At 37.0% G+C, this 144,179-nt stretch overlaps 1 protein-coding gene across 4 annotated transcripts; it reads right to left on the reverse strand.

Moving 5' to 3' along the window:
- Positions 1 to 828: 828 nt before the first annotated feature.
- Positions 829 to 91,239, reverse strand: LOC115215116 (E3 ubiquitin-protein ligase LRSAM1). 4 transcript variants are annotated; one of them, XM_029784290.2, is made up of 23 exons: positions 90,861 to 90,955; positions 48,830 to 48,865; positions 36,465 to 36,683; positions 35,520 to 35,573; positions 32,459 to 32,503; positions 29,382 to 29,459; positions 26,582 to 26,650; positions 24,174 to 24,258; positions 22,956 to 23,120; positions 21,726 to 21,773; positions 20,943 to 21,076; positions 19,869 to 19,898; positions 16,576 to 16,698; positions 15,610 to 15,697; positions 14,851 to 14,947; positions 12,448 to 12,518; positions 8,624 to 8,723; positions 8,329 to 8,413; positions 6,753 to 6,908; positions 5,453 to 5,548; positions 2,159 to 2,257; positions 1,632 to 1,763; positions 829 to 943 (listed from the first exon to the last, which is right to left on the reverse strand). In XM_029784290.2, the coding sequence occupies exons 3-23, from the start codon at positions 36,666 to 36,668 to the stop codon at positions 851 to 853; spliced, it is 2,052 nt and encodes a 683-aa protein (XP_029640150.1). In that variant the 5' UTR covers positions 36,669 to 36,683; positions 48,830 to 48,865; positions 90,861 to 90,955; the 3' UTR covers positions 829 to 850. The 4 variants fall into 4 exon arrangements, with proteins under 4 accessions (XP_029640150.1, XP_036361109.1, XP_036361107.1 ...); XM_036505216.1 differs by lacking the exons at positions 48,830 to 48,865; positions 90,861 to 90,955 and adding an exon at positions 91,219 to 91,239; XM_036505214.1 differs by lacking the exon at positions 48,830 to 48,865 and having other exon boundaries at positions 90,861 to 90,974.
- Positions 91,240 to 144,179: the final 52,940 nt, after the last annotated feature.

The following is a 144,179-nucleotide window of genomic DNA, read 5'->3' on the forward strand; positions in this document are numbered from 1 at the left end:
GGGAAGAGTGAGAAAATCTACTTTAAATTAAAAATTAAGGTGCCATATAAAAGCGCCTGTATGGCACCTTCTAAAAGCACTCAGCACACTCAGTAAAGTGGTTGGCATTAGGAAGGACATCCAGCTGTAGAAATCATGCCAAATCAGACTGGAGTATGGTGCAGCCACCCACCTTGCCAGCTCTGGTCAAACTGTACAACCCATGCCAGCATGGACAACGGACGTTAAATAACTATGAAGATGATAATGATCTTATACTTCACTTGGTCAGTCCTTTATATGGTTATTCAATTTGCTAGAAATAGCAGCTATATATCCTACAGTCATAATGTACATATTGAACACTGTAGTTTTTGGGTATATAAAAGGCAGGATGGTCATGGTTGAAATGTCTATGATCATATAGATATGAACACATGTCTAAATGATTATGGTCAATCTGAAGTTAACATATATAAGGTCAAATCAAAGACAGAATCTCTACATAGTCCCTTGACTTGTTAGAAACAGGGCCAAGAACATCTACCATGTTTTCCAGCATACAAATTGAATTTTTCAGGCCAAAATTTACAGCTAAAAAAGGCAGGGAAACTTACCACTAAAATGACTCTGGAGGGTTAGAAATTCCATGTGAAATGCAGTAGGATTTGGATAGATAGTGACAATGTTTGCATGTTTACACTACATGTTTTACACTGTGCACTAGGTTCACTTGTATGTTGGCAAACACAGCATAAACTTGTAAAAGAAACTTCAACAAAGTATGGAAAATCTCCAACTTCAACAAACTGTCCTGAAGTCATGTGATCAGGAAATAAGAAAGAAATTATAAAATATGTCAAATTAGAACTTACTGGTGGAAGCATGTCGACTTTTTTGTTGATTGGTGTTCCTGCAGACGTACCATGATAGCACGCCGTACACCCAATTCATGAACACCCATCTGTTGAAAGAAATAATCAAAAGTGTTTATATTTTGTTTACAAAATCCTTGTTGTAAACTTGTATGTTGAAACAAATTTTGTTGCATATTGGGAGGGTCATTATGCCAATGATAAACAAATGCACTGGTTCTGTTTCACTTCTTTTCAGGTCTGAAACAGACCTAGAGTAGAGAGGACGATGAAAGGATTTTGACAAAGCTAGCTAATTGATTGACCAAATGATTAGTTGATAAGTTAATTGGTTAAATGATTAACTAATTGACTAATAATAATAATAATGATCCTTTCTACTAAAGGCACAACACCTGAAATATGTAGGGAGGGGAATAATTGGTTACATCAACCCCAGTGTTTCACTGGTCCTTAGTTCACCAACCCTGAAAGGCAAAGTTGACCTCAGTGGGATTTGAACACTGAATGTAAAGATGGACAAAATGCCACTAAGCATTTTATCCAGTGTGCTAATGATTCTGCTAGCTCACTCCCTTAAGAATAATAATAAAAGAAGTAAAATAGAACCAGTAAATTTGTTTCTTATTGACATAGTGATCTTCCCAAGATACAAAAAAGAAAAAAACATAACCAGCCAATTCTAGTTTAAGAGAGATTGATGATTCAACACTAAATGTGATGAGGTTTACATGAAAATGTTGTGGAATGACTATATCGATATAAATATGTACCAACCTGTTTCAGATCATCTTCTGTCATATTGCAAAGAGTCTCAGAAGTGATACGATGGCGTGAAAACAATGGTATGTAATCCTGAGCACCCGCTTGTTCTAGAATCTTAAGCACAGGAATTTCTAGCAACCATTCCTAGAAAACCAAATTTTTTAGTGTTAATTTTTTCAAATAAATAACTGTTGGTAACATTTTATAATTTGTATTTTGTATAATAAATCTGACCTTATTTTTGATGAATTTAAAAGAAATTAATTAAAAAAAAAGTAGAAGAATTGGAACAAGCCATCTTCAAACGAATCCTACAAAACATGTAAACATCAATATTAAAAAGCAACAAGAATTTGTTTAAATATATTACAACAGATACATTATTGGATAATTTCAAAATTTAAAACACAAATATTGCAACGACTGAAGCTGTTGATTTGACTAAAAATTGCAGTGGAAAAGGAAATCTAAGACACCATTGCTTATATAAAGAACCGTTTGGTGCAGAGAATATCCACCCAGACTTCACACACACTTACTTGGTCAATTAGTGCTTGTGGTTTACGGTCCATCAAGCGTTGGTACTGCACCAACCAATAATCCGTTTGGTCTTGCAGCCGTTGCTCTTCCATTTCAATCTAGAAATGAAAAACATAAATAAAAGAGAAAAAAAAAACAAGCCAACAAACAAACAAAACAACACAAGAAACTTCAGGGATTTTTCTGAAGTGTTACATTTGGAAAATTAGTTCAAAGGTCATGAGACATAGATCAATTCAAGTATTCGAAATCTAAACAATGTCAAGAACAGGAATTTCTCAATATATATCTCTGATGACTGACTCAGTTTCTGTCCATGCGTCAGGAACAGGATAATCATTTGTTTGTGCCATATACAAGTGTGATTAAATTATTAGACCTTTTGTGATCACTCTCTTCTAAAATGTGAGTAGTCATGTAGCTCCTTTACAACAAGAAACCTGCTCACCTCTAGCCCTTTCTCTCATACTTTTACCCATCTTTTAACTGAGCATAAAGTTACCCCCACAGGGTTTTATTCTTGCATACTGCATAATGGCCTCATTAGTGCTGGTGGCACAAAAATAGCGCTCAGTACATGCTGTAAAGTGGTTGGTGTTATGAAGGTCATCCAATCATAGAAACCGGCCAAAGTAGACAATGGAGCATAATGCAGTCCTTGGGCCCATCAGATCTTATCAAACTGTCCATCCCGTGCAGGCAGGAAACTTGGACATTAAATGATGATGAAGTATTTAAGGTAATGTTCTTATGGATGAGATAATAAAAAAAAAAAAAGGGAGATGTGGTTTTTATGCCTTTCGCAAAAACATTAATAACATCAATATTAATTATGACTGGAACATGGTCTGCAACTTTACAGTTCCTCTGCTGTCATATATGAGGGTTTGATAGATTGTTTACTTCTCGCAGAAATTAAACTTAATGTTTTGAGATCTTGGCTTTCATGTGTGAGAGAAAAAAAGGAGAGACAACAGTATTGTCACTTGTAGTGTGAGCAACAGACAGCACTCTTTCTTTCTTCTTTACTTAGATGAAGGGAAGACCAAAAACATTAAATTCAACACTTAATCATCATCACCATCATCATTTAACATCCGTTTTCCTTGCTGGCATGAGTTGGACAGTTTGACAAGAGCTGTCCAGGCTCAGCTGTCTGTTTTGGCATGTTTTTTACAGCTGGATGCCCTTCCTAATGCCAAACACTTTACAGAGTGTGCTGGGTGCATTTTATAAGGAACTTCCACTGGTGCATTTTATGTTGTACTGGCATGAGTGTATGGCCATAAAAGGACATGCCTGTATGTATGGATGGCCATGATTTTACTTAGCTTGATGTGCCTTCTCTACACTTCTCAGAGAGTAGGAACTTATCAGACTCCTATACTGACCAATACCAAATTCTTAAGGTTTCTAAATTTTACTTTATTATATAACTCAGATTATTTGCAAGAATAATTGTGACCCAAGTGTCACAAAAGCTGAGTGGTTCCCAATCACTAGAGCAGTAGTTTTTCAAACACTGGTGCATTTCAGATAATAACTAGCTGTGCAACATATAATTTAAAGCTTTGGAAAATCCATACTTGAATATTTCGAAAAACATTGCTATTCATGATTCTGTTATACACAAATATGACCAGTATAACAAGGTAAGTATTGGTTTTCTATACTCTTTTACTCTTCTACTTGTTTCAGTCATTTGACTGCGACCATGCTGGAGCACCACCTTTAGTCGAACAAATCAAGCCCAGGATTTATTCTTTGTAAGCCTAGTACTTATTCTATCGGTCTCTTTTGCCGAACCGCTAAATTACAGGGATGTAAACACACCAGCATCGGTTGTCAAGCAATGTTGGAGGGACAAACACAAATATACATACACACACATATATATGTGTGTATATATATATATATATACACACATATATACGACAGGCTTCTTTCAGTTTCCGTCTACAAAATCTACTCACAAGGCTATAGTAGAAGACACTTGCCCAAGGTTCCACGCAATGGGACTGAACCCGGAACTATGAGGTTCATAAGCAAGCTACTTACCACACAGCCACTGTTATGCCTATATATATATTTTTCTTAAATTGCTAACTTTAAAACATAGGTACAGTGCAACTGTGTGGTTAAAGAGTTTGCTTTCCAAATACATGGTTCTGGGTTCAGTCCTACCGTGTGTCACCTTGGGGTACATATCTTCTACTATAGTCCTGGATCAACCAAAGATTTGCGAGTGGATTTGGTAGATGGAAACAGAAAGAAGCTTGTCATACAGCTGTATGTGCGTGCAAGTGTGAGAGTGTTTGTCTCCTTATCTTGACATTGTGTGATTGATGTGAGTGAATATCATACATACCTAATATTCTATGAAAACATGTCTGGTCATAGGGAAATGTTACCTTACATGGAAACAGGTAAGGGTTGGCAACTGGGTGGGCATCCAACTTTAGAGAATCTGCCTCAATAAGTTCACTCTGACTCATTGCAAGTGGAGAAAAGTGGACATTAAAATGATGAAAAAAAAAACCTTTGATACATAGATTTTCTTTTTACCTTTACTATGAAGTGAACCAATAATTTTTTGTTTGATCTTCAATGTGTTAAAAAGTTGAAATGATTGAGAATCACTGAGTATTAAGCTCAAAACTTGTCATAAATATTCTTTCACAACCTCACTGCCATAAATAATCTTTCAGTACCTCACTGTATTTTCCTTAAAATTTGTCATCACCCTAAAGTAGTATTCTACTTTATGTAATGATTTTCCCTGATATTTTCTGGCTTAAAAAGGATCTAACAATCTACAGCACTGAGATGCTATACTAAAATTACAAATTATGGTTTTGAACAGCTGAAGTACCACCAGGAGTAAAATTGTTACCAACCAAACCGATGGAAGAAGCCTGTATGAGGCTAACCAACATGGTAAAAACAGCAGTTAAGTGTTTCTGAAATGAAACCTTACCATCTCAGAAAAGAACACATTAGATAATATAGTCCTTGGTGCACACTGCAGATGAAAAAAAAACAATACATGATTGTCACAGCTAGACTGACCTGATATTAAACAAGAGTAACCTAATGAATGTTGTAGCTGTGTTAACAGTAATAACTGATACGGTCAATAACAGAGAAGTGTCACTTTAGTAGCACAAATACAGAGTAAAGAGTCACATGTGAAATATTATGGAAGTCATTGAAAAGCACTAAGTAAGCAGAGCAACAAGAAAATGACCAAACAACACCAAGTGGCCAGAAGAAAGAAAGAGTAGTTAACTCACAAGCCTCATCTTCAGTTGTTCCTCTCGCTTGTCTCGCTCAGCAATGAGCTGCATTAACATACCAGTTAGAGCTATCCTCTTGTCAGCCAGAATATTCTGTAAGAGAGAGAAAGATAGATGAAAACAGATCAGAGCAGATTATGAAGAAATGTTTCAAAGATCAACTGATACAGACATTTATGAATGCTTCAACTGGACTTACTTCTACATTCTCTGTTGTTAGGAATTCTATGGCATTAGCAAGGGTATCTAACCATAGAAACCATCCTGCAGCTCATCAGATACTGTTAAACCACCCAACCCATGCAAGCATAGAAAACATATGTTAAATGATAGTGGTGATGATGATGATGATGAATTTGGACATGAAGGCCTATATAGTGCCAATCAGTAAGGATGCTAGTGTTAAACAGATGGTAATATGGCTTCTATTGTACTGCTAGTCATATCACTGCACATATACCAGTGGCACATAAAAGGCACCATTCGAGTGTGATCATTACCAGCGTCGCCTAACTGGCACTTGTGCCCCGTGCTAGCAGGGTGCTAAGAGTACCATCCGAGCATGATCGTTAACAGAGCGGCTAAGTGGCTTCCGTGCCGGTGGCACGTAAAAGGCACCATTCGAGCGTGATCGTTACCAGCGTCGCCTTACTGGCACCTGTGCCGGTGGCATGTGTAAAAAGATTCGAGCAAGGTCGTTGCCAGTACAGCCTGACTGGTCCCCATGCCAGTGACACATAAAAAGCACCCACTACACTCTCAGAGTGGTTGGTGTTAGGAAGGGCATCCAGCTGTAGAAACTCTGCCAGATCAAGATTGGAGCCTGGTGCAGCCATCTGGTTCGCCAGCCCTCAGTCAAATTGTCCAACCCATGCTATCATGGAAAGCAGACATTAAATGATGATGATGATGATGATGATGACCAACTGAGATTATGGATACCATCCAACCATCTTGCTCTTGGTCTACACCTAGGTCTCCAGCTAGTTGACTTGGCTTCAAAAATCCATTTTGCTATCCTTTCCTGGTGCATTCTAACCACGTGTCCATAATACCAAAGCTGTGACTTCTCAATGCAGAGAAGTAGCAGTTCAACCAGGAGAGACACCCTGATCTTTGACACACCCTGTCAAGTAACATTAGTTCAGAGATTCTTTGGTGGAACCCCATTTTGGCAGTTTGAATTCAGGATTGCACTCTTTTGGTTGTTACCCAACATTCATGACCACAGGTGAAGATAAAATGATGCTGCTATTTTGCTCAGCTTAAAATAAAGAAAGAGAATGTTTTCTTTTACCTTTTCCATGTCTATTCGTAATTCTTTCCTCTCAATTTCAATTGCCGTCAACTGAGCCAATTCTTTCTCAATCAGAGAAATCTGCGAGGAAACTCGACTATGACGCGAGTCTTTTTGCATAAGCAGAGCTTCAAAAGCTGCTTTCTGGAGTTCTTCCTGATAATAAAATTTTTTAAAAAATTATTATTTCTCTGCACATGAAATATTAGCATGTGATTCTTTTATCTTATAAGTATGTAAATGCTATTTCATATAAAGCTTAACCCTTTCGTTACCAATCCGGCTGAAACCGGCTCTGGCCCTGAGTACAAACATCTTGTTTTCATTAGTTTTGAATTAAAATCTTCCACCAAATCTTGGTCACAATTTATGTTCCTAACACTAGCTCAATGATAACTATGTTATTTTACTAATTTCTTTGTTATATTTAAAGTAATTGAAAGAAACACAGAGCATCTCAAAATAAATACAGTAATGAAAGGGTTAATAATTCAGGTACTAGACTTTTAAACATTCAAAATGCATTGTAGCTGCTGAGTCAAGACTTCTGACAAAATGGTTAGGAGTTCAGATATCACATCTATTTTTTGTACCCCAAAATACGATGTAAAATTTTGCTTGTATTAGTTTATACACCTGATAAGTGAGTTGTTATTTTTACAGCTGACTGATTAGCAGTTGAATGTTTATTCAGCTGTAAACACAACTGTTCTCATATGAATTTACACCAAACTCAATCTATCTTTGCAAGCATGGAAGGTAAATAAAAATAAAAAAAAACAGTGGAAACCCCATCATGGCACCAACAAAGACCCAAATATACATGCAGACAAACATGTACATAAGTAGACATTTGAGAAACTATCAAAGGTAATATGAGGACTATCAGATGAAATGCTCATAACCATGTTGTTGGAAACCATTTAATGAGGAATAGCCATTTCAGTGACTGTGAATACATAATATTATTCACATTCGCCTTTAAAAATTAGGGAGTCTCTATTAAAAACCCAAGAATTATATTGACCCTGAAAAACAAAAAAAAACATCATATTTGAAGTCCAATTTTCCCTTACTTCAGATGTATTGTAAAACCTACATTATTTAACAGTATATTTATTCAAATTCAAAAGGCCCTTCAGTTGATCAGTAAACTATCTCAAAACTAACCCTACTTCTTGGAAATCTAGGTACATTTTAATCCTAATTAAAAAATAAAAAAGAGTTTCTCATCATTTCTCATATGTCTGACACAGCATAATTCAATTCCAGAAATCTTTCCTGAACTTACTCCTGTCAATACCCATTTGAAACTCAAGATAAGGGTTGGATGCTAACCTCCAGAGAAAAAATTCCCCATTCATAAATACTATTGTGAAGCATCCCCTCCCTATCTACATTTACTTGAAACATTATTTTGACCTCAGCCCCTACAAATCCAAGATGACCGTATCAAGTTAAGGATCAAGTGGTTATTTCGAAGACATCTCCAGAATCAGAGACAAAAAAAGTGTTTTATATACTAGATCATGAGACTGGCTAATAAAGAGTTGTCAGAAGAAATACCACAACAAACCTGCTGAGTAAGAACTTTGAACATTTCATCCTGTTCTGCCGACTTTGATTGCAAGATATCATTCAACACAGTGGAATTCATCTCTCTGGGGATAAAAAAAAAAAAAAACAAGAATAAATCTTTATTGAAACACAGCAACATAAGAGAATTGGCAGTGAATGATGGGTTGACTTCACAGGCAGTGAACATTGTAACAGGTATAAACAATGAATAGCCACAGCTTTTCTAGTTCAGTCAGGGCTGAGAATACACAACATTCAAAATTAAATGAAAGGTAAAATTCAGGAATATTTACTTTTCTAGTGCATTTCTGGCAGCATGTTTCTTATCAGCATCGTGTTTCCTTCGACAAGTCTCCAAGAAGGCAGAACTATTCAATATTTCTTCCATGCGGTCTTTAAAGGAAAACAAAACAGTATCATCCTCATCATATATATATATAATCATCATAATCATTTAATGTCTGCTTGCCATGACCCGGCAGAAGACTGCACTAAAGTTCTGTGCCTGTTTTGGTATGGTTTTTATGATTGGATGCCTTTCCTAACACCAACCACTCCACAGAGTGTGCTGAGTGCTTTTTACGTGGCACCAGCATAGGTGAAGTCAGTTTAGGCATGGTTTTTACAGCTAGATGCCCGTCTAAGTGCCAACCACTTTACAATGTGGACTGAATGCTTTTTACGTGACATATTTGGAAGAGCGTCCAGCTGTAAAAACCTTGCCAAAACTGACCTCGCCTGTGCTTGTGCCACATAAAAAGCACTCTGCTGAGTGGTTGGTGTTAGGAAGGGCGTCCAACTGTAAAAATCCTGCCATAACAATCACAGAAATCTGGTGCAGGCTTCAGCATGGCCAGCTCTTGTGGTATTGTCCCACCCATGCTAGTATAGAACACGGACATATGATGATGATAATATATGTAGAGAGAGAGAGAGAGAGAGAGAGAGAGAGAGATAGCATATGTGTGTATGTGTGTGTGTAATGGATATATATATATATATATACATATATATTACAAGAAGCTGAGACAAGGTGCAGGCATGGCTGAGTGGCTTAAAAGTTTGTTTCCTAATCATGTTGTATTGGGTTCAGTCCCACTTCATAAGCAAGTGCCTTCTACTATAATACTGAATAGTGCGTGTGAGTGCGTATATGTTTATGTCTGTCTGTCTTGACATGGCATGACAGTTGTAAATGAGTGTCACTGTCATACAAGCAGTGTCATTTGTTTTCAAAATTATGCCAAAGCATATCTATCTATGGAGAAATATTACCTTGCATGGAAACAGGTGAGTGCTGACAATATGAAGGTTATAAAAATTCTGCCTCAATAAATATAGTGTGTGTGTGTGTATATATATATATATATATATATATATATATATATATATATATATATATATATCATCATCATCATCATTGTTTAATGTCCACCTTCCATGCATGCATGGGGGGGGTAGGATGGTTCACAGGAGCTGGCCAGGTAGAAAAGCTACACCAAGCTACGGTGTCTGTTTTGGCAGGGTTTTTACAGTGGATGCCCTTCCTAACACCAACCACTCTGCAAAATGGACACAGTGCTTGTTACATGGCACTAGCACAGACAAGGCTAATTTTGACATGGCTTTTACAGCTGGATGCCCTTCCAAATGTCAACCACTTCACAGTGTCAACTGGGTGCTTTTTACACACACACATACAGAGTCAAAAGGTGAGCGCTAGAGATGCTAAATACAGAAAACATGTGCTGGTGCTCAAATGATTTGAACTTAAACTCTGAAGTTATAGAGGACTAGGTCCAAAGGGTAAAGAGTGGTTATAAGAGAAACCCAGGTGAGCTGATAACGGAGATAGTGATGTAGATAAACACAATAAGGCTTGATATATATAAATATACATACATATACTCATATATAGGGATATATATATATATACATAGATACAAAAACTAAATATATTCAGAAGATAAACACATATGTACAAGCATCATCATCTTCCTTTAGCATCCATTTGTCCATGCTGACATGGGTTGGACGGTTTGACCAGGGCTGGCAAGCTGAGGGGCTGCACCAGACTCCTGTCTGACTTGGCATGGTTTCTACAGCTGGATGCCCTTCCTAATGCCAACCATTCCGAGAGTGTAATGGGTGCTTTTACGTGCCACCGGCATGGGTGCCAGTTGTGTGATACCAGTATCTGCCACGAGTACGATTTCACTTGGTTTGATGGGTCTTCTTTCTCAAGCACAGCGTATTGCCAAAGGTCTCGGTCGTTTGTCATTGTCTCTGTGAGGCCCAGTGCTTGAAAGGGGCTTTTTACGTACCACTGGCATGAGTGCTAGTTACACGGCACTGGCATCGACATTGACAAATATATCTGATTTTAAATCGAGTATAAAAAATATAAGAAACTACAGAGAGAATGCATAGTTTTTTTAACAGTATTGCTAGAATAAGAATGGGCTGGGAAAAGTTCAGAAAGATTCTATATTTGTTGGTAACAAAGGGCCTCTCTCTCAGAGACTGTGTATGAATAGCTATTCTACATGGCAGTGAAACATGGGCTGTGACTGCAGAGAACATGTCATGGCTTAAAAGAAACAGAACTGATATACTCCGCTGGATGTGCAATGTCAGTGTGAAGGTATGACAGAGTGCAAGTGCTTTAACAGAGAAAGATTGGGCATAAGTGACATCAGATGTGGCATGCAAGAGAGATGACTATGCTGGTATGGTCATGTGATACGTATGAGTGAAAACAAGGACAACTGCGTAAAAAAAGTGCCAATCTCTAACTTTGAAGGGAACCTGTTGAAGAGGTAGATCAAGGAAGACGTGGAATGAGGTTGAGAAATAGGACCTTCAGATGTTGAGTCTCACAGAGGTGATGACAAGTGACTGAGATTATTGGCAAATTGCTGTACTTGAGAAGACATATCAAGTTAAGTGAAACCATAGTTGTGGCCATTGCCTGTGACACTTGAAAGGCATCCGTGCCGGTGACACAAAAAGGCACCCATGCTGGTGACACACAAAAGGCACCCATGTCGGTGACACACAAAAGGCACCCATGCCGGTGACACATTGAAGACACCAGTGCTTTTGACATGCAAATGACACCTAGTACACTCTATGGAGTGGTTGGCATTAGGAAGGGCATCCAGTCATAGAAACCAAGCCAAAACAGACTGGAGCCAGATACAGCTTACCAGTTCCAGTCAAACCATCTTATCCATGCCAGTTGGAAAATAGATGCTGAATGATGACAATGATGATGATGTGTATAGATGTGTATATGTATGTGCATGTGTATGTATATTTATGCATTTGTGTGTATTTATGCACATGTGTGTGGGGATGAGTGGATGTATGTTTGTGTTTCTTTGCAAGTACCTGATCTCATTAGTGCTGGTGCTATAAAAAAAAAGCCCCCAGTACTCTCTGTAAAATAGTTAGCATGAGGAAGGGCATCTAGCAGTAGAAACCATGCCAAAATAGACACTGGAGCTTGCTGCATCCCTCTGCCTTGTTTCCTGTTGAATTGGCCAACCTATGCCAGCAAAGGAAAAAGGGATGCTAAATGATGCATGTGTGTGTGTGTGTGTGTGTGTGTGTATGTATGTATGTATACGTGTGAAGGCTTGTGGCTTAGTGGTTAGAGTGTTCAGCTCATGATCATAAGGTTGTGAGTTCAATTGCTTGCGGCGCATCTCCTTGAGCAAAACACTTTATTTCACATTGTTCCAGCCCACTCAGCTGGCAAAAATGAGGTGTAGTTGTATTTCAAAAGGGCCAGCCATATCACACTTTGTGTCATGCTGAATCTCCCTGAGAATTACATTAAGGGTTTGCGTGTTTGCAGAGTGCTCAGCCATTTGCATGCTAATTTCATGAGCAGGCTGTTCTGTTGATCAGATTCCTCATTGTTGTCACCGACAGAGTATCAGATGTTCAGAGTATACATTGTTTGCTTTCCAGACATTTTTACATTACTGCATGTACTTTATATGCACTTTCTGACAAGCTGTGGTGCACCTGAGCAATGTATACAATAATTTCATTATTATTATCATGTATGTGTATATTTACAATTAAAAAAAATAATGAGACAACTTACTCAGCACTTCTTTTCTCCGTAAATTGGCTATTTCTTCATACCTCACAATGTAATATTGGTCTTGTTCATCCCTACAACACAGTATTGACAAAAATGAGAAATGCAATTTCAGATTGTAACATACTTCAGACTGGATAACTTTTATAAGACATAGCAGATTATAATATGCTTTTAATAAAATATAATCAAACAACAACAAAAGTTGAATCGTACTCATAATTAAAGAAGTATATTTGATATAGTTATTTATTATTTATTATTACTGTTTTATATCCATTCTTTCTATGAGATAGTGTTTTTTGGGACCTCTTCGAAACTTCTAGCCACTGTACTTCTCTTTCATGAACTAGGAGTGGAGTTTGTTGGACAATCAGGTAAACTGGAGCAAATACATTTGTATCATCATCATTTAAAATCCATTTTCCATGCTGGTATGGGTTGGACAGTTTGACAGGATCTAGTGAACAGTAGGGCAGCTTCAGACCACAATGTCAGCTTCAGCTTGGTTTCAACAGCTGAATACCCTTCCTAATGCCAAGCAACATACAGTGCTTTTTTCCATGGTACCAGCCCTAGTGAGGTTGCTAAGTTACTAGCAAGAAAAAGAAAGGAAAAGGCAAAAGCTCCCTCAAGTAAGTGGGAGTGTATTTGAATGGGGGTGAGGGTGGCTTCATACTAAGTATTGAAGGCTAAAGTATGACAGATGGAGAACAACATTGGCTTAATCATTAAGCAAAATAAGCATGTGCTCAGGGCATCAAGATGTGGGCTGAACCACAGAAAAGGTAAATGGTTTATGGTACAAAAGAAATCACTTTAAAATTACTAAAATAACACTCAGAATGTCAATTTGTGATATGATATCCTAAAACCACCTTAGTAATGCTGATATCTTAAAACCACCTCATGAAGGGTGCTGGCACCACATAAAAAGCACCCAATGCACTCTGTAAAGTAGTTGTCATTAGGAAGGGCATCCAGCTGTATAAACCAAGCCAAAAAAGACTATGGAAAACGGACACTAAATGTTAATGATGATGTGCAGGTGTTAAACCAGCCTTGAAATATAGCAAGTATTTATAGATGATTATAGATGGTTACAATCCTACTCATGAATAACAACTGCATACAATATCAATATGTTTTCCATGCCAGCATGGACTGGATGGTTCAACAGGAGCTGGCAAACAAGAGGACTGCACCAAGCTCTAATGTCTACATGGCATGGTTTCAAGGCTGGATGCCCTTCCTAATGCCAACCACTTTTACAGAGTGTACTGGGTGCTTTTTATATGGCACCAGCAGTAGTGTAGTCACCAAGTAACTTGCAAGACGAGACCCCTCAGCTGAGTGGAGCATAGTATTGAGATAGGTGTCTTTATGCCAGGTGATGAGAGGATAAAGTATGAAAGAGGAATGGGAAAAGATGTCTTGCAATAGGTGAGATACCTGGTTACCCTAGTTGGAAAAGAGAGAAGATGGTGAAGATGATGTGTCAGCATATGTCCTCAAGTTACAGGACGATGAATATGAAAGGAGTGGTAGAGAGGGTTGGTCCAGTTGGCAGGTAGGTAAGTAAATTCGCAAGAGTGTGTAAGGAGAGTGGATACATTAAAATGAAACGTGATTGCAGTTCTCAATATTCAGCCAAAACAGCATTGTTTCCTTTCTAACTGTAGTTGCACAAACTACCACTCAACCATCTCAACTGCATCAAATGTTGATTAGATTTGATGCAACCAAAAAGAAGTCACATGATGAAGACACTGGGCCTCAGTTTGACCCTTTAGCATTCAGATTACTCTGACAAATGTAATGCATATTTACTCACATTGCTTTTAATTAATCATGCATATCAAATGGCTTTGAGATTACAATGATGTGATTATTTATCTTTAGAATGACATTGTAGGGTAGGTGCAAGAGGTTGGAGTTGGCCAGTCTGAACATAAAACAAGTAGAATATTAGGACCAGACATGACCAGTTTAAATGTTAAAGAGTTAAAGTCTACTGTTGACCAGAGCCTGCAATCTCCATACTGTATCGGCTTCAAATTCATGACATTTCTTAAACACAGATAGCAGAGGCTCATAAACATATGGTGTAACAATGACATGCCATGTGTCTGAGTATTATGCAATGTCTAAACACATACACTGCCAGATACACATTGACATATAGACATACATAGACACACAGATACACTTACATGTTGACGGACAGATGCAAATACAGGTAGATAGACACATAAACATAGATAAGCAGATGAAACACAGACACACATATACATAGACAAACCTCTCTTCCTCCACCACAGACCTTCTGATAAATACTGTATGTTAAGATGAAAACCACATGAGACAATGAAATATAAGATTAAATAGAGCAGACAAACTACTTACTTCTCTTTCTCAATGGCTTCCATTAATTCCTCTTGTTTTCTGGCTTTTTCATTCATTTGCATGAGGTTATTGAGTAACCTGTTGGTCCTCTCTTCAACTGGAACACAACAGAAGGTTTTTAAACCACAACATATAAACAATAACACCTGATAGTCTTTGACAGTGTATATAATAACATTGAGTATATACAATAATAACGGCAAAACAGTAAATAAGTTTTTCTATAACCTTCTGTTGATATCTCACAAAGTTTTCTATGAAATGTCATCACCAAGCTCTGAGGAAAACATTTACAAACCTGCAATATCATCATAAACTGCTACAAAGGCAGAGGGGATGTGTCAGAGAGAGGAAATTATAGGGAAATCAAAATACTGCATCAGACTATAATGGTCATGTAGAGAGTTGTCAAGTCACAGCACAATTGATCTGTGGCCAAGAAGAGATGCAGTTTAGCCTCATGTGCAAAAGAACTACCAAGGATGCAATCTTCCCAGTGAGGCAGCAGCAGGAGAAATACTTGGCTGAAAGTAAACTACCATTCCTCAAATTTGTTGACTTGGTGAAGGCATTTGACATTGTACTGTGTTCAGTAATTTGGTGGTCACTAAAGAAGCTCGTGTTGACAAATGGTTTGTGAGGTTTGTACAAGCTATGTACAAAGATGCAATAAGTAAAGTGAGAGTCAACAAAAAATGCAGTGAGAAATTTAGGGTGAAGGTAAGGGTCCATCAAGGTTAATTCAATAAACCAACTTACTGTCCTCTAGACATGTGACCAAATTCTGCCGGTCAAGTTCCTTTTTGTTGCTGAGTTCTGCCAGGTCTTCATTAAGTTTGATCTGTTCCTTGAAGGAGGAGAAAGTGATAAAGAAAGCTTTGAATTTTCTGAAAAATACATAGCATGGACTTCGTTGATTTGTCATAAGGTGACATAATTCAAGTTGGACTGTTTTACAACCATGTGGTTCCAGGTTTAGACCCACTGCAAAGCACCTTGTACAAGTGTATTCTATTACAGTTCTGGGTCAACGAAAGCCTTGTAAGTGGGTGTGATAAACAGTCCACTCTGTAAGGTGGTTGGTATTGGGAAGAGTATCTAGCTGTAAAAATCCTGCCAAAACACACAGTGAAACCTGGTGCAGTCTTCTGCTTAGCCAGCCTTTGTTAAACCATCAAACCCATGCCAGCAAGAAAAAATGATGATGATGATAAAGCACACATCTGTATATGTACAGTTGTCTAGACTATACATATGCAATTAGATGAATGGTGCAGGTGTGGCTGTGTGGTAAGAAATTCGCTTCCCAACCACATGGTTCAAGGTTCAGTCCCACTGTGTGGCACCTTGGGCAAGTGTCTTCTATTACAGGCTTGGGCCAATCAAAGCCTCTAGATTGTATTTGGTAGATAGAAACTGAAAAAAGCCTGTCATATATATATATATATATATATATATTAATGTCTTTGTGTCTGTGTTTGTTCCCCCATCAGTGCTTGACAACTGGCGTTGGTATGCTTATGTTCCTCTAACTTAGCAGTTCATCAAAAGAGACTGATAGAATAAGTACTAGGCTTTAAAAAAATAAGTTCAGGGGTCAATTTGTTCAACTAAAAAAAAGCCCTTCAAGGCGATGCTCCCACATGGCTGCAGTCAAATGACTGAAATGAGTAAAAGAATAAAAGAATGACCATTTAAGAAATGTTAAGGACAAATGAGACCTACTTGTGCAATAGTTGATACTAAATGGTCTTTCTCTTTTAGTGCTGAAGCTGCCATCTTGGCATATTTCTTCTCGTCCTCCTCATACTGGCGATTAAATGCCATTCGTTCTTGACGTTTCTTTTCCTGTAGCAAAGAGAAAATTCATCAATGTCATTTTTAGTGTTTGTCCTTTCACAAAATATCAAAATTTATTGAACATATTCAATAGATGTATACAAGAGTGAGGATTAGATGACTATAGATGGGTACCCTGATGTAGAGCAGAGCATTGAATGAAGGGGATAGTTTAGGTTACTGGTGGGAAGTGTGTATAACAGACAAATCAGGATATATTGGGTCATACCATAAGTGATGCAGTTTTTTTATACTTCTTTTATTTTGCAAAATTAAGATAAACAAAGTTCTTTTTTAATCTAAAATATACTCTCCTTCATTTTCTACAATGCTCTTCCATCTATCCAATAGACCTGCAAGGCACCTTTTCCAAAGTTAACTTGTCCGTGATGGAAAATACTCTTCCAATACTGTTCTGACCTTGTCTACAGAATTCATATTTTTCCCGTTGAAATGATTTTGAAGACTGCAGGATAAATGATAATCAGATGGGGCAATGTCCAGTGAATATAGTGGGTGGGGCATTGTTTTTCACTCAAACTGCTCCAGTCTTTGGAATGTCATCTTCGCTGTATGTGGCTGAGCATTATCCTAATGAAAGAACACCTTTCATCTTGAAACCAAAGATGGTCGTTTTTCTTCTAGTGCTGACTTAAGCTGCTTAAGTTACTCACAGTAGATCTCCTTTGTTATTTGGCTTGGGTTTAAAAGTTCAAAGTGGACTAAATCTTTCATATTTCACCAGATAACAACACCTTACGTGGGTGAAGACCTTCTTTAACCTGGGGTGTTGGTGCTTTTTCTTTCCCTACACACTGTCTTTGGCACTTGACATTTTTATAGAGAACACATTTCTCGTCACCAGTTACTATTCAGTCCAAAAAAGGTTCATTCTTGAGACGCAACAACAAAGAAGAGCACACATTCACTCTCTATGCATGATTAGACTTGGGAAGTTTGTAAGGAACCCATTGACCTAATTTGCTGACTTTTCTGATGGCACACAGGTGTCAATGAATGGTTGAATGACCAAATCGAAGATTCTCTGCTAGTTCCTCAACAGTTATAATGGGATTTTGTTCCACGAGAGTTTGCAGGACATTCTCATCAAGCTCTATAGATCTTCCAGGACGAGGCTTGTGTTCTGGGCTGTAGTTTCCAGTTCAAAATTTCTGGAACCACCATTGACTCTGGCTTACACTTATTGTCCAATCTCCATATACTGCATTAATATTCCTTGCACTTCCCATTGCGCTGTTGCCTTTATTGAACTCATAAAGCAAAATATGCTGAATATGCTCCTTTGTCACTTCCATTATAGCTTTGAAAAAAATAACTGCTAAAATCGAACAGCATGCTTCAAAACTTGCACTAAGAATAAGGGAAAAGTAAAATTACTACCTAATTTTATAACAAGTTGATGTAGGTAGTTTGTCCCATTCCCCTTCAACTTTTAGTTCATGAAATTGAAACAAACACATTATTTATGGGACGACCTAATAGTTAGGAGACTCCTGACAAAATTGCTGAAAGGCTGTACTGAAGACCTAAGAAAAATGTTGCTGCTAACAATCTTTCCTTTATTGGCTACAAGGGCTGAACTTTTGCTAACAATAATAATGAAAATAGTGTGATGATTATGATGAGCATCACCGTTGTTGTCTTCATCATCTTTATGTGATTAGTGAAACAAAGAAGATAAAGTTAACAGACATGGGGCTGCATGGTTAAAAAGCTCACTTTGCAACCACAAGGTTTCAGGTTCAGCCCCACTACATGATACTTAGGGCAAGTGTCTTGTATAGTCCTAGACAGACCAATGTCTAGTGCAGGGCTAGCCAACCTGAGGCCTGCGAGCTGCAGACTTTTATCTTGCGGCCCGCTTGATACTTTCTTGAAATGGGTTTATTTAAACAAACATTTTAAAAATTTAATCAAAAATTGAAGATTGTAACGAAAAGTAAAAAAGAAAGATACTACAGGTGCAAGAGTGGCTGTGTGGTAAGTAGCTTGCTTACCAACCACATGGTTCTGGTTCATTCCCACTGTGCGGCACCTTGGGCCTTCTACTATAGCCTTGGGCAGACCAAAGCCTTGTGAGTGGATTTGGTAGACGGAAACTGGACGAAGCCCGTCGTATATATGTATGTATATATGTAAGTAAATAGAATATGTACCAGACTTGAAACTTAGTGTTTCAGCCAAAAGAGAGCAGCAGGATCCACAGGTCACTCAAGGAAAGGCCCAGAATCTGGTCAAGACCACGTTGGAGACCAACTCCAAGGACTTCCTGACAGATGCTGCCTTCATAAGTGAGCAAGTGTTAGTGGACTTGTTCATCAAGTTTAACACAGCCAACCCCTCCAGTGCTGCAGTGGAGCGTTTGCTCTCTGTGGGTAAGGACATCTTGAGGGTCAAGAGGGTCTGGTGAAAAACTTTGACATGCTAATTTTCATGAAGAGCAACATGCATCTCATGAACAAAATGGAGAATGAGAAGAGAAAAAATTAAATTATGTAGATATTGTGTTTTTCAAATTTAAAAAAAAATTTTAGTTTAATACTAATAGTGATTTATTTGAGTTTCTTTTTTTACCCTTTTCTGACTCTAAAAGCCTGTAAAAACCTAAAAAGGGGCCCAAACTATGAAATTAGCCTTTTTTAGGTCTTTTAAAAGTTAAAACTATAAAATCAGCATTTTAAACTCTAAGACAAAACAAAACAATAATTTTTGGGTTCTAAAGCTCTTAAAAACACCAAAAAAAGGCTGATTTTATAGTTTTGGCACTTTTTAAAGGTGTTTTTAGAGCAAAAACTCATTTTTTGTTTTTTTTCTATAATAAAAATTAATGATAACAGTTTATCGATAACTTCCATTACATTTTTAAAGAATTAACAGTTATTGTAGTTAACTTTTTGGTTAATGGTTTAATGGTTAACAAAGTTAAATTTTCAATTAACAGTGCCCACCTTTGCTCTTAGATACATTATCTAAAGTGTCCTTCTTTTTTCAAACAATATGATGTGGCTTGAGAGTGAGAGATTTGTCCGCCATATCTACCAAGTCTAGTCATCACGTAGATGACCAAACTCACCCACTCACATCAGCTTGTCATTCAGTAAGTGATTCAGTTATCAGTGGCTCGTAAATAATACAAATAGAAGTAACTTTTTACTCACCTGTAAGTTAGCATATTTCTCAATATCTTGCTGTAAGTAAAAGAAACCACAGAATGAGATGAATTCAAGCAATGTCAAGAAGATGGAACAAGTCTCTACTAATATTATAAGTTTAATACAAAAAAACATACATCAAAGTTAATAAATGATCAACAGTTATTTATCCAATGCAAATGTAGGAGAGACAGCATCAGCAGCTAAACCGTTTATGATAAGAAAAAAATATAAATTGGCGACTAGACAGAGTGTAGAAATGGCTGTGTTGTTCAGAAATTCACATATGAAGTGAAATATTAAAAGACAGAAATGAAATTGAGTTGCAGAATCTAGTACAGAAACACGGTGCTACTCAATGGTGCTTAAAATATATATTTGTTTTACCAACTGATTTATGCCTCAGCTTAACACAAGCACAAAACATATGTCTAATATATAGAAAGTATATTCAGATGTTGAATTTTGACAAACAAATGAGGAAAATGGAAAATAGAGAGAGAGGTGTGAGTACATACAGAATATGTGTGTATTACAGTTCTATATTTAAGAGATGAGGAATTATGTATATTATTTACATTTGACAGATATTTGTCCTCATCTTGTTTGCTGTTAATATGTTTTGGCTGATATACCGTCCAGCCTTCATCAGGTGTCTTGGGGAAATTTCGAACCTGGTTTCTTATTCCTAACATATTTTTTGATGTAATTATTATTTTTATTATTAACGTTGTGTTAACAGCAAACAAGATGACAAATATCCATCAAATGTATATAATGTATGTGTGTATTATTTATTTATTTTATATAGCATTTTGAGAACAACAACATTGTTGGGTACATGTTTCCAGTGGATCAATCACTGCTTCTCTGAATTTACAACATATCACAAAAGTAACAAGGATTGGCAATGTAACTCTGGTAAAACAAAAGCGAAAAAGGCATTTTTGTTCAAAGGCATCAGTTTGTGTCTTCTTTTTGTAATGTTTGTATTTTTTGCTTTAAAATATGCTCATATATACCCATATACATTTATAATACACACACACACACACAAATCAAGAGAACTTAAATACTGACCATCATCAATGCATCTTCTTGTAAAAGTTTTACAGAATGGTCACTAAATGTACTGGACATTTGGTGTTTCTTTTCTGAGGAATCCAACACTTGGAGTAGAAACTGTGATGGAGGTATGTATTCTTCTCCAGATTCTGATGAAAGTGGAAATAACAGATTAGGTTAGATAATATTTCAAGAGGAATAGATATTCTCACTTCAACCCTAAATTTGTTTCAATTAATTTTGAAAATAATGAAGAATTTAGTAAACTAACCTTGTCATTGGTGTTTGGAACATAAATTAACATTGAAGGCTCTAATTTATACCACTTAAAGAGTATTATCATACAACCATGAGGTGATCTGCTGGTATCAAAAAGATTAAGCAATACATTTCTCTATATGATATTTAAAGGGCACCTTTTTGGCTAGCAGTTGTTCTCATAGTGACAGCAGCTTCTATTTTGCAGTTAATCCTGTAGTTTCTTTTCAAAATCATTCTGGTAACTATGACCACTTCTACAAACACAGTCTCTCACATGTTAACCACTCATCTTATTAAGACGAGTATGACACTGTTGCTCTCATATAGCAAATGCTAACAAAATTAATTATAAACTAGTACTGAAAACAGTAGAAAGAGTTCAAATCTTTGTTTGCATGATAAAAGAATTTACTATTAATGAGCCAAGAGGTGGGCTGTGACACTGCATCTCCTTGTCTATATCAATTCTTTATTTGAAATTATAAACTGAAATTTAGAAAAAGAAAATGAGAAAAAAAAAATGAAGATTAGTCTCACCTGAGCAAAGGAATTTCATAATTGCTTCAGTACCTTGGGAACAAACCTCTGTAAAATGAAATAAAAAATAATGATAATAATGATAATAATCCTTTCTACTATAGGCACAAGACCTGAAATTTGGAGGGAGGAGACTAGTCAATTACATCAACCCCAGTGCATAACTGGCACTTATTTCATCGACCCTGAAAAGACGAAAGGTAAAGTCAACCCCCATGGAATACCACTAAGCATTTTGCCTGGCGTGCTAATGATTCTACAAACTCACTGCCTCAATAATAATAATAATAATAATAATAATAATAATAATAGTAATAGTAATACTAATACTACTACTACTACTACTACTACTAATAATAATAATAATAATAATAATAAACGCCCTGATGCAGTACCATGCAGTAGCTTTCATGGCTTCTGATCTTAAATGATTGGAAGTGTTATCATGTACATTATTTTGTCTTGGTATAAAAGATGGGCTATAGCAAATACTCTGCTCAATACTACAGATTTGCTTGTCAGTTGTTTGACCATAACCAGTTGAGCATGTCCCTTAGTGGCTGACGATATGTGCATCTCTGATCTAGAGCAGAAGTAGTGGGGGAGGCATCATAGCCATGTGTTGAGAGGAATTCTTTGGGGTTTGAATAATTCACCTCTGGAAACATGCATGTTTTGTTCATCATCCTCAAACAACCCTTATTCAGGGACCTTTTGAATGGGATGGGCTACTCAACCTGAAGATAATTCTAACTGGGTCCCATCTGCAAGGTTATGCGCCATTAATCTTGATATGAGATAGCCATGTCGCACATATGTGGCTGTGATGCATGTGCCTGGTGTACCCTTATCAGACGGGTAGTCATGATGGGTATACTGGGCTTCGTATAGTTTACTCACTTTCACTGCACTAATAATAATGAGAAGAAGAAGAAGAAGAAGAAGAAGAAGAAGAAGAAGAAGAAGAAGAAGAAGAAGAAGAAGAAAGAAGAAGAAGAAGAAGAAGAAGAAGAAGAAGAAGAAGAAGAAGAAGAAGAAGAAGAAGAAGAAGAAGAAGAAGAAGCTGGTGGTGGTGGTGATGGTGACAGTGATGATGATGATGATGATGATGATTTCCTAACGTTGGATAAGGTAATGTATTTTCTGGGAACGAACAGTAAATGAAATCAATCTCAACATTTGGCTGGTTCTTATTTCATTGATCCTAAAAGGATGTAGTTGATGTCTTACCTGCAGGTGGATGGACCATATTTGCGGCATCCACAAGCAAGTTCTCTAAAGCACGCAATTTCCACAATTCAGTTGGCAGATTAGTTAATTGGTTGTTGGAGAGGTCAAGAGTTCGGAGGGACGATAAATTGCATAGACTGGTGGGGATTTCTTTTAATTTATTTCCTGCAATACATAAGAAAACATGCATTTGTTAGAACCATTGACCTAACCAGCAGAAAAACAATACAACATACAATATAATCAATACAGATGCTAACAACTAACTTAGCAATGAGCCTAAAGACTTAGCAATGATAGAGACACTAATTAAATTTTTCACAAATCACACCCTGCCATCTTAAAAAAAAAATGTATCACATAAAAAAGAATATGTATACTCTTTACTCTTACTCTTTTACTTGTTTCAGTCATTTGACTGTGGCCATGCTGGAGCACCGCCTTTAGTCAAGCATATTGACCCCAGGACTTATTCTTTGTAAGCCTAGTACTTATTCTATCGGTCTCTTTTGCCAAACCGCTATGTTATGGGGATGTAAACACACCAGCATCGGTTGTCAAGCGATGTTGGGGGACAAACACACATATATATACATAGAAGGGGCTTCTTTCAGTTTCCATTTACCAAATCCACTCATAAGGCTTTGGTCGGCCCAAGGCTATAGTAGAAGACACTTGCCCAAGGTACCATGCAGTGGGACTGAACCGGGAACCATGTGGTCGGTAAGGAAGCTACTTACCACACAGCCACTCCTATGCCTATATATAACAATATTCCTTTAATATATTTGTGTTTTAATAATAAATCCATATATACAGCAGTAACATCTATATAAACATATAAAACAGAGTGTTTCATGCAACAACACACACACATGTGAGTATATTCAGAAGCATATTCATCATATCACACAATATACACATTCATAAAAATACATACACCCATGTTTGAGTACACATCTACAAACACACCACATACATCAACTCTTTACCGCAAACATAGTTTTCTCTAAAACTCTTAATAAGTAATATTATGTTAAACTCTTTACAGCTGTTTCTGAGGTAGGTGTTCACTAGTTGTAGTTTTGCGCATTGTATTTACATAAGCATAAGGTACATTGGTGCAAGTTACTGTATATGAACAACATAAATCAATGAAAATTTTTTAATCACAAAACAAAAATAAAAAAATTAATAACAACCAACAAGAAAAATTACCTTTGAGATTTAAAGACTGTAAAAACTTTAAATTTCCAATGGACTCTGGGATTTTCTTCAACTTGTTGCCTTCTAAATTTAAAACCTAGAAGAGAGTGAGAAAGAAATATGATTTAGTAGATTATTTCAGAGCAAGACCAAATAAATAAATGAAATTCTATGCTCTATGGTGTGTTCAGGTCTGCCTCAAAGCAACAGAGTCAACCATTATACAGCAGAAGTTCTTTTTCAGATTTTCTTTCAAGTTAGATTTCTATATAATGCTACCATAGCTTTATGTATATGTAGCTTCAGGTGATGAGATGGCAGAATCTATAGCATGCTGGGAAAAAATGCTTAGTGGCATTTTGTCTGTATTTATGTTCTGATTTCAAATTCTGCTGAGGTTGACTTTGTCTTTCAACCTTTCAGGGTTGATAAAATAAGTACCAGTTGAACATTGGGGTCGATGTAATTGACTTAAGCCCTCCACTGCGCTTGCTGGCCTTGTGCCAAATTTTGAAGCTAATATGTATAAGTAGCTTAATTTCTGCCTTTGTAATTAAGCAACTAAGTAAATGAAAAAAATTGCTGATTATATCAAGTTTCCCAATAATGAGGCCATTTTTCTAGCACTAACACACAAACCAATGCCAACTGCAGCACCTTCCAGACTGTGAAGTATGGTATTAGCCTCAGCATTTGTATCTCACATTAAGACTAATTCATGAGCATATTTATTCTGCATCTGTTATTGTGAAGGCTGGATATCTGGAACTTCTTGATTTTGTGAGGGTAAAGCCATATTCCTTGTATTCTACTGAGCTGCAGAGGACAGTTAAGAGAATAAAAAGAAAAGTGCAAGGTTGTCTCTTTGTAAAACATCAATAAGTAGATAGTTAGAAAATTCTGTGGCCCCATCAGGTAAGTGCATTTTAGCTCAAGTGTTTTTGTAGAACATCACTACTGTATCTCCCCTTTCTCAGAGGATTCCGTAGGCTAGCCAAAATATTTTGCACTTTATCTCTGATTCTTTCAACTGAACACTAACCAAAAGCTTTGAAACTATGTTGGGGTGGCACCAACATGTGTACACTACATTATCATCGTTTAACATCCGCTTTCCATGCTGGCATGGGTTGGATGGTTTGACTGATGACTGGTGAGCCAGAGGCTGCACCAGGCTCAATCTGATCTGGCAAAGTTTCTACAGCTTGATGCCCTTCCTAATGTCAACCACTCTGAGAGTGTAGTGGGTGCTTTTACATGTCACCGGCATGAGGGCCAGTCAGGCAGTTCTGACAACAACCATGCTCAAAAGGTGTTTTTTACATGCTACCTGCATGGGATCCAGTTCAGCGGCACTGGCAATGACCACGCTCAAATGTTGTCTTTCACATGCCACCGACATATGTGCTGGTAAGGCAACGCTGGCAACGATCACACTTGAATGGTGCTTTCCATGTGCCACCAGCATGGGAGCCAATCTGTGGTGCTATTTATAATGTACCTAGGAAAGAAAACATCACCAAGGGAAGATACAATAAACTTCTTAAAGTAGCAAACATCATTAGAAAAAAACAGAGGTGACTTTGCTGAGCAGTGCTGGACACATAAGGAGGAGTTACTAAGTTGAGAACTTCCAATGGACACCTCAAAATAGTCATATATGCAATGACCAACTTGCAAAAACGTATGTCAATTAGTTTACATATGATACAGGATGTCACTGAGAAAAGCCACCATATGGCATGGAAGACAAGAGATGGGTGGAGGATCAGAAGCATGAGAACGCAAGCAAGCTCAACCTGATCCCAGTGATGATTATTGTGTGTTACATAATTTTTTAGTAAAAACTACTTGCTAAATCTATGCCACCAGATGATTTAACCTGGATATCAACTAAAGCATAAATAATGTAAATGAGAAATGGCATGCATGGTCCTCATTTCACTGGAGCTGTTGAAATCCAATTAGACTGAAATTGTCACCTGTATGTATTTGGACTAACACCAAAATTATTTTGGAACAATGCTGAATATACTCTCTTACACCTGAATACCAAACTATTTGAGTAAACCTTCTATATGATTTAGTTTGTGTGCATGACACAAATTTCTCAAATGGCACAATGCCAATTTTGTAAACCGACCTTATGTGTTACAATAACACTATTATGATAAATACAGCTGCTCAAGAAGCTAGAAATACCAGCCAAATCTCTTTTTAATTATATCCTGCCATCTAATGAACACATTAGATAAAGAAGTACTAGATATCTTTAAAAGGATGGGATGGTCACAGCTGAAATACTTTTTGATTATAGGTCTGTTCTGTTACAGTTCACCTGGGGCTTAACAGCAACATAAAGAATATTATAATGTAATCATTCATATTCCTTAAAAGACAACAGCAACATTTCTATTTACCTGTAAGCTGCGGACCTGGTCAATATTTTCTGGTAGATGTTTGATAGAATTATTGTGTGCATCAAGTACCTGGGAGTAAATGGCAAAGAAGATAAACAATTAGATACACATATGATATATATATATGAACAATTCAAACATTCAAATCAATGATGGAACCTTTACATGGTCATTCAATCTGTTTGAAAAAGCAAAGAAATTCCCTCAAATCATATCCGGCTATCTATTTTTTTAAAAAAAGGAAGAAAACTGAGAACATTGTAGTGAAGGATATATATACCCTTTTACTCTTTTACTTGTTTCAGTCATTGACTGTGGCCATACTGGAGCACCGCCTTTAGTCAAGCAAATCAACCCCAGAACTTATTCTTCGTAAGTCTAGTACTTATTCTATCAGTCTCTTTTGCCGAACCGCTAAGTTACGGGGACGTAAACACACCAGCATTGGTTGTCAAGCGATGTTGGAGGGACAAACATAGATACACACATACATATATATACATATATACGACAGGCTTCTTTCAGTTTCTGCCTACCAAATCCACTCACAAGGCTTTGGTCAGCCCGAGGCTATAGTAGAAGACACTTGCCCGGAACCATGTGGTTGGTAAGCAAGCTACTTACCACACAGCCACTCCTGCGCCTATGTATAAATGTATAAAATAGATGGTTATTGTTAGAATATTTTTGACCATAGATCCACTTGATCAGGACTGACTCGGGGCTAAACAACAACAATTTAAACATAGCTCTTCACTTAAACATGCTTGGCTAAATCCAAAATTTCTGAGAGCTTGTCATGTTAGCGAAAGAAAGGGATGTACAATTTTTCCCTTCAAAATGCAGAGTAGTTCTTGTGGAATGTTAGAGAATTAGTTACGAGTGAATGAGCATTAAGGAAATAGATCTCTCTATTTGTGTGTCAGGATGTTGACAGAAGTAAAGTGTTGAGTGAAAGATCACATGAGAGCCAGCATCACTACATAATGTTATGGATGATGGCAGGAGAGAATCATCATCATCATCATTTGATGTCTGCTTTCCCTGTTGGCATGGGTTGAACAGTTTGACAAGATCTGGTGAGCCACAGGGCCATGTCAAGCTTCAATGAAAGCTCTGGCATGTTTTCTACAGTTGGATACCCTTCCCAATGTCGACCACCCTACAATGTGTATACTGGGTGCTTTGTTTTTATGCCACCAGCACAAGTGGGATCACTAAGTTGCAAAACAATAAAAGAATAGAAAAGGAAAAAAGATCTTATGATTTAAGTGAGGAAGGAGTATTAGAAATGGGGAAGGGGCTGAATGTCAGGTTTGAGAGACTAAAATATAATAGAGGGACACACAGAGGTATCTTGCTATAGAAGAGATACATGGCTACCCCACATCATATAAGGCTGAGTAATGGTAAGTGTAGTAGAAGTGTGTTGGATATCTATCCAGTCATACTGCTTGCACAGATTCCCATGACTCTCTGTTGTGATTCATCCAATTTTATTATTTGAATTGGGAGCTTGAGTCACAATGAGTCTTTCATTAGCTGATTACACAACCATGGATGCCACCCCTATATATGCACTGCAGTTATTCTCTTGATAGAGCTTGGTCTTCTAGGATTCCTCTGCTCAGCATCAATATAAGAATGAATCAGTTTATCTCTTTCACTGCCTCTTCACAATCTACAGTGCTGCAGTCCCATGACTTCACTGTACCCTTGGCAGGATAGCTGAATGAGTGCTATGTTATACCAAAGGGCAGCCTATAAGTATGTAGGACATGGTTGTGACTCTGGTGGGTATTTTCAAAGTACCCACGTTGGATATTAAATAGATGCAATGTGTAGGTGTGTTTTTTATTTTTATCGGATGGTGCACGTAAAAAGCACCATCCGATCGTGGCTGTTGCCAGCCTCGCCTGGCCCCCATGCCGGTGGCACATAAAAAGCACCATCCGATCGTGGCCGTTTGCCAGCCTTGTCTGGCACATAAAAAGCACCCACTACACTCACGGAGTGGTTGGCGTTAGGAAGGGCATCCAGCCGCAGAAACATTGCCAGATCAGACTGGGCCTAGTTGCTGCCTTCTGGCTTCCCAGACCCCAGTTGAACCGTCCAACCCATGCTAGCATGGAAAGCGGATGCTAAATGATGATGATGATGATGATGATGATGATTTTATTTCCCTGAGCCCTATTTCAATGTGCTTCCTGTACATGTATTTGACAAGCTGTTTTACTCAAGGAATGGTGGAAATCCTTGACATTTCTAACCAACAATCAAAGTCATGTAACTTTCCATCACTTTGTGCCAAGTTATGGGAAGTTAGAGTATGAATACAGGGTCAGAAATAGGTGTCATGGAGTAAAGGAGATACATGGTTATATCTTTTAATATTATTTTTAGTAGTAGTACAATACGGTTTTCTTAAGCTACAAACTATATCACAAGTATTGTACACTAAAAATTAATTGATATGGATTATGAATTTCAAGAATTGCAAGTTATTAAAACTGGCGTTAGGAAGGGCATTGGCGTTAGGAAGGACATCCAGCCGTAGAAACACTGCCAGATTTGACTGGGCCTGATGAAGCCTTCTGGCTTCACAGACCCCAGTAGAACCGTCCAACCCATGCTAGCATGGAAAACGGACGCTAAACGATGATGATGATGATGAAAATGTGAAGGTATAGAAATTCAGTTGGATTCACAGAAACTCTAGGCCAAGAGCTACAGTACACATACACTCTCTCTCTCTCTCACCACATACATTATAAACAAAAGATATGAAAGTATGACTTACCCGAATTTTTACCAAATCACTCATTCCACAATCACCAGCTTTTAGAGACGTTAACCAATTATCATGAAGCAACAAAATCTGAAGTGATAAAAATATTCTTTTAGAAAGTAAAAACAAAAAAAAATCTAAATACAACTTGGGAAATGCATCAATACAATAAAGTTTTTTTTTTCATTCAATCTATAACTGACACTCAAAGCAAGATAATGAGGGAAGTTCAATGCATGAAATAGCAGCCAAGTCTCCTGCAAATTACACTCTACTATGCAAAAAAAAAGGGAGGACACATTGAACAGTAGTTTTGATAGCACTGTGGAATGGTCAGAGGCAGAATGTCTCTAATCATACATCAACTAAATCAGGGCTGACAAAAGATTAAAACAACAACTAAATCCAAATTGACATATTCTAATGATTACTTAAGCTCTGCCTCAGTATTGAACCTCTGGCTATTGAAGGAAAGTCGACCTTGCAGCTTTTTCTCAGATTTTGCTACATCATGTCATATGCTTCCCTAAGGGGAATGCCTTACCCTCCCAGGTCTTGTCGATTTTTTGCAACCTTATATTTTTCTAAGTAGCGGTGTTGGCCCTATGCAAACCCACTTTTGGTGGTCCATAGTGGTTTGGCCTACATTCTTTAACCTGTCCAGCATGGGAAGCCCTACCAAGATCTTGCCCTCTGCTAGTATAGCTCTCATGAAGGACATGCCACCACAACCACAACAAAGATGTTCGCTGGGAATGTAAACATGATGACATTGGGGGTTTTTTTGTGGCTCAGATGGTATCTTGAGAAAGAGCAGGAATGACAACTTCCTGCACACTCACAAATACACAGACACACACACATATAAATAACAGGCTTCCATACAGTTTTTATCTATGAATCCCACTCACAAGGCATCAGTTGGTCCAAAGCTTTTGTAGAAGACAACAACCCAAAGTGCTATTCAGTCTAACTGAACATGAGTCTTAGACATTTATCTTCCACTTGTTTCAGTCATTGAACTATGGCCATGCTGGAGCATTGCCCTAAAGGTTTTAGTTCAGTAGTTCTCAACCACTTTTTTGCCGATAGACCCACTCCCCCCGATCCTTATTTTACTCAGCAGGACTTCCAAAATCATTTGATGTATATAGAAAAAAATCCGACTGTATTTTTATAATTAAATATAACTCATTTACTCTTTTATGTGTTTCAGTCATTTGACTGTGGCCATGCTGGAGCACTGCCTTGAAGGGTTTTAGTTGAACAAATCAACCACAGAACTTATTTTTTAAGCCTAGTACTTATTCTTTCAGTCTCTTTTGCTGAACTGCTAAATTACGGGGACATAAACACACCAACACCAGTTGTCAAGCAGTTATAGGAGAGGGACAAATACAGACACATAATGACAGGCTTCTTTCAGTTTTCGTCTACCAAAAGCTTTGGTTGGCTCAAGGCTATAGTAGAAGGCACTTGCCTGAGGTACCACACAGTGGGACTGAACTTGGAACCATGTGGTTGGGAAGCAAGTTTCTTACCACACAGCCACGCCTGCACCTATTATTAGGAATTGCATAAAAAGTCATATATTGTAGAATTATTACCAATTTATTGCACATAAATTTTAACAACAACATCATATGTGGACCTTGATTGAGAATCACTACACTCCCAGTACTTATTTGAAGTTTGGCACTTATTCTATCAGTCTCTTTTGCTGAACTGCTAAGTTACAGGGACATAAAAGGAAACCAGTTATTAAGTGATGATGGAGAATAAACAAACAGACACACACACACACACATATATATATGATGAGCTTCCACATAGTTTCCATCAGCCAAAATCACTTGCTAGGCATTGGTTGATCCAGTGCTATAGTAGAAGACACTAGCCCGTGGTGCTGCACAGAAGGGCTGAACCCAAAATTATATAGTGGCAAAGCAAGCGTCTTAACCACACAGCCATGCCTGTACCTATATTAAAAGGGTTGAGAAAGGACAGTAAAACGGACACATTGGACAATGTGTCCTAGATACACATAGCCTAAAAATTCTACCTGTTTCATATTCAAACCAACCAGATCCATGTCATTCTAAAAATAAACAATCACACTGTGGAAATCACAAAGCTATGAGACAATGCATGTGTCTAACACACGTGGGCATGTCTACAAAGTCAGAAAACAGCACAGCTCCCATGACTCAGAGACACGTTTTCACATTCAGAGTTGCTGAAGCATGGAACAAACTACCTGCATCAGTTGTCAGTTGCCCAGACACTGCATCCTCTAAAATCTCCAAGCTTCCTGAAATTCACTCATGCTACACTTGATATCTCCACTCTATATGCATACACACGTGTATATCATGACTCATACTCTGTTCACTTTCCTGATTTTTGTATGTAATTCTATGTACTGTACATCTACCTTTGATGAGTGTAGCGCACCTGAGCACTATATTGTTTTATTTGTTTCAGTCATTTGACTGTGGCCATGCTGGTGTACTGCCTTTAGTCGAGCAAATTGACCCCAGGACTTATTCTTTGTAAGCCTAGTACCTATTCTATTGGTTTCTCTTGCTGAACCACTAAGTGACAGGGACATAAGCACACCAGCATCAGTTGTCAAGCGATGTTGGGGGTACAAACACAGATACACAAACATATACATACACATACATATATATATATATATATATATATATATATATATATATATACGACGGGCTTCTTTCAGTTTCCGTCTACCAAATCCACTCACAAGGCTTTGGTCAGCCCGAGGCTATAGTAGAAGACACTTGCCCAAGGTGCCGCGCAGTGGGACTGAACCCGGAACCATGTGGTTGGTAAGCAAGCTACTTACCACACAGCCACTCCTGCGCCTATACACAGTAATTTCATTATTATATAATTAATTAAAAAGAATAGTAATAAATAAGTATTACGTTTGACAGAGTAATCTGAATGCTGAAGGCCTAGTCATAGGTCAGCTGAAAGCAGGGCTGATCTGAGCTAAACAGCAATAGCAAATATAGTAACAACTTTACTCAATATTTCTTTAAGCTGATCAAATCATGTCTTACCTCTTTGTTCAGGACTTTACAGAGAGAGAACACATTGGAAGGGATCTGGAAATAGACATTATAAGAATCAGAATGGTGTTTTATTATTATTATAATTATTATCATTGCTAATTTTTTTATCATTTACACTAGGCAGCAGGCCCGAAATTCTTGGGAAGAAGGCCAGTCGATTAGATCGACCCCAGTATGAAACTGGTACTTAATTTATCGATCGTGAAAGGAATGAAAAGCAAAGTTGGATGGTGAGGAGAAGGAGAAAGAAGGGGAAAGGGGGAAGAGGGGAGAAAGAAGTGGAGGAAGAAGGGGAGAAAGAAGAGGAGGAAGAGTGGAGGGGGTTGAAAAAGAGGGGACAAAGAAGAAAAAGAGGAGAGGATGAAAAGGAGGGGACAAAACAGAAGAGGAGGAGATGAAAAAGAAGAAGGGGGAACATAGAAGAGGGGAGAAAGAAGGAGGGGAACGAAGAAGACTAGGTAGGGATGTAGAAGAGGACAAAGAAAAGGAGGAGATATAGAAGAGGAGGAGGGAATGAAGAAAAGAAGGAAGGAGAAAGAGGGGAGGCAAAAGAGGAGACGAAGAGGAGGGAATTAAAAAGATAAGGAAGGAGAAAGAGGAGGAGGAGAAGTAACCATTGTTGCTGTCACATTTTTTCTATCATCATTACTGTTATCCCTATTGTCACTACCAACATATTTGCACATAATCTTCATCATCATCATAACTATACTCATCACCATTATCTTCAAAGTCATAGTTACCACTGCCACCACCGCCACTGCCACCACCATCACCATCATCACTGTCCTTATTAATATCACCCATCATCAGATAATGTTTATTTCTGTTCACATTGATTTTTTTTTTTTATGCTACTGAATTCCTGCTAGTATTAATAGTCACCATAGCAACCAACTGTAACATGAAATGTCATTATAACAGCCTAGGCCACTGCAACAAAAACAACAACAGTACAAACTTTTTGCCTGTAAACTCAAAGTGACATTAATAACTGGACAATTGTCAGTAATGAAGTTATCATCATCATCACTATTTCAGTGGTGCCAGATAATGTGTTTACTATATTCATCAGTTCACTTATTATTATTTTCCCAACATCTGACACCTCTGTATGCCTTAAGAAATATTAGAACATTGCCTTACACATTTTTACATTATTGGTTAATATTGTTGTGTAGACCCACTTGAAATCATCAGTGGTTTTCAGTTGGTGCCTCATGGTGCATTAGTGTGCCACAAGGGGTATATAGGTATAATTTAGATTTTTAAAAACATCATTTAAGGCTTTGGAAAAATCTGTACTTGAACGTCTTGAAAAATATAATATTCATAATTTTGTTACATGCAAGTATCTTTTATCTTTTACTTGTTTCAGTCATTAAACTGTGGCCATGGTGGGTAGTTATTGCCTCCGTGAGGCCCAACATTCCTTTTGATTGTTGGGCCTCATGGAGGCAATAGCCAAGACCTTTGGCATTATGTCGTGCTTGAGAAGAAGACCCATGAAGCCAAGCAAAATCGCAGTCATGGCAGATACCAGTGTCATGCAAATTGGTACGTAAACACACCCATTACACTCTCGGAAATCCATGCCAAATCAGACTGGAGACTGGTGCAGCTTTCCAGTGTACCAGCCCAGTCAAACCGTCCAACCCATGCCAGCATGGACAACAGATGTTGGGCAAAAGCCTCATGTTATTATCATTATCATATCATCATCATCATTTAACATCCGTTTTCCATGATAGCATGGGTTGGATGGTTTGATCGGGATCTGGGAAGCTAGGAGGCTGCACCAGGCTCCAGTCTGATCTGGCAGTGTTTCTACAGCTGGATGCCCTTCCTAATGCCAAGCACTCTGAGAGTGTAGTAGGTGCTTTTTATGTGCCAACGGCCACGGAAGTCACTCAAGGCGGCGCTGGCATATATATATATATATATATACGGCAGACTTCTTTCAGTTTCCCTCTCTATCAAATCCACTCCAAGGCTATACTAGAAGACACTTGCCCAAGCTGCCATGCGGTGGGACTGAACCCAGAACCATGTGGTTGGAAAGAAAGCTTCTTAACCTCACAGTCACACCTGTGCCTATAATTAACAAAATAAAGATAAGCGATAGTTTTGAACATCTTTTCTAAATTTTGAATTTTAAAATAGTTTACTATAGGAAAAGTATCAATAGTTTTTGTTTGGTCTAAGGTATGTCATGTAGTCCAAAAAAAAAAAAAGTTGATGGAAAATGATTCATATCAAGTAAATTTAGAGCACAAAGGTAACTGATCAGATAAATTGCTTTCTTCTGGCAGCAGATCTTAGTTTGTACAGCTACATGCGGTGATTTATCATATTGGAGATATGTGTGTGACAGTTTGAGCATTTTCCTTTCTCGCTGTCAGTTATTTACTGGAGCAGAACAGTGGTTATTTTAGCAGGCAAAGTATTTTATGGAATTCAATGTGTTTCGACATAAATAGTAGCTTGTCATGGTACAGATTGTATCAAAGACAACAGTTTCAATGCTTGGTGCTGTTCCTATTCTTATGAATCATCATTATCATTTATCATCTGTTTTCCATGCTAGCATGGGTTGGACAGTTCAATAGTAGCTGGTGAACCAGAGGACTACACCTAATTCCAATGTCTGCTTTCGCCTGGTTTCTACAGTTGGATGTGTATCATAGACAGAAATATCACCAGTGTAACAGGTCAGGAAATAGAAAGACAATACCACATTGGCTAGGATAGTGTGTATCGGATATAAGTGTTTACGTGGATGTAAGAAATATCAGAAAGCAATATCTTTTCTTTTATAAACATAACAATTTATTTGTTGATGGTAAATCACACACATGTGGTAGTAGAAAAAAAACAAAACATTATTAAGTATTAAGTATTCAAGTTAAACAAGGAGTTGTTGGCAAGAAAATATGCTCAAGGTCACAAAATACAGATTAATTCTAAGTTAGTTAAATATCAGCGATGACACAAGAAAAAGGGAATGACATTTTCAAGCAATAACAATAACATGAAAATCTTCCTTTACCTCACTAATTTGACTGTTGGAAATATCAAAGATAGGTTCTGGATTATCTTCTGCCTATGAAAAGAAGAGATTTGCAGGTTACAAACACCTATAAAAATTTTAATACATATACACACATTTTGATATTTAACTTGACCGAGTATTACAGTGGGTGAAGTATCAGACTAAACACTTTACAGAATTTAGTCCTTTACTCCTATGTACTGAGTTCAAATCCTTTTGGAATCAAATTTTGCTTTTCTGCACCCATGGCCAATAAAATAAGTACAAGATATTTTAGTACAGTGTCAGTTTAATGTAGAAATTTCAGGACTTGTTTATGCCAGCATAAAAAAAATTGTTATTGAGGAACAATCTTCCTTTCTTATAATTGTTTCTAATAATCCATACATCTTCCCCACCTGCTATTCTTGAGGGTGTCATGGAAGTAGACTCCTTAGGCATCTCCACTGTAGGGTCCTGTCAGAAGCAACTGTCATTAGACCTTCTGGCTGGCTTCCAAAGCATGACCAACTGAAACGCTGGTTAGTATCCAAACACCTCATTCTTGATCTACCCTTATGTCTGTTGCTGGTTGGCTCACCTTGAAGAATCTGTCATACAATTCCTTCCCATGGCACTATAATCACCTGGCCACAGTATTGGAGCTATGACCTTTCAATGTGGAGCAATAGCAGCTTGCTCTAGAGAGACCTGCAGAGACTCTCTGATCTCCGAGCTTTGCAACTTGTCAAGTAATTTTGCTCTAGAGATCCTTTGGGAGAACCCCAATTCAGCCACTGGTCTTCATGATCATACTCTTTCAGACATTACCCAACGTTCATGACCATAATGAAGACAGGCACGAAAACCAAAACCATTTAATTCTATTAGTTAAATGAACATCACTGATAACAAGGTAAAAGGTCAAAGAAGTAAAGATAGCAAAGTGTCAAAAATACTCACTAAATGCATCTGATATTCGAACCGCCGCTTTGCTTCATCACTTTGCTTCCGGAAGAAAGACATCTTTTTATCAGTTGGGGAAGGAAGAGAGGATTTCGATTGTTTCCGAGAACTGCTTGAAGCACCTGTGTCAGTATCAAGGTCACTATCTGATGAAGAATTTTGCAAACGATCTGGTGCACATTTACTGCGTCTCTGGCCCATACTCTTTCACAGCAACTGCGTAAAAGACATGTAAAAAATAAATACACTAAAATAACATTGAGATACACTAAACTAATTACTCAATGTAAATGATTGGCTTAAAAGAATGCCTTTGGTTAAAAAAAAAACCCAAAAGACAACAAAACAATTAATGTATCTTGGGAACAGGATTTCTTTCATTTCTTTTAGTTGTTTCAGTCGTTGGACTGTGGCCATGCTGGAGCACCACCTTGAATAGTTTTGTCAAAAAAAAAAAAAGCCTGATACTTATGCTATCAGTCACATTTGCTGAACAGCTAAATTATAGGGATATAAATAAGCCAACAGCAAGTGTCAAGTGGTGGAGCAGTGAGAGGACAAACACACACATGGACATCTATCTATCTCTATATATATTATATATAACAAAGTAAAGTTGTAAGGTACCGCACAAGTGGGAATATATATGCAAGAAGGTTTGAAAATGCAATTTTAAAGATGTTTATTGACTTGACCGGTTTCAATTTTTTAGAAAAAGATCGTCAAAAGTAAAATGTAAAGCTTTGTATGATCTTTGTTGTGTTAAGTACTGGTTATCACAAAAGTATCAAAATACGGTTATACATTCTTTGATAATAATAATAAAATACAAAGCTTTACATTTTACTTTTGACAATCTTTTTCTCAAAAAGTGAAACCAATCAAGTCAATAAACATCTTTAAAATTGAATTTTCAAACCTTCCTTCTTTCCTTCTTTCTTTCTTTCATTCATTCATTCATACATACATACATTACATACATACATACATTCATACATACATGGATGTATATATGATAGGTGCATAGTTCAGTGCTTAGAACATTGGGTTTACAATCACAAGGTAGTGAGTTCAATTCCTGGACCAGGTTGTGAGTTGTGCTCTTGAACAAGACACTTTATTTCATGTTGCTCCACTTCACTCAGCTGCAGGAATGAGTTGTGACTTCACCAGTGCCAAGCTGAATCAGCATTTGCCTTTCCCCTGGATAACATTGGTGGCATGGAGAGGGTAAGGCCGGGTTGCATGGGCAATTGCTGGTTTTCCATAAACAACCTTGCCTGGATTTGTACATCGGTGGGGAACTTTCTAGGTGCAATCCTATGTTCATTCATGACTGAAGAGGGGAGGAGGGGTCTTTACTCTTTACCCCATATGATAGGCTTCCACACAGTTTCCATCTACCAAATTCACTCATCATAAGTCATCAGTCAGCCTAGGGCTACAACAGAAGACACTAGCTCAAGGTGCCACATAGTAAGACTGAACCTGAAACAACATGGTTACAAAGCAAACTTCTTAATGACACAGCCATGCCTGCACCTACAATAGTCATGAACACATTTTTATGTAATTGGAATAGTTGTGACCAATGAACCAAATGTTATATATTTTACCTGAATCCCAGGTGTGGCATATAAGCACATTGCTGTCATACAAAAGACATACAAATGTGTTTATAAACTTCCTTTTAGTATAGATGTAGTAAACAAGTAGCATTACATAACTTGTGAAATTACTGAATAAGGAGGACTTTCCATCAGTGTGATGAGATTTTGTTAATAGAGTAACTACAACGTATAAATAACTGCAGCAGGCCTTGACCTTATGTGGCTTGTCTTGGCTTGACTTAATGAGAAAAAAAAACGCCAGTAGGAAGTAGCTAAAGATAACAGTAGATAAGGGACTGAATTAACTGATAGACAGCAAGCCAAGAGTTAATTACTAGATGACCTCTTTTACAAACAGTGACAAGTGATATAGTATATAGTTTCTTGCTTCAAGTAATTTCTCTGATAGCTTCTAGAAGGAAAATAAATCATACGGTTCTATATTTAAGAGATGAGGAATTATGTACATTATTTACATTCAACGGATATTTTGTCCTCATCTTGTTTGTTGTTAACACAACGTTTCGGCTGATATACTCTCCAGCCTTCATCAGGTGTCTTGGGGAAATTTCGAACCTGGGTTCTCATTCCTAACGTATTTTTCGATGTTATCATCATTATTATTATTATTATTATTATTGTTAAGGTCACTGCTTGGAATTGAACTCGGAATCTTAGGGTTAGTATCCCGTGCTCTTAACAACTATGCCATATGCGTTCAATTCCAAGTAGTGACCTGGACAATAACAATAACAACAACAACAACAATAATAATAACATCGAAAAATACCTTAGGAATGAGAACCCAGGTTCGAAATTTCCCCAAGACACCTGAAGAAGGCCGGAGGGTATATCAGCCGAAACGTTGTGTTAACAACAAACAAGATGAGGACAAATATCCATTGAATGTAAATAATGTAAATAATGAAAATAAATCATGTTCACCATTTTCATGCCAGTTTTTAGCACTGGATTTTCCCACTCCTATTTATGAAAGCTTCATGCTACCACAGTTGATTAAGCACCTAATCAGTCCTAACTGAACAGATCTATGATCAATCTAGCCTTGACCATCTTGTCTCTTGATTTCTTGTTGGCCCACGCCTCACACAATGTCTTCAAAAGGTACCAACCAAAGAATATTCATCGAAGATACTGGGCCCCACAGAATTTTGTATAAATATTACACTGACTCCTCCAACAAGGCCCTCAATCAATTTTCCTTACCTTATTTAAGAAAAAAAAAGGAAAGAAAATGGCTCCAATCCACTTGGGAGAAGTCAACCTGCAAAAGATTGGCAATGTATGTATGGGGTTAAGGAAATTTAATCACTCAGCCACTCAATACAATGAATATCAAGACAACCAGTGAGCATGGCCTTCTGAGGCCCTTCAGACCGGCGGTGATTGTGGTGGTGGTGGCGGTGGCAGTGAGGTTATGAGAGTCATCATCACAATAACTGAATAGTCAATTTAGTTGATATTAAATTAAAGATACAGGTGAAAAATAAGCAAAAAAAACCAAAAAAACCCAGAAATATTCAAACCTGGAAAGCTAGGATTGAAGAGCGTTTACTCTGGAGTGACGTAAGTGATCAATGTATTGATTCTGTTTAAGGTGAAATTGATAAACTCATGGCAGTAGAGGTCATTTTAGCTACAGTAGAAGCAGCAGATGGAAGAGCTAATAATCAGGTGGGCATTCTCCATCTGCCCTTTCTGCTGGAAATACCTAATGGACTATGACTTCCCAAGCTGTTTCGACGTGGAACCATTTCACAATTTTCCAAAGATTATGGAAAAACCATGCCTATATTTTATGGAAAACACTACTACTCTAATTTTAATAATTGCTGTAATCCTTTAGCCTTCAGGTTACTCTGTCAAATGTAAATACTTATTTATCCACATTGTTTTGAATTAATTGTGCATATGTTATCTTGTAACTTTGAGATTTTGGTGATGTGATTGTGTACTTTTAGACTGACATTGTAAGGTAGGTGGGAGAGGTTGGATCTGATCAATTTGAGCATAAAAACAAGTAGAATATTTGGACTGGATATGACTGGTTTAAATTCTAATGGGTTAAAGAGAAAATTTATTTACATAAAAAGACATATGATAACATTATTTTGACAATGGTGAATATGAATTTCTTACAAAATAAATTTTTATTAAATTTCAGTAAAGTCTGAATTTTTTTATGGAATCCATTTTGGGAAACACTATACCAGTCTATTAGTTGTTCCATCTGCATGTTCTTCTGAAACTAAAATGACCTCTACTTCGCTGTTTAGGTAAGGGCTTTTTTTTTTTTTGATGAATTTGAATATGTGTGTATGAAGTAGGTGCATTACTTCCAACAATTAATCATGCAAATTTACTATTTTTTTCAGAGTCACTCAACAAATGTAAGCATCTAAATATGTACAAAAAACAAATAAGCACTGTTCATGTTGGGAATTATAAAACAGCAGAAGACTACAATAACAGCAACAACAACAACACATCAAACAAAGTATTGTTAGGTAGTCACTAATTGTAACAACAAAAACCAACACGGCAGGAAAGAAATTAATAGTTAAGAAAAATTATTCAGTTTCTCCTTTTGTTTTTATTTACCATTTAGTTAGGAAAAGGACAACAGCTCTGAAGCCTTTATTTAAAATTTTTTTTAGGCCCTCCATGATAAGAAGGATGAACGTAGTCAGCTATCATCAAACTGGACACTTGGCCTAAATTCTTGCAGTGGAGAGAACTCTGCTAAAAGCACATAAAAGGACCCAAAGTGGTAATATTAAATTCACAGAGGGATTAAACTAAAAACTCAAAATAAATACCACGATGCATCCTATCTAACAATTCCACTTATCCACTGCCCTGGATTTGGAGGGACTTTATTTTATTAAACTCATAAAGACAAATGGCAAATGTATGCATCTGTATATTAGATTTCTGTTAGCTCCAACAAGTGTGACTGATTGAGTGGTTTGGTAAATAAGGGCTGACATGGGACTCAGCAACAACCTATAATAGAGCTTAGTTGAAGCTATGATAGCCCCTGGATTTGAACCCAGAATTGTCAGGTAACTAGCAACATATCAATTAACTAGTAAAAATCACCAGTGAACTGTTTCTTATGCTTTATAAATAATTTTTGTTATGTAGACCAAGGTTAGAAATGGCACTGCCTATGGTCAAATGTCACTCAAATACCTCACCTTCAAATTGCTGGACCAGTTCCTTTCTTCTAAAGGTACAAGGCCTGAAATTTGAGGAGAGGGGACTAGTTGATTATATTGAGCCCAGTGTTTCACTGGTACTTAATTTATCGACTCCAAAAGGATGAAAGGCAAAGTCAATCTTGGCAGAATTTGAACTTGCTGGACTGGTTCCTTATCCGTTCAGACATTAAGATTATAATGTAAGCCAACAAGAACAAAAGCATTTTAAACAAAACAACAATTTCTGGGAGGCTTTATTTTTATTGTAAGCAATATTCTGGAACAGACAATTGCTGACACAATGACTACAACAGTTATACCAATTAAATTTTATAGTGAAACATCTGAGAGGAGGACAGCACTTTCATTATTGTGACAGAAATTACATGGAAAGTCCTAATTCTGAAAGCTTTCATAAGAAACGTATTAACATTCAACTATTCATTAGATGTTTGTGGTCAATTAAGAAATGGTAATTAGAAATAAATGGTAACTAAGTTGTTTTTTACAGTAGAGAGAAATCGTCATTCATTAAGAACTGTAACTTAGTAACACAATCTGCATGAAAAAACAAATGGTCAAGTTATTGTAAACACATTTAATATGTGCAGTATAAAAATTTTAACAATAAATTAAGTACTATTTTTTATGTTGATAGCATATCTGAATTATTCTCCACACAATTCTGTATATTTTTATGTTAATCATTGTACAATATGGTATGTTTATTTAGTGACACATCAGTAGCAAGCAGCATATAATGCCCCATATTCCATGCTAGCATGGCTTGGACAATACGACAGAGAGCTATGCTGAGCTCCGATGTCTGTTTTGCCATGGTTTTTACACCTGGATGTCCTTCCTAACACCAGCCACTTTACAAAGTGCACTGAGTGCTTTTCATGTGGTGCCTGCACAAGTGAGGTCACCAAGTACTCACAAGAGAAGACCCCACCCACACTCAGTTGAGAGGGGTATAGTAATGAGGGATGTGAAAGTATGATAGCACAGGAGCAGGTGTCTTGCTGAAGAAGTGAATACATAGCTTCCTCAGCTAGAGAGAGAGAGAGAGGGGGGAGGAGAGAAGGAAATGAGAGTGTACCTTCGAGGTACAAGATGAATATGAGAGAGAGAGAATAGAGAGGAACAGGTAAGTTGGATGGGTAGGTAAGTACACTCGAGTGTGACAAATCATCATATAACCAACTGGTACTCTGTTGGTTACAACAACGAAGGTCCCAGTTGATACAATAAAAGGAACAGCTAGCTTGCAAAATGTGTAAGTGGCATTTGGGGGGGCATCTAACTGTAAAAACCATGCCAAAACTGACCTCGCTCGTGCTGGTGCCATGTAAAAAGCACTCAGTGGTGTGTGTTAGGAAGGGCATCCAGCCATAAAAATCTGGCCAAAACAGACACAGTAGCCTGGGACAGTCTCCTATCTGGCCAGCTCCTGTCAACCACCCTACCTATGCATGCATAGAAGATGGATGTTAAATGATGATGATGATGATGATGATTATCATCATCATTTAACAACCGTTTTCCATGCTATGGTTTGACAAAACCAGAAGCTCTTATGTCTGCTGTGGCATGGTTTCTACAGCTGGATGGCCTTCCTAAAGCTGATTACTTCAAAGAATGCACTAGATGCTTTTTATGAGGCACCAGCTCCAGTGAACTCACCAAGTAAGTTGCAAGACAATTCCCCTCAACTATTGAGGGAGGTTAAGAAATGTATTGGCATCTTGCAGAAGAGGAGATACATGGAACAGAAAGAAGATAGTGGCGAAGAGATGTCAGGAAGATGAACATTAGAGAAGTGGTCCAGAGAACTGGGTAGAGTGAATGGGTACGTAAGATTGTGAGAATGTGAAAGAAAAGTGGCATATGGATAGAGACGGACATAGAAGTGAATGCAGTGAATGGTGAACACAATAAATAAAGTCAGTGTTTGGTTCCATACAACATAAGCTACAAACCATGATATGGAAGTGTTGCCTTCACTAAAATGTTATGATGAGGAAAAAAGTTGACATTCATTCTTGTGGTCAATTGTCCAGTTTCAATCTTCAAAAACAATAGACGTTTCAATCTTTTTGTAACTGATTTTAACAAGAACAAACTGTGTCTTTGTTTCAATTAAGTTTCAAAATAACCAAATAGTTAAAGATTTTTAGTAAAATAACGGTAACAGTGTTTTTATTTACTGGTTAAACTAAGTTGCTGTCAAGAACAATTTATGAAAAGGTTCTTATAGGTGCAGGAATGGCTGTGTGGTAAGTAGCTTGCTTTCCAACCACATGGTTCCGGGTTTGGTCCCACTGTGTGGCATTTTGGGCAAGTGTCTTCTACTATAGCCTTGGGCTGACCAAAGCCTTGTGAGTGGATTTGGTAGACAGAAACTGAAAGAAGCCTGTCGTATATATACATATACATATATGTGTGGTTGTGTGTCTGTGTTTGTCCCCCCAACATCGCTTAACAGCCGATGGTGGTGTGTTTATGTCCCCGTAACTTAGCGGTTCGGCAAAAGAGACTGATAGAATAAGTACTGGGCTTACAAAGAATAAGTCCTGGGGTTGATTTGCCCGACTAAAGGCGGTGCTCCAGCATGGCCGCAGTCAAATGACTGAAACAAGTAAAAGAGTAAAAGAGAGTATATGAGAACCAGTGAGAGAGATTCTATTCAGTTGCTTGGCTTGTTAGAAATAGCAACTAAACCACCTTCAACTAACACACTCTCTCTCTTTAAAAACAAAAAGGATACATTCAATAATGTAGTGCCAGATATATTATGTTCACACACACACACACACACACACAATCAAAATCTATGGATGGAACATTTTTGATCAGAAGGGCATGGTTGATCTGGGACTAAATGACAATAACAATAGCCCTCACATGGAAAAAAAAACTGGGATGGATTCTTTAACTATTGATATATCTGTTCCCACTCATATAAATAAAATTTTGGTTGATATTTCAAATTCAAATAAAAACCCTTCAATACTAGTCAATTTGAGTAGATCACTAACACTGAAATAGGGACAGTATTGAGCAGGTTTAAGTATCAAAAGGGTTAAAGCAATTATTGAGGTCTAACTGACTCCTAGACATTGGTCTTTGTCTGTTAGAAGCAAGTAAACATTCAATATACAGAAACAAGACAATATATAGGCACAGATAATATGCTAGAAACAATATTCTATTATATTATTGTAGATATCCTGATGTTAGCAGGATGAAACTTCAAAAACAATATGAGCAAATGAGGGAGCCTCTGTTCAGTCTGTTGATCTGCTAGAAATAGCAGCCAAATACCACTCAAAAAGTATCAGTAAAAATACCTTTTATTATAGGTCTGCTAGACGGGAATAGGCCTAGGGTGAAACAACAGTCCAAAGCATTAGGGGAAATGTCTAAATTTTTCAAATAAGTTACAACTGGTCAGAAAATATGGGGATAAGAATAGTTCAGCCTGCTACAAACAGAATGGGTATAACTGGATATTTTTGATGATAGGTCCACTGGATAAGAACTGATCTGGAGTTAAATAATAACAACAAGACTAATGTCATCAACCACTACAATCACAAAGCAATGAAAGTGACCTTTATGAGATCACTCGGCCTGATAAAAATAGCAGCTAAATACCTCGAAATCTTACTCTATCATCTTAAAAAATGGAAAAGAGACTTTGGATAATGACAACCACAGTTGGTGAGTCGGTCATCATAGGTCTGCTTGATAAGAGGTGACACCTGGTGCTAAAGAACCACAACAATAACACCATGAAGATAAAAGTAAATGTAAAATAGATCTAAAAAACACAATACATACAAATCAAAAATACAACTTTGAGATAAGAAAATTTGTTAAGAAAGTAACATAGAGGTATTAGTGGCTAATTAATATTTTGTAAAAGGCAAATAATAATAATAATAATAATAATAATAATAATAATGATGATGATGATAATGGTTTCAAATTTTGCTACAAGGGTAGCAATTTTAGGGGAGGGGATGAGTCTATCATATCAACCCCAGTGTTCAACTGGTACTTATTTTATCAATCCCTAAAGGACGAAAGGTAAAGTTGACCGTGGCAGAATTTGAACTCAGAAAGTAGCAATGGGCAAAATACTTCTAAGCATTTTGTCCAGCATGCTAACAATTCAGCCAGCTTAATAATAATAATAATCCTTTCTAATATAGGCACAAGGCCTTAAATTTTGGGAGGAGGGGTTAGTCGATTACATCAACCCCAGCACTCAACTGGTACTTGATCACAAAAAGATGAAAGGCAAAGTCATCCCAGACAGAATTTGAAACTAGAACGTAAAGATGGACCAAATGCCACGAAGCATTTTACCTGATGTACTAACGATTCTGCCAGCTTGTTACCTTAATAAAAACAACAATAATAATAATGATGACAAAAAGGCCAGCAAATTTGGGGAGAAGAAAAACCCGATTACATCGACCCTAATGTTCAATTGGTACTTATTTTATTGACCCTGATAGGATGAAAGGCAAAGTCGGCCTCAGCAGAATTTGAACTCAGAATGTAAAGACAGATGATATGCTACTAAGCATCTTGTCTGGTGTGCTAATGATTCTGCCAGCTATGCTGCCTTAATAATAATAATAATAATAATAATAATAGGAGGGACAAACAAGAGTGCCTAATAATCGATGTGGCAGTGGCAGGAGATCAACATATTATCATGAAAGAAGTAGAAAACATTGATAAATATGGAATTTTATCAGTGAGAATTGAGATTGCTAAGATGTGGCAGCTTCGAGGGTCAAACATAAAGGCTGTCCCTATTGTCATTGGAGCATTTGGTTCAACACCACCCAACATGAGAAAATATCTTGAAAATTTAGAAATACCCTACAATATAAGTGTATTGCAAGAATCAGCATTACTTAGAACTGTACACACATTGCGTAAAGTACTGCCTGAGGTCCTTGTTATCTTCAATCAACAATCTCGCGATATAATAATATCAATAACAATAATAATAATGATAATAATAATAATAATAATAATAATAATAATCCTTTCTACTAAAGGCACAAGGCCTGAAATTTTGAGGGAGGGGACCAGTCGATTACATCGACCGCAGTGTTTCACTGGTACTTAATTTAACGACCCTGAAAGGATGAAAGGCAAAGCAACCCTCAGCGATATTTGAACTCAGAATGTAAGGACAGATGAAATGCCACAAAGAATTTCGCTTGGCTAATGATTCTACCAGCTTGCCGCCTTAGTAGTAGTAATAATAATAATAATAATAACAACAACATAAAAGTATTTAGTCTAATTAAGCAATAATTCTTTTAGAGATTCTCAAGATGCTGAAACCAAAGAATTTAAAGAAAGAATAACAGAAAATTACCTTGATAAACAACAACCAATGTTTGATAAAAATTAGATTTTAAATTGGAACCATATGAAAACCTTAAAATTGAGAGTACTGAATTTCACATATAGCAATCTGGTTGGGAGCCACATGAAGCGGGCGAACAGTGGACCCATCTGCAATTTTGTGTTGATTTCGCTCGTTTGTAAGTTAAGAACCATATGTCAGGTAATTCTATAGAACTCATCTGCTGAGCTTCCTTTAGTTAGTTGCAAAGATAGAATGGTGCCAAAGAAGATACAGCTGCCAATATTTACAGATTATTTATGGAGCAAGAGAAGGCGGGGTAAAACCTAAATAGACACACACACACACACACACATAGAAACACACATGTATGTGTGTGTGTGTGTTTGAGAGTGTATGCGTGTGTTCACTCTTGAAGTGAAATATTTAAAATAGATTTGTAAAAAGAAAGAGGAAAAGAAAAAGGTATAAAAAGAGATAGGAAAATGAGAAAAACAAAGAAAATGAGAGAAAGGGAAAGAGAGGGGAAAACAGAGAGAGAGAGAGGAAACAAAAGATAGATAGTGGTGGGGGTAGGGAAAGAAAGAGAAAGAAGACGAAATGTGAGGAAAACATGAAAAAATAAAGCAAAGAAAAAAATGGAAGGAGATAGAAAGAGCGACCAACCAACAAACCAGCCAACCAAATGTGAGAGAAACCGAAAAAGAAAGAGAACCAAGTTGTTACAAGTTCTTGAAATAAGATGCAGGGAAGATTGATGATGTTGAATCTGTTAAACATACAAGAGTTAAGTCAATCAACCATTGAAATAATAATTGTCCCAGCTGATCGTACATTTGCCTGATCAGGGCTAAAAAACAACAATTGTTCAAGCCAAACAATAAAAACTATACACACAAATAAGAGAGCCTCTATGCAGTTGTTTGAACTGCTAGAAACAGCAGCCAAATCTCCCTCAAGTTATACCCTATCACAATAACAACAAACAACTGCACTTCTCATTAAATAAGTAGAGGGGAGGACAGGATGAAGAGAGTACAATGATGTTCCTTTATGTGTTCTGGGTTAGCTTTGCCTTTCATCCTTATGGTGTCAATTAACATAAATATCAGACAAGTCCCGAAAAGGATTTAACCAACTATATATCCTCCTCTCTCACAAAATGTGACATTCTGCTTGTGGTAGAAATCATCCCTTTTCATTCTGAATTCAAATCTTGCTAGGGTCCAGTTTTGCCCTTCATCATCTGGAACCTATAAAATACAGAATTTACCCATGTATCTGTTGCACTCCTAATTTAATGTTAAATCTTGGTACCAAAGTTTTAGATTTGCCCCTTGTATAAGTCACACCCCAGTTTGTTCAGTTAAAATCAATTATTGCTTTCAAATTTTGGCACAAGGCCAGCAGATTCTGGGGAGTGGGCAAGTCACTTACATCAACCACAGTACTTAAGTGGTACTTATTTTATTGACTCCGAAAATATGAAAGGCAAAGTCGACCTTAGCAGAATTTGAACTCCGAACATATAGACGGATGAAATGCTGCTAAGCATTTTGCCCGGTGCAGTAACAATTCTACCAGCTCACCACTTTAGTAAATAGTGCAACTTATACATGAGGAAATATGTCAAGTACTAGTCAAGTACTGAGAACTAATCTAACCAACTATACTCCAGTTACAAAAATGTGTAACTTTGTATCTATGCTTGAAAGTAAACCTTTCATTGACAGTGACAAACCTACATCAATCATAAGCAACCCTAGAAACAAAAGGTGAAGCTGTTAATTTTCAGGTTTTTTCATTATTTACACTCTTGTTTTTTTTCTACTAAGGTTGTTATTTACCCTAACTCAGCACCGATAGTGTAAACATATAAGATGAAAGATGTCTAAATACTACTTTATCTTATATGACCTTCCCTTTTTTTTTTTTCAAGGTTTGGCTGCTATTCTAGTCAGTTTCAATCATTACCTAGAGGCTCCCTCGGCTTGTTTCATTACTGTTGATGGTGATGATGTTATTTTGTTTATAGTCAAACTTTAAAACTAAAAACTGTTAGTTATAAATAACAGGCAACAAAACGCGATGTGGGAAGAAAAATACAAAAATATCAGAGGAACTCACCAATGGTTCTTTTAGTCTTCCCCAGCATGTTGACTGCTGAAAAATGTCCAACAAGGTTTAGCAACTCTCTTGTTAAACAGGGCAGAGTAAGAGACGAGAGCAATTTCAATACAAGAAACACCCAATCCATATAGAATGACTAATAGCAGTCAACAGGGAGAAAGAAATCATTTCAGTGGAATTCAATCAAGAACAGAAGAAAATTACCATTTTAACAGTTAAATACCAAATGAACATACCAATCTTGGTTTGTTCCAAATACAAACACACCAAGATTGATGTAGCAGAGTTGTGTGTACATGTGAACATGTGTTTTGTTGACGCCCAGGATTAAGGGGGGAAAAAAAAAAAACCTGGGCCCAGGTTAGACTGACCTTGTACAACATGGTTGACTGATCAATATCAGAAAAGGACTATCTCACTGTTAAAATGATGACATTACTTCTGGTAACAAATCGTGAAAATATCCAAAATTGCAAATGCTATCCAACCCACGCTAGCATAAAAAAAAATCAACAACACAGAAACAAACAGACCAAATATGAAAACATTAAACAATGATAACCCAAAGCAACAGCAACAAAAACAAATACATATCTTGGGCAACATTGATTTCTGTACATGAAATAGAAACAATAAATGCAAGAATTAAAATGGAATTGTTAAGTGCACTTCAAGAATAAAAATTCAATGAAACCTACCACTCCAAGTTCTTTACTGAAAGTAGTCATCAAGCAATCTCCTTCAAGACTGCAGCAGACAAGAAACTCATAACAGTAAGTTACACTGAATATCTCAGTTCTCTCTTTCTCTCTCTCTAAAACTCACATACAATAATCATGGTTTAACATCCGCTTTTCCATGCATGCATGGGTCAAAAGGAATTTGTTGAGACATACATTCTATGGCTGGATGCTCTTCTGCTTACCAACCCTCACTTCTTTCCAAACCATGTATTATTTCTCCATTGCCAGACATGTTTTTTTTTTTTATGGAAGAATGGAAATGAACAATATCGTTTGTATGACAGTGATTACCACCTGCTTTTATAGCAAGTTGATGCAAGTAGTTCATCCCGTCCCCCCTCCAACTTCTAGTTCATGCAATTGAAAAAAACCCACATTATTTATGGGATGACCCAACATATATATATATATATATATATATATATATATATATATATATATATATATATATATATATATCATCATCATTTAACGTCCGCTTTCCATGCTAGCATGGATTATATATGTAAGGATGAGCAAATTAGACAGATCATTATATAAAGTATATTAAATACATGAAATACAAAAAATGTATATATGTATATGTATAAAAAGGTCCAACTTACACAGAGTACAATATATATCATTTGTACCTGTGTAAGTTAGACTTTTTTATACGTGTAGATATATACAATTTTTTGTATTTCATGTATTTAATATATTTTATATATTGATCTGTCTAATTCGCTTATCCTTACATATACTTCTATACCTGGTCAAGTCTAAATCTCTTGAGCACTACTAAGTGTATTCTATATGGAGAATATCTGAATCTCATCTATGAACCGTGTGTGTATATTCATCAATATCATCATTTAGCATCATGCCCACATGCTAACATGGGTCAGACGGAATTTGCTGAGGCAGATTTTCTATGGTGAGATGCCCTACCTGTCACTGTGCAGCACCTTGGGTAAGTGACTTCTATGATAGCTTTGGGACAACCAAAACCATGTGAGTGGATTTGCTAGATGGAAACTGAAAAAAGCTCTTCGTATGTGTGTGTGTGTCTTTGTGATTGGGTTGGTTCCCAGCACTGCTTGACAACCAGTATTGGTTTGGACAACAAAAAGACCCAAAAAGCAAGTACCAGGTTTAAAAAGAAAATAAATACTAGGATCAATTAGTTTGACCAAACACTTCCAGGTGCTTCCCCAGCATAGCTGCAGTCAAATGACTGTAACAAGAACCAAGTAAGAAGATTAAAAAAAAAAAAGGTACAAAGGGCTTTCACACAGTTCCCAGCTACCAAATTCACTCACAGAGGCATTAAACCCAAAACCATGTAGCAGAAAAGCAAGCTTCTTAACCTTGCAGCCATGCTTGTCCCTATATATTTTTATTTAAGACATAGTACTACAATGTAAGGTATTATTAAGTGCACTTTATAAAATCTTGTGTCAAATCCTGTGTGCACATACACAGGCACTTGTGTGTGTATGTGTACTGAGTAACAACATCCTTTGCTAAATATGTCAATTAGGTAACAGAATCAATTGATTACTTCAAGTGAGCCAACCAACAATTTAAGTGAGTCTCATTTCCAGAATGCTCAAAGTGCATATTGCTCCACTGCGTCAACCACATACAAAGCTTCCACTATATCTCTTGTGTAACGTTAACTTACATTGGGTACAGCATATGGAGTTTATACCTACTTCTTTTCTGCATACGGAGCAAAGCCATTTCTTTTATGATACATTGGTCTTATCTTCTTTCCTATTTCTTAATGTATTACTCTTTGCTAAGTTTACTTTCAGGTCTTTTGATTCTAAGTTTTGCTTCCATGCTCAGAATTTCTTCTCTAATTCCAATATAGATTCAGCTATAAGAACTAGGTCATCACCATTTGTGATGATCTACAGGGCTATGATGAATACAAGAGGGCTGAGAACTGAACCTTGATGGACCCCGTGCTTTCAAGCTAAATTCATCACTGAAATCATGACCTTCACTTTACTTGTTACACTTTTGTACAAAATTGGTACAATCTTCAGACGCCAATCCTCTATGCCCAGCTTCTTTAGTGACCGCCCAGACAAAGGCCATCCTAAACTCTCCAAATGCCAGATATGGTTTCACCTAGAGTACTTCTTATGAGTATGAAGCCAAACTACATTCATTTAAGCTGACTCAGTTCCTGATAAATTCTGTTATGCCTCTCTGTGACTTTCATGGTTACAGAGACAATATGATACCTCTATACTTAACCCACACTAAAGCATCTTCATACCTTTATAGCAGTTTGCAATGATACTATTTTGCCAAAATGCAGCAGTCTTTTGCACAGTTTCCTTCTATCAATTTCACTTACAAGGCATCAATCAACCTGAGGCTATAGTAGAAGACACTTGACCAAGATATCACACAATGAGGCTGTACCTGGAACTATGAGACTATTAAGCAAACTCCCGAGCCACACAGCTATGCCTGAACCTATTCACTCAACTAATTTAGTAATGAGTTCTGTCTTCTTTGTTCATATCAAGCTTGCCGGTGCTGGTGCCACATAAAAAGTGCAGTCCACTCCGTATAGTGGTTAGCATTAGAAAGGACAGTCAGCTGTAAAAACAGTGCCAGACAGACAGTGAAGCCGGATGCAGTCTTCTGCCTAGTCAGCTCCTGTCAAACCATCTAACTCATGCCAGCATGGAAAGCGGACGTTAAATGACGATGATATATACATATATACATCAAAAGGCCCTTCTGAGTTATAAGTTCATACGACTGGTTTTCCAGATTCAGAGAAAAGTATGTCCAACCATCACTGGATAGAATGCCAATCCATCATGGGATTACTCATTTTTACCGTCTGTATGGATTGGAGCAATGTGAAATGAAGTGTCTTAAGAACATAATGATCTAAAGCATCACCCAGTCCAGGAAATGAAACCACAATCTTATGACCATGAGTGCAACATCATAACCATTATACTACATTCATATACATATATCTCATCATCAAGATGAACGTTAGACGATGATATTATATATATATATATATATATGTCATTGTGACTCTATGGCACGAAGCAAAGCAAGCTTTGACTTCAACTCAAGAAAACACATGGTAAATGATTCCCTTTGCCGAAAGGTTTGCAAAGCACCACCAGGCCCCAAGAAAACATTCAGGAAAGACTTCTACCACCACCATTTATATTTCCAATTTTTTTACTTTTCTTTTTTTTTTTTTGCTAAAAACCCACATTCGTGTCCATAGAACAAAATTACCGCTTTATTTTACTGAACCTTTTTTTGTCGTTCACAACGAGAGAATCCATCATATGTGTGTGTAAATATGCACACACACACACACACACGTGTGTGTGTATATATAAATACACGTGTGTGCATGATGAATATAATTTTTATTCCAGATGGTTGGCAGTATCTATGCTGGGACAGAAAGAAAAGTTGTCTTTCTTTTCCAATATCAATTTCCTGTTAAAATTATATCCTCGTGTTTTCTTACATTGTTTGTAACAAAGCGTTCACTCAAATGATATCATAACGAAGTATTTCTGTACACAACGGCACCCTCTCACCTACCCCACAACAACTACTATTTTTACAATTTTGTTTTCACAAGTAACGAATGGCATGTACTTGTACATGCCATTCGTTACTGTGAAAACAAAATTGTCATGTTACCACTACTAATAGACTTCATACATGCCGTAATGTACTGGAACTACTACACAGCAGTTCAAAACTGTTCGCAGACGAACCAACGAAAGAGACTCTACGCCGTCGCTCAACCCGCTAGAAATAGCAGCCAGATAATCTCCCTCAACTTTCAACCTTTCGTTTTAAAAAGGGACAGATACATTGGATAATGTTATCTTGGGTGTAATGTATGAGAGCAAAACAAAACAAAGAATACTGACAGCTAAAATGGTCTGAATCCAGTGTAAAACAATAACAACACTCATTGCCTTTAGATTTAACAGGATCCTAGTAAAATAGTAACGTTTTAATTTCTGCTGATAAAATTTCCTTCAACGCATTCTTTAAGAGACATGGTGTTCCAGTTCTCACAAAATTTCTTTTTGTTACAATTAATTGACACTGCTGAAACTTTCACTTTTTACACAATCAAACTTAACGTATTCACATATACGTGTAGGCATGGCCGTTGTAGTCAAGAAGCTCACTTTGTAAATATGTGGTTTCGGGTTCAGTCTCACTGCGCAGCACCTTGGACAAATTCCGTTTACTATAACCCTGGGCGAACCAATGCCTTGAGAATGAATTTGGTAGATGAAAATCGTGTGGAAGCTTGTCATGTATATATATATATATAAATTAGAAAAAAAAACCCACCTTTTATATATTCAAAATGAAAAATTAAATTACACCATCTAGAAACTTAATATATATATATATATATATATATATATATATATATATATATATATATATATATATAAGTAACAAGGATGTCATGGTATTAGTGTATTACGGCCGTTTCAGGCGACTCCATTTAATCGATGAATGCAAGCATTAAATCAATTTGAAATACACTGCCTTCCTCGGTGCATAAGACCATATAGGTTTTCAAAATACAAGATACTCCTCTTTTACTCGTTTCAGTCATTTGACTGCGGCCATGCTGGAACACCGCCTTTAGTCGAGCAAATCGACCCCGGGATTTATTCTTTGTAAGCCCAGTACTTATTCTATAGGTCTCTTTTGCCGAACCGCTAAGTGACGGGGACGTAAACACACCAGCATCGGTTGTCAAGCAATGCTAGAGGGACAAACACAGACACACAAACATATACACACACACTTATATCTATATACATATATACGACAGGCTTCTTTCAGTTTCTGTCTACCAAATCCACTCACAAGGCATTGGTCGGCCCGGGGCTATAGCAGAAGACACTTGCTCAAGATGCCACGCAGTGGGACTGAACCCGGAAACATGTGGTTGGTTAGCAAGCTACTTACCACACAGCCACTCCTGCGCCTATAACTCCGTTATAATTTTTTAACAAATTTTTCATCAGAACTAGAGACTAAAAGAATTACATGCTTATTGCTATTATTGTAGTAGAACAAACTTAAGGAGAAAATACCTAAAGCCTACTATAATTTGTAGTAGCAGAAGAGATTGACAAAGTGGAGGGTCATGAGATGATAATATAGCTACATTTATCTATCTCGTTATCACCATCGAAAGATCTAAAGCAGCTACTATTCTATGTCCACTAAGAATTAAAAACCACTGGGAATCTACAGTTAGGTTCTAGCTGCTGATGATAAATTGATTAATGTCAGATACACTTCCCTACCCCTAATTTATTTGCTGAAATATTATGATGATGTATCCTGTATGTTGAAAACTTTTATGGTCTTATGCTTCCGAGGAAGGGGAAGGCGGTGTATTTCAAACTGATGTAATGCTTCCATTCATCAATTAAACGGAGCCGCCTGAAACAGCCGTAAGGCACTTGCACCTTGACATCCTTGTTACTTATTTGCTCCTTATTCACCTTTTTGAGTGGTGTGGATAATACTGGACTGACTTGGTGCTTCAACCTAAGTACCTAATATATATATATATATATATATATAAAACTTTTTTTGTAATGAAATAAAAAACCAAGGCTGTGTAGATTTTAGAACATTTATAAATAGAAGGTCTTACAGCTGTTTCCAGGATATTTATTATATCCCTTCATCGGAGACGGTGTGAGAAGATGGTTCAGTAATAGTTAATTTAGATAAGATACGAAATAGAGAGTGAGGTGGACGAATGAAAATATATGTAAGATATGCAGGGATATTGTATTTGTAGATCCATTATTTAGTCAGAAATGCCACAATTACCTCTCTCTCTCTCTCTCTCTCTCTCTCTCTCATATATATATATATATATATATATATATATATATATGTGTGTGTGTGTGTGTGTGCATGCATATGTCTTTGTATATGCAACTGTCCCCACTACTATCATTTGACAACTGGAGTTGGTTTGTTTACATCCCTTTTCAGTTTAGCAAAAGAGAATGCTTTAAAAAACAGTACTGAGGTCAAAGCAGTGCCCCAGCATGGCCACAATCCAACAACTGAAACAGTAAAAGATAAAAAGAAATATCTACTCTGCCACATACCCCCCACCACAGTCACACACAAACAACCACAGCAACATATTTCCATGAACTTAACTTTGCAATCACAGAGTTCAGAAATTAGATCATCTCAACATAATTATGGGTTGACCCTTGTGAGTGACAGTGAAAAATAAACTGATGGGTAGAAGCTCATTAAATGGGGCTGTATTTATTCTTGGAGAATAGGTTTAATCCGTTACTCAGTTTAACCCCATCACCTTGTCACAGGCTTCTTTTGGTATAATCCACTCTCTTGGAAGTATTCAGAGAGGTTTCTGGTTTGAGACGATGTGCTGCTATTACTGGAATGAACCAATAATTATTTCTACCTTTTTTCCACCAATCCTTAGACACCCTGTAAAAGGTCATGGGTACTGATCTTCCTCACCTGACTAAGTCAGAGGAAGTAAAATCCCAACATATATTATCCTTATGGAATACAAGTTACCATAACTACCACTGCAGACTGATGTATGCCCTCTTAGAATTCTGAAAGCAAAACTATATATAATTAAATTAAAACATGCTGTAACCAGAAATTTGACATTTCATTGAACATTATTATAATAATGTTATAAAGGCCAACTTCTGAATCACTGACTGAAGGCTCCTTAATCTATTTAACCTTTTCTCGAATACAATATTCCAAATGCGGAAGCCTCTGTGGAAGTATTAGAACTGCTAGAAATAGAAGAAAAATTCCCCATAATAAAGGAAGTCACATTATATTGTAGTGAGAACCCAGCTGAAATTTGAGGCATAGTTCTCATACTTTCCTGATATAAAATCACAGCTTAAAATGTTCCCATAACAGGAAAAGTCACAATAAAAGATATCAATGCCTACTCAAATATGGCTTGGCTAATTGGCACTGGCTGACTGATTTATGTTAAGGCAACAACTTCATAGGAAGTGTACAAGTTTTCCTGCCAAATGGATTCTACAACCTTCTTAGCTGTCAGTTATTTAAGCTAATTCAAATTAAGAGTTACCCCAGGTTTATATTCCAGGTCATGTTGTCCCCCTTCCCATGTAATTGTCTCTCATCTCTTTTACTTACTCTCAGCCTAAAGGGAGAGTTAGTTTGGATTTGCGTGAGTCAGTTGTTTTTCCTGTTTGGTAATCTGTCTCGCTTATCTTTCTCTCCTATTCACAAGCCTTAAATTAGTAGTATCAATTAACAAATATTCATTATATGCACGGATTCATATGTCTTGTATTTCTTACGCAATATTAATTTATTGACTAATCCTATAATTTAACGACTAGCCCTATAATAGTGTAATTGGCTAATAAAATATTTGGAAACTTAAATGAATCTAAGAGTGGTTATTGTTAAGAGACAGCTCAACAGCCCATCTCATATGAGAATAGCTAGAAAAAAGAGGACTAACAATTGCACCAAGATATAATGTAGTCCTAGATACTACTAGCACTCCATCGGTTATGATGACGAGTGTGTTCCATCCAGGGTGGCCCTTCCATTTGCTGGCCCCAGACACCACAAAAACATATTGCCTACAGCAGACCCAAAATTACTGCCACTTTAAAAGTGATGCCCGGGATGGACAGCCCCTACCATGACCCCCTAGCTACACAAGTAGTTCCCGTTGATTTAATCAATGGAACAACCTACTTCTGAGATTAACGTGCAAGTGGCTGAGCACTCCACAGACATACATACCCGTAACATAGTTCTTAGGGAGATACAGCATTACATGGATTGTGACACGGCTAGCTCTTTGAATTACAGGTGCTATGCATTTTCACCTGCTGAGTCAAATGGAGCAACGTGAAATAAAGTGTCTTGCTCAAATATTGAACTCACAACCTTATGATCATGAGCCAAATACCCTAACCACTAAGCCATATGTCTTCTAGATAAACTATGTCAGATAAAAAAGTGGGGTTGTTATGGATGGAATATATCTGAACAACTGGGGTTATAATATTCAAAAATATTCAGGAAATGCCAACATTTTACAGATAAATTATAAAAGAAAGACTAAGTTTATAGTCTGAAAAATTATGCCATCAATATTGAAGGAAATGTTGTCTGTTTTACAGACAGACACACTATCAAAGATGCTAAGAAGCAAGCCAAACAAGGTAACTGCTGTATGGTTAGTCTACCTAATAGAAATAATAACCAAGTCTCCCTTGTATCATACTTTACAACCTTAGATCAGGAAGGACAGAAGGATGTATGTATGCACATGAGCAGACAATTCTTTGACAGACAATTTGCCGACAAACATTTCACCAACAGACAGTTCCCACACAGCCTCAGACACAACACGGAGGCCTACATCAAGTACGTGGGGAGGTTGTGCTGTCCTGGGTCAAGAAGACGGCTGCTGGAACACCCTGTATCTGGCAACAGGACGCTGTGCCATACCACACAATTGTCCGGTTTGTAAGTTGTTTGTCGACCAACAATCTGTCAACAAATTGTCCGTCTACCCGTATGCATTCATTTGACAAAAATATTTAGTCCACCAGTTTGTGTGCTTTAGGCAGGCCTAGCAATTGACAAAGTGAAATTGATAAAATGAGTACCAGACCAAGTACTAAGGTTGATGATCCCAGCATGACCACAGCCATTCAACTAAATCCAGTAAGATAATAAAAACTAACAAGAAGACTTCTATAAGGATCCATTGAACTTGCATGTAGTCCCAGTTTCTTCTTATCCAGAAGAAAATATATTTCTTCTGAACAAGAAATGTTTTCTTCTATGACAATGAAACACTGGGCTATCAAGACAGCTGCAAGAAATAGCGACTAAATTTCCCTCAAACCACACTTTACTGGGAAGGTAGACATTAAGATGATGATATATGAGGGGGTGCTGAAAAGTCCCTGGCTTTAAAGATATCATGAAAAGCCTGGTTAGAGGCCCAACCTTTCAAGCTTTTTTACAGGGCTTAGAAAAACTGAAGGACCGCTGCAATAAGTGTGTGAATTTGAGAGGGGAATATGTTGGATAAAATCATAATTAACTGATCTTCTGGTCTTTACTTTTACTCAAAGCCTGGAACTTTTCAACAACCCCTTGTGTGTGTATGTATGTGTATATATATATATATATATATATATATATATATATATATATATATATATATAGAGAGAGAGAGAGAGAGAGAGAGAGAGAGTTGCTATTATGTTAAACTGTTGTATGTCCAAATTTGGTCAAATGCACTTTTTTCAGTTTTTTTTTTTTTTTTTTTTTTTTTTGCTTACAATAGCTGTTCTTTTGGTCAAACTGTCATATCTCCAGCTACTTCAGGTGCCAAAATAGCAAAAATTGTCAAAGTGTAGTACAACAGTTTTGCTATGGAATGGTGAAACTATTTTTTTGTTTTCTGAAATAGCAATGATATATATATATATATAATCATCATCATCATCATCATTTAACGTCCGATTTCCATGCTGGCTTGGGTTGGACAGTTTGACTGAAGTTTGGCAAGCCAGTGGGCTGCACCAGGCTCTAATCTAATCTGGCAATGTTTCTACAGCTGGACGCCCATCCCAATGCCAACCACTCCATGAGTGTAATAGGTGCTTTTTATGTGCCACCATATATATATATATATATATATATATATATAGGCGCAGGAGTGGCTGTGTGGTAAGTAGCTTGCTAACCAACCACATGGTTCCGGGTTCAGTCCCACTGCGTGGCATCTTGGGCAAGTGTCTTCTGCTATAGCCCCGGGTCGACCAATGCCCTGTGAGTGGATTTGGTAGACAGAAACTGAAAGAAGCCTGTCGTATATATGTATGTATATATATGTATGTGTGTGTTTGTGTGTCTGTGTTTGTCCCCCTAGCATTGCTTGACCACCGATGCTGGTGTGTTTACGTCCCCGTCACTTAGCGGTTCGGCAAAAGAGACCGATAGAATAAGTACTGGGCTTACAAAGAATAAGTCCCGGGGTCGATTTGCTCGACTAAAAAAAGGCGGTGCTCCAGCATGGCCGCAGTCAAATGACTGAAACAAGTAAAAGAGCAAAAGAGCAAAGAGCATATATATATATATATATATATATATATATGTGTGTGTGTGTGTGTGTGTATAAATTGTGTATCACGCTTTATTGCAGGTCAAATTTTTATTGATGTTTTGATTATTAAATATTGTACAAATGTGAAACTTGGTCCACTGAAAGATCCTAGGTAGGTACGTACACAGTGAACATTTCAATTGTATTGATAAGCTACATACAAAGTTATGTTGAGGTATGTAATTTGAAGTGCTTTCAACTGTGTCATGCTTTATTACAGGTGTACAAAAATGTCTCTGAAACGACATCTGACAGCTACAGAGAAGATGCAGATTGTTGCAGGTCTCGCAGAAGGTTTACCTGTGGGAGAATTAGCCCAAGAGCTTGGTCGGGATACAAGAACATTGAAGGCGTATGTGGAAAACCTCATCCCCAAACCAAGGCAAGATAAAGGTACAAGAAGAAGTGTATCTCAGAGTGACATCCAAAAAATAGGTAGACAAGTAAGAAAAGACCTCAATAGCACAAGTGCTGCCATATTTGAAAGTGCTGGGGTTGCTCTTTTGTCCAGAAGCACCTGGTGTAGCATCCTTAAAGAGATGGCCAGAAGTGTTAAGTGCATTGCTAGACCCATCCTAAGCAAGAACCACAAAGAGAAGTGTATTGATTAGGCATGGAAGTACATGAAAATCAATTTCCAAGATGTCTTCTTCATGGATGAGGCCAGAGCTACTCTGGATGTCCCCGACAGATGGACCAAAGTTTGGGTACCTCTTGGAGCTTCTCACCTGCAATGCATTTGGCGTCAACAAGGAGGTGGTGGTGTAATGTTCTGAGCTGGAATTATAGGAAATGAACTTGTCAGGCCTTTCAAGTGCCAGAAGTTATCAAACTCACCAGCAACTCCTACACTGCATTTCTGGAGGAGCATTTTCCAGCATGGTTAGATGATCTGCCACTCTCATGTTGATGGCGATTGATTTTTATACATGACAATGCTACTTCGCAATCAGTCAAGCCTACAATTTCATACCTCGCAACTTTGGGAATCACAGGCCAATCACTCATGGCTTGGTCGAGCAAATCGACCCCAGGACTTATTCTTTGTAAGCCTAGTACTTATTCTATCGGTCTCTTTGGCTGAACCGCTAAGTTACGGGGACGTAAACACACCAGCATCAGTTGTCAAGCGATGTTTGCGGGACAAACACAGACACACAAATGCATACACACACACATACATATATACATATACATGACGGGCTTCTTTCAGTTTCCATCTACCAAATCTACTCACAAGGCTTTGGTTAGCCCAAGGCAATAGTAGAAGATACTTGCCCAAGGTGCCACGCAGTGGGACTGAACCCGGAACCATGTGGTTGGTAAGCAAGCTACTTACCACACAGCCACTCCTATGCCTATCTGAGGCTAAATTACAAGCAACAGTAACAACAACTAAATTATCATTGATAAATCTTTCCCTATACTGTGATGTTACTGTAACTGAATACTTACATCGTGGTGCCTGGTTGCAACTATGTGGACTTAGCTGTTGAGAGTTTGGTGTCTTTGGCAAGGATGTAATGTGGTAGTGGGGGAACAGGATATGAATTACCAATCTCTTTTTCACACACACACTGAATTAAGTATGGCAATGTCAGTGGTGATGAGCCGATAATTATCCTGATGAAAGCACCACTGGTGATGAGATGATGATAGTGATAAGGAGATGTTGACAACAATGTGAAGATGATCATGAAAATAGCACAGTTGAGAATGATATGAATGATGATGGATGGTAGCACTGATGATGATGATGGGATGATCGCAGTGGTGATGGGATGATTATGATGATGATTATGGGATGACCATAGTGGTGATGGGATGACCATAGTGATGATGATGATAATGACAATGACAGTAGTGGTGAAGGTGATGATGATGGCCGTGATGATAATGATGATGACAATGGCAGTGGTGATGGTGTGATGATGATGATGATGACGTGGTGGTTGCTATGGTGATGGAAAGATGATGATGATGATAGCATTTGTAACAGAATGATGATGTTAACTGGGTTTTTTTTTTACCCCCTGGTTATATCAATCAGCGACATGAGCTCAGACGACTTCTGGTACAGAGAAGCCGGTCATCAAAATATTGTTGAACACCACCACATCGGCCTCTATCAGTAGACTACATTAATGAAGTGTGGGTAGGGGTAGGGTGGGTTAGATCAAATAGATCTAACAACTGCCTCGCCTCTCCTACTGTTGCTCTCATCACTACCATCTCCAATGCTATCATTACCACCACTGCTGTTATCATTACCACTGTAGCTGTCACTATTCCTATCACCACCACCACCACCACCACCACCACTGTATCTGTCATCTCTACCACTGCTGCCACACTGCAGTTGTCATCACTACCACTACAGCTGCAACTGTCGCCACTCCCACCAACACTGTTGCTGTCATCACAAACCACCACAACAAAAAACAACTGCTATTGCCACAACCGTCCCTTTCATCACAACAAATCGATACCTTAATGGACTTTTAGAATAGAACAATGTTTTACATTTTCTGATTTAGTTGATGTGGACATATTTTATCCATTACAATAGTTGGCGTGGAGGAAAAAGCTGGGTAGGAAGAGGCATAAAAACAAAGCGAGGTGGAGAGATATGTAGTGTGTGTGAGAGAGAGAGAGAGAGAGACCAAGAGAAAACCAAAGAGAAGGACAGTGGAAGTGTGAGAGAGAGGGAGAGAGAAAGAGAGAGGGAAAGAAAGATAGAGAGGAGGAGAGCAAAAGAGAGAGAGAGAGTGCGAGAGATATATATTACAAATGTGATCCAGAAGATATTAAAAGATGGTCTCCCAGTCCCCCACTCTCTCATACATACATATCCACAGATGATGATAATAGTGATAAGAGGAGGTGAAATGGGTACTACAACATGCAACTGAGATGGTAGCAAAGTCATTAATTAAGATTAAATTACCAGGCAAAATAATAAAGATCAGTAAGCTGTTGGAAGATAAACAAACCACCAACTTAACCAAGCACACAGCATGACAAGCAAGTCCAGATGAACACAGCACAAAACAACCCAGTCTACTTCAGTATAAGTCAATACAGAACAGTACAGCTCAGACCAGCGTGACTCACCACATCACAATACAGCGCGGCTCAACCCAGCGAAGAACAGCTCAACCAAGCTAAGCACATCACAACATAGTTGAGTCTGGATGGACATGGCTCAAGACAACCCAGTTAAGTTCAGTACAGCATAGCACAGTTTAACACAGTACAGCATAGCCAAGTTCAACAAAGCTACATTCTGAAGATAACTTCTCTTTCCACACCAATCTCAGTTCCTCCTTAAATAAGCCATAATTTTTTTTTTTTAAATTTGAAAATTTCTAGACTATTTATCTCTTATTTACTTTATCAGTATTCTACACAATATTTCAATCTGTCCATTTCTAAGAATCTTCAGGTATCTTCAGAGAGAGAAAATAAAAAGACAATCTCTCTGGAGCTGGTGTCGCAATATAATGTGCTCAATATCCTCTCTAACATGGTCAGTGTTGTGATGGGCATCCAACAGTAGAAACCAAATCAAAAATTAATCATACAAGTGGTCTCCCAACCATCTAGGACAAGGCAGGACAACCTGAGGCCTGCGGCCCACAGACTTTTTAACTTGTGGCCTGCTCGATACTTTCTAGAAATGGGTTTATTTAAACAAACATTTTAAAACTTTTATCAAAAATTAAAGATTGTAATGACAAGTAAAGAGAAAGATACTACTGTTTTTGCAACGATAATATTTCATGCTAAATCAACAATCATTCAATCGTTATTTTCAAAATAAATTTAAAATTTATAAGTGGCAATAAAGCAACAGCCTACAATTTTATAATTTTAAACAAACGAAAAGTATGAAAAATTCTTGATTCTGTAATTGGATTATTTGACTTGAAGTGCATAAAGTATACAAGCGGCCCTCAAAAGACTTTCTGTGATTCAAGTGGCCTGCAATGTAATTCGAGTTGGCCAGGCCTGATCTAGGAAAACAGTAACACCAAATAAGAATCAACAAGGAATATGACAACTTGTCCAATCTATGCCAGTATGGAAAGTGGATGTGAAATGAAAATGTTATATGGTACCTTGGTTAAGTGTCTTTTACTATAGCACAGGATCAACCAAAGCCTTGCGAGTAGATTTGGTAGATGGAAACTGAAAGAAGCCTACAGTGTGTGTGTCTTTGTCTTGACATCACATGTTAGTTATAACTGATTGGTACTGTCATATAAGCAGTGCCATTCATTTTCAATATTCTGCAGGAACATATCTGATCACAGAAAAATATTGTTTTGCTCAGAAACAGGTGAATGTTAGTGAAAAGAAAAGCAGAAGGCTGTAGAAAATCCATCTGAACAAATTCTGTCCAACCCATGCAAGCATGGGAAAGTGGATATTCATAACAATGATGATGATACACACACACATACAACACATATGCAACTCATATTATTTGAAACTTGTAATTTTTATTTCTCATACAACAAATCAACACTCTTCACCAACCCCGCCTCAAAATAGTACCAGATTAGTGAAGGGTGTTGATGTTTTTAGCTTGAAATAAAGGCTCCAATTTGGTCCCAATCTCAGTTTACGTGAATGTGTATGAATAGGACACTTAAAGATGATCAACGAATAAGCTGATCAATACACAGTAAAGGAAGCATGAACACTTGCAAGCAAGAGAACTTTACTTGATCAAGATCCTACCCATACCGAGGATCAATGTAAACCCTTGATCAATGCTTAAATCTAACAACAAATCCAAATATCAAAAATATTTAAATGGATTGGCTGTAGACTTTACCAAAATCCTAATAAAAAACAGAATAAAAAACAAAAAAAAAAATTGCAAATAATTTAGATCTTTTATATCAAACTAAGAATTTCATGAGTCAGCAAGGTAGCTTCTATATGGCCATTCGATCTGCTAGAAATAGCAGCCAAATCTTTCTTAAATTACAACCAACCAATTTCAGCAACACATTAAATAATGTAATTGTAAATACTCCTAAAGTAAAGACACAAGGCCTGGTAATAAAAGTGTTACGCTCAGGATCGTAAGATTCTGGATTCAATTCCTGAATCAGGTGTTCTTGAGCAAAATACTTCATTTTATATTGCTCCAGTCCACTCTGTTGTATAAGAGTCCCAGCAATAACTAGGAAGTCAACACGGCAACAGACTGACATCCCAGTAAAGGAAAGAGGTGCCATAATCTCAGTCATGCACAATTCCTCTGCTAAAATGGAATGCACCAATCCTGTGCTTGTTCCCACTTCATGAGCAATTTCCATGAGTTGTACAACAGTCATCTATGAATATTTGCCAGACCTTCTCAATCAGTTCCTTATTTCAGCTTGTGGACGGCCAGCTTGAGTGTCCCTTACTCTCCACTGAGATACAGCTATGTTTGAAGTGGTTATACTACTCCTTGATCTGAGTTTTGTTCATGGCATCTTTGTCAAAAGCCTGATGAATCTTCTGGATGGTTTGAGTTTGAGTATCACTGAGTCTTTGGAAAAACCTGGTGCAAATCTCTGCCCAATGCGTTCAGTGGAAACAAAAATCCAGCAAGTGCACACTTGTACTCTCGGTGTAACAACTGGGAACTGACACAGCCTACTGGCATAAAAATTTTCATGCATGCATGCATAAGGGTGGAGTCACTAATTTTGGGTGGGAGAAAATAAGTTGGATACTTTTTTTAACATATTTCGTAAACATTGCAATCCTTCTGCATAATTACATCCCTGTGAAAGTTGCTACCACTTCATGACACATAGTAATTATATATAAGTAAATCATGATTGAAAAGATGTGATCAATCCTGATCAAGAGAACTCTATGAAGACTAGGACATTGCCCTCATTCAATAACTAATGAAAAGAGAATGCAATAAATTCATTTTATTTTAGCAAATGACCCAGAACTTCCTTTAGGTGAATGCTTTGTTTACACTTTTAGTTTTTTTCTTCCCTTTTTTACCTCAGTAGCACAGCAAAAAAAAAAAAGCCATAAATAGTAAATAAATAAATAGAACAAATAAAAGAACACTTCTTTATAGCAAGATGGACTCATAAGGTAGAAAAAAAAAAACTGTACAGAAAATCATCAATATCAATTAACGATGTATTTGAAACCTCTCAGGCCAGGCAAAACCGGACACCAATGCAAAACCTTTTAAGACAAATTAGTATGTTTGGCCTTGTTGAAGGAAATGTACAGTAACAATATCACTGCATTAAAAGTTAATGTATATGACAAGCGACAGTGTGAGAAGATAAAGATTGGATGTGGTCAGTAGGTGGCGTAACCATTAGCAACTGGTAATGAATATGATAACAGTAATGGTCATGGGAAGGGGGGACGGGGCCTAGATCAACAAAGTAGGCGGCTTTATTACTTAAATTATCTGCTTAGTATCAGAAAAGGAGAACAGAACGCTAAAACCTAAAGAGCTTTCGTTAGCCATGTAATTTATTAACAAAGTACTTTTGCAACAACAACAGGCATAAATGAATGAGCTACAAAGCAGCATCTGTGTAACAAATCATTTATTAAATAAGATCAGTAATCAACTGCACTAGAGTGCATTTGTGCATGCAGAATGCATAAACACCACTGTAAACAAGATAATAGCCAGTTTATATTTGTTTTGGCAACTTATGTAGACCATTCAGTCAAGTACATAAAGACTATTAATAGCTGCATGTTGAGCTAATTGTAGATGAACAGTAATAGCACCTGACATTGAAAGACAACATAAAAACAGTTTCAAGTTTTTATAAAGGGAGTGGATGCGAACCAAATATAACACTAATCATAAGATCATCTCTTTGTGTAAAGCTGTCCCTGCTCCCATCCCGCCCCAGAATTTATAGTCTTGTAAGCTGCCTGGTGACCACAATAGTGCTGGTAGCACAAAAACAAATAAAAAGCACCCAGGGTATGCTGTAAAGTGGTTGGTGTTAAGAAGGGCATACAGTCATAGAAATCATGCCAAAGCAGATACTGAGGCACAATGCAGTCCTTGGACCCACCCGATCCTGTCAAACTGTCTTACCTATGCCACCATGGAACATGGACGTTAAATGATGATGATGATGATGATTAAAGGACTTCCAGTCTTGAGATATTTCATTTTTCTTTCTTTTAGACATAGAGTATCTAAGTGGCCTTATTCAATGCATCCTTTGTTATTTGAGATAGTGAGATGTGCTTTGGGGAACATTTCACTCTCGTTTCTTTGAGGTCAAGTGACAGCATTGATGGCTCACAATAGAGAAGGTTGTCACAAATAAATATTTTCGCAAGAACCAAACTAAAAGGCAACCTGCACATTTTTCCTTCAAGGGATTCTATTAGTTTGCTCCTGAAGTAACAAAGCTCATTGATTTACACTAAAGAAGAAAAGACAACTCTTCTCACAATATACAAAAAGAATTAGTGTTATTTAGAATTTTGTCAAAATATATACCTGAATCTTTCACTTCTATATTTAAAAGATGAGGAATTATGTACATTATTTACATTCGATGGATATTTGTCCTCATCTTGTTTGTTGTTAACACAACGTTTCGGCTGATATACCCTCCAGCCTTCATCAGGTGTCTTGGGGAAATTTCAAACCTGAGTTCTCATTCCTAAGGTATTTTTCTATGTTGTTATTGTTGTTATTATTATTATTATTGTTCAGGTCACTGCTTGGAATCAAACTCAGAATCTTGGGATTAGTAGCCCACACTCTTAACCACTACGCCAAGATTCCAAGTGCGATTCCAAGCAGTGACCTGAACAATAACAATGGTAATAATAATGATAATAATAATAATAATAATAATAATAACAACAACAACAACAACATCGAAAATACCTTAGGAATGAGAACCCAGGATCAAAATTTCCCCAAGACACCTGAAGAAGGCTGGAGAGTGTATCAGCCGAAACATTGTGTTAACAATAAACAAGATGAGGACAAATATCCGTCAAATGTAAATAACGTACCTGAATCTTTGTTGTCAATAAGAAACAAACATTCTTTATTAGGCTGACCCAGTGTTCTTTCTATGACAGACCAGTAAATTGGTTCACTCATTTTCAAAGGGTTAAGTAAAGCTGGCACTCCAACAGTTATCTCAAGTGTTCCAGTTGATGTGATCAACAGAACAACCTGTTCATGAAATTCAAGTGCAAGTGGCAGAGCACTCCACAGACATGTGTTTCCTCAACATACTTCTGAGAGAGATTCAGTGTGACAAAATGCAACAAGGCTGGCCTTTTGAAATACAGGTACAATTTATTTTTGCCAGCTGAGTGGACTGGAGCTCAAGTACACAAAATATGAGGATGATGATGACGATGTAAGTCAAAATAAATAGTGAGTAAAATCCCAGCTAGTGCTGCTGGATGGCAGACTCTAGTGACAATGTTATTCTGCACTTTCCAATCCATGGTGCAGGCCTTAGCATGCTTGAGGTCAAGGTACTGCTACTTCAGGTCTTGCTCAGTTTGTTTTGCCCATGTCTTCTTTGGTGCACTGCACTGGATTCTCCAGTGCGTGGGTTGTTACCGTCACAAATGTTAGTGTGGTAGTCTTCTGGTGATGTGACAAAACCACTGTAGCCCGCACCGCAGGACTTGGTTTTCAATGGTCGGCTGCTGGTGGCACTGTTCTCAGATGATGATGACTTCTTGCAACACAATGCCTCACAAAAAAGACTTTCTAGTTATCGCTGCAATCAGTTTGATCTGAAGTCTGCTTGATCAGGCTGATCTCATAAGTAGCAGCAACAGCAAACAACAACTGAGGTGGAGGTGCAATGGCCCAGTGGAGAGGGCAGCAGACTCGCGGTCGTAAGAACGCGGTTTCGATTCCCAGACCGGGTATTGTGAGTGTTTATTGAGAAAAACCACCTAAGCTCCATGAGGTTCCAGCGGAGGTGGGGGCTGAACCCCGCTGTACTCTTTCACCACAACTTTCACTCTTTCTTCCTACTTCTTGCCACAAAGCAGAGGAATCATGGTGTAACCCCCTATGGTGTGGTAAACTTTCAGACCCTAGTCTAGATTGCAAATCCTCTGTACCCCAGGATAGTTCAGCTCTCTACCCGTTAAAAGTCACCGTTTACGGAATGAGGATAACAACGTAGATTTCGTGCCTGTGCAACCGCCAGTCTATCGCGTGTGGTGGGTGGATCTTCAAGTTGTCACACACATTCTTAGTAGCTTAGAGTAGGCTTGAATGAGAGATTATTCTTTGTGGCTAATGGTGTGAGTCCTGATTGGAAGAAGAAGAAGACAACAACTGAGTGAGGTCAAGCGGACCAATGAGCAAGGGTCAACTAATCAATAAAAATAAGATTAGTAATATCACAAAGTTGGCTGTCATGTACCAAGAGTGCAGTCAATCATCAACGGTTATGCTATCAAAAACAATAACAAGCGAAAGAAAAGTTAAAAGACGCAAAGATAGGAGAAAGTGGGAACAAAATCTAAAACAAAAATTGTAATTCCAAACATCAATTTATGTGTGTGTGTGTGGGGGGGCAAAGATATTGATTTGTGTTCTTTCAGGCAAGTCAACAAGTCTGATTCCATTTTCAAAATCTCATTATGGTAGCATCATTGTAATAGCAAAGACAGATGCGAAAGGGAGATTTTTAGAACTTCATAATCTTTGCATTATTTTATTTTGTTAAGGCGGCAAGCTGGTAGAAATGTTAGCATGCCAGGCAAAATGCTTAGTGGTATTTCGTCTGTCTTTACGTTTTGAGTTCAATTTCCACCAAGGTCGACATTGCCTTTCATCCTTTTGGAGTTGATAATTTAAGTACCAGTTGCATACTAGGATCGATCTAATGGACTGGCTCCCTCCCCCAAAATTTCAGGCCTTGTGCCCAGAGTAGAAAAGATTATTACCACTGCCTTAGCAAAGGTGGAGGTATTGTTTTCAGTCATGTTTATTTGTCCATGGACAAGATATCTCAAGAACTGGTGGATGGATTTGGATGAAATTTTCAGAGATATTTGACCTCGTGACTGGTACAAATTGATTAGGTTTTGGGATCAATCCAGTACTGGACAAGGATTCTTGACTATTTTTTCCTGTTTTTCTTTTACTTAATTTTTGAGAGCGGTCAGGTTCATTTTCAGTATTCTCGTTTGTGAGAGCAGTCGAGTTTATTTCAGATATTTTCATTTTAAAAATCATTTCTGGCTAATCGTTGAGAGGACATTGGAGTTGTCTTGGTGGAGGTTTGTGCTCTCTGAGTGCTCTTGTTTTATTCTTTTTTTTCTTGATTGTTTTTTGAAACATCATAATCAACATTCATAATAATTAGAAAAAAAAAGCTTTGATATTACAACTCTAGTGCTAGTAGATTGCAATAATTGGAAAGCTTGCAAATTACAATAATGGCTAACGAGTTCAACAGCAGTGTAAGGAAGTGTTTTAAGATGAAAACATAACTTCTGAAGGTGCATAGAAAATACAGTGATCAAAGCTGAGAATAAAAATTTATGTGTGCTTGCGCATGTTTGCGTGTGTGTGTATGAAAGGGTGCTGAAAAGTTCTTAGCTTTGGATAAAAGAAAATACAGGAGGATCAGTTAATTATGATTTTATTCAACATATTCCCCTGTCAGATTCACACACTTATTGCAGCAGTCCTTCAGTTTTTCTAAGCCTTGTAAAAGAACTTGGAAGGTTGGACCTCCAAACAGGCCTTTCACAATACCCTTAAAACCAAGAATTTTCCGGAACCCCCTATGTATATATATATATAGGTGCAGGTGTTGCTGTTTGGTAAGAAGCTTGCTTCCCAACCACATGGTTCCAGGTTCAGTCCAACTGAACCTGGAACCATGTGTTTTCTACTATAGCACCATGCTGACCAAAACATTGTGAGTGGATGTTGTAGATGGAAACAGAAAGAAGCCTATTGTATATGTGTGTGTGTGTGCTTATGCATGTGTTTGTCTTCCACCACCACCTGACAACCGATGTTGGTTTGTTTACATTCCTGTAACTCAGTAGCTCAGCAAGAGAAACTGACACAATAAGTACCAGGCTTTGTTTGACTAAATACTTCAAAGAGGTGTCCCAACATGGCCACAGTCAAATGAATGAAACAAGCAGAAGGTAAAAGATATATATATATATTTATATGTAGGTGGATAGACAATGGAAAGTGGCACTCAATTATATGCCTGATGAGTTAGATTCATTCCACGAGCCTATAAATTGCATGAAGCACACACAGAACATACATTTATATATGTATGTATGTATGTATGTATATATATATATCGTCTAACCCATGCTAGCATGGAAAACGGACGTTAAACGATAATGATGAGGATATGTATATATATATATATATATATATATTTACGTATCCAACCCATGCTAGCATGGAAAGCGGACGTTAAAGGATGATGATGATATATAAATATATATATGTGCTAGGAAGGGCATCCAGCCGTAGAAACACTGCCAGATCAGACTGGGCCTGATGCAGCCTTCTGGCTTCACAGACCCCAGTTGAACTGTCCAACCCATGCTAGCATGTAAAACTGACGCTAAATGATGATGATGATGAAATATATATACACATATGTATATACATATATAAACATATATATTTATGTATATACACACACACACACGTGTGTGTGTGTATGTATGTATGTATGTATGTATAACTCCCACATATACCAAATGTCAATTTCTAAAAAGAATTAGTGAAGTAAAATTATGTAGCAACACCAAATGGTGGTGCAACAGCTCATGAGCTGAAACTAGATCAAATAAAAAATAAAAATATGTATATGTATGTATATATATATATATATATATATATATATATATATATGTGTGTGTGTGTGTGTGTGTACATATCATCATCATCATCATCGTCGTTTAACGTCCGTTCTCCATGCTAGCATGGGTATATATGTATATGTGTGTGTGTACATATATATATGTGTGTGTGTATGTATATATCATCAGTAAATCATAAATCAAAAAAAGAAGCACACTCTAAGTTATAAAGCAGTAGAGTATATATAGATAAAGATAGATATGGCCAGTCTATGGGGTTAACTAGTGTTTCACGTCCAAAAAATGCTTAGCTTTAAAGCATTTCTTCAGACCCTAAACCCTATGGCCTCACTAGATAATTTTGTAGGGAGACCACTTACTATAGAGGCCATAGGGTTTAGGGTCTGAAGAAACACTGTAAAGCTAAGTGCTTTATGGATGTGAAACCCAGGGTAACCCCATAGACCAGCCATATCCATCTTTATCTACACAAACACACACACACACATCATCATTCTTATGTTCATACTTTCCATGTTAGCATGGTTTAAATGAGACTTAGCGGGGGGGGGGGCAGTATACTACAGCTGGATGATCTTCTGGTTACGAAACCTTATTAAAAAAAAAGAAAAAAGTAAGAGTTGGTGAGAGGAAGATTATTTATATTTTTATTCCACTTGTTTTCACAGAAAATAAAAAGCAATGAAAGCATGAAGCCGTTGAATGTACTATCATGAAGCCAACATGAACAAACACACAACTGCTGATTATGTCAATGTACGTTAATGTGGAACAACCTCCCCCCCACACACACACACACACATATACCAAATGCAGGAATATAATTGTTATTTTCAGTTTTATACAACATATGTACTTTCTCTGCAAGCTAAATGTCACTAATATGTAAGCTGATTGGCCTGTTATGCAATCTTATTGTGCATTTTTTTTTTTTTTTTGCAGATAACCAAAAGGAGTGAGCCTGTCAGCAAGAGGCTATAATAGAAGAGACCTGACCAAAGTACTATGCTGTGGGAAAAATACATATATTTATTATTCTTAAACAAGAATATTATTGACAATGACTTTGAAGGTTCAGCTAGTTAGGCTACTGTCAGACAATGGCCTGAATGGCTGAAACTTCAAGGCCACTCTCAATATTCTTGTTTAAGAATAATAAATTTGTGCTTCACAAAAGTAAAGAGTAACCCATCAGATTAATGTTAAATTCTTCTGTTATAACTGATTATAAAAGCAAACATTAATATATATGCATATATACACACTATGGGTATTCTGAATTTTAGAATAAGAACATTAAATCCCTGGAAGTTGTAAGAAGTGACTAAAAGGTTTGCATTAGGAAAGGCATCCAGCCATAAAATACTTCATTAAAATGCCTCATCTAACCCATGCCAGCCTGGAAATGTGTATGTAAAAATTATATGCATGGGCCTTGTTCAGAAAGTCATTGGATCACCAGACATGGTGTTTTTTGACTCGACATAGTCTCTTTAGTAATGAATACCCTGGACATTTCTGAGCTAAGCCAACAGATGCTATTCCAACATAGAAGTTGGCAAACATACCATTTACTTATTTGTGTGAATGATAGCCAGGCTAGAATTAAATAAATATATGCACTTGAAACAGACTAAAATACCTTTATGTAGTCACTTATGCTAGAAATAGCAAATCACATATCCTAATAATTTTTTAAAAACCCACAAAACAGAAAATACATTGGAGAATGTAGTCTTGTGTATGCATAGATATTGCCAAAGTTAAATAGACACCATCACTTTTCAATGATTTATTTCTAGAAACAAAATAATGTCATCTGATGCATTAAAATAGTTAATCTAGTATTTAGTTGGCCTGCCTCAAGCAGATTCCAATGACTTAACCTGTTTGGTCAATGTACTAATAAGTAGTGTCTGCACAGATAAAATGATATAATGAGAGGTGTCTACTTTTGAGATGTCTGTGTATATGGGCAGCAGGAATGACTTTGATCATAGGGCCTGCTTAATGAGGACTGAGCAATGAGGGGCTTAACATTAGTAACACCAATACTTTGTACCTCCACAGTTTAAGTCTGAACTTGTTACAAAGCTATTAGTTTGATATTCCCATCATAAACTACAGCAGTATACAAACCACCAAGTTACAGCAGGATGTAGTCTCTAGTCTTTCAATAGTCATTAATTTTTCACACAATCTCTCATTCAACCAATAAATATACATTTCTGAATGTTTGCTTAGTGATTTAATTGCTAATGCTTCAGCAAATTATAAGTTTGCATTTTGCTGAAGAAGTTCTGAGAATGAAACATGTTTATGAATCTCAACCCACTTTAGATATTTCAGTGTTGCTTTAGCTAGTTAATGCATTAGATACACTTTCACCTACTTATCTATTAATTACCATGCAGGTGGCATTGCAGAATAATTTAATTTTTCATTAAGTAATTGAATGAGCTGAGTGGGAATTGAATCCACATCGTACACACATATACACTATACTCTCCGCTAAGCTGCAGGTGAATTTTAAGAGCTAGTGCTTAACTAAAGAATCGTGATATTGGATGAGAGATAATCCTCCCACAGGTAAAACACTAGTCTTTATAACTAACATTCTCAGACAATGTGGCAACTATTTCTAAGAAATAGGTGAACTGAGGCAACGCAAAATAAAATTTTCTGCTCTGATACACAAAGAAATGCCTGCAGTACATTTGAACAACTGAACTGATATGAAACAATCCAATCCCTTACCTACTAATCCATATCACTTTTACAACTTAATACTGTTCATATCAGCTTTGACATACCCACAAAACATTCCAGCCCAAATACTGTCAAATTTTTAACAAATACAAAGCTATGTATTAGAGCAAGGTGGGTTACTATTGGCCCAAGTTGTTCAAGTGCTAACTGTGTTCCTGACATTAGCTTTCATTAGTTGTGTTCACTTGACTGTGCAACAGTAAAATACAGTTCACTTATTTATGTAGAAGGCCTTTGTGTAAGCATAGAAGCATAGGTATGTGTATACATGCACACACATGTACCACTGTTTACTGTCCATTTCTTTGCTTGAATGGATCAAATAGAATTTGCAGAGGAGGATTATTTATAGCAAGATGCCCTTCCTGAATATATAGCAGCCATTGACTGGTTATGTTAATTCACCTCCAACAATAGAGAGCAGTTGCCATATTCCCTTCCATATCGGCTAACTCTGATGAGAATAAGGTTATATAATCAGATTGTTATCTAACACTCCATTATATTCCTTGAGTGAAACCAAATGATAAGATCAGCTGTGATGGATATATCAGGTTATTAAGAATGAAATGTGCAATTTTGAACTGAAAGTTTATTTTTACTTTATCTCAACAAAAAGCAATGCAGTTAATCAAAGTATGCACCTAAATTATCAACACAATTTTGCCATTTTATCAGTAGCTTATTTATGCTCACAGCAAAGAATTCTGGAGAGCAAGAAGTGATTAAATTATGAAAGGCTGTTTTTGTATCTTCTTCAGATTTGAAGTTTTTCCCTTGCAAAAAGTTGTCTAATGGTTGGGGTACATGATAGTCAGTTGGTGCAAGGCCTGGTGAATATGGTGGATGAGAGAGAACTTCCAAGTTCAGTTCCTATAACTTGAGTAGCATTCTTTGTGCAACATGTGGTCAAGCATTCTCTTGCAAGAGAATTTGCCTGTCTCTATAGACCTATCTCAGTTGTTTAATTGCAAGTTCATGCATCATTTCATCCAGTTGGTTGATGTATACATCCACTGTAATTGACTTACGAGGTTTCATGAAGCTGTAGTGGATGACACCAGCACTGCACAACCAGACACCATTAGCTTTTGTTTGGTGAATATTCTTTTTTGGATTGTGTTGGCACTTCGTCTCTATCCAACTACCATTCATAACACTTGCTATTGTTGAAAAGAATCCATTTTTCATCACACATAACAACACAGTGCAAAAATGGTTTGCTTTTATGCTGTGACAGTAAAGAACAGCAAGTTTCAAAATGACATGTCATTTGATGCTCATTCAGTTCGTGTGATACCCACTTGTCCAGCTTCTTTACCATGACGATTTGTTTCAGATAGTCCTATACAGTTGGAATCGAAACATCAAACCTTGCTGCTAACTCATGCATAATTTCAGATGTATGTTTCCACTATAGTTTCCAGCTCATCATTATCAAGCTAGGTCTCAGGTCTACCATGTGGATGATTTTCAAGAATAAAGTCACCAGACCAGTACTTCTCAAACCATTGATATACAGTACGTTCATCTGCCACATCTTCACTAAATACCTCATTGAAGTTTCAAGCTGTCTGAGATGCATTGGTCTCATGAAGGAACTCATATTCATAAACAACACAAATTTTTGATCTATCCATGGGTTCACAAAAATTGATTTGAAAGAGAAAACTCACAATATAATCAGACACCATGAGTTGCATTTCAAAAAGTGATGATGTAACTCTTCAATGTCATAAAACAAAGAATTGTCAGGATAAAACATTAGAGTTAACGACTGTCAAACATGGTGCATAAGAAAATCGGACATTTCATTCTTAACGACCTGAGATAATACTATATATTTTGGATAACCATAATGATATCTGTGGGGCAGCTGATGATGGAGGTATGTTGGATTGTTGGTATAGCTGTTTTTGTATATGTGAAATAGCATTATTGGATTTTGGTATGGCTGTGGAATAGTATTATAACACATCCTTTTGATATATCAACATCATCATCGTTTAACATCCGTTTTCCGTGCTAGCATGGACTGGACGGTTCGACCAGGGTCTGGGAAGCCAGGAGGCTGCACTAGGCTCCAGTCTGATCTGGCAGTGTTTCTACAGCTGGATGCCCTTCCTAATGCCAACCACTTCGTGAGTGTAGTGAGTGCTTTTTACATGCCACTGGCACAGGTGCCAGGGGAGGTTGGCATCGACCATGATCGGATGGTGCTTTTTATATGCCACCGGCACAGGTATCACAACTACAATTTCCGTTTGATTTTTATTTTGATGTTGATGTACTTGACTCAATAGGTCTCTTCAAGCACAGCAGGTCGCCCTATGATCCAAGGTAAGCACAGCAGGCCATCCTGCAACCCAGGTACTTTGGATGGGCTGGGGCTGCTATGTGAAGCTGGTGCAGGAAACACACACACACACACATATCATCATCATCATCATTTAACGTCCGCTTTCCATGCTAGCATGGGTTGGATGATTTTGATTGAGGGCTGGCAAACCAGACAGCTGCACCAGGCTCCAATCTTAATTTGGCAGAGTTTCTACAGCTGGATGCCCTTCCTAACGCCAACCACTCCGAATATATATATATATATATATTCTTTTTGTCTTTTACTGGTTTCAGTCATTGAACTGCAGTCATTCAAAGGCACTGCCTTAAAGGCTTTTACACAATCACATAGACTCCAGTATTTATTTCAGCTCAGTAAATATTTCATAGTCTCTATTTGACAAGCAACTATATTACAGCACATAAAAAAGAAAACAACATAGGTAATAGTATTGATTTTTAGACTGTTGCAAACACGGACACATTATGCAGATATACAATAGGCTCCTTTACAATTTCCATCTACCAAATTCAACTCAAAATGTATTAATCAACATAAGGCTATGGCAGGAGACACTCATCCAAGGTGCCAGCTAATGGGATTGAACTTCAATACAGTATGACTACACCTATATCATAAATATATATATATATTCTTTGCTCCTCTAGGCACAAGGCCCCAAATTTTTTTTGGGGGGGGGCAGCCAGTCCATTAGATCAACCCCAGTACGCAACTGGTACTTAATTTATCGACCTCGGAAGGATGAAAGGCAAAATTGACCTCGGTGGAATTTGAACTCAGAACATAATGACATGAAATACTACTAAGCATTTCACATGGCGCACCAACATTTCTGCCAGCTCACCACCTTTAAATATATGTATATATATATTGCTGGGTGGTTGGTGTTAGGAAGGGCATCCAGCCATAAGAACCTTGCCATAACAGACACAGAAGTCTGGTGCAGACTTCTGCCTGGCCTGCTCCTGTCAAACCATCCAACCCATGCCAGCATAGAAGGTGGACGTTAAACGGTGCTGATGATGAGATATCTATCTATCTATATCTGTCTATATATATATATATATATAAAACAGCTAAAGAGCAAGAAGTGTTGCCTCTGGAAATCTGACAGGGGGCAACACGGGGCAGATATGTTTTCACACCTTTTGCCACAAGAGAGAATTTTTTTCTCTCCATGATAAGTGCAGTGAAGTTGAAATATGTCACAAACATATTTTAACTAACCTAAAGTTTGCTTATGTTTAAATACTGTGTGGTACTGATACTGTGAACTTATATAGCTCGTAGTATGAGCTCCTGGATCTTAAGAACCTTCAGGTTCTAAGCTTAGCTTTTCCTTAGGGCTGGCCAGATTGGAGCAATCTAAAGTATAATCAGCCAAAATTGCAAAGATAATCATGTACTTGGTTGAGGAAAGAAAACTTTGAATGACCCGTCCTTGTTTCCTTTGTATCGTCTATCACAATGTTTTGTTGTCCCATTTTTGTATCACCTAACTGTCTGGATGTTTTGTGTTCTTGTCCCATTTTGTATTTTATATATATATATATATAAAATTTATATAGATTTGTCATCAGCATAAAACATCTGTCTTCTACACTGGCACAAGTGGACAGTTCAAGAGGACCTGAAAAACCTGAGGGCTACAATGAACTCCATTATCTACTTGAGCATAGTTTCTATAACTGCATACCTTTCCTAGTATCAACCACTTTACAGAGTATACTGAGTGTTTTTTTTTGTTTTTATTTTTAAAATGACATAGTGAGGTCAGCAAATAACTCACAAAACAAGACCCTTCAACTAGGTAGGGGTGTGGTATTGAGGGAGAATGCTTTGTGCCAGGTGTTGAAAGGTTAAAGTAGGATAGAGGGACAAGAACATACTCTTGTTGTAGAAGAGATACATGGCTACATCAGCAGGAAAGAGAGAAAATATGGTGGTGATGAGGTGAGAGGCACACCTCAGAATACATGAAGGTGAATATAAGAGAGAATAGGGACAGAGAATAGAAGGGTCAGTGGGTAAATTTGCATGAGTGTGACAGGAGAATAATACATGGTCAGAGATGGGAATAGAGGTAAATGTAGGAACTGGTGAACAGGGGTGAAGATGGAGTTGATAGTGGATGTTAGTTTGGGGGAGAAGGTGAAGGAAAATGGGAGTCGGTCAAGGAAAATGAGATCATGAGGAGCAATACATAAAAAGGTGTGGAGAGCAGCAGCATAATAACACCACAGATAGACTAGAGATGATGTGTAATGTGGGTAGTGAGAGAGGGAGGTACAGTGACAGAGACAGACGTCAGAGATATGTAGGGATGGATATAGTGAGTGACAAAAAAAAAAGGTGGGATGGGCATTGATGGCAGATATGAGAGGGTGTTCAAGGGAAAATAAAGAAGATAAGAGATGGTATTGAGAATCTTTGATGGGTCACAAAAGAAAGTGAGTCCAAGGAGTGGGAAAATGTTAGTACAAAAGGGAGGGGTCAAATAATTGCAGTTCTGTTCTCTTATAATTACAGCAGTAGAGGAATAGTACCATAATTAGAAGAGTAATAGAAGGATGGGTGTAAGGAAGATGAGTAGTGGGGAAGACTTAGTAGGGGCAAATTGGGTGCAGAGGGCAGACATAAATAATATGCTTTTAGGACCTCATGTTTTGGCAAGATGGATAGGTGTTCTCGAGCACAGCAAACTTGCCAATTCTCTTAGTCCTTTGTCATCTCCTTCATGAATCTTAACATTCTGAGGTCAGTCTTCACTACTTTCTCTTGTTCTTTCTGGATCTCCCTCCTCCACAGGTTCTATTTTACCATCTCTCTCTTTCCAGCTGGGGTAGCTATGTATTTCCTTCACCAAGACACCTGTTCCTGTCCCTCTATCACACTTCCACCTCCTTCAAATAATAAATAAATAAATGCGCCCTTTTAAAGCCTAGCCAGGCTCATGGGCCTGGTTTCCCGGTTTCAATGGCGTATGTGTTCCCCAGCAGCGTTACTCATTTTTGCCAGCTGAGTGGACTGGAGCAACGTGAAATGAAGTGTTTTGCTTAAGAACACAATGCATCGCATGGTCCAGGAATCAAAACCACAATCTTACAATCATGATACTGACATCCTAACCACTAAGCCACACGCCTCCACTACCTCCTTCAAAACCACACCTATTTAGCTGAGGATGGGGAGGGGTTAGAGTTAGGAGTACTTGGTGATCTCACTAGTGCCAGTGCCATGAAAAAAGCACTGGTACACTCTGTAAAAGTGGTTGGCATTAGGAAGGATCTCTAGGTTGGCATTAGGAAGGCATGTCTAGAAACTATGCCAAAAATGACAGTAGAGCTTGGTGCACTTCTCTGGCTTGTAAATTAGTAAGTAGCAGAATAAAGAACCAATGAAAATCATTTACACCTATCTGATCTTTCTGTACATCTAGGACTATACTGTCCAAAATGTATCCTATAAAAGTCAAATCAGCTATGAAATTATATATAAAAAAAAAAAAAATTGTAACAGAAAAGTTACAAACAATTTTTAAATTGCAGAAACTCAAAATCTCGAGGTAGAGTCTACTGTTAGTATTTAATATGTCTTCTTTTCAATCCCGTTGCAACTACTAAATACCATAATTCAATAAATTGACAATTAAGTTGATCACTTATGCATCAGTGAAACTGGAAACCCATGTTATGTTTTATTCTGTGAGTATTAAAGGCAGGAGGTTTTCGAGTTTGTGCTACCTCATGAGAAATTTGTCCAGAACATCACAAGCACATCTGCTCCCAATAACAGTGCAAAGAAAGACACAGATGTGTTACTGAGAACAAGTATTAATGCAATAGTGAGGAATCACCTTGAGTGGAATTGATAGCTATTAAGCTTAGTTTCAATGAGATTAGTAAGGTAATCAAGGAGATGAAGTTAGGGAAAGCTGCAAGTCTATCAGGGTTAGTTGCTGAGATGTTTGAAGTATCTGATTATATAGATATTAACTCTGAAAATTTTCCCAAGAGTGTTTTCTGCATGAAGAACATATAGATAAGTACAGGTTACCATACTTGATGTGCTAACCAAAAATAACGTAAGCAAAATTAGCATTAATGAAAATTGCCCTCAAAATGAATAAGGAAGAGCCATTTAACTAGCTAGTACAAATTGTTATCTCTAATGACTTACAGAAGTTTTACCAAGAGTAAAAGGCGTCCCTGAAGAAAGGTATTTATAGGGCTTTATAATGAAAAGTTATAATGCTGTTTTTGTTGTTTAGCCCCAGGTCAGTTCTATCTCAATAGATCTATGATCAAAGGTGTAGTAACTTTGAGCATCCTGACTTTTATTTTTAGATGTGTCCAGGTCAACATTATCCAATATGCCTTTCCCTTTTTAAGACAGCAAGGTGTGATTTGGTTATTTCTTGTAGGTAGAATGACCAATTAGGGGTTTTCTTGTCGGCTTACAATGAATCAAGTTTTGAAAGGTGACAAGAAAGTTTAGCATAGTTAGTACAAAACAGGGTTCAGTTGGACAGGATACAGTTTCGGCTTGCACAAAGTCTTAAACCACTGATTTAATAATTCTTATGGGACAAGAGCAAGAAAAATTCTTAAGTAAAAAAAAATATTCTACTCAGCATTTGTGAATCTGGAGAAGATCTTTAATGGGATCTCACTGCCCTTTGTCGAGCAGGTACCAAGAAATCTAGGTGCAGATGAATGATTTGTAACATCCAACACACAAATGAATGAAGATATTGCGAGCAAGTTTAGGATTAGCAGTGAATTCATTGAAGAATTTAGTGGATGAGTAAGTGTTCAAAAGGAGATAGACAGAAACTATGATGGGGTACCAAAAAGTTCCTGGCTTTAAGGGTATCGCAAAAGGCTTGGTTGGAAGCCCAACCTTCCAAGTTCTTTTACAGGGCTTAGAAAAACTACAGGACCACTGTAATATGTGTGTGAATCTGAGAGAGGAATACATTGGATAAAATCATAATTAACTGATCCTCCTGTATTTCTTTTACTTAAAGCCAGGAACTTTTCAGCACCCCCTCATATGCTGAAGTCCATTCATTCAGATAGACTGTACCTGTTCTATCAACAAGATGAATACCACAATATGGCCATTAAACATCCCTACTGGAGTCCATTTTTTTACTAGTATTTAGACCAAATCTTAAGTCTGGGGATAACTCAATACTGTGATGTGCACTTTCTTCCTGCAGCCTAGCAAATAGCAAATCATGAGTTATGCTTCCATCCTAAATTTACCCCCAACATATCTCAGAGGCTGTACAAAAACAGGGCCATGGGCACTGCCCTTACTCTTGTAAGTAAACTACAGAAATGAGATAGAAAAATACTTTTCAGTATTTAGTTAAGGTTGTTAATGTTTACAAGTTCAAATCCTGCCAAAGTTAATTTTGCTTTTTACCCTTTAAATAAGTACCAGTCACATACTAAGTCGGCCTCATTGACTACACCTAAAAATTTGTGGCTTTGTTCCAACATACGAAACATGATTTTCCTATGTTACTTCTAGTGTTATTGATTCTATCTCACTCAAACGATTTATTCATATCTTCTTATAGATGCCATCTTTTGTTTTATTGAATAAACAACATTGATTGTTCCTAAAACTGCACCATCAAAAGAAGACCTGTCTATACATCAACATCTATGTATATGCCTGTGTGCATTTTTGTGTGCATATTGCATGTATAATGTCTCTCTATACATCTGCATCTATGTATATATGTACTGTTATTAGTTTCAGTTATGAGATTGCAACCATGCTGATGCACCGCCTTCAATTTTTTAGACTATCACATTGACCTCCTTTAAATCCTCTAAGCAAGCCACACCAACACACACACACACACGCACACCTCACCAAGCCAACTACAACAACTCTTTTCCAGACATTTCTTTTTTTGTTCCGACACACCTAGTTACAACAAACACTTGGTAAGCAAGTGCTCATCATTCCTCAAAACACCAACCAGTTATCGTAACAACACACTTGCACATCAATAAAGAAAATTTTTAAAAAAAACATTTTTACAAACTTAAAAAAGTTCAATAGAACAGGTGAGACTAAGAAATGGAATCAAGGTTTTTTTTATGTTTTTGTTCTTTTCTACAAAATTCAGAAGCATTACAACAGCAACATAGACACTGCAGCTCATGCATTCAACAAAACAATTAGACATCAAAAAAAGAAAAAAATACATCCCACAAAGCAACATAGAAATATAACCCTAGTTACCCACCCAGAAACAGTGGCCTTAATCCTTTAGCATTTAAGCAGGTCATATCCAGCCAAGATATTCTACCTGTTTTATATTCAAACTGGCCAGATCTAGCCTCTCACACAAACCCTAGTGTCATTCCAAAACTACACAACCACATTGTTGAAATCTCAAAACTATGAGATAATGCATGATTAATTCAAAACGATGTGAATAAATAAGTATTACATTTGACAGAATAATCTGAATGCTAAAGGGTTAAAAATAACCCTCTAAAATCAAACTCAACTCAAATAAAATTCAACACAAAACAACTAAAAAAAAAAGGAAAAACGAAAACAATAAATTATAGACAAACAAAATTGGTAAACAATTTTATACAACACAAACTACAAAACTGACGTCAATTCTATATTTCTGAGATGAGGAATTTTAAAATTAGGTATGTTGCTTACATCAGTTGGACTGGTATCCTTTTGACTGTTGCTTTCACTATGTTTTGACCGCATATGCTGCAGCTTCTTCAGGTGTCTTGCGATTCACCTTAGTGCCTTGTCTGGGATTGAATTCAGAACCTCTAAATGAGGACCACCATTCCAACTAATGTAAGCAGTGTACATAAAACTAACATTGTTTTAACAGCTTTTAACAGTTTTTCCATGCTTGTCCAGGTCAGATGGAATTAGTTGAAGCAGATTTTTTATGGCCAAATGCCCTTCCTGTTGCCAACCCTCATTTATACCAAGTAAGGTAATATTTCCAACCCATGCCAACATGGAAAATGGATGTTAAAGGATGATGATAGTGATGATGATGATGATGGCAGGTTTCTTTCAGTTTCCATGTACCAAATCCATTCACAAGGCTTTGGTCAGCTTGGAGCTATAGAAAACACTTGCCCAAGGTGTCATGCAGTGAAACTGAACCTGGAACCATGTGGTTGGGAAGCAAACTTCTTACCACACAGCCACACCTACACATATGCAGATATTCCAACTCTACTTAAACCACCCAGACACTTGGCTCCATAACCACAGATTCAAAGTAACAACTACAAAACCCAATGTCTTCCAACTATCGAACTCATCATCGTCTTTCAACATTCACATTCCCACTTGCATGAGTCAAATGGAATTTACTGAGGCAGATCCGCTATGGCCAGATGCCCTTCTTGTCACTAACTCTCACCTGTTTCCAAGCATGGAAATACAGATTTCAAATTTTGTCTCAAAGCCAGTAATTTCAGGGGAGGGGGTAAGTTGATTACATCAACCACAGTGTTCATCTGGTACGCTTTATTGACCCTGAAAGGGTGAAAGGCAAAGACAACCTCACAGGATTTGAACTGAGAACATGAAGACAGATGAAATGCCACTAAGTATTTTGCCTAGTATGCTAATGATTCTACCAGCTTGCCACCTTTAACCCATTGCCTGACATGAGCCCCATTTGGGGATCTGCTGAAAACAGTCTCACAAGTGAATTGCTCATGTAAATTGCATTTGCAGAGGTGTGTTTAACAATATCCAGTAGTTAAAGTTTGTCATTATCAGTTCTGGCTAATTCTAGAGGACAATTTATGTTGTTAATCACAATATTGACTGTTTTGAAAAGGTTTTTTTTTTTGCATTTCCCATTAATACCATTCATTGATATTTCATACACAATTGCATTTGATACTAGTTTGAAAAAAATAACTGAAATGTTTATTATTGCAATTGAACAGAAAAGGATAAATATGCTTTTTCAGCAATTTCCATTTGGGACATTTTGAAAAAGTTATAATTTCCAAAATAATTCACATATGAAGAAAATTTTAATCTATTTACTATTTTGTCTCCTAAAACACCTGGCAAAGCCAAAAACATGAATGAAAAAATTTGGCAGTTAATGGGTTAAGCAAGGTAATATTGGCCCAACATGTTTTTATGAAAGACTGAAAATGATCAGTCTGTGTAACAGTGATGCTTGTTTAAAACCATATCTGGAAAGTATTAACTTCCTTAGAAATAAGTGAGGGTAGGTGACAAGAATGGCATCTAACCATACAAAAATCTATCACAACAAATTCTGTCTGACTCATGCAAACATGGAAAGGCAGATGTTCAATGACCATTCAACAAACTCCTTGTTTGTTCCTTCTCGAGCCACGTCTTGCTCATAAGGGCCGGTTTCCCGGCTTCCTTGGCGTATAGGTTCCTCACCTGGACGGGACACCGGTCCGTCGCAGGTGAGCTGCAAGATACAAGAGGAAAGAATGAGAGAAAGTTTGTGGTGAAAGAGTCAGCAGAAGTTCGCCATTACATTCTGTCGGAGCCGCGTGGAGCTTGGTGTTTCGCTCATAAACACACACATCGCCCGGTCTGAGGTTCGAACTCGCGATCCCTCGACTGCGAGTCCGCTGCACTAACCACTAGGCCATGTGCCTCCACAAACTCCTTATTCTGACTGAATTCTGTATGAAAGATGGAAGGGGAGCTTTGAGTTCCATTAAATAACTAAAACACAGGTGAGCATATTGCCCTCTGCCTCTTGGTTCAGCACTGGATTAACCATTAAGCAAATTAGCACATGCTTAGGGCATCAAAGAAGGAAGGAGCACCACAGAAATGGTAAATGGTTTACAGAACAAAAGAAATCACTTTTAAACTTGCTAAATAATATTCGGAATGCCTTTATCACTACTAAGTATAGACGCAGATGTGTTACTTAAGATTAATTTTGAAGATCTGATCAAAGATTTTGCATTCAAAAAAGTAGGAGGAAGCTTTTCAAATATAAATAAAGTGGAAGTATACAAAAATAAACATTTTTTCCCTCTTGCTGTTTTTGTTTTGTTTTGAAAAATAAAAATTCATTTATGGTTTGTTATTGTTTATATTTTGAATGATATAATCTTTAATGGGGTACCAAGATCTTTTAAGTGCTGAGGGCCTCGATGGTTCTCGTCCAGCCCTGCCTTGGTCCAATAAGCTGGTGAAAACGAGCAAGTGGCTAAAACTTTACATGTTGCAAGAGGGTTGCTACACATCCATACATATACACACACATATGTATATGTGTGTGTGTATGTAAGAAACTGTGTTCAGAGCAAGAAAGATCACTAAAAGCAATGTCTTGAGCAAAACAAAATAGAAGTGAACATTTAGCGGATGAGTGTTCAAAAGGAGATAGACAGAACTATGAGGGGGCCAAAAAGTTCCTGGCTTTAAGGGTATCACAAAAGGCTTGGTTGGAAGCCCAACTTACCGAGTTCTTTTACAGGGCTTAGAAAAACTACAGGACCACTGTAATATGTGTGTGAATCTGAGAGGGAAACATGTTGAATAAATCATAATCAACTGATCCTCCTGTATTTTCAGCACCCCCTCATATACTGAAGTCCATTCATTCAGATAGATTGTACCTGTTCTATCAAGTAGATGAATACCACAATATGGCCATTAAACATCCCAAGTGAAGTCCATTTTGTTACTAGTATTTAGACTGTATCGTTCTCATAACTTATCCTGCAACTGAACAATGGCTGAATGTCAGTGCAATTGATGAACCTGCCAAAAAACAGCATCAAATCTCCCTCAAATCATCTTACCCAACCATCTCAAAAAGAGAGAACACATTGAGATAAGTGGTCCTTATATATTGTGTCTGCAAAGAGGTAGGATGACCACAGCTTGGACACCTTTAATCAAAGGTTTGTTCAATCATAGCTAAACTACTGCTGACCCCCATCATAATCACCTCAAATGTGGGTGGTGGTTTTTTTAAATTTACTCGCTGAACAAGTCACAAGATCTGTATTGCCCAATACATACAGCGAACAATTAACATTTAATTTTGCTGTTGCTTAGCCTCAAGCCAACACTGATCACATAGACCTATGATCAAAAGCCTTCCAGCTGTGGCCATCCAATATTTTATCCAGGTACTGATCACAAGCATCTTTGTCCATGAAGATGTGTTCACAACATTTAAATTTTTTGAACTTATAAAGTTTTGCATTTTTGCATGGTATAAATGAAGCCAACATAAGTTGTGCGGTGCAATTAGTCAGCCATTTAGACAAAGTCCCATCTCCAACCAACACCTAAAGATTATTTATAGACAGAAATGATGATTAAGCGTCTCTGTACATTTATTTGTGTTTAAAAAGTAAGATCTAACATCCTTCACATCTTTCTTATCTATGACTGCTGTTTCTAACTTGCCATGCACCACAGAGCTTCCATCACTTGTTTGATAACATAGTTTGATGATTACTGTTCTCAGGATAGTCTTGACCAAGCAGACGTATGAGCAAAGACATCCCATGGCCATTCAATCCTTTTCTCAAATATTACATATATAGGACTGTATTATCAAATGTACCTCTCCTTTTTCAACACAAAGGATGTACTTCAAGCAAAATTTGGTTGCTACCTCTAGCATGCCAAGCGAGGAAATAGAAACTCCGTCATGATGGCGGGAACAGAGATGTTAGTGGTAGGGCGCTAGCAATCATATGATAATGGGATAGTGACAGTGATGGCAATAACGATGATGATGATGCCAAAGTTAAAATGATTGTTGCGCTGATAAATGTTGATGTTATTGTTTAGTTTCAGGTTAGTCTTGATCGAGCAGACCCATAACTGAAACTGCTCCCACCCAAGAGCAACCATTTTTTTTTAGCCAATGTATCCTTCCCCCTTCAAATGCTGGGTTGGTGATTTGACAGCTATTCCTAGGTGGTATAGCAACCATGTAGGTGCAATACCATCTAAGAATAGCTGTAGTGGCGATGGTCGGAAGCAATAGTAACAAGCAATGACATAGTAATAATAATGATGATAATGTAATAGATTTTGGTGGTGGTGATGACAAGAATAGTAACCGAGACAGTGAGGCGACGACGATGATGATGATCGTAATGAGGCCATAGATATTGTTCAAACAATTAATTGCAAATACCAAATGTCGAATGCATCAATTAGATATCGATATATTGATAGCTCTCTCTCTCACTTTACCACACAAAGCATTGTATTACTGACATAGAAAAGAAAGAAAAAAAGAATGCCGTTCTAATTGTATGTGCGAAGGAGGGGCGGGGTGATTGAGAATTCCATGCCGAATAAATTACAAGCAACAAACACGGGAGATCGATCGCTCGATTAGAAAGAGGAAGTAAAGAAAGAAACTGACAGAGAGGATTCCCGATCAGTAACGTTTGCCGGAGCGTCAACCAATCTCTTGTGTTTTGCTTACTTGGCAGTATCATCACGCGACCCCTGCCCAAATTACTGGTCTGTCAACAGATACAAACATTCAGACAGAACGTCGTACACATACACATGTGTGGTGTGTATATCATATATATATATATATATATCCAACAATATAATAAATAAACATATGCATATATACATACATACATGTACATACTTACATCTATATGTATATATATACATGCATATATGAGTACAGGACACCACAAATAAACGCAGAACACAACGAGAAACGAAAACATAAAATCAAACAAGGAACGGACTTTTTTTTAACAACGAAAAACAGAGTACAGGACAACAATACAAGGAAAATTCCCCATCATCAGCTATATATATTATATATAGTCACAACACACAGGTACTTGGTCAAATAGGGAACGAAAGTATAGTCAGACGGACACATAGGCAAATAATTAAACAAATAAATCAAGCAAACAAACGGATTATATAAGTTATGTAGATAGTTATTATAGGGGACTGTGAGTTCATAAGCAGTGATATATAACAGATATACCCCTTTTCTGTCAACAGAGATACGAACATATATTAAAGATATACTTTTGTGTACTGGGGCACGCACGTTAGTACAAGTCTATACATGCATGTATTAGTAATGTCTACCCAAAACAAAATGAGATATCCTCTAATAATCTACATTCAATATTCACACTAACATGCACTTCTATGTATACAGCACCAAGGAAGCAGCCAGTGTGAGCTTTGTAACCCTTAATAAGGAGTTTAAAACTAAAAACAAAGCCCTAAATTTAAAAGTTGGCTATTTTGTCCAATTATAATTATTTTTAAAGGATCCAAAAGTTTAATAGAAAGAGTTCTACACACATAAATCGGGCTAACATGGGAGATGAGGGCACACACACTGGTTGCCATTGGCTTGCTAGGTTTTTTATTAAACAGACGAATAATATAATTACTTTCTAGTTATTTGAAGGACCAACAGAGCATCCAAAAGTTGATGGCTTGATTGCATCATTGCCAAAATATTATTTGGCGGTTCGGTTCGAATCACGATGTCATCAAACAAGCAATTGATGCATATATAATTCCTTTCCCTCCAAACGTTATCCAAATTTGGGCGGGTTAACCTCAGTCTTAAAACATCATTGTGTTGTCTGTCATAATCTAGAATGAGTGTTTACCTAGGTCATCGCCGTTTTCGCGTAACAAAAACCCTTACCCCTAAATCCTAACACCCGGGTGTGCGTTTTCTTTACTTTCGGTCGCCATTGCCGAGAATAAGTTCATCCTTAACTCTCTAAGTGTCTTTGATTAGAACGGGTGTTTACTTAGCTCCTTCAATCCTAAAGACATTGGGTATTTTCCATGCTTCCTAGAAGGACTGCAAAATGACCTAACCTCAGTCAGCTTCTGCCCCACACACAACTAACGTACATCGATCAGCTGACATGGATGGCGGTGGTATACGATATGAATATAATGGCTCACTTTTAAAACTCGATAATTTACCTGCTAGCCGACGTGTTTTAAAACAATTTGAAGGAAAACCCGGGAAAATGATAGCTTATAGACGTGGTAGATTATGTAGCGAATTTGAATTGGGTTAACCTTCGTTTATAAACCCTGATTTCGTTTGAATAATGAACATAAAAACAAAGCTGGGGGAACATTCACTTATATATAAATTGTTAAGCACAAGTGATATATTTCCTTTAAACGCACATTCATATATTATGTAAATTTGTTTTATGGTCTGAGCTTAATTTAAAAGTGTTATTTGTGCAATATTTTTGTTTGACAGCATAAAGAGGAGTTACAATACACAATAAAATGTTTATCTTTAAAATCCCAATTAGATTTAATAGGATGGTTAACATTGCGATGACTATAATACATTAGCAATAATCTGATTCGTTCAATCGATCTTATTACGAGGGAAAATAATAATTAACTCAATTATTGTTGATGAGTTTAATGCCTCGAAAAGGGAAATGGAATGGCAAGTCTGTTAATTAGCGTTTGACAAAAATGAAATCTGTCCATTTACTGTTGCCAACTCACATTTGATTGTAGTAATTTGTTTAATTATGGTATTTGTAATTTGTTTTAATATTCAAACTATATTGAATCTAAGAAGTATTCCGAACATTGGCTCAACTTTAAAACACTCAGCCATCCACGAAAGTTGAAAGCATTATAATACTACAATAACAAATCATTTAGAGAAGGGCCTGTAACAATTCCACTTGGTTAATCCGACACTGAATGTATACACATACGCACTTAAAAGCCAACACAAACGCATACCAAAGCAAAGTACACGCCAGTATCAGCAACACATATACTTAACATCGAGATATACATATAAAGCAATCATAGTACATATACAGAAGTAATCAAGTACACACTCAACAACATGAACGCACACACAAACCCAACCATAACACCAAATACATATCAATCAAATACACAACATGTTATACATTTCATTGTTGCTCGACCTGCTGGAATGTACAGCCAACTCTTCCTCAAGCCACAACTTACCGTTTCAATAAAAGAACGCTTTGATCAATGTAGTTCTCGATGTACCTCAAAGACGGGATGACCACACTGGAACAGTTCGATCAAGCCTGGCCGGAACTTGTGAACAACACAGAACATCACCGCTTACATAAACCAATGGATGGAAAACACACACACACATTAACCTAATACATATACACAATACATGACATATGATACAAAGAGGAAAAAAATGTTTAGACATCAAAACATCACTTAGTTTGTCTAGTCTACATCCTAAATAAGAAACTACCCACCCTACAAGACATAGTGTGTGTGATGTATGTATGTATGTATGTGTGTGTGTTGTAGATCACATAAAATTGTGAGTGTAGTTTACCTTTAAACAAGCTCAGAAGACCACTGCCATCGACGAAGGGACGTAGTGTGTAATATCCACAACACTGCCAAGTAGAACGAAAGCTAAGCAAATTGAACAAATGACAATAATAAACATAGTAATAAAACACAAAAAGAACATATATATATATTATTTATTCACTTGTGCTTTACTTTCCGAACGCTGAATTAGTAAGATTCGAACACGAAGCTAAATTATGCTAGCTGTCAGACTCTGGCGTTTGGGAAATGATGATGTTCAAAATGTAATTAAGATTGCCAAGATTATTTGTCTCATGTTTATTTTATTAACCTTAGGGTTATTTTGGATATTGCTATATAAAATATTTGAGTTGATATAAAATATTTGAGATTGAACGGAAGTGCTTGTAATCTTTGAATCTATGTTCTTAAGTGGGATTGGTAACTAGTTTTCAGTTGATGTGATGTTGGCTGAATTTGTAGAAGAAAAAATACCGCAGGGGACCATACTAAATCGAAAAAAACCATACATAATACAGTGACTTACATAATACAGTCATTTGAAAAAACCGACAGGGCAGGCATATGTTCGGTTAATATTACATCTTGACTCGGAAGATGTAAACATTAACCATATATATTTCTTTACTACCCACAAGGGGCTACACACAGAGGGGACAAAAACAAGGACAGACAAACAGATTAAGTCGATTATATCGACCCCAGAGCGTAACTGGTACTTAATTTATCGACCCCGAAAGAATGAAAGGCAAAGTCGACCTCGGCGGAATCTGAACTCAGAACGTAACGGCAGACGAAATACCTATTTCTTTATTACCCACAAGGAGCTAAACACGAGGGGACAAACAAGGACAGACAAACAGATTAAGTCGATTATATCGACCCCAGAGCGTAACTGGTACTTAATTTATCGACCCCGAAAGGATGAAAGGCAAAGTCGACCTCGGCGGAATTTGAACTCACAACGTAACGGCAGACGAAATACCGCCAAGCATTTCGCCCGGCGCGCTAACGTTTCTGCCAGCTCGCCGCCTTAAACATTAACCTATATTCAAAGATATACCAGTTGTAACCATGCTGGTTTCACGGAGTTTTAGAGTAGCTGTCCACCGAAGTTCCATATAATATGGGAAAGAAAAAGGAGGACACAAAAATATTTAAAAAATGAAAGTTCCGGAAACTTTTTTCATTTTATTAATCTTCTTATTTTTCCCTAGATCTTTATTACCGTTATATGAAATATAGGAATACAACTAAAGGCATGAAGGAAAAAAAACTACCCTTTACTTTTCCGGGGAGGTATGGGGTTTCGAGGGGCGGCTATTTCAAAACTCTACCTTGATTTTTATAGTTGTCTAAGATTGCTTTATCTAATGTTTACTTTATTTATTTTTAAGATGGTAGGACATAATTTGGATTTTTTTTTTTTGTCGAATGACCATATAAAACTTCCCTCATTGGCGCAATACACAGACATAATCAGTTAAAATCCGTAAAACGAAGGAGACACTAAGCTGCACAGTAAAAGCTGCTATCTCATAGTTCGTCTTGAACTTCTGTAAGTTGATATTTGCTGGGAAAACATGGATTGGGTGTTTGGCTTCTTAGCCCTATCTGCCATCACATGGGTGGGTGCCTGTATATAGTTACTTGAGCTGTTCAGAGAGGATCCAAATCCCCCAACTCTTTAAAAGAACACATCGTAGTCCTAGATACTCTGTGTCTTAAAAAAAAAGATTTTGAGGTAAACATCTGGAACAGTTTTAATCACAGATGTACTCAATCGGGATTTATCTGGGGTTCCTAGAGGGTTGAGAAGCAAGATGACCTCAGCGGGATTTGAACTCAGGACATAAAGAGCCGGAATACTAAAAAGCGTTTTTCCTAACACTCTAAAGATTCTGCCATTCCACTCCGTGCCTTCACCATCAGAACTTAACTGATATTTATTTTCATTTATGTTGGAGGAAAAGGAATTCAGAACATAAAGAGCTAGCATAATAGCGCCAAAGCAATTCTTTCAATGATCTAATCATCCTGCCAGCTCACCACGTGACTGGGATTTCTTATAGGGCCAAGGCTAGTAATTTTTAGGGGGTAAGGTGTTGGGTGATTACATCAATCCCGGCAACTTGACTGGTATTTTAATTTATCAGCCATGGAAGAATAAAATAAAAAGTTGACTCTGATGGGAAAGCCTGTATAGGAGAGGCTTCCTTAATGTGACGACAAACATATTAGGCACAGCCATGAATATATGACATCAAAGCAACAGGAGGCTTTTTTAAAGCCAGACTGAATAACAATATATGCTCTTTTAGAACCCAGGGAAAGTACAATTCCATGACTAGCTACTTATGAGTGGTGATTAAAAGAGAGCAGAATATCATATAGCACTAAAACTAAAGGTTGCAGAAAATATCTAGGTTATATTGTAATGGCCGAAGGAGATCATTTTATAGAACTCGTGATACAGATATGTTTCTGAGCTTGAAAAGCAAGATTTTGGGTTATTGCCCTTATTTGCATAAATCTATTTTGGTGACAGTAGTGTCTCACATAGAGCTGAGGAACAATACATACATAAGCTATGCAATTTATGCAATGCTACTACCATTCCTTGCGCTATTTCCAGTGCTAGTCCCTTGAAGGGTTCTCTATTCCTCCAACCTTCCAGTCCCTCCCACAAGTGCGATCACCCTGATTTTCGCATGATAGTCGCATTGACCACGACAGAGAAAGTTGCCATGGAGATACCTACAGAAGTTGCAGAAAGTGTATGGAGAGGAATGTATGAGCCACACACAAGTGTACGAGTGGTTCAGACGTTTCCAAGATGGCTGAAAATATGTCAATATTGACGAATTATGGGAGACCGCAACCAGCAGAACTGAGAAAAACATCACAGATGTGCTTGCAGCTGTGAGGGGAAATCGTCGAATCACCGTCCATGAGTTATCAGAGGATGTGCAGATTAATTATGGTTCAGTTCAGTCCATTATCACTGAAGATTTGGGTATGAGATGCATGTCTGCCAAGTTTGTGCTAAAACTGCTTTCAACTGACTAAAAGACACTTGGGTTTCAGTTGCACAAGATCTCCTTGATTGTATCGAGAATGATGAAAAACTTTTTGAAATTTTTTGTGGGCCTCTGAGCAGGTATCACCAAGCTTTTGGCAAAATTTGAGGCAGATTCTCTGCTCAACTTTCTCTGTCATGGTCAGTGTGACGATCACATGTTACACACCTTCCTTCCAAGCACTACTGTAGACAGAAATGAGCTAGAACGTTAAAACTTTGTGCGCGTACACAGCCGAGTTCAAGGTTAATCTGTGCCAAGCGGCTTCACTCTGTATGTTTTAGCTTTGTTACTGTAGCAACAGTCAGGATACTTATTGATCAGACCACATATACACATATAATATATATTTCTTTACTATCCACAAGGGGCTAAACACAGAGGTGATGCTTATGTATATTTACATGTACCCTCAGAGGTACCGTTTAGAAGTGATCCGTATTACTGACGATATTAGCATTCATTGCTATTGTTAACAATTTTGGTTCTATTATCATGTTCATTATTATTGGCTTTATTACTATTTTTATTATCTCTCATCAATCCTATGCATTTCCCTTTGTTTTTTTCCTTGTTTTTTTCCACGCTTTGATAAAGTAACACCAATCCATGGGAAATAACTCTTCTTGTTTTACCGTTTTTTCATTAGGTCTCCAACTAAAATTTTTTCCACTTAAATGTCTGGCAGGCATAAATGCATGCATACATACATACATACATACATACACACCACACACACACACACACACACAACACACACACAACATACATACATACATACATACGAGTTGTACAAAAGTAATGTAGAAGTGAAAAGTTACTCTGTTAACGCCTGTAATTTGAATGACAAAAGTCATTCGAATTACACATGTTGGTAGTGTAATTCTTCTTGTTTTTCATTGCAGGCAAATAATGAGTTTCAAAAATAAGCACTATGCCATCAATGAGTTCCTGATGAGGATGAGTGAAGGCTCTCAAATATCCACCGAAGGCTCCAGGCTCATTACAGAAATGACACCATAGGCAAGAGCAATAGATAGATGAATTTAAAGAAAAGAATCTTGCATTGAAGACAAAGAAGGAAACCATCAGCTTGTGACCACATTGAAACTCCGACGTCTGGCAGCTGACTTGGCAGACACCCATAAAATTATCAACCATCTTACAAACAATAACTCTGAGCACCTTTTCAAACTCCACCCATCTAACACCCGTGGACATGTTTACAAAGTCAGAAAACAGCAGGCTCCCATGACTTTAGGAAACATTTTTTCACATAAGAGTTGCTGAAGCATGGAACAAACTGCCGGTATCAGTTGTTAGTGTGTCGGACACTGCATCCTTCAAAACTTCCATGCTTTCTGAGATTCGCCAACACTACACCTGATTTCCTCCCCTCCATACACACACAAGCATGTATCTGACTCATACAATGTTCACTTTCCAGACATTTGTATATTACTGCATATACTTTATATGCACTTTCTGACAAGTTGTGATGCACCTGAGCACTGTATACAATAATTTCATTATTATTATTTTACAAGACTCACAAGCAAGTGGATAAACTGATTCATGTGGCCAGAAGAATTACAATCTGTGAGATTGCTGTGTTGTAGTCATAATGCAGATGGTGGAAGGCTTTGGGTATCAGAAAGTATGTGGAAAGTGAGTACCTTGGTAGCTGACATTTGATTTGAAGCAGAGAAAGATGCATGTCTGCTCTGATCTGTTGGAAGCATTTGAAGCCAATGATTTTTTTCTGATCTGGTGACAGGAGATAAAAGGTGATTGTAGTTTTATCATCTAGAAATAAAGGATCAGTCCATGATACGATGTCCTTCTCTTCTTCAAGGCCTAACAAGTTCAAGAACCAGTGATCAACACAAAGGTTATGGTGACCGTTTTTGCAATGACAAGAGTATCACCTCTTTGATTGTCTAGACTGTGACTGTGCTGTGAAGAAGCTGTGCAATGAGATACTAAAAAGTTTACAGATGGAAGAAACCAAACAGACATTGGAAAATAATCCACATTTGAGTGGCTGTTTGGTAAGTAACTGCTTACCAACCACATGGTTCCGGGTTCATTCCCACTGTTGGCACCTTGGGCAAGTGTCTTCTTCTATACCTCGGGCTGACCAAAGCCTTGTGAGTGGATTTGGTAGACGGAAACTGAAAGAAGCCCGTCTCTTATATATGTATGTGTGTGTATATGTTTGTGTCTCTGTGTTGTCTCCCCCTACCCAACATCGCTTGATAACTGATGGTGGTGTGTTTACGTCCCCGTAACTTAGCGGTTCGGCAAAGAGACCGATAGAATAAGTACTAGGCTTCCGAAGAATAAGTCCTGGGGTCGATTTGCTCGACTAAAGGTGGTGCTCCAGCATGGCCGCAGTTACGGGGAACATAAACACCAGCATCGGTTGCCAAGCGATGCTGAGGGGACAGACACACACACATACATACATACATACATATATACGATGGGCTTCTTTCCGTTTCCGTCTACCAAATTCACTCACAAGGCTTTGGTCGACCCGAGGTTACAGTAGAAGACACTTGCCCAAGGTGCCACACATTGGGACAGAACCCGGAACCATGCAGTTCGTAAGCAAGCTACTTACCACATAACCACTCCTACGCCTATGTATAAATATATATATATATATATATATATATATATATATATATATATATATATATATATATATATATATATATATATATATATATACATTACATACATACATACATACATACATACAGAGAGATAAATAGATATACATAATACACAAATATATTATAAATATCTATAGAGACATATATATGCATTACACACACACATAACAAATGATAGAGATGGAAAATGGAATACACAAGAAACTTTATTGTTTACAATGATCGTTTTAAGCCATTTTGCTTCGATCCCTTGCAGGTGGGAGACTGTGCAACTGGTTGTGGTGCAGAAGCGTCTCGTAGGTGATTTTCAAGGGGTATCTTGTTAAATATATATATACCCTGTTTCACTCAGTTTTAATACAGCTTGTTGTTAGTGACCCTAGGTTTAAGTCGTTGGGCAGGAATGATGAGCGACAGATTCCGTTGTGATATTATAGACAGTTGTCTCTCTATGTCTATAGTTGTAAATCAAAGACAGGGAATAAATATTGACTGAAACAAGAATTAAAGTTGTATGTGTGTGTGTGTTGTGTGTGCGTGCGTGCGCGCGCGCGCGGTGTGTGTGTGTGTGTGTGTGGCGTGCGTGCGTGCGCGCGCGTGTTTGTGTGGGTGTGTGTGTGTGTTGTAGCAGGTGATGTTATGATAAGTTGTTCAAACTCTGTGAGACAATGTAATAATTAACATGGAGAACAAAAATTGCTAAGTTTTTTTTTTATTCATTATTTATTTATTGTAATTTTTCATGTAGGGTCAGTATACAAAATTGTTATAGTAGCCAGTAGTTTAACAGTGATACAGGAAGAAGAAACAAATTACTGGTCCCCTTCCCCCAAAATTTCAGGCCTTGTGCCTTTAGTAGAAAGGATTAATTATTACTAAGTTTCAGTCTCTCTTAATCGAACAAATACGAAAAGCATGTGTGTGTGTATACATAAAAGATAGAGGGGAGTGTGTGTGTGTGTGTGTGTGGTGTGTGTGTGTGTGAGAGAGAGAGAGCGTGTGTGTAAGAAATCGGTAATTGTTCCTGGAGTCTTAGCCAGGAATTGAAACCTTAGCCTAGATTTCCTATGAAATTTCCCCCCCACTTCCGTTTTTGGCATTAGCACTAGGAAACTTATGGTAAGATGTGTCTATCGGATACACCTGTGTTAGAAAGCGAATGGCGTGTGGAAACAAAAAAACTACTGTGATTTTATTAAACCACAAAGATTAAACAAAGTGGGGACAATACAAGGGGTCAATGGAGTCGTGACTTATCGAACGATATTACATGAATAAATGTATTATAATTGACTGCTAATTCTTTCTGAGGGCTCGTATTTATAACATATTGAAAGACGAATGTATGTCGTAGAATAAAGGAAAGTACTAATCTTATCTGTGATAACCTCCAGTTGACCGTAAGTGTGACAAGGGACCTCATAAATTTCCTAGTGCTAATGCCAAAACGGGGAGGGGTGGAATTTCATAGGAAAATCTAGGCTAAGGTTTCGATTCCTGGCTAAGACTCCAGGAAACAATTACCGATTTCTCACACACAACTCTCTCTCTCTCTTCTCTCTCTCTCACAACACACACACACACACACACAAACACACACAAAACACACTCCCCTCTATCTTTTATGCATACAACACACACACATGCTTTTCGTAATTGTTCGATTTGTAATAGTTAATCCTTTCTACGAAAGGCACAAGGCCTGAAATTTTTTGGAAGGGGACCAGTTCGTAATTGGTACTTATTTCATCGACCCCGAAAGGATGAAAGGCGAAGTCGATCGCGGCTGAATCTGAAAATCAGAAGGTAAGGACGGACGAAATGCCGTTAAGCATTTCCCCGGCATGCTAACTATCCTTTCAGCTCGGAAAATAAATACAACAATGTGGGTGTATAATTCCCGGTTACAAAGTATCTCAGCAAGAATTAAATAATTTTAGTTTCCGTATATAATCTCAGATCAAATCACTTGCCTAAGAAGTGCTATTCAAACTAAAATTTTTTCTCTCAACATTTAATCAATATATATTTTTTTTAAACAAGGTAGATATATTTATTTTCTAGTTTTGAATTGTCTGCAGTGGGGGGAGGGGGTGTCAACTCTAAAGGGGATAATTCCAGTAAGACATTATTGTTTAATTATGCGCATGTCAATACCATTTCACAGTGAAGATATTGCAATTTTATATTCAAGGAGGATAACTCTGGGTTCTCAGTATTTCAGCAAAACTTGGTTATGAAATTAAGTTGGAAAATAATTCCTGAAAGAAAATAAAATAATGTATTTTCTCATCTACCGCTTTATGTTGGAATACGATTTTAGATCATATTTCATTAATTCATAAGCTAAAAGAACAAGTATTTACAATACAATATTTCTTTCAATTGTCATTGTGAAATAGAAGTAAACCAGAGTAATGCACCTTGTTTCGGGGACCCGCACGATAGCAACAAAGGAGATTAAACGCCCCTTTACTTTTGTGACAGCTCACCACTTGGTTCTTGATAATCGATTGGTTAGACTGTTGTCATAAGAAAAGACTGTCTTTGTTTAGGATCACAACACTTAACCTAATATGTATTTATGTGTTTAAACATACATGTATCTCTTCTCCGGTTTTGTGTGTGTGTGTGGTATATATATATATATATATAGGTATGTATCTATGTGATGTGTACACATATATATATATACATATATATATATAGGTATGTATCTATGTATGTGTACACACAGACACATACAAAATGTATATATAGATAGGCGCAGGCGTGGCTGTGTACTAAGAAATTTGCTTCCCAACTACATGGTTCCAGGTTCAGTCCCATAGCGTGTCCCCTTGGGCAAGTGTCTTCTCCTAAAGCCTTGGGCTGACCAAAACTTTGTGAGCGAGTGTGTGTCTGAGTTGGTCCCCCACCATCGCTTGACAACCGGTGTTACTGTGTTTACGTCCCCGTGACTTAGCGGTTCGACAAAAGAAATCGATAGAATTTGTACCAGGCTTAAAAAAATTACTGGTGTTGAATCATTCAACTGACTGTAGTCTAATGACTGAAACAAGTAATAAAATAAAAGATATATATATATATATTTTATATTCTCCCTATATATATATACGAGCAAGACGCCACCCGTCCAATGGACGGTGCTGAGTTGTCAAACATTTAAACCAAATTTTCTCAAACAACTTCTCCGACCGTCCCATAGGCCTCCCCTTTGTGAAACACTGGATTAACCTAAATTTGAGACACCAGCAAAGAAGAAATAAAGATAAACTTTTTTCTCTATTCCAAAGAAAAACGATTTTATTCACACAAATATGCAACCAAAGAGTTTAAAGTACCAGTAATGATAAGGCTGTTGACTGGGAGAACACAAACATGGTTTTTTAAACAGTTCTTCTCATTAAAAAATAATTAAGCATGCCTTTATTTCAATAAAATTTCTGGTTTGTTAAATGAAGTTAAGGCAAAAAAAAAAATAGTCTTTCCTTCCTTCATGCCAAGTTTGAAGAAAATATCTTTTGCATCTTACTTTTTGGTCTCTAAATATACTCCATTTTGTGGCATTATTTCAAGCCAGCCGGCTTTTTTGCGCAAACTGCACGTCCAGTTTTCTCACGTATGCATAGTATCGATCGCAACAGCTGATGTACTTGCATGTACCAATGCACGTTCCCACGGCTTTATCAATTGCATTCTCACCTGGAATCAATTTTTGTAATTTTTTCAAGACTTATACACGTTCTGATACCGTCGGTATCTACATATCAAATTTGAGCATAATCGGATGGAGGATGCCCAAGATCCTAGAAGATACACACAGACAAACAGAACGGATTTTATATAATACATATATATATATATATATATATATATAGGGAGAGAGAGAGAGAGAGAGAGATTGTTCTGTGTGTTCACCATTTGATCTTGGCAGAAATTTTTCTCATCTGAGAAAAACCAAACCATGTTCGGTTGGAGGGGATGCTTGAGTTTGTTCAAAAGTTTCATAACACTGTCTTATCTCTTGTCCTTGATGGTTTCAGATAAAAATTGGCTCTTTCTCATCTTGTATGAAGAATACCAAATGTCTTCATACACTACCTGCTTGATAAAATTGCTCAGACACTCCCATGTCCCTGGTAATGGACCTGATTGACTTGGAGGGATCGCTGTCAAAAAGGTCCATAGGTAAAAAATTGTTCAGAACCCCTTGTCTAAAGAGATCATTGTTTAAGGCAAACACAGATTTCTTTGGTTTTTGTTCTTTTAGGATTCCTGGCAGAACTTATCTGACAACACAACTGCTATTAACATACAAGTCCTGTAATGGACTCCAAAACTCTCTGTGAACCATTGTGCTTTTAGCATAGACAATCATTGTTATTTTTAAGAACATATCTGATTCCCAATTTCTTGACATTGTTCCATTTAGATTGATCATTTGTGATCAAGAACTAAAGAAATTTAAAAGCAGAATGTACTGTATAGCCTTCAGAATGGAGTATGGCAACATTATCAGGAGAAAAACTGCAACATCAAGAAGCAAATTTCAGCTTCTTTGTTATCAAACCCTGTTGCAAAAAGCAAAAGAGATTCTTCTCTGCTCTGTAGTGAGTTTGGGTGCATTTTCATTGACATATGCTATTAATGTGTCAACAGAAAATGATACCTCTTTCAAAAGTTATGTTGATGGATCTTTAACTTTAGTGTATTTAGTTTTAATGATGTCATATTTGAAGTTTTTGGATATTTATATTCAGCTGTGTGCACTGTTTTCATACTGGAATACACTTGGTGAATTTGGTGCTTGAAATCTTTGGCAAGGTTATCATGATACTTGAACAAAAACTGAAGCAGGTTGGATGATTTACAGCATTTTGACAGTAAATTGAAAAGAACCCTAAGATTTTTGGATGTTTGAAATACAGAAGTTCCTAATTATGTTACATCCCACTGACCATCATTCGCTAGAAAATTCAAGGAAAAGCCAAACCTCTCTGTTGGTGTGTGTAAACTTAGCCACTAACTATTCAAATATGTTGAAGTGAATTTAAGCCTAGCACTTTACATAAAAGAAATGTAGAATGAAACATATTGGACTGGGTGTGGACTGGTGTGTACAATCTACTCTCTTCCAATAACACTGTCAAAACTTGCAATTTTTTTTTTTTGCCTCCATTGCTTCTTTCCTCTGTGTGTGATATGATGAAACTTGAAGGTACAGCAATGTTTTTGTAAATGAGGAAAACAGTTGTAAGCATTATGTCCTTTGGACTGCTTGCTGTACAAGATTTGTCTGAACAAAGTAATTTTGTTACACATTTTCAAATGGACAACAACTTGTTGAATATACATTATTTACATTTGACAGATATTTGTCCTCATATTGTTTGTTGTTAACATGTTTCGGCTGATATACCCTCCAGCCTTCTTCAGGTGTCTTGGGGAAATTTCGAACCTGAGTTCTCATTCCTAAGGTATTTTTCAATGTTGTTGTTGTTGTTGATATTATTATTATTATTATTATTATTATTATTATTATTATTATTATTATTGTTATTATTATTCAGGTCACTGCCTGGAATCGAACTTAGAATCTTGAGGCTAGTAGCCTGTACTCTTAAACCACTACGCCATAATAACAACATTGAAAAATACCTTAGGAATGAGAACTCAGGTTCGAAATTTCCCCAAGTCACCTGAAGAAGGCTGGAGAGTATACCAGCTGAAACGTTGTGTTAACAACAAACAAGATGAGGACAAATATCCGTCAAATGTAAATAATGTACATAATTCCTCATCTCTTAAATATAGCACTTGTTGAATGTTAGGGATATCTTCCTGGATGGCAAAGATAAAAGAAAAAAAAGCAAGAATTTCTCATTGCCGCAGATGTTTTGTCTTTGCTTGTATCAGGTGGCTTCATTGAAGAGGTTTTGCTATTTCAGGGCCAGGATTACTGCATCAGGTTCCTTAATGGCATATTTTTAGATAAATCTGATGGACATTATTGCATTGCAAAACTTAAAATGAGTATGCATTAAATATGTTGGTCAGCAGTGGGCTGTTACTCTGGTGTTTATTCTATAAAAGGTATATCCATCTTCATCTGTTGGGTGTTCTTGACAAATGGTCTTGGAAACTTTGGGGAGATATTAGTTGGCTTATACACTAAATGAAATTCTGTTAAATACACCACAAGGGCCATGGCCAGTTGGCCTTAACAATATTTAAGAGTTCTTATATTTGCAAGGATCTTGAAGCTTTGCATTTATTATGAAATCAGTATGTTTGGAAGAAATCTTATGATGGTTTAGGTAAAAGAAAATACTGGAGGATCAGTTCATTATGATTTTATTCAAAACTAGCAGTATCGCCCAGCGTTGCTCGGGTTTGTAAGGGAAATAACTATATAAGCATTTTTAGAGAGTTACTTCCCTTATATAACCCGAGCAAAAATCATAAAAAATGCGGAAAAATGATGGTAAATTTTTTTTAAATCGTAGACTCATCGTAGACGCGTGCTAATACCTAGAAGGGCTCGATATGAATGACGACTATAAGATACCCGCTTTTCGTTAAACTGCACCGCAAAATGTGGGAGTAGTTAGGAATCTAAATCGGAGGAGACAGAGTCTCAAACACACTACTTCAATTTTATATATAAAGATATTCTCCTCTCAGATTTACACACTTATTGCAGTGGTCCTTCAGTTTTTCTAAGCCCTGTAAAAGAACTCAGAAGGTTGGGCTTCTAACCAGGCCTTTTGCAATACCCTTAAGCCAGGAACTTTCCAGCAACCCCTCACTGCATTTGTTAACCAGATCAAAATGTATGCACTCAAATAGGAGGCCTTTTTCTTTCCTGTGGGGATCAATGATGGAAACCTAATTTGCATAAATTATAACATTAAAATGTCGGGCCACATTTGATCACGATTATATGAACTCACATACATAAAACTTTAGTTCCTAATTAAATTAATTATAAATCAGTCATGTCAGTTTCAGTTGCTGAAGCATGTACCAGCATAATCAGCAGCAGCTTACATTAATCAAGTCTTTTGCTAAAAGTTACTTTGCAGGAGAGAGAGAGAGAGACAAAGAAAGAGAAAGAGAAAATTTGGAAGTAACAAGGCTTTCAATGGGAAACACGAAGAAGACAGATGTGTAAAACAAGCTGAGTAAAAAGTGGTCGGATGGTTGCACTCATAGACAAATTTTCCCAAATATGATATATATATATATACTAGCATTAAAGACCTGTTGTTGCCGGGTCATAGTGCTAGTGCATGTATATATGTGTATATATATGTGTACATTTTACATGTACATCTATATATATACATCTACACATAAAATGCAAAATACAAATTTATATCTTGATATCGCTAGTGATAACAATACTGAAGATATATAACAGACTGGAATTTTTAGCTCTTCTTTTTTCTCTACATTGTATACTTTATAGACAATAGTCTTTTCTTTAATTTAATTTTTTATTATCCATCTGAACTATTCCATTTCTGCATGCTAATTTTATTTTTAATTTATTTCCATTCATGTGAAACCACTTATTCAAGTTCAAATCCTTGACGCAATTTTATATCAATTGCTATTTTACTTTTGTTATGTTACGATTATATTATACTTTAGTTTGATTTTAATTATTACTTACTACATATAATTCAATTGTTATTATTATTTTTATTGTTAAAGCGAAAGTATCTGACATAAAATAGAGAAATGTTTTTGTTTCACTTTTAACACGTAATACTGAAATAGTGGAGAAGATATGATATTGCCATGGGCTCGCCCTAGGCAAGAAGCTGAACATTTTTTTGCCCATGGAACTACATGGACCCTAAGTGAGGCATGTGTAAAATTTGAATGAAATTGGTTGTGTAGTTCTCAAGTTTTAGGGAAACACACAGACAGACAGACAGACAGACACACATTCTCAGTTTTATATATATAGAGATAAATAGTGATATTATTATTTATTAATAATAATAATATAGGTGGCTAGTTAGCAAATAAACAAAAAAGCAAATTTATAAACAAGGGTACTAGATAGCACCAGCGTTGCTAGAAATGAGAGTCAAAATGACTTAATTAGTCACAATTAGGGATCTCCATTGCTTTGGTATGTTGGCCGTTTATTTTTCACTCCCCTGATTTCATCAGCCTATTAACTTTCAGTACTATTGTGACTAATTGAGTTGTTTTTGACCCTCATTTCTAGCAATGCGGGCTATTGCTATCAGTAACCCTTGTTTATATATGTATATATATATATATATATATATATATATATATATATATATCACCAATATTATCTCCCGCTTCTTCCTAGCTCTCCTAAGGTGAGCCCTCTGTCCATCATTCACCATGATAGATCGCTAGCCACTACACATTCTTTATTTTTCTCTCTTTGTTTCTTTCTGTTTCCTTTCTGTGGAAGAGCATAGGCTCGAAATGTTAAAGACTTTTTTTACTTTCTGAGCATTATACTAATACATCTGTTTGTTGTCTACACCACCTCTCTTCGTCTTTTTTTTGTGAATTCTCCCCCTATATGTATACATATATATATATATATATATATGTGTGTGTGTGGTGTGTGTATATATATATATATATATATATATATATAATATATATATATATGTGTATATATATATATATATATATATATATATATATATATTATATATATATATATGTACATGTATGTGTGCATATATGCATGTATGTATGTATGTGTGTAGGTATGTATGTATGTACACATGCATGCTAGCAAGCAAGCAGTATATATGGAGAAAATTTCTCCAAGACAAAATACAGTGAATAGCTTTTTTATGGACTTGAATATGCCTCAAGCATATTTGAACAGGTAGCAAGTTTGTATTTATCCACATCACCACTTAGTGCAATTGCCCCATTATATATAAATATATATATTTACCAATAGAAGAGGCAGACCATGGAAGAGGCAGACCCAAGAAAACCTGGGACAAGGTGGTGAAGCATGACCTTCGAACTTTAGGTCTCACCGAGGAAATGACTAGAGACTGAGACCTTCGAAGTATGCTGTGCATGAGAAGACCCGGCAGGACAAGTGAGACCATAAACGTGGCCTCTACATGGGATTTAGGCAGTCCACTTATGCATACCTTTCCTTCTTGGGACACAAAAAACTCTACTTGTGAAGACCTGTTGAGGAAGTGAAAATCCAAATAAAAATCGAAATCGATCAACATCAATGGGAATTGCAGCTGTGATACCAGTACCGGTGGTACATAAGAGAACCGTCCGAATGTGGCTGTTGCCAGCACCACCCCGACTGGCCTCGTGCCAGTGGCACGTAAAAAGCACCATCCAATCGTGGCTGTTGCCAGCCTCGCCTGGCCCCCGTGCCGGTGGCACGTAAAAAGCACCATCCGATCATGGCCGTTTGCCAGCCTCATCTGGCACCTGTGCCTGTGGCACGTAAAAAGCACCCACTACACTCACGGAGTGGTTGGCGTTAGGAAGGGCATCCAGCCATAGAAACATTGCCAGATCAGACTGGGCCTGGTGCTGCCTTCTGGCTTCCCAGACCCCAGTTGAACCGTCCAACCCATGCTAGCATGGAAAGCGGATGCTAAACGATGATGATGATGATGATGATAGAAAACAAAGATAGGAAAATTAGAAGTTGAAAATGCACTGAGAATAGTTAAAATATTTAAAGCATTAACCGGTTTCACAGTTTACACTGCTTTTCAAAAAGTTCAAATAGAAAGGCATGGCTCATGTTGCAGCTGTCTTGTTTCTGACTTGTGTTTGAAGTTTGCCCTGTTTTATAGGTTGTTCAATGGCTCAAATTAATATATGTTTTGAATAGGATTTGATTGGTAGAGGATAGTTGCATGAGTGGTCTTAGGAATTTTTGTAGGTTCCCTGCTATGTCAGTGTGTTAGTATCAAGTGACAATGTTTGGTGTTTGTGTGTTAAGGCTGACACAGTTGTGCATTTGAAATACACAAAATGAAATGATCAAAGTCCCTAAAAACATTCCTCAAAACTAAATTATCTTCTAAATTTCCTACAAACAGTCAAAAAATGTGGCCACCCCCAATTGTGGGACCCGCATTGACCTTATTGAAGACACAACTTGAAAATTCAAATCAGGTCAGACTTTCACCATAAAAAATCAGTTTACATGTTATTCAAGGAATTTAATATGTTATCAAATGTCAAGGATGTAATGAAGATTACATAGGTCAAACAAAGCTTACTCTAAGATATAAACTGACCATTCACTGACAACAAATATGGGACCCCAATACTAGACAGATCCCACTGAGTGGTCACATAGACATATGTGCAAAAAAATAAGTCTCCCAAATTCCAGGTCTTCCCACTCTACCTATGATTTCGTAGATTGCTCGGAAATCTCCTGTAGATTGCCCGGAAATCGCCAGGAGATTGCCTGGAAATCGCCAGGAGATTGCTCGGAAATCGCCTGGAGATTGCCTGGAAATCGCCCGGAGGTTGCCCAGAAACCGCCTGGAGGTTTCCTGGAAACCGCCCGTAGATTGCCCGGAAATCGCCCGTAGATTGCCTGGAAATCACCCAGATAAACAAAGAAAATACTTTCACACATAAGTACAAATGAAGATTTAACAGAGTACAAACACAAATAATATTCACACACAAATTCAATCTGCCATTTATCATGAGGAAGTACACAGCTAACAACGTAAATTTTAACCACTGGAGTACATACGAATGACTCCTATCCACTCTCACACGAGACAGATTAAATTTGGTCTGCCTTGATTATAACTAAACATATTCACTCAACCGTATTAGCCCTCTTTTAGGCTCAAAAATATATTCTCATGTGATACTAACAGGATATGTACAAAGGTTATAAATTTAATCATGTGTTCATTCTCTACAACACACTCAACAGAAAACATTCAGGGCATTGATTGTTTGGACTTGTTCAGTCAACCGTGTAGCCTTAACTTATGATGGTCCATAGGAGATTTTATCTCTGGACGACTACAACAATAAATTTTGTTTATCATATCATGTATGACACAAACACAAACACACACACACTCATACATGCATACATACACACACACATACACACATACACATGTGCATGCACACACACACGCATATATGTAGGCACATGGCCTAGTGGTTAGGTGTTACACTAATGACTGCAAGATCATGGTTATGGTTTTGATTCCTGAACCTGGCAGTGCATTGTGTTTTTGAGCAAAACACTTCATCTTGCATTGCTCTGTAATCACTTTGACCTCTGACGTAAGGTGCATAGTGCATATGTACAGGCAATGTTGATTTGATACATACAACACAAACATTAGATTGCTATAAATAAATCATCTGAGCTGGTTGTTCAGCAAGGAATTGCAGAACACTCATCTGTCATCCATGACAGGAGAGTCAGCTATCCATCCGTCCGTCCATCCATCCATCCATCTATCCATCCATCCATCCCTCCATCCATCTGTCTATATACATATGTACATACACACACACACACATATATAAAGTAAAAAGTAAAAGAGTCAAAAAGAAGAGTAAATACGGTGACGCAGCTTTTTAATCACTACATATTTCGATACATACAGATCCTCGTATGAGCAGGGTTTTAAAGTTTAAATATATACATATATATATATATGAGGAGACTGTTGAGTCAAGTGCATGTACATGAGAATTGAACCAAATATCAATGGAAACAGTAGTTAGTTTGTGATACCTGTGCCGGTGACACATAAAAAGCACCATCCGAACGTGGCCGTTGCCAGTGCAGCTTCCACTGGCTTCTGTGCCGGTGGCACATAAAAAGCTCCATCCGAACGTGACCGATGCCAACCCGCCTCGAATGGCTTCTGTGCCGGTGGCACATGAAAAGCACCATCCGAACGTGGCCGATGCCAGCACCGCCCCGACTGGCTTCTTGTGCGGTGGCACATAAAAAGTACCTCCGAGCGTGGCCGACACAAGCACCGCCTCGACTGGCTTCTGTGGCACCAACCGATCGTGGGATCCCGGAACATCTCGCTGTGCTTGAGGAGACCTGTTGAGTCAAGTGCATGTACATGAACATCGAAACAAATATCAATGGAAACAGTAGTTGTGATGCCTGTGCCGGTGACACATAAAAAGCACCATCCAAACGTGGCCGATGCCAGCACCGCCTTGACTGCCTTCTGTGCCAGTAGCACATAAAAAAAAAAGCACCAACCGATCGTGGCCGATGCCAGACCCCTCTGGCACCTGTGCAGGTGGCACGTAAAAAGCACCCACTACACTCGTGGAGTGGGTGGCGTTAGGAAGGGCATCCAGCTGTAGAAACATTGCCAGACAGACTGGAGCCTGGGGCAGCCCCTGGCTCCCCAGACCCTGGTCGAACCGTCCAACCCGTGCTAGCGTGGAAAACGGACGTTAAACGATGATGATGATGATGATGATATATATATATAATATATATATATATATATATATATATACATACATACATACATACATACATACATACATACATACATACTAATACATATTTATATTATATATATAGTGGTGTGGCAAATGAAAGACAGAAGATGGAATATACAAGAATTTATTAATCACAACAATTGTTTCGACACATCTAGCATCAATCCCTCATTGGGGGTACTCTCAACAACTGGTTCAGGAGCATCCGGCAGTGCAGATGTATCTCACAACTTGTTAAAATACACACTTGTTAAAAAATAACAGTTCTACAATGTAACTTCTCATTTTGTAGAAGGAAAAGTAACTGATGGAGGAAATATCTTCATTTACATCGAAGAACAAGTAAGCTACCAGGTGTAAACCATTCGTTTATTATCCAATATATATATATATATATATAATCCAATTGTGGCCGTTGCCAGCAGCGTCTGGCACCTGTGCCAGTGGCACGTAAAAAGCACCCACTACACTCACGGAGTGGTTGGCGTTAGGAAGGGCATCCAGCCGTAGGAAACACTGCCAGATCAGACTGGGCCTGGTGCAGCCTTCTGGCTTCCCAGACCCCAGTTGAACCGTCCAACCCATGCCAGCATGGAAAGCAGACGTTAAAATGATGATGATGATGATGGTGATGATACACACATGCATACAAGACAGAAGACTGTGCTGGTTTGGTATGTGATAACAATGGATGAGGACACTGTGTAAAGAAGTGCCAAGCTCTAATTGTGAGAAGGAAACCTGTGGAAGGGGTAGACCATGAAAGACGTAGGACAAAGTGCTGAGAAAGGATCTTTGGACTCTGAGCCTCAATAAGACAAGGGACTGAGAGATGTAGCATTTACTGTACTGATAAGATACATCAAGCTAAGCAAAATCACTGTCTCCCACATATACAGACTTGTCCTTCCGGTGCCAGTGCCACATAAAGGGTACCTGTGTCAGTGCTGCATGAAGCAGATCATGCTGGGGGCACATAAAAAGCACCCAGCACACTCTGATCTGATAAGAAAAACTGTAAACCTAAGTCCCACTTTTTTTGCTATTTTCATTTCACACTGTTTTTTCAGTATGACTTGTTGACCACCACTAAAATTAATGAACTTTGTACATTCAAACAAATTGATATACAGTTTAATTTTTTGACTGCATGAACACGCTATGAACACACCAACTTACACCTGTTTTGAACATGTTGATTTATCACATTAAAACATTTTAATTTGTCAACATTGAAACATTTTAATTTATCAACATTGAAACTTTTAAAGATGTTTTTACTAATTTTAAACTTTTACCGTTGATAAGCAAAAAAATATTCATTTACGAGTTTTTGAAATTTAGGTGCATTTTTAACAATACATTTTCCTATATATACACACATGCATACACTGTTGTGTCTGGGGAGAGCCATTTTCTTTTTGTGCCTTATAATTTAACACACTCACTGGTAAAATTTCCACTTATTTCTTGCTTCAACACACAAACTCACATAAAGAATCTTGCGAACCAAATCCAAAAACGAAATACATGCATATATATTATTAAGCAAGCATGTGTGCACACATGCTTGCTTATTAATATATATATATATACAAACACACACAAAGTATGGAGTTTAGTTCACAGGTGATCTAAATGATTAGGTATGCTAGATAAGTGCCGTAATGGGTTACTAGGGCCCCAAGGTTTTAGCCGAGATGGTAGTTATGGAGCCATTGCAGATTTCCACTGCAGCGGATATAATAATTGTTAATGGGGACAGCAAATATTAAGGCAAGGCAAATACTTCAAGTTGTATACAATATTATTGAACTTTTTCCAATAATAATATTGTTTTTGACTTGAGATGTTTGCCTTGCCTTAATGTTTGTTGTCCTCTTTAATAATTATAAATATATATATATATCTAAGATGGACAAAATGCCACTAAGTACTTTGTCTGGCGTGCTAATGATTCTGCCAGTTTGCCACCTTATATATATATATATATATATATATAAAATTTAAATAATGAGGGTGTTTGCTGAATTCTCTAGAGAACATTCTTTTCTTTGGTTAGATCATAGGTGATCTTCTTCAAGCATATTGGATGTCCACTTAGTGGTCATCCTTCTTATACGCATATATATATATAACTATATATATTATTATGGTCTTTTCCATACCGATAAATCTACTAGGTGAAATTGATTAATTTTATTAAATTAAGTATATTCCACCCTTATATTGCATATATATATATATATATATATATATATATTATATATATACTTCTTATACGCATATATATATATATATATTATATATATATATATATATATGGTCTTTTCCATACCGATAAATCTACTAGGTGAAATTGATTAATTTTATTAAATTAATTATATTCCACCCTTTATTGCAGATATATATATATATGATATATATATTATATATATATATATATATATATATATATATCTTAATGTTTATTTTTATGCCAGATTATCTTAATCGAAAGAGTCAACTTTAATCTTGGAAAAGAATAATATATATATATATAGAGAGGAGAGAGAGACAGAGACAGACAGACAGACAGAAAGGCGGTGTACAGATGGACAGTCAGACATGCAGTTGGATACGATAGATAGATAGATAGATAGATAGATAGATAGATAGATAGATCGACAGATAGCTAGATAAATTTGTGTATGTATATATATATATTATATATATATATATATATATATATATATATATATATTATAGACAGACAGACAATGTGTATGAGTGTCTGTGTGCTTCATATGTTTTGTGTGTTAAAAGGAGGAAAGAATACTATAGGAAATGAAACAAAACATACCCCATTCCCCACCCCTGCTTCCACTTATACTACTCCAGTGCTGAGAAAGGAAGGGGAAGAAACAGGAGATCTGAGAATTATAAAACACGAAATAGTGGAAAGCCCCGGAAGGAATTAGACTGTATGGGGCGAAAATGAATATCCTCTTTCTAAATCCTAAAAAGGCATTTAGTGAAACTCTTCTGACAAAAGAGTGCAGAAACTACTAAAAATAGTTTAATCAATAGACAAACCCCAAGTGTTTGTGTGTGTGTGTGTGGTGTGGTGTGTTTGTGCATATGCATGTGCAGGCGTGTATGTACATATATATATATATATTTATGTGCACACACTCATACACTAACACACACACACACACATATATATATATATATAAAAGTTTATGAAACCGAGTGCATGTATGTATTCAAATATAATAAATATATCACTTAATTTACTATATAATATAATGCAGGGATGGGAGATGTTATTCCCTCTATCTCTCCATATACATATATATATATATATATACACACATACACACATATATATATGTATGTATATGTGTATATATATATATATATATATATATATATATATATATATATATATGTATGAATGTATGTATATGTATGTATGTATGTATATATATTTATATATATATATATATATGTATCTTCTATATATATATATATATATATATATATTATATATATATATATATATATATATATATATATATATATATATATATATATATATATATATATATTATATATATATATATATATATATAGATATTATATATATGTATATATATATATATATATACACATATATGTATGTATGAAAACGTTGCAGTTGCCATGAAAATTCTTGTAAAGAATAAATAAGAAAATGAATGGAAATCAAACTGGTGAGTGTGTTAAATTAATAAGGCACTAAAGGAGAATGACTCTCCCCAGACACAACATCATCATCATCATCATCATCATCATCATCATCATCATCGTTTAATGTCCACTTTCCATGCTAGCATATATATACATACATACATATATATATATATGCATGTATGTATGTACATATATATATGTATGCATATATATATGTGTGTGTATGTGTGTGTGTGTGTGCATATATAAACACACACATATACACATACTTATGGATACAAACTTATACAACATTTGAAAGTATTATCACCATCAACATCATTGTCATTGACATCTTTGCCTTTGTCATCCTCATCAATCATCAACATTGCATCACCGTTATTTTATATCAGTTCTCCATACTGGCAGTGTAATAATCTCGTCATCACTGTCCAAGAGTCAGCAGTCTCTCAGAGTTACTGCTTTTACTAGAGGACCCAAAGGATCACATCTTGTTTGCATGTCCATTTCTGCATGTTGCCTTTAATTTTGCTGAATGTCCTTCTGAACAGCAACCACTTTACAAAGTGTGTGTGTATTGAATGTGTTTTATTGTGGCACCAGCACTAGAGAGGTTGTTATATCCTCGACAGGACAAGACAAGACTGAAGGGTCTTAATAAAAATGGTTACAGGTAAGAGAGTGTGATGGCCATCTCTAATGTTTCAGCTGAGGAGAAGGATGGTAGTTTGGAGTATAGAAGGGTAATGATAGTTTGTGGGAGAGAAAGTGAATGGTGAGTAGTCGAGATGGCAATGGTCCTAGGAGGAGGGAATGCAATGAAAGAGTAACCAGTGAAAAATGGACAGTGGAGATGGTTTGGTTTACAGGATGGTAAGGAAGAGATTATTAACAGTATAGGATGGTAAATGGGATGGTGCATCAAATATTACTAGGAACATACATACTCATACTCACACACACATACACACATGCACATACACATACACACACATGCACACACACATACATACATAAATATAGATATGTGTATGTACATATATATTCATTCATGCATACATACATACATACATATATACATACATATACTCTTTTCTCTTTTACTCTTCTATTTGTTTCAGTCATTTGACTGTGTCCATGCTGGAGCACTGCCTTTAGTCAAACAAATCAACCCCAGGACTTATTCTTTTTAAGCTTAGTACTTATTCTATCAGTAACTTTTGCCGAACTGCTAAGTTATGGAGATATAAACACACCAACATCGTAAAGACACCAACATCACAAACACAGCAACTAACACAGATGCACAAATGTACACACTCGCACACACACACACATACACATGCACACACACATATATATATATATACATATATATACGACAGATCTACTCACAAGGCTTTGGTTGGCCCAAGGCTACAGTAGAAAATACTTGCCCGAAATGCCGTGCTGTGGGACTGAACCCGGAACCATGTAGTTGAGAAGCAAGCTTCTTACCACACAGCCATTCCTGTGCCTATATATATATATATATATATATATATATATTATATATATATACTATATATATACACACACACACATGCACACACATACATTAATCTATCTATATCTATATCTATCTATATATATATATATATATGTATGTATATATATATATGTGTGTATATATATACGTGTGTATCATCATCATCATCAGCATTGTTTAGCGTCCGTTTTCCATGCTAGCATGGGTTGGACGGTTCTACTGGGGTCTGTGAAGCCAGAAGGCTTCATCAGGCCCAGTCAAAACTGGCAGTGTTTCTACGGTGTATATATATATATTTATATATATATATATACAGTGTATACACACACACATATGATGTTAAAAAAACACAAAAATATAAAAACTACATGACAGGGTAAGTTCACAATCAAAATTATTTCTAGTTTCATGTTCAGTGAATGCAGTTTATTGTTACAACATTTTGAACGTTGTCCTTCTTTAGACTGAGTGAAGATTAGAAAAGAAGAAAAAAAGAAAAGAATGTGGTGGGGGGGGGGGTAAAAAAATTAAAATTTTACACATGTATTCGACTGATTTACTCTTTGTAAGAAATCTATATTATGATACTTTTCTGTTTGTCTGTGGCAAAATTTTTCTAGTTTTAATTTGTGTATGCCAACAATTTGGTGTATGCTGTCTGCTTTCTTGTCTGCCTTAAGGTTGGGTGGCTCTAAATATTAGATATATTATATTCCAATCTTTAAAAAAAATGGTAAGAAAGGAGAACATGCTTTTAAAAATGTATCTAAAAAGTTTAATCAAAACTTTGCTTTAACAAATAAACAGGTATGTGTTGGTCAATTAAAAATGAAGAAATTAGATTTAGATTACTATCACTCTAACAAAAATTTAAATTTTATCAGCGCTTTAATAAACTTAACACTAACATCTTGCAAAGTAAATTTTACCATCTGTATAGTAGATTGAATTTTATCAACTCTTTAATTAACTAAATTTTACCAATGCTCTTACAAATTGTTGGTAAAATTTAGTTAATTAAAGAGATAATAAAATCAGTTTACTACACGGATGGTAAAATACTAACTTTCCAGCAAATTTTATCAATTCTCTGTTAAAAATAAATTTTCCTTGCTCTCTGTACCAATTCTCTAGCAGATATGATATAATTTTACCATCTCTCTTGTAAGCTAAATTTCCCCAGTATTCTTTCTAGCCGAGTAAAATTATAATTTTCAAAAAATAGTCAGTATACTGAAGTATATTTATAGGTTTATAACATATGTAATTATATTTTGGAATAAATCCCAGGAGATATAGTCCAAGTTCTTGGCAACATTCCTTGAATTTGTAATCCCCTAGCGGGATGAGTTTAGAGAGCTTCCCAGCACCCTAATAGGTGAAAATGCAGGTAAGCCCTTCCCTACACTGACAAGGAGGCCAATTGCTTTAGCAGTAGATGTTACTAAATGTTTAAAATAATGGCAATGGCACCAACAGTAAGGAGATGTTTGATATATTATAGTAATCAAGTTTGACCTCACCTACCTTACCTGAATAGTTCTGCGTTTAAATAGGTACCAGTTATATATGAAGTCACTTTCAGTGACTGCGTACTCATCTCCTGTACAAAAGTGGTAGCTTACATGGCCAAGAGAACTCTATAAAACCAGTGTACTTTAAGAATTGGAAGCTATAACATGATAACTAGGCCTATTAGAAACAGCAGCCAAATCTTTTTTTAAAAATCATATCCATTACCTTTACAAAGAAAGGAAGCATTAAATAATGCTGTCCCTAAAAACTTCTAAAAATAACAAAATAACAAAATGCATTTCATCATAAGGCTGCTTGATCAAGAATGATCTGGAACAAAACAAAACAGCAACAATGAAGAAGCCTCTATATGGTCATAAGGTAGAGTGCTGCTTGAAATAACAGCAGAATCTCCCTCAAATCACACTGTGTGTTCTTAAACAAAGAAAGTAGTAGTCTTAAACTAGTCTTAACTATACTATATATGAAACAAAGAAATGGCATGATCATGGTTGAAATACCTTTATCGATAGGTCTGGGGTTACAAATTCATAATTCTATAAATTTCCCCCACCACTGCTTAACAACCAGTGTTGTGTTGTTTATGTTTCTGGTTTGCTTCATTAAACCCTTCATGATGCTGGCCCAACATGACTACACTCCAGTTACTGAAATGAGTAAAAGACGAACTCTAGGTACAGGTTACTAAACTTGCTTTGCAACCATGTGGTTTTAAGATCAGTTCCACTGCCTGTCACTTTGGACAAGTGTCTTCTACTGTAGCCTTGGGCCAACCAGTGCCTTGTAAACGGATTTGGTAGCTGGAAACTGTGAAAAAGCCTGTCATTTAAACACATTTGTGTATATATGTGTGTGTTGTGTTAGTCCTCCACCTCCTCACCACACTTGATAACCGATGTTGGTTTGTTTATATCCTCCATAACTTTGTGGTTTTAAGCAAAAGAGACCAATAGAGTAAGTACTAGACTTTTAAAAAATGAGTCCTGCTGTTGATTTGTTTGACTAAACTTTTCAAGGTAGTGCCCCAGCATGGCCTCAGTTCAATGACTAAAACAAGCAAAATAAATATTTTAAAAAAAAAATAATTAAGAAAGACTTTTTTCAGCAGACATTCAAGTCCTTTGAGCAACTTTCCATAGTTAGAGATACTCAACAATGAAGTCTCAGTTTACTAACATATAGTTCTTTTCTACTCTAGGCACAAGGCCCAACACTTTTGCAGAGGGGGACAGTCGATTAGATTGACCCCAGTATGTGTAATTTAGATGACAATATATTCACCACATCCTGTATGTATATATATATATATATATACATATATATATACAGGAGTGGCTGTGTGGTAAGTAGCTTGCTAACCAACCACATGGTGCCGGGTTCAGTCCCACTGCGTGGCATCTTGGGCAAGTGTCTTCTGCTATAGCCCCGGGCCGACCAATGCCTTGTGAGTGGATTTGGTAGACGGAAACTGAAAGAAGCCTGTCGTATATATGTATATATATTTATATATATATATATGTGTGTGTGTGTGTATGTGTTTGTGTTTGTCCCCCTAGCATTGCTTGACAACCGATGCTGGTGTGTTTACGTCCCCGTCACTTAGCGGTTCGGCAAAAGAGATCGATAGAATAAGTACTGGGCTTACAAAGAATAAGTCCCGGGGTCGATTTGCTCGACTAAAGGCGGTGCTCCAGCATGGCCGCAGTCAAATGACTGAAACAAGGAAAAGAGAGTAAAAGAGTAAAGAGAGAGTAAGAGTATATATATATATATATATATATATATATATACACCTGTAAATGTAATCATCATCATCATCATCATCATCATTTAGCATCCGCTTTCCATGCTGGCATGGGTTGGATGGTTCAACTGGGGTCTGGGAAGCCAGAAGGCTGCACCAGGCCCAGTCTGATCTAGCAGTGTTTCTACGGCTGGATGCCTCTCCTAACGCCAACCACTCCATGAGTGTAGTGGGTGCTTTTTACGTGCCACACAAGGCTGGCAATGGCTACGTTCGGATGGTTCTCTTATGTGCCACCGGCACTGGTATCACAGCTACAATTTCCATTGATGTTGATCGATTTTGATTTTGATTTTGATTTTCACTTTGGTAGCCATGATAAAACTCCATGTTTCAGATGCCGGGGTGGAAATCCATGCCGACATCTCTTCAGTTATCCGGCCATTGGAAAAAATGCTCATTAAATTCCTCTATTTACATAATATCGAGGTTTCTTTCATTCTTTTGTTGTCTTACCATTTCTATCAACACACACACACACACACACACACACGTTCATGTATTTATTTTGCAAGATTCCAGATGTGAAATCATAATTTGAAGCAGATATATAGGGATGGTCATATTTTGCCAATTAAGCACATGCACTATACACTTGGTCATCACTTCAGCTTAATTGTTACTGTTTTTGTGTTTTTGTCTAATCTCTTCCCTTATGGAATAAGCAGAACAAGAGGAGACACGTGGGATAGAGAGTTGCTGCTGAAGTTACAGGATGTATGACAAAAGATAAAAACACTAAATTAATAATAATACAGCTGAAGTGAAGACCAGGTGTGTAGCACATGACCATCCCAAGCATCTAATATTAGGTCATCAAGCATGAAATTTGTAGAAAAGAAAAAAAAGTTTGCTGGTGTTTTATAAATACAAGGAATAGTTTTATTCATCAAAGTATGCACCCATATTGTCAATACACTTTTGCCATTTCAGCAGTAGCTTGTCCAGTCCAGAACTGGTGACTGAGTCAATAAAATATTGGAAGGCCTGTTTTACAGCATCGTCAGAATTAAATTTTTTTCCTATCAAAAAGTTATCCAAATTCTGGAAGAAGTGGTAGTCAGTGGGGGAAAGATCAGGTGAGTATGGTGGATGATGGAGAACTTCCAACTCCAACTCCTGTAGTTTCGCCAATGTCATTTTTGCAATGTGTGGTCTGGCGTTATCTTGCAGTAAAATAGGAGTGGATCTGTTGACTAATTTAGGTTGTTTTTTTGTAAGTTTCTGCATCATTTGGTCAAGTTGGCTGCAGTATAATTTGCCTGTGATTGATGAGCCAGGTTTAATGAAATTATAATAGATTACACCTGTGCCAGACCACCAAACACACTATCATCTTCTTTTGATGAATTTTGCTTTTTGGACTGTGTTTTGGTGGCTCATCTTTGCCCAACCATTGTGCTGAATGTTTACGGTTGTTGTATTGGATCCATTTCTCATCACATGTTACAATTCAATTCACAAATGATTCATTTTTGTGATGAGAAAGTAGTATAATGCAGGCTTCCAAGGCTAGGACCATGGGCCATACGTCCCCTACCCAATTCAGGATCACAATTCATAAATACACTGCAACACAATTACTTTTCCTCAACAGGCCCTGCTCTATTTAACATTGTTCCAAAACAGATCAAAGAGGGGAAAGGATCTCATTACTTTTAAATGGAAACTGGACAAATTTCTTCAAGGAGTAACAGATAAGCCACCTGTACCTGTATACAACTCACTCAGCAAGAACTCCCTACTTGAATAGACTATGATACCACAAAACTTAACTTAAAGGATTTGGCTAATCCTATCAGGTGGTGCTATTAAGTTAGACATGGCCTGGACCAATCTTTGGTCAAAACATACCTAAGTTATCTAAGTTACCTAAGTTAATATATATATATATATATATATATATATATATATATATATATGTATGTATGTATGTATCTATGCATGTATATATATATATATATATATATGCATAGATACATACATACATTCATACACACACACACATCCATCCATCCACCCATACATACATACATACATACATACATACATACATACATACATACATACATACATACATATATATACATACATATTTATACATACATATATATATAGATATATAGATACATACATATATACATACATTTATATATATACATACATTTATATATGTATATATATATATATATATATTTATATATATATATATATATATATATATATATGGAAGATGGCAGAATCCCCAAGGACATACTCTACGGAGAGCTTGCTAGGGGCACCATCTCTGTGGGAAGACTGTTCTTATGATACAAGGATGTTTGCAGGACATGAAGGCACCTGCCAGAGGGAGTGTTTGTTCAGAATAAGACTACACAGCCACAGCAGGAGATGTATTAGGACATGAAATGTAAAAGCTGGACCAGATTATTTTATGCACAACTCCATTGTCTCCCGAGACAAAAAGGATGCCAACAATATATATATATAAATATATATATGTGTGTATGTGTGTGTGTATAATTTAAAGAAAAACCTCTATTAAACAATTCAATAAAGAAAGATTTTATTCACACCATATAGAAAACATATACTACTATAAAAAAAACCTTATTCTAAAAATCAATAAAGTCCAATTAATAAAATCTTTAATATCATTAATAAGTTTCAAAATATATTCTTTTCTAGATGGTATAGGAATATCCTTCAAAGATGAATTCCAAAATAGTGATTCTATCTTGCCTGTAAGTTTCATAACTAACGAAATTGAGAATATAGATATACATACATACATACATACATACATACATACATACATACACAGTAGAAGCCATAACCACTCATAATGAAAAGGAATGTTGGTGGAATGTACCAATAAAGACCTCAATAAAATGTAAGCACAACAGACCTGATATAATTATTTGAGATAGAGAAAAGAAGCTGTGTATAGTTGTGGAAATTAGCTGCCCAGCAAATGTTAACATGAAGATGAAGATCAGTGAAAAAGAGAACAACGATGCTGAACTATTGAGAAATCTGTAGTTACTCTATCCAGATTACAAGTTCAGGTTTATACCTATAATTATTGGGGCTCTGGGATATGTAACACACTGCTTAAATACCAATCTTGAGAAATTAGACTTCTCGAAACAGAAAGGAGAAAGCTAATTCAAAGGCTACAGATCCAATCCATCACTGGAACTGTAAGAATCTATAAAACTTTCCAGAAGTTTATCATTTAAATATCTATGAGCATGTCTAGATATGCAGCTATATGAATGAGAATACATACATAAAACATACAAATCTGAACATACATACATACATATACATACATACATATATATATATACATCAGACACCATGATAGATCGTTAGCCACTACACACATTTTTTTTCTCTCCTTGTTTCTCTCCTTTTTTCTATGTCCCTTTCTGTAGAAGAGCATAGGCTTGAAACGTAAAAGACTTTTTCTATTCCTGAGCGTTATACTAATACATCTGTTTGTTTTGTACACCACCTGTCTTCGTCTTTTGTTGTTTTTTTCGTAAATTCTCCCTATATATATATATATATATAACTAAATAAATAAATGTAGTTAAACGCGGGTGTTATTCAGATCTTTATACTCCCGACATATGTTTCGAAGAAAACATTGATATTATTCCAGAAGGAATAAAATGATGCAAAACAATGCAATCTTCTCATTAGGCAAAAAAGAGGAACAAAACACATCACTGAGACATTTTAACTGAATGTAATTACTGCATATATAATGAAAGGAACGCAAGATAAATGTATTCCTACTTAGTTAAAAAATTAAAGCTTGATTTATGCTCTAATTTGTTCCAAGTGGTTGACTGGTTTAATTCTATTAATAACAAGAAGTGCACTAAGTTTATCCAGTTTGATATTTCCAGTTTCTATTTCTCTATCAACCCAATTGTACTCAACAAGGCACTCTGGTTTGCACACAACAAAACAGGTTTCACCAGGGATGAAATTAATGTTGTGTTAGCCACCAGAAAATCTATTATTAAATTTGATCACAAGCTGTGGATCCGTAAAGATACACCCAACAGTTTTGATGTTATGATGTGAAGTTCTGATTCAGCACAAATTGCTGATTTAGTTGGTATCTATATCCTTTATGAGATGGCTGACCAATTCCCAAACATCAATGGAGGTCTATATTGTGATGATTGTCTACTCTACCTTAAAAATGCCTCTAACCAAAAATTACAAAGGGTTAAAAATAGGCTGGTTAAATTTTTCTGAAACATGGGCTTAAGCATTGTTTTCGATGATGATATAACTAAAGCCAACTTTTTGGATATTACTCTTAACTTACATAATGATTCATATTTCCCATACCATAAACCCTCAACTAATTTAAAATATATTAGCATTTTTAGTAATCACTCTTAGTCTATTACAAAGAATTTAGTTAGGAATATTTCACTTAGACTTTCTAGATTATCTGCTAATGTTGATATCTTCGATGATAAAGCTGAATTTTATAACTCTGCCTTACTTAAAGCAGGCTTGGTTATGATATCCCTTTCTAGAATTTAAAAAATTTTATTTTTATACAACTTAATAATATTGTTTATAAATGTTCTCCCACTGAGCCCTTAATGTTTTCCTAGATCTCATTGTAGCATCCTAGGTTTCATAGCATTTGCCCCTTTAACTGGTAACAACATCATGATTTAATGTCACTCCTACCCTACCTCTTTTATTGACATTTACTACCATCTAATTGACTCTTTCTAAAGTTCTGTTTCTTTTTCTTGTGGGTAGAGGTGTACCTGTGACAGTATGAAATTTATGACCTACAGCCAGTTATGAGTTGTCAACTCATTTTGCTCTTTATTCTAAATATAAGCAGTCTTCTAGTCTTAGGTTTTTGTTAATGACCAGGAGATACAACCCTATGACCCCCTCTGTATTCCATGCCACTCTAAAAATTGTAGTCTGTTCTTCTCTTAGCTATTCTTGCTACAAAAGTGCCAACATGAAATTCTTCCCTCCTCTTGTTCTGTTAAAATATTTAAGAACAATTATATTACTATATCTTGTCTGTTGAAAATCCATATTTGTGCAGCTGAAGATAGCACTGTATTTAAATTGATGTAAAGACTGCATTGATCAATTAAATGGAGCCACTTGAAACGGTCGTACTGCATTAATACTTAAAACCTGTTACTTATTTTGATTATATATATATATATATATATATATATATATATCCAACACGACAAAGACAAAAATACATAACATCAATTTAGCCTTTTATTCATTATTACTTGCTAGCAAGGACACAGCATATAACTTCGCAACCTTAATATACTATGAAGTATATCAAAAGCTTATAAGTCAATATTGTGTCTTACTTTTGTGCTAGTAATGCAATGTTTTCATTTTTAAGTTTATCTCTACAGATTTTCAATATAATTCAGAGCCAGCACTGCAAGTTATGATGTTTTGTATCTGAATACATTTATGTTTATAGATTGATTCCATCATAGGATGAGACAAGCCTCTGTCTTCAGGGCAGAGATCTTACCTTTGAGGTGTTAAAGGAAAGTTCAAAGATGGAAATGCTTCAAATGAAAGATCTCTTCTCTGAAGATGGAAGCTCATCTCATCCTATGATGGAATCAATCTACAAACATTATTATGAATACACTTATGTAAACAATATAATCAAAGTTAGAAAAAAATAGGTAATGGATGAATATGCATATTTCAAGAATTATTGTTCTTTTATCAGCACCACATCCAACCCATTGCTTAAATACCCACAAAGTTTAGTGGTGTGACACTATTGGATAGATCAATTTACATATTGAGCACATTCCCGGCCACTGGAACAGAAATAATAATTGTTAGCAAGGACACAGTATTTCATTGTACAACCATAATATACTACGAAGACATCAAAGGTTTACAAGTCAATATTGTGTCTTGCTTTTGTGTTAGCAGTGTGATGTTCTCATTTTTAAGTTTATCTCTACAGATTTTCGATAGAATTCAGAGCTTCGATTCATTATTCCCATTTCTTAACTCTCTTAACATATTCTTAACACATCTGGCAGAATCATCTTGGATAGTCAAAGTCAGCCTGATGTCAATCAATAGACATAAAAATATATTTACACCGGGATGACTTGATTACTGAAAATGTTTGTGCTGGATTTTTTTCAGAATGTGTTAAGAGCATTAAGAAACAGGAATATTGAATTAAAGGTTAACTGATGTTGTTCATTTCTGTCTTTATCACGTTGTACGTATATAGAATAGTATGCAGTTTTATGCCTAATGTATTAAATGTATGGATATTTACAGTAAGGTATGGTGTAACAATTTTTGTTGTCCCAAATTTGTAATCTTTTACAAAACTTTTTAATTCTTTTATTCTTTTACTTGTTTCCGTCATTTTGACCGTTGCCATGCTGGAGCACTACTTAAAAGGGTTTATAGTCAAAGCAATTGACCTGAGTACTTATTCTTCGTAATCCTAGCACTTATTCTATTGGTCTCTTTTGTTGAACCACTAAGTTACGGGAATGTAAACACACTGATATCAGTTGTCAAGTGATGGTAGTGGGGACAAACACAGACACAAAGCCATACATACATAAATATATACATACATATATGTATATATATTGATAGCTTCCATTACCTAGGTGACCAAGTCAGTAGTGGGGGTGGGTGCACTGAAAGTGTAGCTACTAGAATAAGAATAGCCTGGGCAAAGTTCAGAGAGCTGACTAGACTGGAGCAACATGAAGTGAAATATTTTGATCAAGAACATGATGCATCACCTGGTACAGGAATTGAAACTACAATCTTTTGATCACAAGTCCAACACACTAGCCACTAGGTCAAACACCTCTACACCTGGCTTGGCAGCAAAGCCTAAAATCAAGTGGTTCAGACTAAATCTAGTAAAAACTGAAATTTTAATTAACAGGAATGAAGACAAGAGCCTACCATTGGTCAATGCTCAATGTGCAGGTGAAGAGTAGGTAGGAAACCCATATAGTGTACCTGGTGTAAACTATGGATGCACAAGAGGTATCGGGAGATCATTGGCAGGCTGAAAGAGAAAGGAGAATTTGTATGTAGCTGACCTACTGTAGTTGCAGGAAGAGTATAAATGAAATAAATTCCTTCAGATACCTAAAATGCTCCGTAGAAGTAACTAATAGCTTCAGTTACCATGGTGACTTAATTAGCAGTAGAGCTGGGTCCAGAAAATATAGTAAGCCCAAGTAAGAATTGGGTAGGAAAAGTTCAGGGAACTATTACTTCTACTGGCAATGGAATGTTTCTCTTGACAGACCAAGATACAGAGAAAATAGAACTTCTGCAATTTTGATATCAACCCGCCTGAAACTTTCCCTGATTCTATGATACAAACACACATCATAGATATATATATGAAAAATACTGAGAAAGGGTTGAAGTGCATTAAATTTATACATAAGCGCAGGAGTAGCTGTGTGGTAAGTAGCTTGCTCACCAACCATGTGGTTTCGAGTTTATTCCCACTGCATGGCACCTTGGGCAGAGTGTCTTCTACTATAGCCTCGGGCCAACCAAAGCCTTGTGAGTGGATTTGGTAGACAAAAACTGAAAGAAGCCCATTGTATATATATATATATATATATATATATATATATATATATATATATATATATTTATATATATATATATGTATGTGTGTGTATATGTTTGTGTGTCTGTGTTTGTCCCTCCAGCATTGCTTGACAACCGATGGTGGTGTGTTTACATCTCCGTAACTTAGCGGTTCGACAATAGAGACCGATAGAATAGTACTAGGCTTACAGAGAATAAGTCCTGGGGTCGACTTGCTCAACTAAAGGCGGCGCTCCAGCATGGCCGCAGTCAAATAACTGAAACAAGTAAAAGAGTAAAAGTGTATATATAAATTGTTTGTTTAAATAAAAGTTTTATTCTTTAATGTATCTGGTATATACATTTTTAAAATATATTTTATATATACAATTTTTTTTATGTATTAGTAAATACGTAAAAGTAAAATATAAAATTATGGTTTTACATTACAAATGTTTCTGCATAATAGTTTTACTGAGAATATATTTGTGTTTATATTCACAAGGTGAGTTTAACAAACAACACAAATAAAAGGGAGAGAGATTAAAAATCACATTACTTTGAGAGTCTTTTGAATGAGAAAAATTTTAGAGAATAAATTTTTGTGTATGCTACAGCCAAAAGAGATTTTGTAGTAGAAGAAAAATATTTAACTGACCAGTATCCAATATGCTCTGTGATTTAAATTACCAAAGTTTACTTTTGTTATATGGTAAGGTGTATGACTGACTGTGTGCAATTAGCTTGCTTACCAACCACATGGTTCTGGGTTCAGTCCCACTGCGTGGCAACTTGGGCAAGTGCCTTCTACTATAGCCTCGGGCCGACCAAAGCCTTGTGAGTAGATTTAGTAGACGGAAACTGAAAGAAGCCCATTGTATATATGTATATATATAAGTATGTGTATGTGTGTGTATATATTTGTGTGTCTGTGTTTGTCCCTTCAACATCGCTTGACAACCGATGCTGGTGTGTTTACGTCCCCGTAACTTAGCAGTTCAGCAAAAGAGACTCATAGAATAAGTACTAGGCTTACAAAGAATAAGTCCAGGGGTCGATTTGCTCGACTAAAGGCGGTGCTTCAGCATGGCCAGTCAAACGACTGAAACAAGTAACAGAATAAAAGAAAAAAGAATATGTTTGGATAATGTGTCAATCAATCTATTTGAGGGAACACACTCACACACATTATATATCATCATCATCATTATTATCGTTGAATGTCCATGTTCCATGCTGGCATGGGTTGGATGATTTGGCCGGATTTGATGGGTCCAGCAACTGGATCAGGTTCCAGTATCTGCCTTGACATGGTCTCAATGGCTGGATGCCCTTCCTAAATGAACTACTTTACAGTGTGTACTGAGTGCTTTTTTTTTTTCATGCAATTGACACTAGTGAGGTCACCATGTCTCCCCCCCCACCCGCAAGCCTATGAAAACCAAGAGGAAGGGCTTTATGTTAGAAGATGAGGGTTAAGGTAAGAAAGAAGGATGTGAAGCAAAGTAGGTTCTAGTTATAGGGGAGCTGCATGGCTTCTGACATTCAGGAGAGAGTTAGTACTGCAAAGAGGCAGATAGTGAGGATGAGGTGTCCAGGTAGCACTTCAAGGTATGAGGTCAGCAAAAGTGAGTGGGGACAGAGAAACTGGGAGTAGGTGGAGGTTTGTAAGAGTGAAAGGTGGTGGGGAGAGAGAGGGGCGAAATGGAAGAGGGTTGAAGGGTGGATGCAAGAAGAGAGCAGTAACAGGACAGTAATGATGATACAGTTGATGATGTGGGGGTGGGAGAAGAAGGCAAGAGAGAGAGAGAGTGAGGTGACATGTTTGGACAGGCTACAGGAGAGAGAGAGAGAGAGAGAGAGAGAGAGAGAGGGTCAGGCATAGTGCATGAGGATAGAACTGGGTGGTGCAGTGAAGGGATGGAGGTGATCAATGTGACATGTAAAGGACAACATTAATGGATAAAACAGTGTGGTATCAGAAAGGGGTGAGGTGAGTAGCAGTAGTGAGAGAGATGTTAGGCAGGAGAAGGGATGTAAGGGGGAAATTTCACACATACACACATACACACCAAAATTCATTCAGTCACTATCTTATTAAGACCATGGGCAAAATAATGCTCTGGAGCCTAACAAACTTCAAGGAATCTGAATGAAATCTTTCCATCAAAATTTCATGTTAATTTATACATTCCTAAAAGCAGGTTGATAATATCAAACAGTTATTTGGCTAAATTCTTTTTACCATTTATCTTTCACTTGTTTCGGTCATTTGACTGTGACCATGCTGGAGCATTGCCTTGAAGGGTTTTAGTGAGCCAAATCGTCCCCAGGACTTATTTTTTTAAAAATCTAGTACTTATTCTATCAGTCTCACTAATTTACAGGGACGTAAAAAACACCAGTTGTCAAGCACACACACATAGTTATACACACACACACATATATATAATCACCACATTTTGAATTATATGGGTAATACCATACTAAATTCTGGTGCCTTTAACTGAATCTAAATTTTACTGAACTTATATATATATATATATATATATTAAGTAAGATTGTTCTGTTTATCAAGTTAGCCTTGATATTAACTCTCACGCGACTCTGCATCTTTCTTTCTTTCTCTCCCATTCCCTTTTTCGTCTTTTTTTCCCTCACTTAACTTGTCTCTTCCTCTCTCTCTCATTCTTCATTCTCTCTCTCCCTTTCACCATTCTTCATGGTCTACTCGCACCATTCCCCTTCTTCTCTCTCTTCCTCTTGCTCCTCCTCCCCCATTCCCCGTCATCCATCTGCGACGATACTTCCATCGTAACTGCTATCCTGTCCTTTCTCGCCCGCCTTGCAAGGCTTCTGGTTGACAAATTTTCCCTCTCTGTCTTCCACGATAATCCAGCGTTTACAATACTTTTTTCGTCTGGCGTTAACAGCCCTTCTTATCTTGTTCTCCTTGTCTTGTCTCTCACTGTTATATATTTATTTTTCCACTGTTTATATATATATTTTTTACTGTTTATATGTTTGTACTGTCGTTACCGTCTTGCTTTTTTTTTACCCCTCTGCGAAAAGATCTCAGAATTTTAATTGATTTGCTTTTCGCGGGAAGGAATTTTTCTTCGAAGTATACGTCTCGCTTTTATCCTTCGAAACGTTTAGTAGATGAAATCTTAGCGACTGAAGAAGGGGATTTTTCGTTGTGCTTATTGTCCTGTATCTCTCCCCTTTTTTTTGCTTGTCTTGTTCCTTGGTTTGTGTCTATGTGTTTCGTCTCTCTATGTGTTCGACGTCTTTTTGGTGTCCTGTACACATATATGCATGTATATGTACATGTAGAGGTAGGTACGTACATGTATGTTTATATATATGCATATATTCTATTTTATTAACATATATATATATATATATATATATATATATATATATATATATATATATATATATATATATATATATGTATATATATATATATATTATTAGTGAATTTAAGAAATGGAGTTGAACGAAGATTGAACAGAAATCGTTTTATTTCATTCTACACGTGTTTCGAAAGGCACAATTTACCAAATTCCGATTGAATAATGAGACCATATTGTGTCTTTCTCTTCAGGAAGAAATAGGAAATCCGTTGGAAAAAACAAAAACAGAACAGAGGCGGAGCAAAACAAATCGAACTAGGCTCCTAAGAGCCCATGGCCAAACTGTTTATCAGTGTATGTTGAAAACGGGTGGTGGGTGCATTGAAGATTTTAACGGGTCAGGCAGCGGTCATTTCGGTGGATGAGGGCACGGGGTGTGTAGATGTTCTTTGTGACCGAGAGTAAAGTTCTGACTATTTAAAGAATATTAGATGTATTATATGGGGTGAGACAAAATCTACTTAGAGACATGTGTGTGTTTACTGTTCTATATATGTGTGCGGGCGCCAGTTGGTAAGAAGCGCTACATTCTGGTCACTGCTGAGAAATCCGTCAAGGGGTAGAAAACATTTTATGTGTACGTGTGTGCGTTTGATCGCGCGGCTGTCAGTTGGTAAACAGCTCTACACAATGGTCACTGCTGTAGAATCCGTCGGGCGGCAGAAGAATATTTTATGTGTGCGTGTGTTCGTGTGGCACCTGTGTCAGTGGCACATAAAATCACCCACTACACTCTCGGAGTGGTTGGCGTTAGGAAGGGCATCCAGCTGTAGAAACACTGCCAGATCTGACTGGCCTAGTGCAGCCTCCGGGCTTCCCAGACCCCAGTTGAACCGTCCAACCCATGCTAGCATGGAAGCGGACGTTAAACGATGATGATGATGATGATGACAATGGTATTCCAATTTCCCTCTACCAAATCCACTCACAAGACACTTGCCCAAGTTGCCACATAGTGGGACTGAACTCAGAACCATGTGGTTGGGAAGCAAACTTCTTATCACACAACCATGCCATTTGATTATTTTGAAAATTAATTGAAATAAAGATTGTGTATGCCAACTAAAATATGGTAAGGGTTACAGACTAAATTGATTTCTAATTTCTGATCTATTTGTACAAAGTCCTAAATTTGGCAAATGGAAATAAAGTTGACATGGAGGTTGAAAGGTGAAGTTTACTGTGAAGTGAATATGAACTCAGAACACAAAAGGATGGAAGGAAATACCACAAAACATTTTGTCTGGTACATTATTTACATTATTTACATTTGATGGATATTTGTCCTTGTCTTGTTTGTAGTAAACACAATGTTTCAGTTGATATACCCTCCAGCCTTCATCAGGTGTCTTGGGGAAATTTATAATAATAATAATAATAATAATAATAAATAATAATAAAAATAATAATAATAATAATAATAATAACATCAAAAAATACCTTAGGAAGGAGAACCAAGGTTTGGAATTTCCCTAAGATACCTGATGAAGGCTGGAGTGTATATCAGCCGAAACGTTGTGTTAACAACAAACAAGATGAAGACAAATATCAGTCAAATGTAAATAGTGTAAATAATGTACATAATTCCTCATCTCTTAAATATAGAACTGTATTTTGTCTGGTGTTCTACAAATCCTGACATCCATTGCATTAATGAACCAAAGAGGAAGCCCCTATGTGGTCATTCAACCTGTTGAAAATATTGACTGAATCTTCTTCATACCACCTCTAACCATTTCAACCATCTTCAGAAAGGAAAGACACATTAGATTATTTACTTCTAGGTACACTGTGTCTGAATAAAAAATAGGATTGTCAGGATAGGAACACTTTTGGCAATAGGTCTGCTGGATGAGATTTTAAACAACAATAACATCAATCCATTGCTTTTGAAACTTACTAAAAGTTTATATATTAGTGACAGAGGTAGTATTATTACTTGAGAGCCCCTTCGGTCATGACTGACCGTGGGATTGCACCTAGAAAGTTACCCTCCCAGGCACAAGTCCGGGCAAGGTTGCTTATGGAAGACCAGCAAAAGCCCATGCATACTGGCCTCCCCTCTCCACGCTACCAGTGTTATCCCAGGGAAAGACAACAGTAGATACAGCTTGGCACCTGTGATGTTGCAACTCATTTCTACAGCTGAGTGAACTGGAGCAATGTGAAATAAAGTGTCTTGCTCAAGAACACAACACGCAGCCCGGTCCGGGATTCGAACTCACAACTTCACAACCATAAGCTTGATGCACTAACCACTGAGCCATGCACCTTCACAATATTGATACTAAGAGGTAATATCTATCCTCACTTAAACATGGATGTTCTGTTGGAACAAACTATACTGTGGTAAATGACAAGAGAAACTTGCATATTGGCTTTTGGTGCACAATGCACGCTTGTTTATATCACTAGTAGGGAGATAAGTCCCTGCCACCCCCAGTGCTGAGACTACCAATAAAGGTTTCTTCCTTGTTTTTGTTTATTTTTCTTTACAGTGAAATACTAATAATTACCAAAATGATGAAACCACACTTTAAAGATTTTAGACATTTGAACTGTTGGTTGGAGAAACTGTCTCTTTTACTTTCCTTTCTTCTGAGATAGAACTTTTAATTTTTTTACCATTCTATCTTTCATACATCACCACCACCACCACCATCATCATCACAGCTGCATCATCACCAGCAGCAGCAGCAGCAGCAGCACCAGCACCAGCACTACCAGCACTATCAGCATCACCAGCACTACCGGCAACACCAGCACCAGCACCAGCACCAGTACCAGCACCACCACTACCACCACCATCACCACCACCGCCACCGCTGCTGCCACCACCACCTGCCTTGTGGTCATCATTGTCATCATCATCATCATCGTCATCATCATCATCATTGTCATCAGAAGCACAAGGAACCAATGATTGGACAATGTTAGCCTGTAACCAAACACTGTTGTTTACCAGTTGCAATATAAAGAAAATACTTGAATAAATACTTGATAAAATGGTTTAAGATTTAGGAATTGGTAATGCAATATAATACCAAACTGACCACTCCAAATCTGGTTAATATTCATGGATGTAGGGGCCTTACAATTTACATTCTGAAGTGTCCAAGATGGCTGACTGTCAGTTAAGCAGTGATGGCAGTAGGAAAAGGATAGTTTGTCTCCCACACACATTACAATAATGAAACTTACCATCAAATGTCAGATTTAATAGTCCTTCCGGAACATTCTTTGCAGCTTCATGTATATGGAGTTGTTGAGTAAACGATGTGTCATCATCACCATCATCATCACCACACCAACTAGCCTCCTCCTCCTCCTCCTCACCACCACCCACCACCACCACCACCACCACCATCATTATCATTATCATCATCATCATCATCATCATCATCATCATCATCATCATCAGCACCATCATTGTTGTCATCATCACCGTCATCTTACGTGTTTGTTCCAATGCTGTGTTCATGTGTGTGTGTGTGTGTGTGTGTGCGCACGCATGTGTGTGTGTGAGTGTGTGCATGTGTGCTTTTTTCGTGTATGTGTTGAAATACCTAATATATACTGTAATATACTGTACATGTTAGTTCTCTCTGCATAGGTATGTAAAGTATATATGTATTTGTATGTTTGTGTTTATCCATGTTTATTTGTGCATTTTATCATACAAGTATCTATCTATCTATCTATCTATCTATCTATTAATCCATCTATGTCCCTATCTATCTATCTATCTATTATCTATCTATCTTTCAATCGATCTAACTTTCTGTCATTATATAAATAGACATATATGTATGTATGTATGTATGTATGTATGTATGTATGTATGTATGTATGTATGTATGTATGTATGTGTGTATGTATGAATGTATGTATGTATGTATGTATGTATGTATGTATGTGTGTGCATGTGCGTATGCATGCGTGTGTGTGTATGTTTGTGTGCTGGTGTATATGTGCGTGACTTTTTCTGCTTTTATGACCTTATGTTCTTGCCTCTATGAACTTACGTATGCTCATGATGTATTGTGTGTGTGTGTGTGTGTGTGTGTGTGTGTGTGTGTGTGATGCATCTGTGCATGGATTAACTGCTTTTATGAGCAGTTACTAATTTATCATTCATATATATATATATATATATAGTCCCACCCATACCAGCATGGAAGGCAGATGTTAAACGATGATGATGAGGATAATGGTGATGATGATGATGATGATGATGATGATATATATATATATATATATATATACATACATATATATATATATATATATATATATATATATATATATATATATATATATATATATATATATATATATATATATATATATACATACATATATATATATATATATATACACACATATAAGAAAAATAAATAAATAACAAATGATGGATGAGTGTCATTCATTCATTTATTTATTTATTTGCTTAAAATACTCCAAAACGGATTCCCAACCCGTTGGACATTTTGGATTAAATCAAACACGATGCAACCAATATGTGTGCTTTGGACTAGACCCTAGCCGTTAAATACTCATAAGGGTTAAATTCTCTGTATGCATAACCTGAAACTTTCACTGGATGTACTTCAGTACCCAGTATATTTATTCGACTACTGAATTCAACCCAACCTGGTACCTATCATTTAAGTACCCGATTCTCTTCCAAATCCTTAATACTATATACATACATATATATATATATATATATATATAAATACCATTATATATATATATATAATGGTATTTTTATATAAGCTTAAAGCTTATGGTGATTACCGTGCAATGACAAGGGAAAATAGTCTAATAAAGGGGCATATAAGCCCTCGACAGAAAAAAGAAGGCTTTCCTATCTGCATGGGAGTTGAATCCACACTCCTTTGTTAACGTAACTAAATGTGTTACCTTTACACCAGCGACTCAGCCTCCCTTTTCCTGTCAAATTTTATAATGGTATTTTTATATAAGCGTAAAGCTTATGGTGATCACTGTGCAAAGGCTTTCCTATCCGTCTGGGAGTCAAACCCATATCCCTTTGTTAATGCGACTAAGCATGTTACCTTTACACCAGTGAATCGATTTAAGCATATATAAAAATGCCATTTTTATTATTTACAGGATTGTAAAAATGGTGCCGTATAAAAAACCATTTGTACTGAAAGCATATAGAAAGTTTATTTACATATAAAAAAAAACAAACAAGCTATCATAGTTCTTAAATTTGGCAAGCAAAGGGAAACTGATTTGCTGGTGTAAAGGTAACACACTTAGTTGCATTAACAAAGGGATGCAAGTTCGACTCCCATACTGATAGGAAAGCCTTCTTTTTTCTTTGAGTGCTTATATGCCCCTATATTAGACTATTTTCCTTAGTCATTGCATGGTGATCGCCATAATCTTTAAGCTTATATAAAAATACCATTATTATTATTTGTTTGCTCCTTCTCAAGCCATGCCTGGCTCATAGGGCTGGTTTCCCGGTTTCCTTGACATATAGGTTCCCCACCTGGATGGGACGCTGGTCTGTTGCAGGTGAGCTGCAAGATGCAGCAGGAAAGAGTGAGAGAAAGTTGTGGTGAAAGAGTCAGCAGAAGTTCACCAAAGCTACATGGAGCTTAGGTGTTTTGCTCATAAACACACACATCACCCGATCTGAAATTTGAACCTGTGATCCCTCGATATTCCAACTCTTGGAAGCTGTAGAGTCACCTGAGCATACAAGATGAGCGTTATTTGTAATTCAATGGTACAACACTGTAAAAGTTTGCTTTCATATATACTTAGATTGTAATTTCTGCAATATGGTGCATAAATTGTCAAGTAAAGGAGAGACATCTTTGCCTCCACTGATTCAGTTGCAAAGTGTTATTTTGAGTAAAGTTATTTGGCTGTAGGCCTCCTTTGAGTCTTTTTATTATAACTAGGTCAAAGATAGTCCCTAGATAGTAACATTGATTTCAAGGCCTTCCCAGAAAAGTGGCTGGTCATTCAAAGAGATTTATAGATTGTAAATTTATTCTGTCCAGTTACCTATCAGCACAGTGATCATTGGCAAACTCCAGAGGTAACACTTTCATTTCCCCTTAGCCCTCACATCAAATAGTTGTTAATGTTTAATTGACTTGAGTCACTCCCTTCCAATGCTATAGATCTGTAATGCATCTTACAGCTGTGCCCATCACCTGTATGGTGAGGAATCCTACATTGGGGAGTGACAACAACTAGGGGAGGGTAGCTGACTGCTTGGTTTCCTGTAGCTTTGCTTTCTTTTACAAACCCAGTGAACATTAAAATATTTCCGAATTCAAAGAAATTTGAACAATAGATATAAGACCCAAGTTAGAAAAGATTCAACTTTTCTGGTTGGCTTTAAGAGTCCCACCCCCACAATAGGGGCTTGACTTCCACATTTTAGAGTTCCAGCTGCTCTGTTTTTCAGGAGCAAAAACCTTTGAATAGGTTTCATAATATTTGGATTTTGGAATCTGGGCATAAAGATGAGTAGTATGGAATAGATATGTTGTGATTAGAAATTTTTGTGAGGGTGTGTAAAGAGGGGAAAGAACCCTCATTAAAATTCTTAATCTGCAATTTTGATAAAATTTGAATCATAGGTATTCCAGTTCATTAGAGAAAATATAAAAGAAAAGTCTAATTCTTCAATTCCATGTGACACGGGTAGATAGATAGATAGATAGATAGATAGATTGAATCTAAGTATATATATGAGTGAATGAGTGTATATGTGCATGTGTGTGTGTACATATATACAGAACTTGTAACAAGCTTTAGTAATAAGCATGTATGCAGCAAAGTGTACACCCTATTAATGCAGCAGCCTGATTAATTCTGCAAGTGTGCAGAGACTTATAAGAGGCAGCATTTAACTGCATCTGTTCACATTTGGATTTCTAGTCCACAGTAAATACCACCAAATTTCATATCTGTTGACTTTTGGCAGACTCTTGGTTCTAACCAAAAACTAAGTTACTGGAACCTTTGAGGGTTGAGCTGCTGAGCTGATTCAGCTGTTACTGTCCTGAATGTAGTTAACTGTGCTAAACTACTACTACTACTGCTGCTACTACTGCTACTAGTGCTGCTGCTACTGCTGCTGCTGCTGCTACTGCTACTACTACTACTACTACTACTTACTGCTGCTGCTACTGCTGCTGTTACTACTACTACTACTACTACTACTACTACTACTGCTGCTGCTGCTGCTGCTGCTATTGCTGTTACTACTACTACTGCTACTACTACTACTACTACTACTACTACTACTACTACTACTATCACAAACACCACCACCACACTGGTACTACTACTACTACTACTGCTGCTGCTGCCCCCACTACTACCACCACCATCACTGCCACCACTACTAATACTACTACTATCACCACCACCACTACAAATACTACTACTGCTACTGCTGCTGCTACCACCACCACTACTACTCAAAGCAACCAATGCACTCAATACCCTTCCTCTCATCACCTTTGCCATATCTCACCTCCACCCCCACCCCTAGAAGTCACATTTAGTATTCAACCTAATCCTTAAATCAGCAAAAATTTCAGGCACTTGGAATTCCCTTCTCACACCCAGTTTGTTTTAATTAACTAACTTAAACTTGAGTCTACATTATTGTGTCTCATCGCTGGGTGTCCACACTAATCACTTCATCCAATCATTCCTTCACTGAAAAGCTACCTTCTTCAGTCTCATCTCTGGCCATGTTATTGCTATTTTTTTTCTATGTTTTTCTTTTTTTTTCCCCTTCTGACGTCAATTCACAGAAGTTCAAAACTAAATATCAATTGCATTGATCTTACTGGGAGAGCTTATCAACATCAATAATGTTGCCTCCTCCCACTTCTCTGACTAATAAACTATAAAAAAACAAAAAAAGACAGGCAACAAGAAGTCTCTATCTGGCGGCTTATCCTTATGGAAATAGCAGTTAAACTTCTCTTAGATCACAACCTACTGTCTTTAAAAAAAAAGGGAATAGCTTGCTCCTAACCACAAGGTTCCGGGTTCAGTCCCACTGCGTGGCACCTTGGGCAAGTGTCTTCTACTATAGTCTCAGGCCAGCCAAAGCCTTTTGAGTGGATTGGTAGATGGAAGCTGAAAAGAAGCCTGTCATATATATGTATATGTAGAGTATTTCACAGAAGTATGTACACCCCTAAAAAATTTCAATAAAATTGCCATTACTCTGATGGTATTGAAAGAAATCAAACGAAATTTCATATTGAATAAAATATATTATACATGCAAACATTATACAAATTTGGAACACAAAACAATAAATATAAATATTATATTATATTATATCATATTATATATGAATGAAATATTAATTTTCAAACGATACAAAAATATGTACACCCTAAAGAATTATTTGCTATATTCAATATTTGGTGTGACCGCCCTTGCTTTCAATGGCTGCATTAAGTCTTCTGGGCATAGAGTTGACTAAATTTCCACATATAACCAATTAGCTTTTATGCAACTGACCCCGAATGGAAAGATCTGCCAACAGATCTCTGACTTGTTTTAGAGAATTTGTCGCAATTGCTTTCTCCGGAGTCATATCCCAATGATGATCATATTTGTCACCAAAAATTATGTAAAAAAATTGCCAAAAATAATTGTAGTAATGAATCCAAAATTTCAAGATTGCAAGTCTGGATTCGGCCTGGAATGTTTTTAATTTACTCAGAGTTGGCCTTTAGATTATAAAAATTGTTATCATACAAAAAAATTTGTTGCAAAATGTCATGTAAAAAAATTGCCACAAACAATAAGATTAATGAAAACTTGGACATCCAAAACTTCAGGATTGTGGGTCCAGATTCAGCCTGGAATGTTTTTAATTTACTCATGGGGTCAGCTTGATTCCAAAATAATATGATACTTTGGGCTACAACCTCTAGGAGTAAAGTTGAAAAAGTGTGACACACTGACACACTGACATTCACATTTATTATATTATATTAAAGCAGTGAGCTGGCAGAATCATTAGCACGCCAGACGAAATGCTTAGCAGTATTTCATCTGCGGTTAGGTTTTGAGTTCGAATTCTGCTGAGATTGACTTTGCCTTTCATCCTTTCAGGGTCGATAACATTAGTACCAGTTATGTACTGGGGTTGATGCAATCAACTTTATCCCTTCCCTAAAATTTTAGGCCTTATGCTTCCTGTAGAAAGAAGTTATTAAAGTTGAAAATGTTTGACACTGACATTCACATTTATCATATTAGATATGTTTAATTTTGGGGTAACTTTATTTCAATTAAAGTGTATTTTGTGGATATGTGTGTATCTATATCTGTGTATGTATTAGTATACATCACGTGATCACATGACCGACCAGACCATCAGAAGAAAGAGTGAGAGAAAGTTGTGGTGAAAGAGTACAGCAGGGATCACCACCACCTCCTGCCAGAGCCTCGTGGAACTTTTAGGTGTTTTCACTCAATAAACACTCACAACGCCTGGTCTGGGAATTGAAACTGCAATCCTACAACTGCGAGTCTGCTGCCCTAACCACTGGGCCATTGCACCTCCGTATTAGTATATATATGTGTGCGTGTGTGTGTATTAAAGAAAGCAAAAAATAAAACAAAAATGATCGTATGTTGGTTCAGTATGTTGGCCACAGGAATTTCTGTCAAAGAGACATGGTTAAACAAGGTTGTACATCCTCATCCTCTTTCTCTCACATATCCACTCTTTCTCTCTCTCTATTATTACTCCCACTGTCACCATTAATACTATTACTTTTAATACAACATCATCAACTCTCCCTAAATTTATTTGTCGCTCTTTCTCTCCTTTTCTTCTTTCTCTCTCACTCTCTGTCTATCTTTGCCACTGCCCTCACCATCTCTATGCCTACTATTACTCTAACCCCAGTATACGGAAATGTTATTGAATAGTGAGAGACTGGGGGCAAAGTGTGACACACAGACACACAGAAATTAGCTTTCACATTTATTATATTAGATGAAATTGACCGCCTTTCATCCTGAATGATGTCTTTCAACTGTGTTACATTGTGGGTTTTTTCTCTCAAACCTTTTTTTCAAAACACCTCACAGATGTTCTATTGGGTTTAAATCAGGTGACACGGTAGGCCAAGGCAAAATCTTTACCTTTTTATCTGATAAAAACTTAGTCGTTATCTTTCAAGTGTGCTTGGGGTCATTATCATGTTGGAACATGGAATGCCTTCCTAGTTCCTTGATGCTTTTCAACATTGTTTTCTGCAATATGTCTCAATAGAACCTTGAACCCATTGTTCTCTCATGAGAACTCAATGTGAGTCCTCCCACAGCATGATTAATTCAAAATAATATGAACAAGAGCACTCAGAGAGTGCAAACCCCAGCCAAGGCAACACCAACGTCCACTCAACAATTAGCCGGTGATGATTTTTAAAATGAGAATATCTAAAATAAACTCAACTGCTCTCACAAATGAGAATACTAAAAATGAACCTGGCTGCTCTCAAAAATTAAGTAAAAAAATGGAAAAATAATCCAGAATCTTTGTCTGGTACTGGATCAATCTCAAAATCTAATCAACTTGTGCCAGTCACAAGGCAAAACATTCCTGAAAGTTTCATCCAAATCCATCAAGCAGTTCTTGAGATATCTTGTCTCACAAACAAACAAACACGACTGAAACAATACCACCACCTTCGTTAAGGCAGAAGTAATATATAAGCATTGTATTTGACAAAGTAATCTGAATGCTAAAGGGTTAACATAATTCTCAGGAAGATTCAGTGTGACATGGCTGGCTCCTTTGAAACATAGGTACAACTCATTTTTGCCAGCTGAGTAGATTGGAGCGGAGTGAAATAAAGTGTCTTGCTCAAGGACGCAATGCACCACTGAGAATCGAACACATGTCCTTATTCTTTTATTCTTTTACTTGTTTCAGTCCTTTGACTGCAGCAATGCTGGAGCACTGCCTTTAGTCGAGCAAATTGGTCCCAGGACTCATTCTTTGTAAAAGCCTGGTACTTATTCTATCAATCTCTAACATACCAGCATCAGTTGTCAAGCGATGTTCGGGGGGTGGGGGTCGAACACAGACACTCAAACACATACATATACATATACATATGCATATGCATATACATATACGTACATATATATATATGTTTCAACCCATGCTAGCATGGAAAGCGGACATTAAACGATGATGATGATATATATATATATATATATATATATATATCAAATTAAATTTAAAAACAGAACACAAAGTATAGCGCAGTACATGTGTTTCAAGCTTTATAAACAATCCCTTATTACATCAGTGTATTATTGATATAAAAGATGGTTTAAAGCTCTCTTCAGCCGCAAACATTGTTAGTTCAAAGAATTGCATCACAATATAAAAAATATGAAAAGTACATGTAGATTACCCATTATAATAGGTTTATCATATATCCTTGAAAAAGTGTGTTTGTAAAATTTTCTAACTGTATAAATGTATAACGATTCATTGGTTTTCGAAAATCTGCCCATACTGTATCACCTGTCAACATAGAGTCTCCATAAATATCCGAATATGTATATGTACACATGCCTGCACACACCACGATGTATATGATTGCTTTGTTATGGTAGGCTCTAATTCCATTTTCTGTATTTGCTTTAAGTGTCAACATCACTTAACAGATTGGTGATAATGATATCAACTTCAAGAAAGTGGGTTTGGCTTGTAAAACAAATCTGCAGTTTGAATCTATTGCTGAGAGGAAATAGAGAGGTTAGATATCAGGATGTGGGACTTTGCAGATGAGAGGTTATATGAGAATGAGAGGTCAGAGATGAGTGGTATCATACTACAGACGATGGGTTGGCGGCAGTGGTGGGGATGAGGATGATGAAGATGGTGGTGGTGGCGGCAGTGATGGTGATGATGACAAGGATGTTGACAATGATGATGATGATGATGATGGATTAAGTGAAGACGACAACGATGACAATGATGGCAGCAGTAATGATGATGACAATGACATTGGTAGTGGCAACGATGATGATGATGATAGTGGTAGTGAGGACAATGATGATGATAATGATGATGATGACGGCAATGACAATGGTGGCTGCAATGATGACAATGATGATGATGATGATGGCAGTGGCGATGATAACAACAACAACAATGGTGGTGACAGTGGTGGTGGCGATGACGATGACAACGGTGGTGGCAATGACGATGACAACGGTGGTGGCGATGATGATGACAACGGTGGTGGTGATGATGATGACAACGGTAGTGGCGATGACAATGACAACGATGGTGGTGATGACGATGACAACGGTAGTGCCGATGACAATGACAACGGTGGTGCCAAAGACGATGACAATGGTGGTGGCGAAGACGATGGCAACGGGGGTGACAAAGATGATGACAACGGTGGTGGCAATGATGATGACAACGGTGGTGGCGATGACGATGACAACGGTGGTGGCGCTGACGATGACAACGGTGGTAGCAATGACAATGACAATGGTGGTGGCGATGATGATAACAACGGTGGTGGTGATGATGATGACAACGGTGGTGGTGATGACGATGACAACGGTAGTGGCGATGACAATGACAACGGTGGTGGTGATGACGATGACAACGGTAGTTGCGATGACAAATACAACGGTGGTGGCAAAGACGATGACAACAGTGGGGCCGAAGACAATGGCAACGGTGGTGACAAAGATGATGACAACGGTGGTGGTGATGATGATGACAACGGTGGTGGCAATGACGATGGCAAAGGTGGTGGCAAAGACGATGACAACGGTGGTGGCGCTGACGATGGCAACGGTGGTGGCGATGACGATGACAACGGTGGTGGCGATGACGATGACAACGGTGGTGGCGATGACGATGACAACGGTGGTGGCGATGACAATTACAACGGTGGTGGCGATGACGATGACAACGGTGGTGGCGCTGACGATGACAATGGTGGTGGCAATGACAACAATGATGATAACGATGATGATGACAACAGTGGCTGTGACGACGACGATGACGGCAACAGTGGTAGTGATGATGACAACGATGACGGCAATGACAACAACAACAATGACGACAATGACAATGATGATGATGATAAGGAGGAGGAGGAGGAGCAATATAGAGATATATATATACATCTGTTCAATAAACATATATACATTCTGCTTCCCTGAAAAAACAGACCTCATGATTAAAACCAAGGATTCTAGCAGCTTGGATTGAGGATTGAGCTGATTAGTTTTTGTCTTTCATTAAAGAGTCTTCGGGAATCATCTGTACACATTCACACATATATTCTTGCCACTTACTCCTTAAATACAGTGCTGGATTAACCACTAAGCAAAATAAGTGCATGATTAGGACATCAAAGGAAAGGAGGCACCACAGAAATGGTAAATGGCTAACAGCACGAAAGAAATCACTTTAAACTTGTTAAAATAATATTCAGGGTGCCTTGTCTTTACTTTGGATAAAAGCAGATGTGTTACATAAGATTAATTTTGAGGATCTGATCAAAACTTGCAATTAGGCAAAGTAGTGGCTGTATGGTAAGTAGCTAGCTTATGAACCACATGGTTCCGGGTTCAGTCCCACTGCATGGCACCTTGGGCAAGTGTCTTCTACTATAGCCTCAGTCTGACCAAAACCTTGTGAGTGGATTTGGTAGATGGAAACTGAAAGAAGCCCGTTGTGTATTTGTATATATATATATATGTGTGTGTGTGTATATGTTTGTGTGTCTGTGTTTGTCCCCCCCATCATCGCTTGACAACCGATGCTGGTGTGTTTATGTCCCCGTAACTTAGCGGTTCGGCAAAAGAGACTGATAGAATAAGTACTAGGCTTACGGAGAATAAGTCCTGGGGTTGATTTGCTTGACTAAAGGCAGTACTCCAACATGGCCACAGTCACATGACTGAAACAAGTAAAAGAGTAATTAAAAAAGTAGAAGAAAACTTCTCAAATTTAAATAAAGTGGAAGTAGTCTACTATAGGCATGAGGCCTGAAATCTGTGGGGGAGGGGACTAGTCAATTACATTGACCCCAGTATTTCACTGGTACTTAATTTATTGACCCTGAAAGGATGAAAGGCAAAGTCAACCTTGGCAGAATTTGAACTCAGAACGTAAAGATAGGTGAAATATGGCTAAGCATTTTGCCAAGCATGCTAACAATTCTGCCATCACCTTCACAACAGCAACAACAACAATAATAATAATAACATCAAAAATTAGCAAATTTTCAAGTTCAGAAAAAAATAATCTGAAGGTAATAAAAGACAATATGGAGCCATTCATAGAAAAGTTATGAAAATATTAAACAAAGGTGAATACACAAAGAATTAAATTTATATTGAGTTACTTCTAAGTTATGAAAGTACACTTTCAATGGGTCTCGGGAGCTGAGTTTCAAAATTTGTTATCTATTTGCTAATTCTAGAAAGTACAACATGGCTTACAAGACAGTGAAATTAAATTTCAAGTAGGTAAACATATTTGAATATATTTCAGTCTTTCTATGAAAGAGTCTCTGAATTGAACTTAATTTAATTTATTAGTTTACAAGTTGTGGAGTTGTTTTCCAAATTGAACCTTTTGTTATCTTCATATTGGCATCTGTTATAAACCAGAATACTAAAATATTTGACCACCAAGCAAAAAGATTTAGTAGCACCAGATTTCAGTCATGCTGTACCTGATGAAAATACCAATTATTGTTAAAGTAGCTACACTCTGGCTTTGTATATGTATTCTCTCATTTAGAATGAACAATTTTAAATGCTGTTGGATTTTTCTAAGGTATTGGAATCATCATCATCATCATCACCATTCTACCTAAAAAATGGATCTACAAATTCAGTATCCCTACATATCTCACATCTATATTCTTTCCTACACCTCACTCTCTATTTTTTATCCCATCTAAATTAATTA

The sequence above is a fragment of the Octopus sinensis genome, linkage group LG8, assembly GCF_006345805.1.
Source record: "Octopus sinensis linkage group LG8, ASM634580v1, whole genome shotgun sequence".
NCBI lineage: Eukaryota > Metazoa > Mollusca > Cephalopoda > Octopoda > Octopodidae > Octopus > Octopus sinensis.

Coding starts and splice junctions, on each gene's coding strand:
- LOC115215116 (XM_036505216.1), bottom strand. CDS start 36,668: ATGGGCCAGAGACGCAGTAAATGTGCACCAGATCGTTTGCAAAATTCT. Junction 21,077..21,725: donor TATGAAATTCCTTTGCTCAG/GTGAGACTAATC, acceptor CACTTTCATCAG/AATCTGGAGAAGAATACATA. Junction 5,549..6,752: donor TACGAATAGACATGGAAAAG/GTAAAAGAAAAC, acceptor TCTCTCTTACAG/AATATTCTGGCTGACAAGAG.